A 118,251-nucleotide genomic window follows, 5' to 3' on the forward strand; every position below is an offset into this window, starting at 1 on the left:
ATATTATATTATATTATATTATATTATATTAATGTGTGAAGTGTAGGTATGAAAATATCAATATTCTATTCCAGTGGTTTTCAACTTTTTTTTTTTCATTTGCAGACATCTAAAAAATTCCAAATGGAGGTGCAGCCCCCTTTGAATGGTGTGTGTAGGTATTCACATACTTTCCATTGATCACAGCCATCTTTCACAGACCCCTTAGACATAGTCTGCCGACCCCCAGGGGTTCATGGGCCACAGGTTGAAAACCACTGGTCTATTCTATTCTATTCTATTCTAGTCTATTCTAGTCTAATGTAGGTGTGAAAATAAACACACACAAAACATGCACGTATGTAATAATGAAGTCTAGCTATGTTATTTGTTAACATGCAACATCTGATCTGGTGGCTTACAGTACACTGGTTCTACCTATTGATCTTCAATACAATAATATTATATTTTATTGAATTAAATTTTATTATTTTATGTTACATTGAAGTGTGCATTTTCATACCTGCATTACATATGGTATGTTATGTTATGTTAATGTGTGCAGTGTAGCTATGAAAATACACACAATAATATGTGCACACCTACACTGCACACAAGAATAGAATAGAATAGAATAGACACACACAAAACACACGCACATACATGATAATGAAGTGTAGCTATATTATTCATTATCATGCAGTGTCTGATCTGGTCACTTATAGTGCACTGTTTCTAGCCATTGACCTTCAATACAATAATATACTGTATTATGCTATATTATTTTATATGACATTACACTGTGTATTTTCATATCTGCACCACATAGATTGTGTTATAAGAATGTGTGCAGTGTAGGTATGAAAATACCCACAATAATATCCTATCCTATCCTATCCTATCCTATTGATGTGTGCTGTGTAGGTATGAAAACACACACACCAAACACATGCACACACCATGATAAAGTCTAGTTATATTATTTGTTATCATACAAGGTCCGATCAGGTTGCTTATAGTGCATATTTCTATCTACTGCCCATCTACCCTGGCTGCTCAGGAACCCAGGGTCCCAAAGCATCAGCTGAGCAGTGGCAGGCCGCAGGCAGAGCTGATCACAAGCTGGGGTCCCTGCAACCCAGTGTGCTGCTCTGCAAGCCTTGTACTTGTTCCTGGCCTACCCTTTGGCACTCAGCCTCCCTGGCTGCCTTCGTGGAAGGTAGAGCTGGGAGTTTGCACCCGGTCCCTAACTCTGACATCATCATTTGTTAGGAAAAGAGGGCGGGTTGCAGAGGGGGTTTTTGTTGGTAAAGAAAAGATTTGAATCAGAGCTCAAGACCCATTAAAGGGAGAAACCATCAACCCAGGCCAGGCGGGCAGAGAAGGGGTGGGGAAGAGGAGGGGAAAGAAATGAATCAATAATTTAAAAAAAAGAGAGAAAGAAAGAAAGAAAGAAAGAACCCAACAGCAACCCAAGAATTTAAACCAGGCTCAGCCTCTTCAAGGAAAGTTAATCAATAAACTAATTAACTGCTTTGCAAGCGCTCTAATTAATAGATCAAAAGTATTAGTGCCAGGGATCTGGGACTGCAAACAGCTCAGCCTACCCTCCCACAACAAAGGAGCCTGCGAACTCTTTGCATTTGGGATTTATTTCTCATCCAGCTTCTCATTTTATTTTATTTTTTTCTCTCCCCGGTTCTCTATCGTCGTGTCTATTTTTTTGTGCCCCCGAAAATTATTGATCTATATTCTGGATTGTGTGTGTGTGTTTTGTTTTCAGGACGGCCGCAAAGCAGGGAACGAAAGGATTTGCCCAATCGTGATCATCGTGCCGATAAAAAAAATTGGGGGAAATCATTCTCTCGGCTGGGGGAAAAAAAGAAAAAAGGCTTGGAGCAAAGCCGGCCACCCCTTTCCTTTGTTTGTTTCACCACTGGAAAGTCTCGGGCTGGAGTTACGCTTTGGATCCTACCTTCCCCTCTCCGTCGCGGCACAATACGGGATTTGAGGCTTTCCCCAAATTCTTGGACCAATGAAGGAACCCGATGCCATTAAACTTTTCATCGGACAGATCCCCCGTAACCTGGAAGAGAAGGACCTCAAGCCCATTTTCGAGCAATTTGGGAAAATCTATGAGCTGACAGTGATTAAGGATAAATACACGGGCATGCACAAAGGTAAGCGAGCCAGGCCGCTGGCAGAACAATGAACGGCTCCCAACAATAGGATGGATGGGAGGTTGGGAAGGGAAAGGCGGTGGCGGTGGGGGGATCTGAATACGAAATCGCAAAGCAAGAGCAGCCGGGCGGTGGGGGGAACGGGGGTCCCAGAGATGTTGGGTGAGATGAAGTCGTCCCTGGAAGGGACTGGGAAATGGCCAGGCATCTTGAGATGTCAGGGCAGCCAGTGGGACAAAGAGCGGCTGCTGGCGGCGGTGACAGATGGCAGTAGGTACAATACGGTGAAAGGCGTCGGGAGCCGCGGCTGTGGGGATGGCACAGACCAGGGAGGGCTGGGGGTGGGGAGCAGGGGATGGATCCAGCACCAGGGAACTTCAACAGAGTTTTGTCCTGGCTCAGGCCCAGCATCTGTCTGTCTGTGGCCCCCTTTCTGTCTGCCCTAAGTCCCCTTCATCCCTCCTGGCAGTCCTGTTTGTCCTACTCCCGGGAGATCGTTCCTCCCTGGGGTAACCAAGTGAGCAGTGGGACTTGTGGATCTGGAGCCCACCAAGACAGCTTCCTCGTGCCTTCCTTCCTCCTGTATAAACACAGCACCTTCCCCTCCCATCCACCCATTTCGCTGCCTCCTGGGCTGTGGGATCCAGGCTTTTCTCCAGCCCAAGGCCTCTTGGACACGGCCAAGTTCATCTCCTCATTCGTTTCTCTTAATGCCCCTGCTCCTCCCAAAACTTCCCCCTCGTCTGGAGGCTGGCAGCCAGATGCCCCCAGAAAGCAGAGCCTGGAGGCGGGCAAGGGATGTGGTGATCACCCTTCAGAAAAGGATGGGTCCCAGCCCTGAGAGCAGGTCTAGGAGACCTCAGGGGCAGGACAGGGTGAGATCAGTCCCACCGCAGCAGCCTCCACAATTTGGTAGCCTCATGCTTTGACTAGGAAGCCATGAGCCCATCTCTAGCGGGGTCCAGATCTCCTGGAAAGGGCTGGGGGATCAGCCTGATGATGCTGCCTTTCTAGGGAGGGGGCTGTTTTAGACCCACCGTTCTTTTGTGGGTACCAAGAGCCAAGACCATGGCATCGGGAAGGGCGACAGGCCTTTTCCAGAGGCTGTTCTCGCCTCCTGGAAGCCCGGCCTAGTGCAAGAGTGAAGTGCTGCCTTTTGGCCGACAGCTGAGTAAGGGCCCAGTGATGGATGGGGCATCTCCAGAGCAGAGGCCCAGACCCGACCAGCTGAGGCTCTCGGCCTCACCAAGATTTTTCTGTCTGGCCTGTATGGGAAACCTCCCATGTAACCACCCTCATCGGCCTTCAAAGCCTTCGTCTTGCTTTTTGGGCTTCGCACTTGAGGCAGAGAGAGCCTGAGCAGGCTGGACTCTGCCTGGGTGGGTATCTGGGGAGCCAGGCAAGCGCCCATCGGGCTCTGGGCTGTGCCAGCATTGAGGGAAGCAAAATGGAGCGCATCAGGGCCTGGAGGCAGCCCTGAGCCGATTGCCCGTGGATCTGCCAGGCAGAGCAGAGGAGAGGGGGGGTCCAGGCCTTGGCCCCCAGCCTCCGTGGGGGATGAGAAGCCAATGCTCCTGTCCTTGTAGCCCAGGGGCTGAAGGACTTTTTCCTTGTCCTCCATTTCCACTTCCCCTTTCCTTTCTTCTTCCACCGCAGGCCAGCAAGAGGCCCCATCTCCCCCCTGCGGCAGCGCCCTAGAGCAGTCTCCAGCCCCGGGGAGGGGGGCCTGGTGGAAGTCACACCTGCTCATTAACAATTGCAGGCTCCAGGCCTCTGTTGTCCCCGGGGAGGCCAGAAGATCTGCTGTGATTGTCATTGCGTGCCAGGGCCGATGGAAAGGGGCAGGGGGAGGAGAGGAACAGGGTTGTCCCAGAAGCCACAGCTGTGGGCTCTTGGTGTAGAGACCAGGGCGAGAGCCCGGCTCTGGCATCCCGGCCCCCTCCAGGCCAAGCGCTGGGGTCCAGAAGGGGCTGGGAACAGGCTCTTTCACTTCAGGAGGGGGAAATATCAGCCTCCAGGCCCCGGGACCCAGCTCCAGAGGCACCGGAGGGTCCCACTGGCGCTCAGCTCCCCACTTCGGATGGGAAAAGGCCAGGCCCGGGCTCCTGGCTGCAGCTCACACCCGCCCTGCTCCACGGGCGTACAAGGGCCTGATCCTGTGGCAGGCCCCCATGGCCAGGCAAGTGGGTCCTGGGTCCTCCCCTGTGCTGCCCTTCCCTGGCTGTATCCCCTGAGCCTGTGTGCCCAGTGCTAGCGCGGTGCTTAGCCCATGGTTTCACCAGGCCCAGTCCTGCTGTAGGATAAGAGTCTACTATTGCTGATAGCTGAGGGGGGGTGGTCCTTTTGCTTAACCAATGCAGGAGGCCTGTGGGGCTCAGCCCTGGCCTGTTCATGCCCAAATCTTGGGGGGAAATAGGGGACAGGGTGGGGGTGAGGATAGCAATAGACTGGGGGCACTGGCCTGGGGCTCAGATGCAGGCCAGGGAGGGGGGCTCCTCTGAGTGCCACGGGAATGTACACGCCCATCTCTGCGCCCCTCCGTGGAGATGGCATGGGGATTGTCCTGATGGCTGGGGGAACCAGGGGCAGCTGCAGGAGGGACCCAGCCCTTGAGGGTGGGAGGTGATATCTTGGCAGTGCCCCTATACCCTCGCTGCAGGTCCCCCAAGCCCAGTGGGTGCCGGGTTGGCTGAGATCGGGCCACTGCCTGCCCAGGCACAGGGCACCTCCGGGAGGGAGCAGAGCTGCTGTTCCAGCTGGCTGCGCCCTACGGCGCGCACCCGGCAAGAAGCTAAATTTAGTCTCCAGCGAGGGAGGAGAAGCCTCCTGGATGCTGGACGGCTCCAGGCTCCTGGCTGGCAGCAGCTGCTTCTCTCCCCACTGAGCTGGAGGGGAGCAAGGCTTGAAGAGGGTGGGGAGTGTCGTACAGTGGTTAAAGCAGGGGGGAGGAGAGGCAATCCAGATGCCTGGCTCCCCTCCTCTGAGTCTCATGCCCAGCTCTGCTCTGGCACTCCTGCTCTGTGCCTCAGTTTCCCCGCACACCCAAGGCTGATGAGGCACCAGTTCAGGCAGAGTGAGGTCCCTCTGGAGAACGGGGGGCTGCCTCTTGACCCCATGCTGCTGGGGGGGCGCCTTGGCTGGCCCAGGCCCAGCCATCAGCAGTCGCTGTCTGGGCACGGACAAGGCATCCTTCCCCCCCGCTTCCCACCGGCCTGCGGGGGCAGCTGGCTGCTGAGCCCAGGGGACAAAGCTCTGCTGAGAGGCAGGGGGAGAGGCAGAGCCTTGAGGCAGCTCCACGGGGCACCTGCCCACGACCCCTACCCAGGAGGGGGCACAGGCTGGGGGAGCAGGACCCACAGGGGCACGTCCTGAGCTGACAGCTCCTCTGTCTGTCCTGCTGCCCCCCATGGAGGAGAGAGGGCCCGATCCCCCCAGCCCAAGCCAGGTCTGCCCCAGCCGGGGCCCGGCTTTGTTGGCGAGCCAGGCTGCTCCACGACCGCGCCTCCCTCCTGCCGCTGGGTATTTTTAGCTCCAATTTTTTTATTGCCAGTAGAAAGCATGACGTGGAGGGAGCTCAGGGGAAGGAAGCACGGCGGGGGGGGAGGCACTGAGGCCTGGCAGGGAGCGAAGGTGCATGTGCGGGGTGGGCGTGTGCCCAGGGGGGCAGGGGATTGAGGTCAAGGCCTGGGTCATTCCTGGTGAGCATCGCAGCAGGGCCGAGTGACTGGGGGCTGTAGAAGCCAAAAGGCCACCCCTGCCCCTGACAGTCTCAGCCAAGCCCTGCCCCCAGCACAGGATCTAAACCAGAGAGCAAAGACCCATGCAGCTGCTTGGGGCATGGGGCTTGGGGTGCCCTGCCCGGTGCCAGAGGCTGGCAGGTGCATGTGTGTATTCAGCACCCATGATGCTGCCATGGCTGAGCACCCGGGACAGGCCGTGGCCGTGACAGCAGCCCCGGGCTTGCATGAGCTCAGCTGTGGTGATCCCGGGCTCCTCTCCTGTTGGCTCGGAGGCTGAGCGCGCCCCTAGCAGTGCTCTGGCTGTGAGCTGGGTTTGGAGGAGATGACGGGCTGGTCCCACGGCAGGGCTGGGGATCCCAGCTGTGTGCAGGAGGAAGTGCAAGCTAGTGGTTAGAGCAGGTGTGGCTGGGAGACTGGACTCCTGGGTCCTCTTCTGAGCTGTGGTAACAGGCCTGACTTGACCCCAGTCCCACCCCCAGCTCAGCCCAGCCTTGCTTTGTCATTGCTGGGCCAGCCCTGCCCCTGCCGGTGCCCTGTGCCTCATTTCCCCCAATCTGCAGCATTAAATCCATGTGCCTGCAGCACTGTAAAGCCCCGTGGGGCCAGCCCAGGGCAGGAGACCACAGTGGGGGCTGGCGAATCCCCCATGGATAGGCCTCCATGTGTCCCTGGGGGGAGCTGCTGGCCCCCAGGCGCCCCGTGGGATCCCCTGAATCCAGGAGCTGGAGCTCTGCAAAACCCTCCTGCTGTGGCTGCAGGAGGGTCCTTGATCCAGCTGCATCTCTCAGCCCCCCGTCCCTGTCTGCCCAGCCCTCTGCAGCTGCCATGGGGCCCCAGCACGCTGGGTACTGCACAGATGTAGTGCCAGATGCCAGGATTTGCCAAGGGAGCCAGCGGAAGGGCTGGGACCTGAGCCTGCAACCACTGAGTCCCAGCTCCATGCTTTAGCTAGGAGGTTAGACACCCTCTGGTTGCCCCCCAGAATTGCCCCCATCCAGGGGAATTGCCCCACAGATGTATTGCCTCCAAGCCCCATCCCAAGGAGCTGGCGATGGTGGGGGGCTGATCTGGGGGTCTCCTGAGAGCTGGGTCCACACTCGGCCCATCCGGGGGACTGGGTTGGGGGTGGATCAGAGACTCGGAGCCCCCGTGACTCTCCTCCTCTGTTTCTCTCCCGCAGGATGCGCATTTCTGACCTACTGCGCCCGCGAGTCAGCCCTCAAGGCACAGAGCGCGCTGCATGAGCAGAAAACCCTACCGGGGGTGAGTCCTGCTGGGCACGGGCATGGGGGGCTTCAGGGCGGGAGGATGCCTTCCTTGACGGCTCTAGCTCCTCTGGGCCTGCAAGGGGCTGTTCCCTACTGCTCTGGGCCTGGCTCAGCCAGTGCCAGGCTCTAGCCCGGGCAGGAGAAGTCAGTGCTTGGGGTTGTGCCCAGCCAGGGGGACTCATCCCCAGAGCCAGCACTCCCTCCAGTGCCAGCAGGGACAGACGGGGCATGTGGGCATGCAGCTGGGCTGGTAGCTGCAGCCATCTGGGCCTGGCGCTGCACCCTGATGCCATGTCTGGGCAGTGGTGGCTCCTTGAGAGGGGATTGGTTAATTCGGGGTGCCCCGTCCAGCCAGGGCTGGGAACAGCAGTTGGGCAGGCTGGTGGGAGTGCCCGGTGGTACCGATGATAGCAAGCGGTAGCAGCCCCCTGCCCTGGGCCACATCAGGGCATCAGGCTCTGTCCGGTGGGGAGTTTGCTGCCGATGGGAGCCGTGTCCACATAGGAGCATGATTGGCAGCTGTAGCCACACCCAGGGCAGCAACTCTGGCACGTACATGTATTCCCGGCACATGTTCACATGTGTGTGCGTGTGCCTGGAATCCATGCACTTGCTTGTCTGTGCGTGCGAGGGGCTCTGCAAAGATCTGTGCTCTGTATATGTGCAGGTGTGCAGCCAGCAACTGCATGGGCCCACGTGTGCTGAGGGCACACGAGGCTCTGTGTGCACATGAGTGTGCTGGGGCATAGGAGGGCATAACGATGGGGGCGCAGCTCACATGTGCATGGGAGTGAGAGTGGCTGCATCTGTGGGGCTTTGTCAGTGCCCACCAGGGTGGGCAGGGACCCATGTGTATGTGTATGTGTGTGCACACGCACCAGTGGCCTCTCTGGGACCTGTGTGTGTCAGTCTGTGCCCAAGCAAACTCCGGCTGCTTGTGAGGGGGTGCGGAGCTGCGTGTGCCTCTGGAAGCCAGGCATGCCAGAGGGCTGGGGCTAAGGGGCACATGCTGGGCCTGTGTTCCTGTGAGCACCCACTGTGCCCTCCCTGCCGTGGCCTCCCACGTGGAAGGGATTGGAAGGGGCCGAAGCCAGAGCCTGACCTCACCAGTTCCCTCCCAGGGGCAAATGGCCTCCCTCCTGGGGGCCTTCCTCACTGGGGCCCTCCTCCTCCTCCTCCCTGGGAGCCTCCTCCAGGGAGAGCTGTGGCCTGGAGCAGCCTGCATGGACTCAGACTGACTGAGATCCCTGGGCTGACCCCTGCCAGGGCCCTATCAGCTGTCTTGGGACCATCACCTCCCAGGCAGGGGGCGACTGGGGCATACGAGGGGCAGGGGGCTGTACCCAACTCCCCAGCCCCAACTAAATAAGACCCCCCCCCCCCCGCCATGCCTGAGCCACTGTGGGGGCTGCGCGGGGAGGGGGCAAAGATCAGGGGATGGGGGACTGTTGCCTTGGGCATCTCCCACAGAGACGCCAACTACCCTGGTGGGGCAGGATGAGCCCCCCCACTTCGTCCCAGCTGGAGAAGGGCCAGGTCTGTATCCTCCACCCCGCCCCCCACCTTGCTTTTCCCCCTTCCCAAATATAGAAACCATGAGTGGGGGGCAGCTCCTGTGTCCCTCATGCCCACCTCGCGGTGCAGATGCAGCTGTCTTGTGCTGGGCTTTGTCCTGGGAGGTTTCCCTGGCCAAGGGCTCCAGCTCTGTCCTTGCTCTTCCCTCCTGTTTCTACCACCCACTTTGCTCCTCCGGCCCTTTCTTTGCCTGCCTGAGGCCTATGCAGCACCTGGGGTGGGAGCATGTGCACTTCCACACACGTGTCTGTGTATGATTTGCACCAGGGTGTGTGTCTGCCCCCACCCTGGCCCCACATCTCTAGAGCTTGGGTTGATCTGCATGCCCCACGGGGCCTGTAGGTGCCCAGCTACTTGTGTCACCCCTCTGCTCTGGTGTGACGTGAACATGAGAGTGACACGCCAGCATCCGTATGAGTGTAAAGGGCTGGGCTGGGAGGACAGCATGCATGTGCGGATGTGCTTGTAGCATGCATCTGTGCCAGTATGAGGCTGTTTCTGGTTGCCTCGTTTCACACACGTTTGCCACACACATTTGGTGTGCAAAGGATCACCAGAGCTCTTTTCTCTGGGTTTGAAGCATGTGGTTGTGTTAGCTTGTATGGATGTAAGTGTGTGTGTGTGTGTGTGTGTGTGTGGTGTTTGCTTGTATGGATGTAAGTGTGTGTGTGTGTGCACGCCTGTGTATGTGTTCAGTTTGTCTAGATGTCTCTCTGTGTGTGATGTGCATGTCTGTAGCTACGTTGTGTTGTGTGTGTGTTGTTTTCAGTGTGTGTGTGTTGTGTTCTCAGTGTATATGTGTTCACACATGCCTATATATGTTTTTAGCTTGTTTAGATGTCTGCGCATTGTGTGTCTGTACCTACATTATGTTGTGTTTGTGTATGTGCAGTTGTGTCGTGTTTTAGTGTCCGTGTATCTCGGTGGGTGAGTGTACGTGTGCATGTTCTACGCATGCCTGTGTCTACTTCCAGATCTGTGGGCACATCCTTTTCATGTCTGTGCGTGTTTTTAGTGTGTGTTTCTCCATGAGTTACCACGTGGCTCTGCCTGTGGGGGTGTGTATTAATTTGAGCTCCTCCTGACACCTCCATCATAGCCCCTGGCCCTGATGTCACGCAGGCTGATGCTCCCTGCAGAGGCTGGGCCCAGCCGTGGTGGCACTGGAGACATGCAGCTCCATGCACCCAGCTTGGGGCTCCCCCCACCCTGGCTCCAGATCCCAGGTTTTGTCCATGTGCCCCTGGCTCAGGGCATCATGCACCAGGCTCTGGTTCCCCAGGCTGGGCTAGAGACCCTGGCCTGGACTCCAGCCCCTGAGCTGGGGGCAGGGGACAGTGCCCGGGCACTGAGGGGCTGCCTGTGCCCCCTCGAACGACCTGGCTGCAGCTGCATCACGGAGGCCACCAGTGAGACCCCGACAGCCGTGTTAGGAAGTTAATTACCAAGGGCGGCAGCTCCCACAGGCCATGCCCAGGGCCTCGGCTGGGAACCCAGGCATCCTGCCTCCCAGCCCCAGCCTCTCACTACCGAGACCCACTCTCTTCCCGGAGCGGGGATGGAGCCCAGGAGTCCTGGCTCCCAGCCCAGCTTCCCTGCTCAAAGCACTGGGCCCTGCTGCCCGCCTCACCCCGCTCAGCCAGGAACCCAGGAGTCCAGGCGCCACCCTGCCTCCCGCATAACCACTAGGCTGCTGCGTGCCAGACTTTGCCCTAGTAAAAGACTGCATGTGTGCATGCGTGTGTGCATGCATGTGTGTGTGTACTGATATGTGTGCATGCACATATGTGGGTGCATGCATATGTATGTGTGCACATGTACACGTGTGCGCGTGCCTCTGTGTGCGTGCATGTGCATGCATGTGTGTGCACATGCATGTGTATGTATGTGCCTCTGTGTGTGCATGTGTGCACATGTGCATGTGTGTGTGCCTCTGTGTGTGCCTGTATGAGTGTGCACATGCACATGCATGTATGTGTCTCTGTGTGCATGTGTGTGTCGGTGCATGTGCACATGTATGTATGTGCTTGTGTGTACACATACACATGTGTGTGTGTGCAGGTCTGTGCATATGTGTGCATGTGTGTATGTATATGTGTGTGCATGTGCATTGCGCCAGGCACTGTGACAAGCAGGTGTCCCCGTGGATTTTCAGGGCTCCCCTCCCCCAGCCTCGCTTTCCCTTTTCCTCTGCCCTTTGCCCAGCAGCTGGTGCGGGGGGTGGGGGGTGGGGAAGGAACGTGGTGGTGCCAGGGCAGGTGGCAGGTGTTGGCAAGGGGCTGCACCCGCCTGGGGGGGAGGGAAAAGGAGGGGCGCTGAGTGCTTGATGTCTGTGGTTTTACTGAGACTTGTACCTGTGAGCCTCCCACACCCTCGAGACCACCCCCCCCCCCGTGTCCCCTCCCAGGGAGCCTGGTGTCAGCGCTCCCTGCTGCAAGTCCCCAGCTTTGTTGGCTCAGCCACCCCATGTGGACACTCACAGCTGCACATGGAGACTGCTGGGTCACACATGTACCTGATTGCACACGTGTGTTCGTGTGTGTGTGCACACGTGTATATAAGGAGATGTGAGTGCAAGGGACTTCTTTGCACATATGTGTTTGCACCCCAGTAGAGACTCACACACATGGCTCATGACACACTCATCCATGCATGTGTGTTTTTGTGTGTGTGTGTATGTGTGCAAGAGTATGCAAGCACAAGAGATCCTGTGTGCACATGTGTGTTTGCACCCTAGTAGAGGGCCACACATGTGGCTGGCTGCACACACTTGTCTGTGCATGTGTGTGTGTGTGTGTGTGTGTGCACGTGTGCACAAGTGTGCATGCATTTGTGTGTGTGTACAAGCATATGCAAACACAAGAGATCTTGCGTGCATGTGTATGTTTGCACCCTAGTAGAGGGCCACACACATGGCTGGCTGCACACACATATCCATGTGTGTGTGTGTTTGTGCACGCACATGCAAGCATATGCAAGTACAAGAGATCTTGTGTGCATGTGTGTGTTTGCCCCCCAGTAGAGGTGAATTCACTCACGGGTGCAAGGCATGTGCATGTCCATAGCTGGGCTCTGAGCACACATGCACAAGAAGCACATCTCTCTGTAGGAGCATGTTTGTGGGTGTCTGCTTACTGGCGTGTGTAAGAGAACACGTGTGCATGCGCAGGAGCACAGGCATGCACTTGGTTTGCTTTGCCCCGTGGTGCCCCAGGCAATGTGTGCATTGGCCCGTGCTCCTGGCAGACGTGAGAGCTGGCAGGCACACATGTGCTTTTCCACATGCGTGTGCAGCTGCCTGTCCCTGCCTGTTGCAGGGCTCCACTGCTCTCTGGACCCGCTGCCTGTCCCCGTCAACCTGACCCCTCCTACGGGGGGCAGCTGCTGCGGCTGGCTCTGGGGTGGAACACGCATCCTGCCGGCTGCGTCTAGGGGTGGGGGAGCACCTTATCCCCCATCACCCTGATCCACCCCCCAGCAGCCTCTGCAGGGCTTGGAGCAGGGCCGATCTGGCAGGTACCCATCGGCAGGGCCTGGCAGGCTGGAGGCTGGAGGCTGGCAGCGTCTGCCCGGCTGGGTTAAAAATAGCCCCCAGCAGTGCCGGGAGGCCGTCACCTGGCAGCCTGGTCGCTGGGTAACCGGCAGGCGGGCAGGCCTCAGTGCCAGGTGCACTGGGGCGGGGGCGGCTGAGCCAACAAAGCTGGGGGCTTGCAGTGGGAAGCGCCCAGGCTCCCCGGAGGGTGGGAGGTGCAGGGGGTGGGGGGTCTGCAGAGGGCCTCTGAGCTGGAAAAAGAGCCCAGGCGTCCCGCGCCCCTGGCCCTGCGCCTTGCTCTCGCCCACCTTGCGGAGCTGGGAAAGGAGCACCGGTGCCCGGGCTCCCAGCCCCTCCCTTGTTCAAGATCCCTCTCCCCTCCCGCAGCTGGGGAAGGAGCCCAGGCATCCCTTGTCCCGACCAGCTGCCACTGGGGGGCTGCCCCACCCCACCCCACCCCCCCACCCGGCCTGGCACTGCCGCTAACCCTAATCCCCCCACCTGGATGAGTGGCAGGTGTCAATCATGGGGGGGTGGTCTTGGCTGGGCTGGGCACCCCAGCATGGGGGTGGGGGTGCAGATGCCCCTGGGGGGGGATGGGGGCAGTGGGGGGTTGAGGGAATAGAGCTGGGGCTGGGGCTGCGTGAGAGGGGCCTGGGGCTGCGGGGGATCCACTGTGGCTCCCCCCAGGCCGGCATCAAGCCCCCAGGCCGGGCGGGCACCTGTCCCCGCGGCAGCCCTGGGGCCCTAAGGAGCTTTAGCTGGGTCAGATCATCCTGGATTTGCTCCCGGTAAATCTGAGGCAAGGGTGGGGAGGGATTTGTCACTGGGATTAGTGCCGCCGTGCCCAGACAGCTGCCTTCTGATCTGGGGGGGCCTTGCCCTGCCCCACGATGGCCTGGGGCCCGGCTGCCCCCCAGACACCTGGGTCCCGTTCTCTGGGCGCTGTGCCAGGCAGCCCCTGCAGTCCCCTCTGCTCCAGCCTCCTGAGGGAGCTGAGACCTCGCAGCTCATCACAGCCGGGGTTGCTATCCTGAGACCCCAGGGTGCTCGCTGGAGGGGTCTCATTCATCCCCCGACCTTGCTTCCACCCCGGCTTCAAGTCCCCAGCTCCCGTAGCCCAGCCCAGCCCTATCCCACAATGCACCTGAGAAGCTCCCTGGGTCTGGGATCCATCCATGAGCCACCCTCCCCTGGGCTGGGCAGATGGGGAAACTGAGGCACAGGGGGTCAAGGGGAGTCGGAGAACCCAGGCGTCCTGCTCGCTGTCCAGCTGCCCCCACCTGGGGTCTGGGAGAGGAGCCCCTGGCTGCCTGGCAGCTCTCCTGCGAGGGGGCATCTCCCCCATGCCGGCGCCCCCCAGCCCCACAGCTGGAGCCAGAGCAGATGGAGGGGAGGGGAAAAGAAATGACCCACTTTCCTTCTCTGCAGCACCCCCCATCTCTGCCAGCCCCTTTAAATTAACCCTGCAGAGGCCAGGAGTGGCAGAGCTGGGGGGTGGCAAGCCTGGCAGCTCCCTTGGGGCTGAGCTATTGCCCCCCATCACAGGCTGCCCTTGGGGGCAGAAGGGGATAGAAACCAAGCTGGGTCTCATCCCCCCTCCCTCTGGCCTTACAGTCACCAAGGGAGCCAGGAGCCGGTGCTGGGGGCACAGTAGCCAGCCTGGGCACCCAGCTGGCCGAAGGGAGGTACACAGTGGTGGAGCCTCGCAAACACGCCTGCCCCCACCCCAGAGCTAGCTGCATTTCAGCGCAGGGTCATGAGAGGCCCACCCCAGAGCCAGCCGCATCCCCAGGCTGGCGTCTTCCTGCACCCAGCTCCTCCTGGACCCACCCCAGAGGCAGCTGCATCTTGGCATCGGCTGGAAACTTCCCCCCCCAAATCATCCCTTTATTTTGCTCTCCCCCTCGTGGCTCCCATCACGCCCGTCATTGTTTATAGAGATAACCGGTGATGTCAGCACCGTTCCTAGGCAACGCGCTGGGTAAATTGGGGATGAGTGGGCGGTTGCTATGGAGCATATTCTCCTGTTGCCATGGTTACCAGGCATCTGCTTCCCCCCCTCTCCCCCTCCCCGAGATGATGGGCCTTGGACTTCCTAATCGTGGCGTGCTGGCCGCGGCGGCCGGGGGGGCCAGAGCCCGCGTCGTCCCCGTGACGTGGAGCTGGAGCAGGCGCCTCCTTGTTTATTGCAATTATTTCTCCCCCCTCCACCCCGAGCACCGGTTCCCAGCTCGCTGCCAGGCCCCGGGTTCACAGTGCCGGCAGCTGCCGCCATCCAGGGTCCCTGAGACCCCCAGCCCCCCATCACCACCACCCCCGGCCCGGCCTCCCTGCGCTGGGGTCTCCGGACACAGGCAGCCCCGAGCGCGGGGAGCGGCTGCGAGTCAGGCCGGGGGCCGGGTGAGTCACGCGCCAACCCACGGGCCCCCCGCGCCCATGCCGGCCTGGCGCGTAGAGGGGATGATGCCCCTGTTATGCCCCAGCCAGCCCAGAGGTCTTCACCTTGCCCCCTGCTTCTAGGCAGTGCAGAGGGCAGCATGGCATCTGTGCTGCAGGTTTGAGCCCTGCTCCATGCCTTAGTTTCCCCTCCTGCCCTGCAGTTGAGTCAGGCTGGAAGCCCTGGGGTGCAGGGACCAGGCTGCTCTCGCCTGGCACCTCAGGGGTCTGGGCCTGGGTCCTCCAGGTCTCCCCCAGGCACTGGGCAGTGCCTGGCTTCATGGAGGCCCGCTCTTGGGTGTAGCCCGAAGGTGACTGGTGCCATGTCTGTGCTCGGAGCAGGGGCTTGGTGCCCACCCCTGCCCTGGGCTCAGCATCCAGGGGTGCCTGGCACCGGGGACCCAGGCACGTGCCCCTGGAACGCACCCCCTCCCGCTTCAGCCGGGGTTTCCAGGCCTTGTAGAACGGGGGGAAAATAGACATAGGCAGCAGAGGAAACCGGTCCCCATGCTACACCGGTTGCTGTGGCAACCAGCGATACCCTGGCAACCAGGCGGCAAGGGGGGATGTGGCGAAGGATGCAGGGCAGGGGCACCATGGCAACCGGCAGCCATCCCTGCAGAGCCCAGGGGCCTTAGGGGCTGTGTGTGTTTTCTTGCGCCTGCGGGAGGGAGAAGGCCGCGGCTCCAAGCATGGAGGCCTGTGCCCTGGCCAAGCCCCCAGCCAGGGCAGCAGGGGCCACGGGCAGGTGCATCCCATCTGGGCGGGCAGGCAGGAGAGACTCGTTTGTGGAGGCCCGAAGAGTCCGAAGGATGCCGAGGACAGGGGCCCAGAGCCCTTTTCTCAGCCCTCGGTGCTTTGGGGCAACCCCCCTGCCCCGCAGGGCTGCGGCCTATATGACCCGCGGGATGCTGGCACCCATCCATGGAGGTTGTCAGCGTGGGCAGGGGGCTGGGAACAACGCCTCCTCGGGAGCCGGGGTCTCGCTCTCTCCCACATACAGAGCAGAGCCCGCGGCCTCCGCGGCCGATCGATGGGCTCCGTGATCAGCCATTTGCCGGGCAATTAAGCAGGGTTTTAATTCCACGGCAGAGCTGGGCCCATGGCTTCGGCGCCCCAGGGAGGCCGAGGGGGAGCAATGCCGGCCTGGCCCTGATGCCCTGGGAAGGGCCCAGCGGGTACCGTGGTGCCGGCCTGGCAGAGCACAGGCGCTGCAAGGCCGGAGTCAAATGGGCAGGGCCCCAATAATATGATTACAGCTGCTTTGCCGGGAACGGGCCCAGCTGCCCAGGCGGCGCTAATCGGACTGCGGCTAATCCAGGGCAAGGCCGGAGCTGCCAGGGATCAGCATTAACCCTTGCAGGGCCGGCCCAGGGCTGTGGTGGGGGGCCCAGGGGGCATTGATCCCCTCTGTGCCAGCCCTGGGGGTGGGCTCTGGCCTCTTACCCTGGTGGGCAGTGGCCAGGCAGCGCTAGCCCCCCACAGCCAGGGGCTCTGGCCAGGGCTGCCAGCTCCAGGGGGACTTTGTGAGTTGTGTGTTGTGGCAGGGGGGCACGACCACCCTCACAGCCAGAGACGGGATGCCTGAGTCCCCATCCCCATGCAGGGCCCTGGCTGGGGGAGGAACAGTCTCATAGTGGCAAGTCAAGGCAGCCTGCCGCCCCATGCCTGTTTCCTTCACAAGGGCCTGCAGCTCTGGGGTGACAGGACAAGGACTGGGGCTACGGGAGGTGGCCCCCCATCCCTGAGGGCAGGACCCCTGGGTGGTTCCCCCTCCGCCTCACTGCCTCTGCCTCGTCTCCCCCCAGATGAACCGGCCCATCCAGGTGAAGCCGGCAGACAGCGAGAGCCGAGGAGGTACTGGCCCTGCACCCCCCCAACCCCGCATAGGCCCTGGGCACCCCCTGCTCCCCCCCCCCAATAGTCCCAGTGCCGGCCTGGGGGGTCCAGCTCCAGCACCCCGAGCTCCTCCCAGCCCCCAGGAGGGCAAACTGGTGCCAGAGCTGCCCAGGCCCCAGGAGGAAAAGATGGAGAGAGAGCAGACATGGACAGACAGAGGGAGGGATAGAGATGAGTGTGCGTGGAGGTGGGTGGGAGGGTGGGTAGATAGAGGGGGTGCATGGGAGATAGATAGATAGATAGATAGATAGATAGATAGATAGATAGATATTGCATGGGGCTGGATGGAGGGATGGATATAGCCATGGGTGGATGGGTATGTATAAATGGATGGAGAGTAGGGCAGGAGTGGGTGCACAGGGCTGGATGGACAGATGTGCACAGGATGGATGGATGACTGGATGGATGGAGGGACATGCACAGGGACAGGGCTGGGGGTGCAGTGTGTGCAGGGCTTGGCGGGCAGACCAGCAGGTGGCCGAGTGCGGCGCGGTGGGCCCTGGGACCCCACCGGGACAGCTGGACAGGGGTGGCAATGTGGGCATGGCCCAGGCAAGTAGAGAGGGTGTGGGGGGTGGGGACAGACGGGGCAGGGCAGGCCAGGGCAGGCGGCCGGCTCAGCTCTCCTGCCCTGGCAGGGAGGCACTGGCCCCGCGCGCCTGGGGTGGCCCCACCGAAGCCAGGTGCAGCACTGGGCCAGGCCCTGAGGTGGTGGGGAGGGAGGGCCCCATGCCCAGCGGTGCCCCAGCCCCTGCCAGCCCCGTGTGCCCCTCCAGAAGACCGGAAGCTGTTTGTGGGCATGCTGGGCAAGCAGCAGACGGACGAGGATGTGCGGAAGATGTTCGAGCCCTTCGGCAGCATCGACGAGTGCACGGTGCTGCGTGGGCCTGATGGCACCAGCAAGGGTGAGTGCCTGCCTTGCCCAGCACCTCTGTGCCCCAGTGCCTGTGCCTGGCTTCGCTCCCAGCAGCTCCCAGTGCCTCACAGGCTACAGTGGGGCCTGGTCCGGGCACGTCCAGCCAGGGTCGGGGGGCTGGGGGCCCACAGGACCATGGCAGAGCTGGGGGGGGGGCTGGGGGGGAGGTGATGGGGGAGGAGACATGGGGGGGGTCTCTGGGGCCCCCTAGTGTGCTCTCTGTGTGTATGCATGTGTGTACACCTGTGAGTGCATGGGTGCACAAGCAGGTATGCATGAATGCATTGTGTGTGCAGTTTGTGCACGTGTGTGCACGTGTGAGAGCTCCCTGTCCCTTGTGTACGTGAGGTTGTTTCTGTGTGCACGCTCAGGGATCTGAGTCCAGCCAGGGCTTGAGTGAGTGTGTGTGGGTGGGTGGGTGGGTGGCCTACACCCCATGGCACTCCCCACACACACATGGGTGCACAATCCATGCCTTCCCTGGGAGAGGGGAGGGTGTGTGCACATAGGCATGGGCAGGTGTACCCCAGGTGGGAGTGAGTGTGCAGGGAGTGGGGGGGATACACACGTGTACAAGTAGACCCTGGTGAGTGTGTCCCCAGCAGGTGTGCATGTCTGTGTGCACAAGCCCCAAGTGTTACCATGGTGGAGGGGAGGGATCCATGTGCATGTGCATTTGTATGCAAGCCCCATGCACTCCCTGGAGGAGTAGGGGCCCCAGGTGTGTGCGGGGATGTTGCACGCTCAGGCTCTTCCCCTGACCCCCCAGGCTGCGCCTTCGTCAAGTTCCAGACGCACGCGGAGGCCCAGGCCGCCATCAACGCGCTGCATGGGAGCCGGACGCTGCCGGTGAGGCCCAGGGCCGGGCGGGGGGTGGCCGTGGTCCCCGGATCTCCTCTGTGCCCAGAGACCGCATGGGCACTGCCCGTGGGGGCAGGCATGGAACCAGGGCAGGGGGCCCGGGTGGTCCGTGGCAGCATCTTGGACACACACACGCATGCACACAACACACTTGCACATACATGTGCAGACACATGCACACAGATGCACATGCGCATGCACAGACATGCACATATGTGTACGCACACTCATGCACACAGACACGTGCACATACGTGTATACACCCGCCTTCCCCCCCCCCAATCCCCACGCCAGGCTGCCCAGGCACCTTCCCAGGGCTCTGCTGCCCCCTGGTGGGCACTGTTGACCACTGCAGCTCCCCAGCAGCCAGAGGCTGCTCTCCCCTCCCTGGATGCCCCCAGACTTCTCACTGTCACCCCAAAGCATGCTGGGAAAGCGGGATGGGACTCGTAGCCCCATGCTGAAGAGGGGGGAAACTGAGGCATGAAGCAGACACGACTCACTCGTGGGCTGGGGCAGGAACCCAGGTGTCCCCAAGGCCTCTCCAGCCCCTCTGGCTCCTAGGCCATTCCCCCTGGACTCTGGGAGGGTGCTGTATCTCCCCCGGGGTGCAGCTGTCACCCCAGTGGGGGGGCTATGAATAACCCATGGGGTGTCCCGTTCCCAGGGCGCCTCCTCCAGCCTGGTGGTGAAGTTCGCCGACACGGAGAAGGAGCGAGGGCTGCGCCGCATGCAGCAGGTGGCTAACCAGCTGGGCATGTTCAGTCCCATTGCCCTCCAGTTCGGGGCCTACAGCGCCTACACCCAAGCAGTAAGGAGCGCCCGCAGGGGTGGGGGCTGCGGGTCAGGAGTGAGGGGCATCACTGGAGGTGGGATGGGGCAGGGAACTGCAGACTGGGAGTGAGGGGCACTGGCAAGGCGGGCTGGGGGGATGCAGGAGTGTGGGTCGGGAGTGAGGGGTACTGGCAAGGGAGCCTGGGGGGATGCAGGAGGTGTGGGTTGGGAGAGACGGGCACTGGCAAGGTAGGCTGGGGGGATGCAGGGGTGTGGGTCGGGGGTGACGGGCACTGGCAAGGCGGGCTGGGGGGATGCAGGGGTGTGAGTTGGGAGTGACGGGCACTGGCAAGGTAGGCTGGGGGGGATGCAGGGGTGTGGGTTGGGAGTGACAGGCACTGGCAAGGCGGGCTGGGGGGATGCAGGGGTGTGGGTCGGGAGTGACGGGCACTGGCAAGGTAGGCTGGGGGGATGCAGGGGTGTGGGTCGGGGGTGACGGGCACTGGCAAGGCAGGCTGGGGGGATGCAGGGGTGTGGGTCAGGAGTGACGGGCACTGGCAAGGTAGGCTGGGGGGGATGCAGGGGTGTGGGTCGGGAGTGACGGGCACTGGCAAGGCGGGCTGGGGGGATGCAGGGGTGTGGGTCGGGAGTGACGGGCACTGGCAAGGCGGGCTGGGGGGATGCAGGGGTGTGGGTCGGGAGTGACGGGCACTGGCAGGGCTGGAGCGGGCAGGGGGCCACAGTCAGGGGTGGGGGCTGCGCCGTGGCCCCGGGACCCCACGCGCCTCTCCCCCAGCTGATGCAGCAGCAGGCCGCGCTGGTCGCTGCCCACTCCGCCTACCTCAGCCCCATGGCCACCATGGCAGCCGTGCAGATGCAGCAGATGGCCGCCATCAACCCCAGCGCCCTCATCGCCACGCCCATCACCCCCATCACCCCCTCCTCAGGTAGGCTGGGGTGGGGCAGGGCCAGCTGGGGGCGGGGCTGCTCCCTCTGGGGGGCGGGGCCACTCCAATTGGGTGGGGCTTATCTTGAGGCCAGCACCCAGTGGGCAGAGCTGCTGGGTGGGGGGGAGTAGTGGGTGGAGCTATTCCAGGGGTGGGGTGTGAAACCAATCCAGGGACAGGGCTGCATCTGGGGGGAGTGGCCAACCCATGTGGGTGGGGCTAACCCTGGCAGGGGTGGGGCAAGCTCCCAGTGAGGGGGGCTCATTTTGAAGCCAACTCCCAGTGGGCAGAGATGCAGGGTGGGGTGCATCTGAGGGGGTGTGGCCAACCCCTATGGGCGGGACTATTCCTGCTGGGGGCAGCCCCAGTGGGCGGGGCTTATTCAGTGGTTCCCTTGGGGGGGGCTGCTAGCCTGGCACCTGGCCCTACCCCAGCAGGGCCTGTGGGGGTGCTGAGGCCTGGGGGCATTGTGGCACTGATGACACGTGCCCCCCTGCCTCCACAGGTACCAGCACGCCGCCCACCATCGCTGCCACACCGGTCTCGGCCATCCCGGCCACGCTGGGCGTCAATGGCTACAGCCCGGTGCCCACGCAGCCTGCAGGGCAGCCCGCCTCCGATGCCCTTTACACCAACGGTGTCCACCCCTACCCAGGTGCCTGATGCCCCCACCCCTGGCCCTGGCATGTCCCTGTGCCCGCACCCCCACCCTGTAACACTCTGCCCGCTTGTCTCCCCCAGCACAGAGCCCGGCCGCCCCCGTGGACCCCCTGCAGCAGGCCTATGCTGGGATGCAGCACTACACAGGTCGGTGCCCCTGGGTGGGCACAGGGCATGGGGCAAGGCTGGGGGCACCAGGCAGGACTGTGGGTGGGGGGGAGTGGAGGGGGGACCCAGGAGGGTCCTGGGGCTCATGCCCATGTCGCCTCCCTCCCTGCAGCCGCCTACCCTGCCGCCTATGGGCTGGTGAGCCCAGCCTTCCCGCAGCAGCCAGCCATCATCGCCCAGCCACCCCCGCAGCAGCAGCAGCAGCGGGAAGGTGAGTGGCGCCTGGGGGCCATGTCCACCTGCCCACCCCAAACCCCCACATGGCCCCAGCATCCCCCAGGCTGTCCTCACTGCCCCCCAGTGCCTCCCTGGCCAGCTCCCCCCCCGCGTCTTGATCTCCCACATTGGAGGCTGCCGGGTGCTAGAGCCGGGGGTTTAGAGGAGAGGATCTAGAGCGCTCCAGATTGGGGGGCACTCTACAACTGGGGGGTTGAGAGCGAGGACCAAGGGTCTTCTAGAGATGGGGATTTGAGCATGGGGGGCTGGAGGGAGGGGTTCGAGAGAGGGGATCTTGAGCGCCGTAGAGCTGGTTCTGGAGTGGAGGAAGGACCTGGATGAGAGCATCCAGCAGGGCTGGGGGGGGCAGGGGCTGCGGGTCAGGAGTGAGGGGCTCCAGCTGAGGTGGGGGCTATTCTAGAGCTGGGTTTTTAGAGCAGGGGTAGTAGAGGGCTCTAGATGAGGATTTACAGCGGGGTATCCAGAGCACTATACAGCCAGACCTCTAGACTGGGGGCCCACAGTGTCCAACGAGGGTCTAGAGCAGGGGACACGCAGCGATCTAGGGTGACCCTGAGCTGGGGTCCTAGCACGGGGGCTCTGGGGGCTCTGGGGGCCCGTGGCTGGGCTGGCAGTGCTGACCCCGCTCTGCTCCGCAGGCCCCGAGGGCTGTAACATCTTCATCTACCACCTGCCCCAGGAGTTCACGGACGCCGAGATCCTGCAGATGTTCCTGCCCTTCGGCAATGTCATCTCCGCCAAGGTCTTCGTGGACCGTGCCACCAACCAGAGCAAGTGCTTCGGTGAGACCGGGGACGCAGGCAGGGGCAGGCAGGGGGGGGAAGGGTGTCAAGCGGACACTGATCCCCGTCCTACCCCTCCACAGGGTTCGTTAGCTTCGACAATCCGGCCAGCGCCCAGGCCGCCATCCAGGCCATGAACGGCTTCCAGATCGGCATGAAGCGCCTCAAGGTGCAGCTCAAGCGGCCCAAGGACGCCAACCGGCCCTACTGAGCCAGGTGGGTGCTCTGGGCCCACCCTTGGCTCCATCCCTAGCCCCACTCACAAATGCACACATGTATAAGTATACATATGTGTAAACACTCATGTATGCACATTCACATGCACATGTGTATGCACACACCCACCTCACCTGTGTGGTGTTGGCTCATGGGCTGGTCGGACCCTGGGGCGGGTGCGGGGCCGCAGGACACCTGGGCTCACCCGCAGCTCCAAGAGGGGAGTGTGTGCCTGCGGCAGCATGCATGAGAGCCGGGCAGGGCAGACACCATGACGCCTGGGTTTCTTTCCTGTGGGCACCTGTGCCAGGTGGGGAGGAGGGGGTGGGGGGCGTGCTCAGGACTGCCCTGATGCAGCTAATGAGTGGCGCTAATGAGCATCCTCCTAAACGTGCCCCCGTCTCTCTCCTGCCTTCTCCCCCCAGGTCCGGAGCCCGGTGGAGGAGGGGACCCCCCAGCCCTGCCCCCCGGCACTGCCCCTACAGCTCCAGCCTGGGGGACATGGGGAGGCGTGGCCCAGCCTGACCACCCCCAGCTGCTGGGGGCTTTGACTCCCCGCAGCCCCATGCCCTGATGCTAGCCAGGCAGAGACTGTGGGGGGACAAAGGGGTGGAGGGGAAGGGATCTTGGCCCTGCTTTGCATCCTCCCAGCTATGGGGCAGGTGGGGGGTGGGATGACTCCAGCCCTGCACCCCACCCTCCCCCGCGCAAGCCTGGGCCCAGGCAGCACAGCCCCGCCTCGGAGCCGCCTTCTCAGCAAACAGGACCAAACCTGGCTCCGAGCCCCGGGGCCCTTTGCGAGGGTGGGGAGCAGGGGGAAACTGAGCGCCAGGGGCAGCAAGGAGGCCGAAGCGGCCTGCATCTGCCCCTGGTGCCAGCTCAGTGCTCACGGTGGGGGCTCACTGTGGCTCTGCCCCCCATGCCCAGCTCACCACCAACACCCCCATCCTGCTGCTCCAGGCTGAAGCCTCCCCAGCCCCTTGCCCCCACTGACAAACCGCTGCCCCCGTCAGCTCGGCACCCTCAGCCTGGCGTGGGGGCACGACCTGTGGTGCTAGCCGCCACGCCTCTGCCCCCCTCCCCGGGTCCCTGGGGCACCCATGTGCCAGCATCGGGGTGCCCAGCTGGAGACACCGCCACCTGCGCCAGCTGCCCCTGGCCCTGCCTGGCAAGCACTGGGGCAGCTGGCACCGCACAGCCGTGCCACGGCTCAGCTGTACCAGAAGCTGCACGTGCTGGAGCCGCCGAGCGCTGCAGTCATGTGGGGGGGCTGTGGCCATCGGGGCCCAGACTAAGCCACGGCCCCTCCCTTGGAGCAGACACAAGCCGCTGGCCCCCCCTGTCCCTCCCAGCCTGGGGGAGATGCAGAGCAGCCTCCACCCCGCCCCCGCCACCCCCTCCATGCGGCTGCTGTGCCCCCTGCCCCGCGCAGCCACCGATGTTTACAGTCTCCGCAGCCCCCCATGTACATAGTGCCCTTGCGAGTAGCTGCCCCAGGCCCGGATGCTGCCTCCCACTTCCGGCATTGGAGGTCTCGGGAGGTGGAGGGGGCACTGAGACCCCAGCGTCAGGAGGGGAGGGGGCTCGGAGCCACCCCCCCCGCGGCGCCGGTGTCTGCTGCGGCCGCGTAACTTATTGGTTATTTATTGCGTTTGACTTTTAATAATTTAATTTAAGGTTTTTTTTCTTCTTCTGTCTAAATAAAAAAAAAAAAAAAAGAGGGTTAAAAAGCAGAGAGAGGCTGTGGCCGCTGGGGGAAGGGGCTGGGGGTCCTGGCACTGCATGGACAAAGCTGGGATCGGGGCCTTGGTGCTGGGTGGCCCCGAAGTCCCCAGGATTAGGGCTGACACCATAGTGAGTGCCAGCCCCGAGTGGTGATGGGTGGGGAAACTGAGGCACGGAACAGTGACGCACCCTAGGGTTGCAGGGACGCAGCAGCAGAGAGGAACCTAGGTGTCCTGAGCCCCCTGTCACCACCTGGGATCGGGGCTGTGGTGCCTGGTGCTGGCTGGACCCAGAGTCCCCAGGACTAGGACCACGTGGGAAGAAGCTGGACCCATAGTGAATGAACTGGGTCATGGGAGGGTGGGGAAACTGAGGCCCAGGACAGCAACACGCCCAGGGACATGCATTGATACAGCAGCAGAGGAACCCAGACATCCTGAGCTGCTGAACCAGCACCCCTGCCTACACCCCAGCCCACCCACCCAGAGCCACGCCCCCGCCTCGCCCCCAGTCTGCGCAACCTCAGGGGGACTGGACTGCAGCGCTGGCCGTGAGCTACTCAGGATGTTGGGGCTCCTTGAGTTGTGTGCACACAGGCCATGGCCTCCCTGGCTCGAAGGACCCAGCCCTCGTGTGCTGCTGGTGCACAAGAGCGCGGTGAGGAGCATGGGGCAGTGGGCAGGCGAGAGGTGCACCAGCTGGGCCAGCTGTGGACTGGGTGGGCGGCGGGGGTCAGGACCGTTGGTCAAGTTGGCTTCAGGTTGTCTCAGCTCCCTGGGGCCTGGGCAGCCACGTGATGGCAATCCCTGTCATTGGGCCGGGGTGCGCAAGCAAGAGGGCAGCGCAGGGAGACCATGCTCAGAGCCGATGCTGCCCCAGGCGTTGCGGGGAGAGGCGTGGGGCTGGGGGCAGGGGCACTGGCTTTCTGCGGCCCATGCTGCCTCCTGCTGCCATGGGGCCAAGGCAGGGACCTCGAGTCCAGCCGCCTACATTGGAGTCGCGCCATTGCTTGCCACACGCAGGCACATGCAGGGGTCAGGGGTCACGGGCAGGAGGTGCCAGCGCTCGTTTAGAGAGAGAGCAGGAGCTGCCAGACTCTGCTTAGGGCTGGAGGTAGGGCCAGGCACCAGCACCCAGGGCTGGGCTGATGGCAAGAGGACATCCCTGCACCCAGCACCCCTCACACTGCCCACTGCAATGCAGGGACCTGATCCAGCTCGAGGCCCGCAGCAGGGCCGGCCAGGGTTGGGGAGAGGGCAGGGGGCTGTGGGGTACCGGCAGGGGCCGGAGGGGATAATTTGGGAAGGGAGGGTCGCATTCATGACCTAGGCCCGGCTTCACGTGGAGAGAGACACCAAAACCACAGCCAACTTCTGTAGGGAACTTCAGGGCGGTCTGGAGGTTTTCTTCTCCGTGTGCAAGGACAGCGCAGCAGCAGCCTGTCCCCAGCACCAAGGAAGCTGCAACCCAGAGCTCTGAGCTGTCCTGGACACATGCGCCCCGAGTCCCCGTGTGCTTGCATCCTCGTCCCCCCCCCCCCCCAACTGGCCTCTCCAACCCATCCCCTCTGTAACCCCAAGCTCCTCGAGACACGGACCGTCACATTTTGTGCTGCATTCAACAGCACAGGGCTCCGACCTGGCGGAGTCTGGAGATGCTGCTATCACCTCCCCACCTAGAGTAGACCATGCTCTAACCACCGACTATCTGCCAGCATCGTTAACAATACCAGGCAAGGACTTGTCAGGGCTCAAACAGACTGTCACCTACCAAATACAGCGAAGCTCTCCACCCCCCGTCCCCAAAGAAACAGAAAAAGGGGGGAACAGGGAAGCTTAGCTAGTAGTTTCATCAATAAATCAATTTATTTAAAAGAATATGTTACAATTAATTACACTAAGTGACTTTACCAAACAATTTTAGAGTGGTTAGCTCTAGAGAACGAGGAATGAAACACTGTTAGCGAGTTGGTTTTGTGGTTTTTTTTGTTGGGGTTTTTTTTTCTCTTCTTCCTTCACATTTCGGAATCACAAATAAAAAATACAAGATACTGCAGTGAAAATACAATTAGAGTTCTCTCAAATAAATTAAAAGGGGGATGTGCACGGCACTGAAACCAGGGCTGTTTTGACTGGCTCGCAATAAAAGAGCAAGGGCACGAGACCAAAGTTTTGGTCAATTTGGTGGTAGGCATCAGTTCTGGCCCCTCCTGGCCAGGGAGACCCCTCCACCCGCTGCTCCTCCACTGATCGTATTATTGCTGTTAGATCTAGTGTGTTCTTCCCACACAGGAGCTCGTTTCAAGCCAGGGTTGGGTTGGGGGGGGGGGGGGGGGGGGGGTTGCAGAAGCAGGGACAGAGTATAAGAAGCAGAGAGAAGGATGCGTGGTCCACCCTCCTCCCTGAAACTCAAGAGCAGAGCGGGGTCTATACACGCTGGCTTCCAGTTTGGGGGGGAGGGGGGTGTTGCTTTGCGGCACTGCGAGACTGGGGAATAGAGCAGGTGGGATGGGAGATGGGGCAACAAGGACCGCAGCTGGAGAGAGCAGAAGCATTAGATGCAGGCACAGCTGCTGCTCAACCTGTATCCGACTCCCCTGATGCTGTTGCACCTCCGAGACCTGCCTGCGAGCTGCTAGTTTAACCCCGGGGGGAGCACGCCCGCCGGCAGCCTAGATGTACCCAGAGAAGGGGCTTTCCAGCTCCATGCGGATGGGAAATAAGTAGCTGAGAGGAGAAAGAAGCACAGGGAACTAGACATCTCCCCGCTAGGGTCCAAATTAACCTACATGTTGGCACCAGGCCCGAGCTCCACGGTCTCAGCCAGGAGCCTGGTTCAAGTGCAAGATGCTTGCTAGAAATGTCCTTAGATAAAACAGAAGGGGCATCTCAGAGAGCAGGTCTACCCCATGCTGCCCCCTCCAGCCCCTGCCTTTCCTGCAGTACCAAGAGGCTCTGCTTTGGTTTGCTGGGAGAAAATGCTTTCCCCTGAGCACACCCAGCCACACAAACTGCTCACAGCCCAGGGGCATGGGGCACCTGTGCGGGACAGCCGATAAACACACCAGTTTCCTTGCCTTGATCTTGACTGCAGCCACCCAGAGAGAACAGGGCTGAGCTGAGTCTCAGCTCATTAAAGCTCTCGCATGCACGGCACCTTCCAGCTGTTTCACGCCAAGAGCACTGGAGGAAAGCAGATACCGCATGTTCTTGCCTATAAACCGCCTTAAATATAAGATGCACCTTGTTGATGAAATGCATTACAATCCATGTTGCCCCCCCCCCATTATGGCTTGCACAGAGCAGACACAGAGCGTCATCTCCAGCCGACGCGCCCTCCCTTTCCTGCTTACCTAAAACCTCAAGTGCTGCTGGAGACCTTCCAGCTTCCTGACCTGGAAAAGAGCTAAAGAGCTGTGAAATAGGAGAAAAGACCCTCACAGACAGCAACATTCCCCTAAGAAAAGTTAGCTTCAGTGGTAGAAAATTGAGACCATGAAAAAGGAGAGATGATTATTAACACCTGCCCAAAGAGTGATTGATACAGGGATCAATGCAGGGTGCTTCCATCTCAAGCAAGGAAGCTGATTTTTTTGCCCAAACACTCACCCCAGATTTGGGGTAGATATGAAGGCTAGAAAGTATGGCATATAGTGAGTGCAGCCTGCCCTGGTTCCCATGCACAGGGTCAGAGCTGCGGCGTCACGGCAGGCCCAGCCTGGCTGTTTCAAGGGGGGGGAAAAAACCACTCAGAGAATTAAAAGCACCTGAAAACCGATCCCCCGCTTGGATCGGAGTTTGTACCTCGCGAGCCTGAGCTGGGGTAGGAGACAAGGCAGACGCCCTGGAGTGGTTCTGGAGGGATCAGAAATTAGAGGAACCGAAGGCGCTGGGAGAACGGGACCTGCATCCTTCCATGTTTCACACACTTCAATGTGGCCTTCAGAGCAATTCCAGCCCCCAAACCCATGCCCCGAGTGCACAGCATGGGTGCGCGTGGCCTACATCCCTAGACTGCCACGGCGTTTGCCTCAACACAGCTGCAGCTCGAGGCTACAGCAGAGGGGGAGGTAGGCTTTAAAATCCACCAGCAGTGCGATGCCTGGGTCACGACTGTTTCGCTTGTCCCGTTTACTTGGACCTCTCTGCCGAAGCCCCCAGTGTCCCTGACTAGGGCTGAGGACAGCCCTGGACATGCCAGCCCCATGCTGCACAGGGGTTTTATGCTGCCTCTCTCCATCTGCCCCAGCCTCCAGGCAAACTCCAGCATTGGGGGAACCCAAAGCCTGGTTCACATGCTTGAAACACAGTAGAAAAAGATGCTGAGCAAGAGAGGAGAAAGTGTCATGGGTTCATAAAAATCCTAGAGCAGTAGGGCAGGAAGGGAGCTCCAGAGGTCACATCCAGTCCAACCCCTGCCCGAGGCAAGGTCAGCCCTGTCCAAGCCATCCTAGACAAATCCTATTCATCTTCTCGCTGTGCTGAGCTGAAAACAGCCCCCTCCGCTCCTTCCCGCACACGCCCCACCAGCGAGCTGCCAGCTTACCACTCACTCCAGGCCCGGAGAGCCCTGCATCTACCCCATCGCCTCCTACCCAGCCACTGTCCTGGCACCTCCAGGCCATTCTCAAGTGGCAGTGCCAGGATCTGAGTAGGAGCAGGAAAGGAGCTGGGGACCCAAAGGACAAATGCTGGGAGAAGATGGGCACCAGGTTGGCTGCAGCCCTGCCATCAAACCTCCACGCCCGACCCAATGAGCCACAAAACAGGATTCCCAGGCTCTGCACTGCCCCAGGGCCAGGGTCTGGCCTCCCCTCCAGACACCACAGATCTCCACGGGACTCAGGGCTCCCAGGGGCAGGGCCCCATCCAGCCTGGCCAGCGCAAGCAGAGATGGAAGGGAACTGGAAGCTGCAGGCGGGGGCTGGATGGAAGTCTCTCATCTCTGCTCAGTTAAAATCAGAGGCAAATTCACAGCTGCTGAGGCTGGGGCTCAGGGAAGACTGACAATAGCTTATCTGAATAAGCAGCGTGGGGGCTAGATGTGGTTGGGCACTACTGCATGCAGGTCTCGCAGCGTCCAGCCAGGCTGGCTTCCCCCTGGCTCTCCAAGGCTGACAGGAGGCCGGGCACTATCCCTTGCATGGTGGCTTTTCCAACCACCTTTGCCAGCCTCTGAAGAGGGGGCAGAGAGAAGGCAAATTGATCCCTTCTCCTCTGGGCTGCAGAGGTCAGGGACAAACACTGCTCACCTGGCTGTACCCAGCCCTCCCCACCACAACACTGACAAGCTTTGAACCCCAGAGGTCTGAGCTTGGCTTGCTGCTCTTGGCCGGCGTTTGACGGCTCCCTGTTCCATGCTCAGGCTTCAGGATTAGCAATAGGGAACCAGTATTTGCTCTAACAGGAGACAAGAAAGGAAACACCTCCTTTTAACTGCAGAGTATGTGGCCCATAGCTCCCAGCAGCTTGTAGTGCAAGGTAAAGACTGGCTCCTTTCCCCAGCCAACTCCAACTGGCCTGGGATTACTCAGCCCAGTGCCCATCTCAACCAGGCATTATAGCATCCAGCCCTGCTTGCACCTCTGCTGGACAATGATTTGGGTCTGAGAGAAACAAGCCTGAAAAAAGACATGAAGGTCACAGATGGAGAAGAGGAGAGAGGCAGCCCTGGAGTCAGACGTGGTAAAAGCACTGACCCCAACATGCTTCAAGTCAAGGAAACACCAACGCTACCTGTCCTAGCAGCTGCTTCACAACGCCCATCACCTGCCATACAGAGGTGCTGCCGGCTGCATGGGATTCAACTAGAAGGAGGCAGTTGATGAAGGCCCTACCTAGCCCCGGCTCCCAGCTCCACTCCCTGCCTGCAACAGCTGGTTAAATGCTTAGAGTTAGATTTCACCCAGCCAGCTTGCTCTTGGCATCCCGAGGCGTGTGGGCAGAGGTGGAAGGGCTGACTGGGCTACAAGGCCAAGTTTCTCCCTAGCAGGTACTGGTCCTGCCCAAGGTGCTTGCTTGCAGCCTGCCTTCACCCCAGAGCACAGACCGACTGGGCCAGGTACAGGAATGATGCATTTCCCATGAGCAAATTCACAGCTCATCTGTTCTCTGCCTGACCAAAGATGGGTTCCTAGAGGCAAAGGCTCACCCCACCACATCATGGCAAGTGCCAAGCCCTGCCCAGGCCTCCGCTTCTGGCCTTCCCACAGTGTCATCCCCTTGGTAGAGGCAGACAAGGCTGCTGTCCCCAGGGGAATGCTGGCAAACTCGTCTGGGGCTTTTGCAGTCCCTTTCTCCCCCCTTGTCTGCAAGGCACAAGCCCCCCTTCACTCTCCCCACCCACCTATCAGTGCTGCCTCTGCAGTGCACTAGTAAGGGAGAAGGGGCCTCCGTGCTTGCTGTGCAAAGCCCTCTAGGTATCAGCGAGGCCTCACCCCAGCATGGCAAGGGGCTTGCAAACACCCCTTTGCCTTACACTTCAATGGACAGGCGTGCAGTCAGACCCAGGGGCAGCCACAACCCCCCCCCCCCCCCCCCAAACCATGTGATGGAGACACCCATCCAGGTACTAACCAGCCTCTGAGCAGCTGCAGGGCTCCCCTGACCACTCCCGAACCACCAGACCTCAAGTCTGGCTCTCCTGGCTGTCCCTCTCAGCCAAACATTCACAAGGGCCGGGGATGACAATCAGAGCAGCCTGGGCTGTAAACCCCGCTGTATGCAGAGGGAGAAGCTACCCAGCTCAGCACCCCACCCTGCCGAGTAGAAACACAGGCACTGAGGTCAAGACAGGGAAAGGAGACAGCTATGCTGTCCAGCTTTGTAGAGCGCATCACAGATCAGCACACAAATCCCCACTTCCTTCTCCACACATGCACACAAATCCCTTGCTCAGGCCAGCTGAGTGCTGAGGGACAAAGGTCCTGGCACTGTCTGTGGGCACAGTTGGGTCCATCCTGTCAAACAACCCAGGCCCCTGCAAACAGCACCAGTTCTCTGGCTGCAGCAGCTCATGTCTCAGCCTCAGAAACCAGGGAAGGGAGGGAGCCTAGAGATCTGCGGAGCAGAACAGCAGGGGAAGCAGCCCTGGGCAGGATATTTCAGTCCCTTGCAGGTCACGAGTTGCACAAAAATACACCTTCCGAGGGGCCTTCACTTGGGAACGGGCCTGACCCTAGCCCTCTAGCATGTAGATGAGTTTCACTGCTTAACAGGCAACACAAAGTGAAAACCTGAAGCAGAAGCAGGAAAGGGGACACAACTGGGCCCTGCCGGCAGGAGCAGAAAGAATAAGCTGTTGCAGACCAGGTTAGACAGGGCGGGGGAAGCTTTCAGGAACAGGCAGCTTGCTCGATTTTTCCTAGCAACAGGGGATTTTTCCTAGCAAACATCTGCGTTTGGACATTTGCCTGCAGTGTTGGGTGAAGCAGGATTGAAAGGTGCTGCTAGTGGGAGAAGGATAAAACGCAAGAATAGGAAAGCAGCAGAGGATCCAACGCCAGGTCCATGCAGGATTCTAATCCCCAATCCGCCACTGACCTCGGATGCAAACCTCCAGCTCGCTGCACACGAGCTCGACCTCAACGCTCCCAAGTCACCGGGGTTCTGCCTTCTGCGGTTGCAGGGATGGGCATGTCCCTCGGAGCGATCCCATTGGATTCAAAGAGGGCTGCCTGCATGCAGATCTTCCAGGTGCCAAGATGCAAAACAATGATCCTTTATCAAGGAAAGATTCCCACACTTACCCCATCACCCTCCCTGAAATGCCAGACCCTGGAACTAGGATTCGATGCAAAAAACAAACCACTGACAATTAAAAGCTTGTAGCTCTGGAAGAGTCCTTTAGCAAAAGAGAGGTAATTTCCCTATTGGGTTACTTTTTTAGCATTTTTTTTTTTTTTAAAGTAAAAACACAACAGATATGGAAGAAAGAACTGCGCATAAAAGCGCAAGCTTAAAAAAGGTCCGGGTGCTGGTATGAAAGTGTAAAAGAAATATATATATATGTATATACGAGTCTGGTATTCTGTATATATAACTGTTCTTCTTTATACATACATATATATGTCTGAAGTGTGCAAATGGATGGCGGTGTCTTCATTTCCAGTTGTAAAAAATACAATGTACAGTCCATCTCTTGGTCTGGGACTCAAGGGGGGGTGGAGGAAGAAGACCGGGGCGGGGAAAGAAACCGAATGGAAAACCCTGCAGTGGATTTTATGTCATCGCAATGTTTGGTCTCCCTTGGGCATTGCTGAGCCTGCTGTCTCTGTAGCTGCTGAAGTCCATAAACATGACATTCACGAATGGTATTATTATTAATATTTAGTTTAAGGGCTTTTTAATACAATAAACAGAATTTTTTTTTGTTTTCTTTTTTTTTTTTTTTAAATTTTAAGTGTTAATTTTGGGGGGTTTACGCTCCTCCGCAGCGAGGGCTAAGTGGTGGCGTCCCTCTGCTGTGACCTGACCATCTGAAAGATATTCTGAAAGAGAAGAGAGAAGAGAAGGCAGCAGTTATTCAGCAAGCCTCTGGGTCTGGGTGCATGTCGCCGACACCCACGTCCCTGCCCCGTGCCAGGAGCACCTTCTACCCGGGAGAAGCGTACAGGGGCTCCAACTTGCCCTCAAGTCACATTTGCTCACGGCAGGGCCAGGAGTAGAGCCTGGGGAGCAGGGTTCGGGCCCAACTCCCAGCCTTGCTGCCTCCCTACAGCTGGTACCAGGACCCAGAAGTGCAACTCAGCATCTCACCCTGAGAAACCAGACTCCCCACCCTGCTGGGCTCATCACGCTAGTTGGTTACAGTGCCAGCATCCCCCAGCAAACTTTGCCCGTGCTCCACAGTCCTGATCCACGGCGGCACCTGCTGTGCTGGTACTCAGATCCCCTCCACCCATGCCTACTACCTCATTGATGCCTCACCTTTGCATCACTCCAGCTCTGCTAACAGCTCACTCCAGCATCCCTCCCACCTCTCAGATGTGAAGCGGATACAAACTGAATGGTGGTTTGCAACTGGGAGAAGCCAACTTCCCTTCCTGGTCCCTGGTATCACCCTGCCTCGGCCTAAGACAACACCACGGCCATTGCCACAATAAGCAGCTCACCCAGCAGAGGTGCTGCTTGCTGGCCCGCGGTCACGGTGGGCTCTGCTCAAGTCTGGTCCCCACGGCTCTCGGATATGCAGGCTGCAATTCTCTGCCAGGGTGATGGATGACAAATCACCATTAGTAATAACCATCATTGGAAGCCAGGGTGTGAGCAGCAGATGGCAGGGAGCAATCAACAAGATCTGTTGCCTTGGGAAGGTGGCTATAACTTCTGCCCTGTGGCATGGAGGTTTCAATGTGCAATGGAGGCCTCTGCTGAAGCCCAGCCAAGGGACTTTGCTCCTTATGGAAAGGGGTGAGAAGGGAAGCCCCACATTAGGATAGCTGATGGCAGAGCACCATGCTGGTGGCTGGTGTGGGAAAAGGCACATTAGAGGGGGCAGGTCTGATCTGAAACAGCTGGACTCCTGGGGCTGCCACAGCTGTGCCCGCACCCTGCACCTCGGCCATGGGTCCGACTGGGTGCCAGGTGGTTTCCAGCACCTGGCTCTTTTACAGAGGTTTTAAGGCATGGCATTGGCACAGCCAAGGCATGTCCAAGATGCCTTGGGGTGGGGAACTGCTGACAGCCACTAGTGCCCAGATGTCTGCTTGTGCATGAGACTGTCGCATCCCCACAGCAAACAGGTCCTTGCAGGGATCCCAGTGAAATACTGGATGAGCCTGGTTCTTCTACTCCCATCTACTCACAGCTCCTCCTTGGCACCTGCTCCAGCTGCTAAGCACTGACCCCCCTGTGACCGAATACTGCAGCTGCCCTGCCTTCCCCCACCGTCAGCAGGGAGCACATAACCCTACACCCAAGGCCTGACCAGTGACCTGTCATCTCTACAGGCTTCCTGAAATGAATTACCCAGCCCTACCACAGTTGCCACGACAAACCCGCCATCTGCTGCTGTGCTATTATTGCCGCCATGGCATTGGTGACAGCCCACATCTGAGACACAGGTACTGCTCAGTGACAATGAAGCTAATGCAGCCACTGGTCCCAGTTCACCTCAAGATGGTGAGAGCAGCAGTTATGTGTGGTTATTGTCAATACAAGCGACTCAGTGTTTTCGGTCGGGTTTAACCCACAATAAAGAGGAAGGGATCGCAAGCAAGTGCAAGGCTGCTTGCAGTCTTCCCAAGAGCATTACACAGAGTCAGGTGCTGCCAGTCCAGGAGAAACACGAAATGATCTACAAAGGGTTTCAAAGCAGCAAGCAGGGGAACTGCAGGCTAATGGAGCTCTCTCACAGCAGGCAGGGAACAGGCCTGGGCTAGCTATAAACACCACCGGGTGAGTCTCTGGCAGTTACAGACACAAGCACACAGCACACATCCAGGCAGGCAAGGCAGCTGCATGTTGGACGCAGCTGAGGGAAGGGGGCAGAGGGTTGCATGGAGAAGGCAGCAGGGGGCACTGGCAGGATCTACAAGGACAGAGCCACAACTCTGAAGGAGCTGCAGGGGCAGCAAGATGGACCTAGTGCCCACCAGAGAGCCCCCAGCTGAACTCATGCTTCCACACTGCTGACTAGTGAATCCCGCAGGGTGAGCCACAGAGGTGGGACAACACCCTGCCGGAGAAATACCAGCATCTCCTGGCCTTTCCTCCCCTCGCTCTCTAATCAGCTGGCATCAGTGCCACCAGGGAAGGCAGCGTGCAGAGCTGCCAAGCCGCTGGCACAGACATTTCCTCCCAGCTTCTCCAAGGAAAGGCTATTTTCTAACAAACTCTGAGCCCAAAAGTTCCTTCTGCTCAAGACACATGTTGCATGCAGGGTTCGCTGCCTTCCCAGCCTGCAGCACGACAGGTAGAACATGAACCTCTCCAGCCACCGACCAATACTGGGGAGCACAGGCTTTCTCTGGATTACACTCAGGCTGCCACGGGAGCCATTAACTGAAACTCATCTTGTTCGAAACCCAGGGCTCCTCTGGGAAAACCATTAAACCCTCAGTATCAAGGGGGCTGTTCTTGCAGTCATATGGGGAACAAAGTACATTAAATCCAAGAAGCTCTGCAGACTGCTAGCCTTCAACCCATGTTCGCTCCACTTTGTGCCAGCAGAAAGGGCAGCCCAGGAAGGGACTGTGCTCAATCCCACAGAGTCCAAGCTCAGACACCAATCCCTCTTTAAGGCTTCCAGGCTAGGCTGGGAGCCCAAGTCCCAGCTCTATGAAGCGGGGTGGGGATCAGTGTCATCTGAGAGCAGCATCCAGAGAACTTCATTCCAACAAGACCCTTCCTAATTCAGCCCCCCACGCTTCCTTTCTCAGGCTTGAACGTCCGTCCTGTCCCCTCTGCTACAATGCTCCTCACGTCCTTCACTTGCAGGTCTCTCTGCCACAGTCACCCCACTGTCTTCCATATGCCCACAGGCAGGGTTCAACCTTCTCAAACTCAAATCACAAACCTCCCGTCGCTGCCCACACTGAGACGCAACAAGGCACAAGTCCAGTTTCATCTTTCAAGCACTCTCCCATGGCAAGTGAAGGTGAGGCCAGAGCAGCTAACCCTTGTTCCATTCACTAGTAAACTTTCATAAGGACTAACCATTTCCCAGGTCAGACCACAGGTCCATCTTGCCCAGCCCCTGTGTCACACAGCAGCAGAGAGGAGATGCTGGAAGGGAGAGTGAACTGGGTACAAACAGGGTTTTTCCCCACTGATCCTCTCTCACTTGCAGCCTCCAGCATTTAAGGTTTAGGAACCTCTGATTCAGAAGCCATGCCCACCAGCCCCATGCTTGACAGCTACTACTGATGCCCCTTTCCTCCAAGAACGTGTGCAATCCCTTGGCAAATCTGGCTGAACTCTCAGTTTCTACCATATCTGGTGATGAGTCCCACACTGTAATTACATGAAAAAAATTCCTGAGGTTGTTTCAAACTTATTACACCTACTAGTTTCATTTTGTGATCCCTGGCTCTTGTTGTAGGCCTCGTTGGCACGTTGATCAATATATGCTGCTCGCACAAAGGCTTTGCTAAAGTACTGACATGAATAGGCCTCACTAGCAAACCTGAGCAATGCATGAACGCCTCACAAACAAAACTTAGCATGTAGGCCAGATATGCACTCCTAGCAAGAGATGGCAGGGGGAGATGATGGTATAAGGTAAGATAGTCCAGTAGCAGGATGATAAGGCTGGAACAGGAACACCCAGGTCAGGATGTGAAACAAGCCCACGGGACAAGATGGGTTGAGATGTTCAAGATGCAGATGAAATGTAATATGTAATTTGTTTTGATCATGGTATAAAAAAAAAGAACTGGAAAGCAAGGGAATTTTGTAGCAGCCTGGGGGAGCCTTCATGGTGTTGTGCCGACTACCTTGAAACAGGTACAAATGCCTGATGTGCTTGTTAGGGCTGTGCTTGTAGACAATAAACCTGGCAGGATCTCTTCCACCAAACTGAGCCTGCGATCATTCTTTAAGACAGGACAGGTGTCAAAGTCTCCTGGCTGCAACACCACAGCTCCTAAAACTTTAATGCTGACAATGCAACGGTAACACCCAACAAGAACAGCAGTAACGATGACACTGATGACTCCAGACAAGACTTGTATTGAGAGAGAGTAAATAATAAATCCCTACCAGCTTTCTCTTTGCCATTTAGCATTTCATAAACCCTGATCAGTTATCACGTACCCCCTGAAGTGTCTCCTTTCTAAACTGAACAGGCCTGGCCTCTGTAGTCTCTCCTCCTATGGAAGCCCCTCCATGCCATAAGTCATCCTTGTTGCCCTTCTCTGGACCTTCTTCCGAGTTCAGCTTCCACTTCATACAGGATAGGAGCAGACCCAAAAAAGTTGCAGTGGAATAGATAATGTCACCCCATATGCCCATCATACTCTAAATTCCTATTACTACTGACTGCATCTTGCTGATGTGCAGATAAGCTACATGAATCCACCACTACCCCCATCTCCCACCACAGGGCCCTCACAGAAGATCGTAGAATCATAGAAAATGAGGGTTGGGAGGGGACCTTAGAAGGTCACATCTAGTTCAACCCTTTGGCTCAAAGCAGGACCATCCCCAACTTTATCATCCCAGCCAAAGCTTTGGCTAGCCAGGTCTTCAAAACCTTAAAAAAGATGACCAGCAAGTAGCAGGGACAGCCACAGGAATGCACACAACCTCTGGCACGAGCAGCAGAGCCCAGAGCAGGTGAGACTCCCTGCTGCTGCAGGAAGAGCCAGCATCTGGTTTTGAGATCTCCGATGTTTCCATGACGCTGAGAAACCTGCTTGCTTTCAGAGCAGCAACGTACACTGATCGCGCTGCATCTGCGGCGCGTGGGCACAGTCAGCAGTTTACGGAGCGCTAAACATATCTGCCAAGTCTCTGCCAAGTGTCATCAATCTTTTTATATCACTTAGGGGGGGCATAAAATTGCTAAATGGCTGGTCAGAAATATGCACAATAGAAAACTGCCCCTCCCCCCCACTTGCTGGAGATGGGAACAGTGAGACAGCACGGAGGCTGGGAGCAAGATGACCAAGGGCAACGGGGGTGGGGCCGAGGTGGTGATGTGCACAGAAGAGAGGCACATCACAAGCAAACCGAGCAAGCAGAAACATACTGAAGAAGGGGGAGTCTGGGAGCTATTTCCCAGGGAGGGAAGCAATGCAACATGTAGCACCGGGGACCAGCCGATCAGAACGCAGGGGAGCCGTTTCCTGAGCTCTCACGTACAAACTGATCTCACAGTTCCCCTTGCTGGAGTCCTGCTAGCAGCTATTCCCCTGAGCTCTCTCCAGCTCCCAGCACTCACATGTCCCCTGTCCCGTGAGACTGCCAAGGTCACTCTTTGGCAAGAAGCAGGAGTGGAGCTGGCTGGATCCATGCAGGGTCCATACGAGACTCGGCTGTCAGGCGGATGCTAAATCTGTGTCCAGGCCCTGCTCATTATGGGGCAGAAGCGGTCTCAGAAGCTCCGCTCTCAGCACCAGGGCAGCATCCGGTGCCAGGATGGGAGAGAACTGCTTGGAAAGGCAGAAGTGGTTCCCAGGAGCATGGGGCCTGTCACGGGTTACCATCCGAGTGCCAGTGGGGCTGGATCAACCCAGCAGCAGCCCCATGGCATAACCAACTGGCCTTTATGACACAGCCCCTTTGCACCCAGGCCAAGACTACTTCTCTCCCGCCTCACCCTGGTTGGAAAGGGTTCCACTCCTCTGACGGTGGTGCACAGACTCTGCTGGAGACCCAGGGACTGCCCCCTTCACTTGCTTCAACTGCTTCCACCCATCAGCCTAGGGGAAGTTCCTTGCACTCCAGGTTACCACCTGGCCTGGACTTCAGAAGCTTCTGGTCCCCACAGCCTCTGCTCCGCAGTTGCCCTAAGTCATTCTGCAGGTCAAGGCTCAGGCCAAGGAGCCCCTTTGGGTCAGGAGCCTTCCGGCTATTTGACATGAAGCCCATCTACACATCATCTGCAGAAGTAACTGCCAGCGCTAGCAGCTCTGCACCCAGGAGACAGCATGAGCTAACTGAATGGGGGGCACTCAAATGGTCACAAAAACTGGGCTCTTCTCTCCATCAGCCCACAGGGCCTTTTGCAGAAGGAAATCCTGGTCACGGCCCCTCAGGGTGGCCTGGGAAAAACCAGGAATGAGTGGGCATCACCACCCAGCCCCCACCAAACTGCTAACTGGGGGCAGAGTCCCAGCACGGAGAACTGCCAGCACCGCTGCACTAGAAGGTGAATTGGAGAGATCTGGTAATTAAGATTCCAGCTTGGCATCTCCAAGAACATGTCAACCCTTCACCCACACTCAGCACCCGTCCTGCACCTCCTTGCACATGCCCCACTCATGGAGTTGGGATTTTAAGGGGCTTTTTGGGGGAACTGCTCCCCTCAAACTAAAACTTTGAGCTTTCCTAGACAGACCCAGCTTAAAAATAAGCCACAGTGGGGTCTCCAGGAGGGCTTCTGAAGGAACCTCCACCATCTAGCACGTAGCCGGCTTCTCACCTACTTGGCTGGCTTGTCCTACCTGTATAAAGTCCATTCTAAGGGCAGCAACACTGTTCATCAAACAACAAGTTTCTAACCCTGTTCGTCATCACCCCATGATATCTTATCATTGAGGCTGCATCACAATCAATAACTTCGGTCTCTGGGAGCAGTGCACAGAGCGCCGGGGGGTCTCTTTCTGCCTAACTAAACACAATTATACTCTCCCATTTTCAATTAAATTTATTTGCAAATGGCACAGAAAACTGTAGCTATTTCCCCAGACCCCAGGCAAGCAGGCACATGCTGGGGAAGGATGAGCCAGTCAGGAGAGACAAAGCAATAGGACACCAGTGCTAATTCGCAGCTTGGGAGTTCTCGCAATAGAGGACTGCCATAGCCCTGAAGTGTTTGGGGATGTGGCTCACAGGGACTACAACTCCCAGCACGCAATGCTACATCTTGGACAGACCAGTCTCTGTGGGCTGGGATTCTGGAGCATACCAGAGTACAGAGACCTGTGTAAGACCTTATGAAATAAATCGGAACTAAAGGAAGTTTGCCTCTGGGAGCAGGATCTGAAGCTAAAGTTCTTGGCCTTTGATTAGGTCTACAGAGATGTTTCACTGCAGCTGCTGGGCAGAGAAGAGCAAGGGAAGCTTGTTCAAGAAAAGCCACAACACAGGAATATTCCTACTCCAGTATTAAATTAACTCCTTGATTACCAAGCTAGGAAAGGTCAGGACTTGCCAATTCATGGAGGGCTGCATTCATGACTCCTGTTGTAAAAACTAGCATGCGGCTTACTGGATTCAATCTGCCGTCCTTTAAAAAGGTTGCAAAGTCCAAGTGTGCCTGCAGCTCCCTTGTGACTCTGCAATCCCTTTCCGTTTGTGGGTAGCAGCAGCAACTCAGACCTCAACCCCCAGCCATAAAGTCACAGACAAGTTCTCCAAAGACGGCCAAGTCCAGGAGGCTGGCAAGCGAGGAAGGACTATTCCTAATACAAGTGAACAAGGCTCATTTCTTAAAGGGCAAAACAATCTCTAACCCCACCCTGAAAATAGCAGCAAGCAGGTTTGCACTTTGCAGGGTCCCTTTAAGAAGGAGCCGCTGCTATTAAGGATGCTATTCAACACTAACAGGAACCAGAGATGAGGAGCAGAAAGAAAAGTAGTCCCATGACAGTGGCCGGCGCCGCTCAGGGAGCACAGATGCTGCTGGTTTCCAACCCAATTACCTTGCTGCACATATTGTCTTTACTGCAATTCTTGTTATCCTTGTCTGTTGCTTCCTCTTCCACCTTTGCAAGAGAGAAAATGAAAGGGGTGTCAATATAAATCCACCTTGGCTTGCTAGGCAGACAGCAGTGGGGCAGATTAGGACGATTCAGGGGGTAGGGGAGGACATGAGGCACTTAAATGCACCTCCACCCTCAATGACATAAGAACTGCCATTTCCTGGGTCAGATTATGATTTCGCCCAGTACCTGTCACACAGGGGCAGAGCACAGAGGCTGACATGGAGAGTGACCTGGGTCTGACCAAGGTTTTTTCCACTGTTCCTCTCTCACTTGCAGCCTCCAGCAATTAAGGTCTCTTCAGAAGGCAAAGGTAACTATGAGCTAAGCAACCTAGAGTTCTGCTAGACACTGACTTTTTGCCAGATCAAGCCTGGGTTAGCTACTGTTGTGCTTAGCCACGGGTGCAGCCAGGACTCTCCCGGAGAAAAGGAAAGAGACATCTGGCCATAACTCATAGAAGTAAGCAATATTTGCGGGGAGCAATGTTAGCAAGGTGTCGAAGGGCCAACACTACTAACTGCTTCCCTAGGCAGGGTGCAGTGCCAGCTACCTGTACACACTGCCTACAGCATCTCCCCTCCCCACTGCAGTGCGCTGGTAATCCCGTGATCGAGGTCCCATTCCACATGATTAACCAGAGCCCAATGGCAGAACCCACTGCTATTCCCTGGGGAGATACGGTTATGCAGATGGCAGGGGCCTCAACACAGGTGAGCGTTATCCACACTGCAGCCTGCATTCATGCAGCCAGATCCAAACTCCAAGGGAGGAAAGCCCAAACTGAGCGCCAGCAGACCAGCCCTGAAAAACATCTGGTCCCTGCACATCTGGAGCTGCAGATGGCTTCCGATCAGAGATGGCAACCAGCAGGATTCTAGGACTAAGTCAAGCAAGCCAGTCATCCTTGGAGGCTGAGTGCTCTGGGACCAAGAGGCTACAGAAGTGATAGCCAATTCTCGCTGGCACGGGGGGCAGAGGCCGTAGCAGCACAGAACCCAACAATGGGGTACTTAAAGCAGCGCTGCTGCCAGCAGTTGCTTAGGTCTAATCCTTTAAAAGTGGATGGTCTTGCTCACTTTGACTGGAATAATGGAGAGTCAATGAGCTAATGACACCACAAAAGTTCTCCCAGAGATGCCTCATGGCAATCTGAGATGTACACAAGATGACATCTTGCCTCTGACATGGCATGTTGCTAGCACCAGCCCGTGGCACACTCGGCTGCATGCTGATGGCATTCCTTGTTCTCTTTCCATCACACCGCAAATTACCTCCAAATCATGGATTCTCAACTCAGGGACTGTGAATTTTTAGCACTATTAGGTGTGCTAACACCTGCACAGGGTTCATAAGGTAAGCCCCGAGATTTCAAACAGAAATACATCCAGAATGTCACAAACTTCATGTCCTGCTGTGAGCCAGTTCTCTGCACCGAAGAAATTGCTCTCCGACTTTTTCCCTGCTCAATAACCAAGTGAAAACTGAGAGCTGGCATTGTCTAAGGTGGAGTCTGAAGTCTGAAAAGGTTGAGTAACTGCTCTAGAAGGAAGCTGTGCCAAGCAAGGACAGAGATGAAGACCACTCAGATTTCTCCCCACAGGGAAGGGAGGTGAATACAGGAGGAGCAGGAAGAGAGGAATGCAGATCAGACAACCAAGCTATAGGTGGGGTGGGCCGATTTGCTATGGTCTACTTGGCATGGACCCATGCCCAAAAACTGAGCTATAATGGGTGAGGACTGGAAATCTGAGCAAGTCATTAGGTTGGGCCCTCTTGTCCTTCCATAGAGCTTTCTACCCCAGGGATCTCAAAATCCCTGTGACCCCTCCAAAAGGCAGGAGTTTTGCTCCTGTTCTAAAGGTGGGGATGAAGGGGTGACTGGCCCGTGGCTGTACAGTGAGTTATCTGCAGTTAGGAAGTTTCATTGTCCCACTCAGTCATGCTCACACAAACACTTTCCCTGCAAAAAAAGGGGGTGTCACCAAGAAGTGACAAGAGGATCAGGCCCCAGGAATCCCCAAACTGCCTCAAACCAGAGTGTAACATGCATCACCTCCACGCAGGACCCAGGCACTTGACTCCCAGCTCCCCACACTCCTCCCCAAACTGGAAGGGACCCAGAAGTTCCTGCTCCCAGTTTCCACTGCTAAAACACTGCACAATACTCGCCAGACAAGTTTCCCCAGCTGGGCAGCGAGCCACTGCCAACAAAAGGCTACTGCAAACTCCAACCCATGAAACCTCTTCCCTGAAATGGCAGACTCTTACCTCCTTCCGCCACTTCAGCTCACAAAACACCCGCTCGAAGCACTCGTGCATGTAGTTGAACTGCAAAGAGAAAGCGGCCACCTCTTAGCTGGTCACAATGACAGCTGTCCGTCAGACAGCAGGACAGAGCTCAGCAGTACAGCCTGCCCACAGACAGCAAGGGAGGCCCAGGTCTCAGTTCTACCCACCAAGAGCTGATCGTACCTTATAAGAATGTAAGAGCTGCCACTGACTGGGCATCTTGCCCAGTCTCCTGTGTCACACCGTGGCAGAGAGAGGGAGAGTGAATTGGATCTTACCAGAGTTTTTCCCCCTGTTCCCTTGCAGACTCCAGCATTTAGAGTCTAGGAAGCTCTGATTCAGAGGCCGTGCCCCTCACTCCCCTGCTCCATAGCTATGGATGCCCCTTTCCTCCAAGAATGTGGTCCAGTCCCTTTGTGAATCTGGCTGATCTCTCAGCTTCCCCCACGTCTGGTGATCACAAGTCCCACGCTGGGTGAGAAAGAACTTCCTTGTGTTCATTTTAAACTCACTGCCTACTAGCTTCATGTTGTGATTCCCAGTTCTTGTACTGAGAGACAGCCAACAGTAAATCCCTACTGACTTTCTCTTCACCATTTAGTATTATGTAAATCCTTCTCCTGTCCCCATTCAAGTATCTCTTTTCTAAATTGAACAGGCCTGGCCTCTGTAATCTCTCTAGCCTCTTTACCTCGGGCTCCTCCTAGTGGCATTCTAATTTCCAGTCCTTCCTCACGCCCAGAGATCAAGGCAAGGAGACTTTTGCCCAGCTGACATGGGCACTTACGTAGGGCGTGAAGATTTTAACCCATCGTGGCTTTTTCTCTCCTCGCGCATACTCAAAGCAGAACGCCATGCCCTCTTCGTCCGTGTCCCACCGCTGCATCTCGTCCCATTCAAAAGCTATTACCTGGTTCTAAAAAGAGAGAGATGGCCATGGATCAGGGGCCAGATGTGCAGCTCGCCCCCTGGCGAGGGGTAGGGAGCACCCATCATTGAGCATGGCTGATCTAAACAGTGCACCCAGGAAGTCCCTCTACTGCTGCAGCCCAGATCTGAAGCTGGGGCAGGTGGGAAGAAAACAGGAGTGGAGGAACAGAGCTCACAGAGGAACAAGGGAGGCAGAGTTCTGCAAAAGCTGCTGACCATGATCTGGAACCTGGAAACAGCAAATGCCTGACAAACACCATCTCCCTGAAGAGTGTATTTTCTTGCATATGATACACCTCCAAATATGTTATGCACCTAGTTATGGCTTCAGAGGGCAGAGGAAGAGCTGTTTCTTCAGCTGCTTTGCCCTCCCTTTTCTGCACTAAAAACTTAGCTGCTGCTGGAGACTGGTTTCCATGGGCAAATCTCTGATCTTGAAAAGAGCATGAAAATAAAAGAGAACCTAGCAGACAGCAACATCTCCCTAAAAAAGGTTAGCTCCATTAGCAGAACCTCAAGACTATTAAAAAGGAGAGAAGATCTTTACCCCTGTGATAAACACTGGAACATTCCTCAGATGACTGAAGAGGAGCACCAGAGCTGCTACACTGTGGGCCAGGGGGTCAGAGCAGGGTGCTTCAAACTTGGGCAAAAAAAAAAAAAAAAAAGTTTCTTCATTTCATATGCCCACCCCAATTTTGGGAGCTGATTTTGGGGGGGGGGGGGGGGGGGGGGAAGGAAATGTGCATGCTGTACGCTAGAAAATATAGTAAAAGTAACCCTTAGGTGCTTCTCCAAGAGCTGCCATGCTCATGAAATGGGCAATATTCTGCCTCTTGCTGTGGCACAGCTGAAGCAAGATCCTGCATGCAGCCCCAGCGCCCTCAGCCTACCTGGGGCATCTACCAAGGGTAAGGGGAGAGGGAGAGGGCAGAGCCTGGCCTAGGCCCTTTACCTCTAGCTGGCCTTCCTCCGTGCAGGCGTGGAGTTTAAAGTGCTTGATGCTGATGGCTGTAATCACATGCCCCTTCCGCCGGGAGTCGCAGGAGCAATGGGGAAAGATGATCTCGTTGTAGCCCTCGCACGTCCGCAACATGTTTAAATACTGGAGAGAAGGTAAAGAGTCACGTGTTCACTTATTGAAACCAGATGGAAGACAAATCCCCTTAACCCTTCCAATCATCTCTACCTGCTGCTAAGTCTCGCTGTCCAATGGCCTGGCCCCTCTCTGATAGGGAAGACGTGGACTTTCCATCATTGGAAATGTTCAAGAGACTGGACAAGCATTGATCAGAGATGATCTAGGAGTAGCTGTGCTTGTGATCTACTATGGGGATTTCCCAGGCTTCTGGGCTTTGCTGGTAGCCACATGGGGCCAGGAAGGAATTTATTTTCTCTTCCAGTTGCTACATGCGTCAGGCTGGGGGTTTGCCTTCCTTAAAAGCATTGGATGTTGGTTGCAGCCCACACTGGGAGTGTCAGTGCTCCTGCTGGGACTCAAACCTGGAGGTTTCCGGCTACAGGGTCCTGGCCCTTCACTCAGGGTTAGACCGACATCATGTTTGGGATCAGGAAGTTATTTTATCCTGTGGTCAGATTTGTATGAACTGCAGGAGAGGGGGGAAAGGGGCTACAAAGGAAGCATACCCCCTGCTTCCTTTATAGCAGGGGACATGGCCTCTGCCCTGGAGCTCTTGAGCATATCTTAGCACCCCTTGCAGAAACAGGACATTGGTACTGTTGTCCCCCTGCTTCACCCATGGCAGATCAGGGTCTAATGCCTTGTGGTTGTGTTAGAGTTGTCTGTAGTTTTGCTAATTCACCAATGGATTTGTCTGGGATGATCTGGATAGGGATGATCCAATGACTAAATGACCTCTGGAGGTCCCTTCCAGCCTTACTTTTGTATGATATCCAAAAAGCAGACCCCTCGACTCCTGAGAGGTCACCCCTAAAAGGTCCCAATTCAACAAGCTATGGGAGGGAATCCAGAGGTGTGCCTGTTAGTCCACTGTATAGGCCAAGGTGCCTTCAAACTCAGCCCACGGTGAGCACTGACTATTCTGAGTGATTCATTAAAACCCAGCTCAGCTACAATCATGACCTACCACCATCCACCTCAGAATCCCCAAGTCCTGCAGAGACGTAGTGGGGTTTGTTAGATTGATGGTGAGTCGGCCCAAGTTCAGATCTCATTAAAACCAATCTCACTTGATGTACCTAAAGGCAGGGGAGCTCACCGGACACTTGGAAAAACACTAGTTTTTCCTAAATCCTATGCCAACTTCTACCTAGCTACGTCATCCGTCAGTAGTGACGAGGCAGACAGTTTAAAAACAGTGCATACAAGTCTAATGAGGAGTTGGAGCAAACCCAAGACAGCAGCCAGGGACTTGAGGCCTCAGTAAGGAGGGAAAAATTTATAGCAGGGCAGGTTAAGGCCAGAGCCTAAGCCTGGGTTTTGAGCAGAAATGGGGAAATAAATCAATATGTGTCAAACAGTTTTAGGCTCCAAGGTTTGGGTTCTCACATCTTAAAGACTGTACAGCAAGAGAGACACTGCTCTCATCTTGGTGACTTTTTCTTGAAAATGCAGCTTGTCACCAGTGCTGGGAACCCCAACGAGACAAAGCCATGAGAAAGAAGCAGGAATAAGAAAGGGAGACAAACTAGATATAAAAACAGCAGCTGCCAGCAGGAATTTCAGGCAGAAAGTTCAAGGAACAGTAAGAGGTTAGCATGAAAATGATGAACTTCAACGCACTTTGCAATGACAGCAAAGGAGAAACCCACATCAACACAAACCTGCCTTACACAGTTGGGAGTGGGGGGGAAATCTTCTCGTGACATCTGTATACTGGTGAAAGCTCAACTAGAGAGGCAGCTGAACAGCTGAAGAGTGGCAGGGTAGAGACTGCTGACTTCATGTGGGGAACTGATACAACTACCTTGGCATAGCCAAAGCGGCTGCAGGAGGGCAGTCATATGCTACGTACAGAAAACAGAAGATCAGCAGCCATCTTGCCACAGTGCCTCCATGCTTCTATTCCAATGGAGAAAAATCAGCTTCCCCACTTGACAACCCTCAAGTTTTGGAGGACTGATTTTTGGGGAAAGAAAGTAAGTGCGTGAGTAAATACAGTACTAAGAAAAAGCTTTAAGTGGCTTCATGGCCAGAGCCGGCAACAAAAAGAGAGTCCTGTGCTTCAAACAGGCTAGTGAAGAACATGGGGGCTCCAACACGTCTGGAGAGGTCACAGCAGCTCATAAGGTGAATCCCCCCCCACCCCCATCTGCTTTAATGTTCTCCAGGATAAGCCAATAGATCATGAGGTTGTTATCCAAGTGAAAGGCCTCGACTTCATGAACTGCAGCATGTCAGGTGACCTGCTTAAGGTCCACTGCAAGTTCCTAATGCAGCGACCCACGAAGGGTTCACACCAGGCCACCTGGTTTATTAGAGCATGTGAGGAGCTGAGAAGGAGACTTCCAGCTGGCACTCCAGGGCAATCCACTATGTCGCTCCATTTCCACACCCAATGGATTTTCTGAGCTCCAACGCTGTATTTCCGGCTTCCTGCCTCCCCAGTGACTGGAGGTCAGCTACTGATGTCTGTGAAGCTCTATCCATGAGAGCAAACCAGTTTGTTCTTACTAAAACTTAGCTTGAATGTATCAGTAAGGTTGGGAAAACAACAGAAGTACTAGCAGTGCAGAGTGCTCTAGAAAAGGGGGTTACTACCTTCCTGTGAGACATCCAGTACTGACCGTCATGGGAGGAGGAGACCAGATGGACAGACAAGACCATTACAAAGGCCTTAACAAGTGACCTAGATAGGGATGGGAAGGGACACCACAAAAGTGTCTTGTATCCCACAGGTCACACACACACACTCATGCAGAACCACTCCTAGCCTTGCATCCTCACCTCTAGGAAGAGGAATTCTCCAAAGGGAGCAAGATGGAAAGAGGACTTTGCCTATCGAATACAAGCCGGGCAAAGCAACTGCTCCTGCAGGTGCTGGATGGGTATTACAACCTCACAGAGCTGCACAACGTTGACCTGGTAGATGTTTGACACAAGGTTTCAGGCCTTGTCTAGTCCAACCAGGAAGCCCAACTCAGTCCAATGCCCACTGCACAAGTGTCCAGGAAGGTGCTGTGTGAGTCTTCACACACGACAGCACAGTGCTCAGGCACCCTGCCAATCCCTCCCATGCTAAACCAACACCTCTCCAGCACTCCTGATACCACATATGGAGGGGACACAGTTCTAGCTCTACTGCAGACCACGATGGTATGGTGAGATATGTGAATATGTTGAACCTGCATTTGTGAATCTCAAGTTGCTCTCTGTTGAATCAGCAACTGCCAATGCACATAGTTTTACTTTACTTTCACAGCGTATACTATGCCTGGCAGTCTGGCTGCACTCTTTTCAGCATCTGTGGCTGGAATCATTAATTTACTGAGACAAACATACTAGATGGCATAAGCTGGGCTACGATTTGTTTGCAAGAGGAAGCAGAGACACTTACAAGTAATGAGAGAAACACACCTACCATGACCATCTTCCTCTGCTCACACAGCTTCTGCAGCTGGTAGGACTTCTCCTCAGCTTTGATGTAGCCTTTCTTTACATCGTCTACAGCCTAAACAGAAGGGGAGATCAAACAGGAGAGTTCAGCCTTCAGGAGCTAATGACAGGCTCTTTGCTGGTGCAATAAGTAGGATTTTGCAAACACCCAGTAAGGCCACAGCACCTTTGCACAGAGGAGAACCATTAGATCCACAGCACTGATTCGAACTCAGACGGGTGGATGAAACAACGTGCAAAAATGTAACAGTGGGTCAGTAAGAGCAGAACCCAGGAGTCCCAGTCCTCAGTTTGTCCCTCATCTACTCGGCCCAGCAACATAGCCAAGCCATACAATCCAGGAGTGCTGGCTCCCAGATCTTGTCCTGGCCACAACACGTGCTCTGAGCCAAGGCTAGGATGGAAGAGAGGAACGCAGCTCCTGGTCCCCTGAATTAACCTCTAGGTCAGAGGTGCTCACCCCCAGGCCACGGGCCAAATCCAGCCTGCAGAGCCAAGGAACCTGGCCCACAAGGCTCTCCATTGATCTGGAAATGCGGCAGCAGGGAAGTGGCAGCAATTAACATTGCCACCCTCTCTCGTTGCTAAATTAGCAAGCCAAGCCACCCTCTCCTCAGCTGGACTGGGCATTGCCCATCCAGCCCGCAGGGCAATAAGGTTGGGCACCACTGGTCTAGGCCATGCCCTGCCTGGTAAATGGCCAAGAGGAAGCTCGTTCCACTGCAGCCCCTAGGCTGAATGAGCCTCCAGGTGGCCGTGAACATTGCTCCAATGGAGCAGGGTGGGTTATATGGGAGGCTGGGTTTTCTCCTGTTTCATTCCTGGAGAAGGGCAAATCTCACACTGGCACAACAGAAGACTTGGTTCTGCAGGACCCTGGCAGGTACAGCTAGACCAAGCGCCTTTTCTCATCCCCACCGGTCCCTGTCCCACAATGACCTCTTCTAGTGGCTGTGATGCTTCAAACTACCTTATGGCTCAGAACCTGGCTGGGAGGATAAGGGTGGTGATAGTTTATCCTTTCACTTCATTTGGTAGTAGCCATAGGCTCAGCTCCAGACTCTGAGCACCTCCAGGCCTGGTGTCTACTAGTGAAGGCACAAGAGAGTGACTCTGGGATTCTCAATCCTGGAGCGGGAGGGGGCAATGTCAGGCCCCTACAGAGAAATCCCAGAGGGAGGGGAGGGTGCTGGGCCCCTGGGGTCCCAATCCCAGCACACAGGGGGCAGGGGGGGGCAACATCAGGCCCCCAGGGACTAATCCTGGCATGAGGGAGTGGGAAGGGATGATGCCAGACCTCAGGGTCCATTCCTGGCAATCGGGGTGGGGACAGAACAGTGCCAGCCCCACAGCCCGATCCTGATATGCTGGTCAATTTGGCCCGTGGTTGCCCCACTTATCTGGCCCACGGGACCAAATGCTACCGATCTACACAGAAGCTAGCCTCCCCTTCAAAACTGAGGGGGGGGGGGGGGGGAAGGAGGTCAAGATTATCCACTACCTTGGACTGAAATGCTTGGAGTTGCTACGAGAGCTGATGCTACAGTCACATCAGACAGCCCTAACTTAGGAAGATAAACAACATTCCCTTCCCTGCTGCTGAAGCAACAGACGCCCACCTGATGGAAGAAGTAGGTGACCGCGAGGTCATTGTCATTCAAGAGGACCTCCTCTTCGGTGGTGAACAGCCATTTCCGGATAGTCAGGCATGTCCCCGGCACCGCCGAAGTATAGTTCTGCACGTAGAGTTTGTGAGGGAATTCGTTGGGCGCCAACTTTCGCACTGCAGGGCAGACAGGGAGGGGAGTGAGCTCTCTGCTCCAGGTGTACAGCACCTTGCACAATAAGCACCTATCCAGGGCTGGGGCTCCCAGGCACTTCCATAATACAAACGATTACACATTGCCAAGGAACGGACATGGCCTGAGCTTAGGCTGAAAAGCCAAGGCAGGACACAGCCCTGCCTGTTTTCAAGACCCTTCCTCCCTACACCCAACTTTTTCCACCACCTGTCTCCAACACGTTCGGACTAGACCAGGTTTGCTATCTGTAAACTCACATCAACATACAATGGACAAGAGGAATGTGCTTGAAACCAGAACCCGCCCAGACGCTTGGCCTGCTGTCTGGGGAAGGCTGCTCCCAGCTGCTGCATGTCAAGAGAAAAGCGGCTCCATTAGGCCGGGCTTCAGCTGAAACCATCTAAATGCAGCAGAGTAAGACCATCTCCATCAGATGGGACTTGATTTCACTCGTCACTAAGCATAGAGAGCGCTGCCTCCCTACTTATCCTGCATCTTTGAGCATTCAAACTTGAGAGGACAACATTTTGACCTACGGAGATGGACACAGTGGAAGCTAAAACACTATGATTGTTATGGCCCATTGTCTAAGCCTTTTCAAGCAGCACACAAACACTTTAATACACACTCTTGAGGGCAGCTCTAAAATGCTCCCCAGTGAAAGGAGTCTCTCACACGCTGCCCTGGCAGGTTGCCATCAGGACCAGAACAAAGCCTGTTGCAGTGGTCAGCAGAGTCAAAGGAGCTGCCTTCAGGCTGTCCAAGCTCAGCTCTGCAGGGCACCCACTAAAGCACCTGCAGTGAGTTGGCTGCATCAGAAAACTGCCTTGCTAAACAATGAGGGAGAAAAAACAGCATGAGCAAGTCTGACCCACTCCAGTAACCTTCCTGCCCCACATTCAGGTAGCGGCATTGGTTCATCACACATGGAGCTCAGCAGCATTCAGGGAACTGAACGGGCTGCATACAAATAGGAAGGGGTTATTCAAGGAGAGCACTGTCAGTGCGCCAGCCAAAGGTTAACAACAGCGCTTTCCTCTCTGCTGCAGTTCAGGGAGCGTGGCACCCACAGAAATGAGGAATTAATAGCAGGCTCCAGTAAAGGTGAGTTTCCTGCAAGAAACTCTGCCAGGGCATAGCAAGCCTGATCTCCCAGGTGCTAGCTACTCCAGATCTGAGCTTGCTACGCAGCTCTGCCTGCACCCTTCAGCCCTGTCCCAAAGCACACGCAGCTAATTCCAACCATGGGCTCAGTGATGCCCATCAACCCCGTCTTGTCAGCTTGACACCCAGCACCTCCGGGAAAGCAACGATCGACTCCATGGCCGTATTCAATGGGGAAACTATACTAGAGAGATGAACAACTTAACTCCAACTACACAGAGTCAAAGCCTGACTGCAAACCCTTCTGAATGCAAAAGCAAGCAGAAACCAGTTGCTAGATGCCATATTGTCTTGCATACCATATGCGCCTTCTCCCCCTCCCCAAAAAACTACTGCTTGAAACGGTAGTGCACTTATAAGTGAGTAGATACAGTAACAACAGTTTCTGCTGCTTTACTTTCTGCTGAATAAAAGTAAAAGTAACTGTGTGTACAGGAAGTGGAACAAGGGGCAGACTAAGTCCCCTCCCTGTTGCTACTCAAGTTATTTACTACGAGGAAAGATTTTTTTGTTTCTCGATTCTGCCTTTCAAAAACAAGCTGGGTTCTGGGGTGTACTGCACTTGAGAATATATGGTATTTGTCCATATTGCCCAATCAGCAGCACAGCAAAAGCCACTAGGACAAAAGTCAGCCCACCAGTCGTGGCGCATGGCTAGGGACCAGGACAACTGCTAGGCTCAGAAAAAAGCTAGTACATTTACTTGCTTGCTGAACTTAAAGTGACTGACTGATTTCCTTCTGCTTCCGTAAAAGCGCTGTGAACCTGGCTGTAAAACAGAGGCCTCTGCCTCTGATATGAGGGCTTGCCTGTGGCACACAGTGTACGCTGGCTGGCAGGCACAGTACCATGGTCTAAAACCAGAAACCATCAGGGATCTCAGCCTTCAACTGAGGTCAACCAAGACATCCACTCAGCTTCTAAGGAGGCGGTCAGGGTCTGGTGGTCATGAACAATCATTACAGATCCCGTGATACTTTCTACAAGAGTGCAAGTCTGCCACAGTGCCCTCAAGGGAAGCTTTGTGTCATTGCCGACTACATGAGATGCAGTTTGCTGCTGCCCCACTGCAGAGGTAGCTGTATTCCAGTGCCCTGCACATGGGAATCCTTCAGTCTAAGGGCATGCCTTAGTTTTTCACAAGCCCATCTTCTTGAATGGCTTAAGAAGAAAAGCAAAGCTGAGCATTACCAGAAGCAAAAACCTCAATCAGACTTGAAGGACTCCTCATTAGCAGCTTCCTGTGTTGGCTGGTTTCCCCAGGGGGCTTCAGATCCTGAGCAAGCCGATAAGATCTCAGTAAGAGTGCCAGCAGGTGCGGCCACTGCACAATTTCCCTAGTTGGCTGTCAGCAGCGAGGGGATTAAGAGACTTACCAAAGGAGTGATTGATCACTTCGAACAAGGCAAAGTAGTTGGCTGTGATACTGTCCATTCCAACCTTCGCAGCCACGGCCTAAAATGCAAGCAACCCAGAAACCCAGTCAGCAACATCAGAGCCAGCGTTCATTCAGCTGGGGCCAGTCTCTGATCCCATGGATGAGTCACCATGAAAAAGCTGAATGCTATTCCTGCAGGGTCCTGTTCCATATGCAACCAGCTTCTGCTCCTCCCTGCCTCTAAACTGCCCCAGATTTTAAAGATTGCCGCTGCAAACAATTAGGTCATTTTTTCTCCTGATGCATCAAGTTTCAGTTCTTAATATGAGGCACGTGTGCTCCTCCCCAAGGAGCTTTACCAACAGCACTTCAGCCTAGTATGCTGACGGGGCAGCAGCGAAATGAAACCTCACTGGAGGAGCCATGCAATTTAATAGGCTGTCCCCCAACTGCATTAAGAGCTTGATCCATAAGTAAGCGTTACCTGTGCAGATCTAGACTGCCTGAGGTGCTGCTCTCATGTAAACCCCTCCCCTGTCCCCCTTGCTGCACTAATCTGCTTGTGAATGTTTCCTTCTGAAGCTCCCCACTCATTCTACGTGCTTGCATTCTCAGTTACTTGCTGGCTGCTTTTGATTGTGTCCACTCCCCACTTCAGAACCAAACTCTTGCCTTTCTCAGAGGCATTGGGTGTTGGCTACAGCCCGGGCTGGCGACTTTCACTGTGCTGTGCCAATACACCTGCAGGGACCAAAGCTGGAGGGTCCTACCTAGAATGTCTTGCCCTGCCACTCAGAGTCAGACTGACACCAGATTTGAAGTCAGGAAGGAATTTTCCCTCATAATCAGATTGGTATGGACTGAGGGGGCAGGGGAAGTTGCCTTCCTCTGTAGCAGGGGGCATGGCCCTCTCTACCGGAGACCTCTTGAGCTTACACTGATAACATTTCATAGAAGCAGGAGGTTGGCACTGTGGTTCCCCTGCTTTCCCTATGCCAGGTTTGGGTGTGATGTCTGTGTTATGTCAGGATGATGGTAATCTTATGTAGATTTTAGATTATGGATTGTACAGGATGGTTTGGACAGGGTTGATCCTGCCTCAGGCAGGAGGGTGGACTAGATGACCTCTGGAGATCCCTTCCAACCCTATTTTTCTAAGATACTATGATTGCAACCCAGGAGACCTGCTCAGCCAGTAAGCCCATTGAGATCCCAATGGCCCAAGAGGTTCAAATGGCTTTGATGGGACTGGGCAGGGGGCTTAACAGCTCCATGAACCAGGCCTTAAACCTATCAGTGTGACCACAAGACAGCTATATAATGCTAATTGTTTGCATCTGGGACCACAACTAAAGGCTCTGCCCTGCCAGACAGCCACAGCACAGCTGCTACAGGGGGTCTGAAAGTGCTCATTGTCTGCACAGTCCCTTCCCTGCAGACACTGCAGCCCTCAGCTAGAAACTGTCTGGTGTTTGGAGAAACCATCCTCCAGCTTGAAGATCGTATCAGTGGAAATTAATTCAGAGATGACTCTGCCCTTGCAGCAGAGGCTGCCAAGGAAAGTGCCGTTTCAGCAAGACGTGAGGTTGGTCGCTGTGTTACTGAGGAGAGGTTCCCACCCACCTCAATGAACAGGGAGAGAATGCCCACCTCTCCATGACGTGCCTAGAGTAGGGGAGAGGATTGACAGGGCTCACACCTCAGTGCCTTACCTGGTACACCTGGTCCGTGGTGCTGTTCTTTTTGACCCTAACCGTCACTGTGGTGATGTCTGGTAGTGCTACTCGGAGCTCCACGTCTGATACGCCATTGTAATTCTGGGGAGAGAAAGAAAAAAAAGCATGCAGGTCAGCATAGCAAAGGAGCAGTCAGCTGGGATCTCACAGCTGTGAAAGGGACCTGGGGCAGATTCAAGGAGCATGTGGCTACACCCCTCTTTGGCTGTGTTCCACATGTGAGCTCGTGTGTGGGGTCTGGCTGGATCCACCATTTTCACATGACTCCAGCACCCAGCAGGGTAAGCTTGTCCCATCCTCTCCCCTGCCACTGAATTCAGTTGGGAGGGGGAGGATGAAGAGCAGAAGCATTCATCCTCTGGGTTCCAGGGCCACAGGAAAATGGTAGCTCTGGCCAGAGCCTTCCTGGATCATTTGAAAAGCTCACTGCTCATGGCAGCTCAGGCTGGATCCCGTACTGACCACGCAGTGAGCTCAGAGCTCCTTATGCAAGCAGGGAACAGCCAAAGGGGGCTGAGGCCATACCTACCTTGCCCCATTCCTGAATCCACTACTGCCTGCTGGAGTCAGGGGGATGGTCGTAAGAAGGAGCGACCTTAGAGAGAGATTCTATCCTGGAAATGGTTCTACACATGTACACTCCAGTGCTTCAAACCAAGCGTGCAGAGTTCGCAGGAAGGTTTTTCTAATAGCTGTTCTGCATCAGAGACTTCATATAGGCTCCACAGCCACTCAGCTCAGCCTTATCTGGGACATATTACTATCATTTGCTGGTTGGCACATGGGGCCAGGAATGAGTTTTTTCCCTTTCTTTTGCTACAGGTGTCAGGGAAGGAGTTTTGCCTTCTTCAGAAGCATTGGGTGTTGGCTGCAGCCAAGGCTGGGGATTTTGATGGGGGTGTGTCATTGCTCCTGCCTAGACTCAAACCTGGAAGTTCTTGGTTAGAGGGTCTTGCCCCTCCACTGGGGGTTAAATTGATCACTACACTGGGGGACAGGAGAGGATTTTACCCACGGTCAGGTGTACGGACTGTGAAGGGTTGTGCCTCCCTTTGTAGTGGGGGGCAGAGTCTCTGCCTTGGATCCCTTAAGGGTATTTTACACCCCCACAACAGCAGGACACTGAATGCTGTTGTCCCCTGCCTTACCTCTGGCAGGTTAGGGTGTGTTGCCTTGCACAGTAGGGCTGATTGTGTAGTTTTAGGAATAGGATAGACAAAGACTTGTCTGGGATGGTTTGAACAGGGCTGACCCTGCTTCGATCTGGGGGCTAAACTAGATAACCTCCAGAGGGCCCTGTCAGCCCAACTTTTCTATAATAACAACATCAGCACCCAACAGGCAGCAAGGTGTTTATACACCCACTCCCTGTGCAGGAGGGCAGTACCAGTATTCCTGTTGCACAAAAATTAAGGCACAGAGACAAGAAATTACTCAAGGGCATGTACAGAAGTCAGTGAAGGAGTAAGGGAATGAACTGAGATCACTCAAAAAGCCAGGCTGGCACCTTCACCACTCAAAGGACTCTGCAAAGCAAACTCTTACCTAAGTGACAAGTCCCCATCCTGTCCCGCCCCCCCAACCCGTTCCCACTCCAACCATGACATATTATTTTAAGTAGGGAAGCAGAAGTATAAGCAAGAGGAAATTTGGACCTTGAATGCATTTCTAATCTGACCCGGCTCCCCTGCTTAAAGCCGCAGAACTGAACAGCCAAACACTTTGAGCGTGGCTTTGAGAAACCCTCAGGATTTTGCTGAGTTAAGAGGAATCACTTTTTCTTCATGATTTTCCCAGGTAAGAACCAGTTCAAAACCAACCCCCTTTGCAGCCCGAACTGATTTCAGGCAGCAACAGGAACAAGAACTCGGAAAAAAGGAAGGCAGCAAGTCAGCTGCTGCGGGATAGGAAGTAGATGGAACCACATCGGGTCACAAGTGGGTAGGATTTTTCATTCACCTCTACCAGCTCATTTATCAAGGATAAAGGAAAGCTTCTAGATGCAGACTACGAGGAGTCTGGAAAGGGAAAGCAACAGGCAGTGGGCAAACAGCTGTCTGCAATTCCTGTCTTGCAGTCAGAAGGAAACCATGCTGAGAGAAAATAGTCATGTTTATATAGGATCTGTAACCACCAAAGAGCGTGCTGCAAAGCACCAAAAGCTCGCAAACACAAAGCCACTTGCAGAGTCGCAGGCAACACTGAAGCCAACCATCTGAAATGTTTGTACCAACTCCCTGCAACAAACAGTGAGCTTTACAACTTGCCAAGAAGCTGGTGTCCAAAAGGCAAGGTCCACGATTAGCACGTTATGGAGATCTGAATTCAGAAGACCGATGAGGTGGCTTTGATGGCAACGATGGAGATATGGTCTCTCCAATAGCCAGATGAGGATCAGGCTATTCTAAAGTCTCTGATGCAAGTTCATTCTTTGGTCATAAACTTTCTACTGAACTGGGCAGCATACTGTATTTTCTTGCACATAACATACTTCCCCCACCCAAAAAAACAGCTTCTGGAAATGGTAGTGTGCACTGTAAGCAAGGAGATACAGTAACATTGTTTTTTGTCCCTCAGGGGACAAGTGAAAGTTACCCACAGGGAGCAGAAGAGAGAGCAGGGTGGACTCCCTCACTGCTGCTACAAAGTAACTTGCTACAAAGATGTTTTTTCCTTCATTCTGCCTTTCCAAAATAAGCTGTGTATCATGTATTGGGGAGTGTTGTGTGCAAGAAAATACAGCAGGTTAAGCAAACAATGATCTGGCTCCTATGGTCACACTAAGTGTTTGTTTCCTTCATGGAGACTGACAGCCTGGAGGCAGTGTTATAACAAGAACCCCTAGGAAAAGCAGCACTGGATTAGCACTTCAGCATAGCTACTGCTTACCTACCTCATCCGACTCCGACAAGAACTCCTGCATGATGTCGCTCTCGCCGATAACTCGTATTGAACATACTGCAGGACACAGAGAAAATGACGTTAGCAAGTCACCCTTGGAAACAGGCTAGGGTGTCTTTCACCACAGGGACTAGTTTGGATGGAAGTCAAGGTGTTGGGGAGGGGGCAATAACTCTCTGTCGCTGGTTGGAGGCTTGAGCATAACGAGCCTATAAAGGTGTTTCCAATGTACCTATTAGGTTGCGTTAGATTTCCTGGTATACTCCTTACAAGAGGCAGCAAAAAGTGTGTGGAGGGCTAGGAAAGCTGCTCCCTGGGTACCAGGTGAAACCAGTATTTGCAGCAGAAAGCCAGCGCAAGGGCCATCCAGCATTTAGTGGAATGGGACAAAATACTTCTGACCAAAAGGAAATGCACCAAACACGCATCGTGCAGAGACTGGTGCTGTTTGCAGATCTGGGTCAAGTCCAGTCAAGAGCCTTAGACAAAATGATCCCCTCATTAGGGCAGAACTAACTTGCCTCATTTTTTCAAATGTCACCAGGGAGGTGGGGGACCAGGAGGGTGATGGGAGGCTGTGCTGACATGAGCTATGTGTGGGGAGAGCAGAGCCTGCAACAGCCGTACCCGTTCTAGGCAGATTCTTTTTGCACATGTCCCCAAGCACAACCCAGGCCATTTCGTCCAACACCACCGCCCAACTGCTTCCAGTAAAGCCCCCAGACAGGGGTGGGGAAGCTCCTTCCCAGTCCTCCTCAGCAGCATGCACGTAGCAGAATTTTTCATTGAAGACTCCATTCAGAGAAGCAAAGAGATTCAGGCCCCACTCCCAAGCACCTGAAACAACCCCAAGCGCAGCTGACCCCAGAGTTAAACCACAAAAAGCCCTGCTGAGAGGGAAGTACAGAGGAAACCAGGCCCAGGAACTGCAAAGCTCTTCCTTCCTCCCTGCATTACCAAGCCTCTTATCTCCTAGGTCTCTCTAGATAGCATCTTTGTGCTCACTGGCAACTAATACAATGCAATAAATAAAGGCCCTTCATGCATTAAAAACTAATTATACATTTTGTTATCCTAAGTGCTCTGCAAGCCAATAATCCACACCTCATTAAGTCAAGGCAAGTTTGCTTTTTTCCTGCGGCTTTTGTGTCATAAAAATCCAGCCCAGCTTCAAATGAGGCCCCACCCCCTTTTCTCTTTCTTGCAGGTGAATGCCAGTGCACCTTTTAGCACCAGCCTGGGAGGCTGTGCTTGCAATGACCCTCAGGAAGGAGCTCCCACATGCTTGAAAGCCAGTGGTTTCAACGAAGCACTGGGCCCAGAGTCCACCAGTCCCTTACCTTTCTCCAGGTATTCCTCCAGCCCCCGTCGCCTAGCATCCAGCTGCTGCTCTGATAACGAGAAAGGCCATTTCCCCGGCAGGCGTGGGAAGGTAAAGTTAGCAAACTCCCGCTTCAGGTTCTGATGCAGGATGGCGAACTCCCGATACCGCTTGGAGCACAGCTGCCTGCCTGCCATGTAAACGTTGTACACCTAGCAGGGACAGAAGGAGAGGGAAGTCCAGTGAGTGTAATAAAATCTAATCCCCACAAAGAACCACAGGCATACTGAGCCTGCAGCCAGCTCCTAATGCTCAACTGCTTCAGCCACCTCGCTGGTGCAAAGCTTGCCAATGAATTTAAAGGGGCCAGCAATGGAGATTGTTAACTTGCCACCCACTGCATCATTATTCAGCACATCAGAACCAGAGTGGGACTGAGAGACAGCTGGTTTCAGGAAACCTTCCAGCAGCCTCAGCCAGTTGTAGCAAGTGGGGTAACCACCCTGGGCGTCGAAGTAAAGGGACGCCAACAAGCGCTGCCCAGCCAAGGCAGGACACAGGACAGAGCTGTGGGCAAGCATGGGGAGAGACGTGTGCCCCCTGGATCTGTGCAGAGGGCGAGGGCAGGCTGCCGCTTTGGGCTTTGCCCTGGGCACCAAACTTCCTTGTCACGATACTGGCCAGCTACACAGCAAAGAGGAAATGCATCCCTCTTCAGCCAAACATCCCAAGATGCTACACCGTCGACCCTGCCCACTTTGATAAAAGCTTGGATTCTTCAGTTTGGCAAGGCAGGAGGGAATTGCTAGAGGTCTACAAAATCATGAAGGGTGTGGACAAAGTGAACAGGGAACTGTTATTCACTGAATGCCAGCACACTAGAACTAGAAGGCACCTGATAAAATGAGGAGACAGATTTAATATTAACAGGAGAAAGGACTTTTCTTAAGCAGCGAGTACTCAACTCGTGGAACTCATCATCACAGGAGGTTGGAGAGGCAGACAGTGTAGCCAGGTTCAGATAGGGACCGGACCAATTCATGGATGATAGATCTATTAACAGCTTATAAAAAGAACAGTTAGAGGTGGCACTCTGAAACAATGTGGGTAGATGCCAGAGGAGATGGTATTGTTGCTGTAACCTGGTTCAATGCTTTTCCTCTAAAGCATCCACTCTTGCCACTGTCAGAGACAGGGTACTGGACCACTGGTCTGACCCAGTATGGCTCCACTTATGTTCTTAGGACAGCAAAAGGTGGGAGCAGGAGGGTTTCAAGGGAAGTTTGAAGGCAGTGTGAATTTACCATCAAAGCAACCGATTGCTTCCATAGCCCATAAATATGCCACATGCACTGAACAAACATGAAGCTAGGGGCAAACCTCCAGTTCGCTACAGGATTCAGCATCAGACCAAGGAAAGCCAAGGCCTACCTGCAAAGCTGAGCTCCAGAACACACAGGACTTTGGATAAACCAGCCTAAACATTTCTCCATGGCACAGAGACAGGTTATAAATCAAGGACTTGCCTGGTGAGAGCCACTTGCAGCTCCCAGGAGAGCCAGGGCAGGGAGACAGTGAAGTGGGGGTGGGGTGTTAATCAGGGTACCTTTAGGCAATACAGAGCACAGCAGATAAGGCCTTCCCTGCTCAGCAGTCAGTCAGTCAGTCAATACCCCAATCTTGAAGTCAATCACTTTCAGTCCCCCCTTGCTACTTACTGAAGCTCTTATCAGCTTGGCAAAGAGCTACATACTGCTCATGTGTCTCCGGTAATAAAACATCACCAAACATGGGTATTGCCTCTCCCCAGCACATCTTTTCTTTAAAGGAACAGCTGCTTTGCTGCTGAGCAAGAGAAATTTATACAACATCTGCCATCTCTCTGGGGTTAGACCTCGTTTGCACTTCCAGTACTGGAAGGGCTGGTGGGTCACAGAAGCAAAGGACTTCAAAGGCAGGGGAGCTACACACAGGGAGCCTTCCACAGCTCTTGGGATGCTAACACTAAGCCTAATTTCCTTCCAAGGTCAGCAGCTGGAATAGGAGGGCACTGACAATCCCAATCAGGCCTCAGCACTGAATACCTGAGCAATCGCCTTCAAAAAGGGGGTGCTTTTTCAAAGCAAAGCCCTTCCTTTAAAAAAAAATTAGAGTGTGTATTCAGTCCTTCTGACAGGGCATGACGTGATGTTGGAGGACTCTGGCAGCGGCAGGGGAACATGAATTGAACAGAGCAGCAACTGCTATCTTGGGTCCAGTCAGGGGCAGGAAAGAACCAGGCAGGGGCAACACGAGGCTGCATTTCATTTCAGACGGATTCCCGGACTCCCGGCAGGCATCTCCAGCTGCTGCGAGATTCTTTTTTGAACTGGAGGTCATGTTTGTTACTCTTGGCCTTTGTCCTTCGAGCGGGCATTGAGCTTTGTCTCATCTGGACGGAAAGCGCGGAGGGTGCTCCCAGGTAATTGTAGGACTGTAAGCATTTGCAATACCCTGAATGGATCACACACAACCCCACCCCTGCTTCTGGAACAGTAGCTCTGGATCACATTCTCTATGAGAAAACACTTCCTTTCTGTATGCTGCAAGGGAAGAAGTGACAAACCAGGAGTTACTTCACCAGGTGCCAGCAGTTCCTTAATTTCCAAGCTGTGGCCAGACTGTGAAGGAGGGGGCTGCACTGGCGAACGCTCAGCTTTCAGTCCAGCAAGTCAATCCCAAATCAGCCTAACCCAGCTCTGAAAATCCTCCTCCCCCTGCATTGTATGCCCTGTCCACCACCAGACCAGGGCCACAACTGACCCTCCCTATGAAACAGAACAGTGAGGGCTGTTTCCTCTGGCATCTCAACACCAATGATGGCAAAAGTCAAGGAGGATAATGAACATGGGGACAGAGCACTCTAGATCAATGGATGGATGTTAGGCACCCCTCTCTGGACTTGAAGCAGCAAACTACAGCTTTTGTGAATGGAGTGGCACCAAAGTTCAATACCTAGTTTATATCTTACAGGGTTTAATTCCTTGAAGTGGAAGTGGCAGAATCTCGGGAAGGGACAAGCCTGACCTTGTCCTTATCTGTTTATCTCCACGCACCCTGACGCATCCTTCAAAGGATCTGGAGGCACCCTGGCTGAGAAATGCTACTCGAGATATACCCTGGCCGTATGCTCTCCCTCTAAAGCAGGGTTGGCCAACCCGTGACACATGGGGAGGGGGCTGGGGGGCAAGCAGGAGATGGGGCAGGAAGCACAGGGCAGAGCAGCAGATCAGGAAGGTGAAGCGGATCAGAGTGGCACTTGGAGAGGGTGCAGGGCTAATATGTGGAATGCCTGTCACAAATGCTGGCTTCCACTTCTCTAAAGCATCCACCTCTGCCACTGCCAGAGACAGGATAGCAAGCTAGATAGACCATTGGTCTGACCCAGTAGGGCACTTGTGTTCTTACGTACTGAACTCTTGACAATAAGTGGCTATTTGAGAAGGGAAGAATATCACACTTGTGGTTGGCTTCTGTCTCTAACAGGCTCTTATTGAAACCCAAGGCCAGCTGGAATTCCCTCGCCTTCGCTTTAAGATACATCATTGATTCTTCTCTGGTGGTTCAGATCTAAAGGTTTGGGTACTCAAAGATGCAAACCCCTGCAAAGGCTGACAGTGCTGGAGGGATGGAGAAGAGGGCACACACTATGTTTACAACAGGAGGAATTCAGGGAACATAACCACAGCAGCCAAACAAAACGGCCTAGGTGAAGCCTGGATACGTTACGTCACAAACATGCCCAAAACTCTGTGGGAACTTAGGAGACTTTAAGGGGATGCAGTTCTTGCTGCTAACTTGCTTTTTCAGATCCTTCTCCCTGCTGCTTCCCAGTCATTATGCTACCCATTAGAGATCCCTCATTTCATATTCCAACAAATGCACGCAGGAGTGTCAGACACAGACTGACCGAGCTCCAACCTGTCGTTCTTAAGACCACTAAAGCTGCATCTGAGGAGCAGGAATGGGTTTAGTCTCAGCCCATCATGGAAGCATCAGAGTAACTGCTGTAATTCAGCAGCAATCTGGAAGTGGCCCCTTCAAAAGCCTGGGATGGGAATAGGTGATGCTGCAGGCCAACACTGAAGATCATCAGCACAGTTCACAGAGGACCCAGAGGCCCTGGCCAGGGTGTTTTGAACTTGTAGGGGAGGGGGTATATGGATAAAGCCCCTGGGGGAGCTCCATGACTGCAGCAAGAAAGAACTCAGGTGCACTAACAAAAGATGAGGGGGCCCCAGAGCTGGAACAGCTAAGGCAGCTGAGGGCAAGGACTGATGCAGCCAAAGTTAGTAAGGTGGGAGCATAAGGGCATTAGCCATGCCTAAAGACAAGACTCGACAGACAAAGGGGGTTGATTGATGATGGGTTGGGGGCTGCTTTTCCACAGCACTGCCCTGACTACAAGTGCCCTTTAAGAGATTCCCCACCCCCTGTACCCAAGCTCTCCCTGTCCACCAACTTGGACTAAGCCACCTCAATCTCCTTTCCCAGGCAACAGCACTTTGCTGTTTTAACCTCAGCAAATGCCACCGAGACAAATCAGATTGAAGCATAGGTAGCCTGGCTGCAGAGGGAAGCTCCATATAATCGCAGCAGAGAATTGAGAGTAACGGGCTTCCCAACTGATTCGACCCAAGAACCCAACGATTAGTAACATTAAACTGCGACCAAGACCCTGTTGGAATTTGCTTGATGACTGGAATAATCGCACTTATTTTGTGTATGTAAAAAGAAAAGTGTGAGTGGGTCCCTATCAGCCAGACTTCAGTGGGGTTCCCCCCACCGCTTCTGCATCTCTGCTAGGAGACAAATAGGACTGGAAAGATGCAAAACAGCAGGTTTCAACTTAAGCTGCAGCAAGACATATGAGATAAACATGGCTGACTGGTGCCACCTTAGTGGGGGGGGGGGGGGGGGGCGGCAGCGCACTTCCCCCCCCCCGGTGACCAGTCAGCGACCAGTCACTTAAGCAGGGAGCAGAGCCTGTCAGGAGGTGCACCAGTGCTCTCAGGGGGTGCATGTGCACCACCATGCACCCCTGAAGTGTCACCATTGAAGATAATCCAGAGCCAGGCTGCATAAGAACGTAAGAGCTGCCATTGCCTGAGTCAAACCGTAGATCCATCTTGCCCAATTTCCCTGTATCACACCATGACAAAGAGCAATGCTGAAAGGGAGAGTGACCTGGGTCTGACTGGGGGTTTTCCCCACTATTCCCCTCTCCCCTGCAGCCTCCAGCATTTAAGATCTAGGAAGTTCTGATTCGGAGGCCGTGTCCTTCACCCCCATGCTCAATAGCTACTGAGGCCCCTTTCTTCCAAGAATGTCAAATTCTGTGGTGAAACTGGCTAAACTCTCAGCTTCCACCACATTTGGTGGCAACGAGTCCCAAACTTTAATTACACGCTGGGTGAAAAAGAACTTCCTTGCACTAGTTTTAAAATTACTGCCTGACAGTTTTGTGTTGTGACCTCTCGTTCTTGTATGAAGAGAGATCGTCAGTACTAAATCCCTGTCAACTTTCTCCTTGCCATTTAGTATTTTGTAAGCCCTTCCCCTGTCCCCCCCTCAAGTGTCTCTTTTTCAAACTGAACAGGCCTGGCCTCCATGGTCTCTCCTCATATTGAAGCCCCTCCATGCTACCCATCACCCTTGTTGCCCTTCTCTGGACTCTCTCTAGATGCAGCTGCCAAAAACGCCTCTGCTTCAGGAGTCGCCAGAGAGACCATGTTCTCTGAAAAAGCAAGTCCCAGCCTCCTCACAAGTGCATACGGGAGCACGGAGGTGCAATGCGGGCTGGAAGAGCCTGGAATTTTACAATTGATCCGACTTGGGGGCACATGGGAAAAGTGACATGCTCACAGCCTTGTTCTCAGAAATGCTATGAGCATGCACAGCTCTCACCACAGTACACCAAGACTGCATGTGCTCAGCCTGTGAAAAGCCGATATCTTTGTGAATCCTTTACCCCCCTCAACTCTCAGCACCAGGGCAGGACCGGGCTGCCAGGTGAGACAGATGAGTGAAAATGACTCAGGCCACAAGTTTCACCCAGCTGTACAGAAAGCATCCTTGACTGGAGGGGCATGGGAGAATACTCTTAAGTGATCAGATGTCTTTGACATCTCACAGAAGTCCTAGGCAACAGTTATCAACAAGGATGCAGAGGTACAGCACGCACGCTGTAGCAGCTGGCACTGAAAGGCCACGATTCCCATGAAGGACTCATTGCTCAGAGCTGCTCACAGGCAAGAACTGGAGGGATGCAGAAAACTTGCTGCAGGGTGAGCAAGGCTGTGGCAAAAATAAGCAACACCTCCGAGAACCACGATCACAGCAGGAACTCATGAAGCTGCCACCACAACTGCCACCGCCAGGACTCCCCGTCAGTAGGCTTGGCAGAGAGGCCACAAGCCTGAGTGGAAGAGGGAGAGGAGAGCTTGTCTGAGCCCTCACTTTCCTCTTCTGCTGGGCTGGGCTCCGTGGGGGAGTTTCCTCTAGTGCTGCACCTGCTGTTCCCATCGTATGGGCCACAGTCCTTCATGCCTTGACCTGACAGTCGGCTACAGGAGACTGTGCAAGGCCAAGAGTCAGGTCACGAACCAGGCCCCTCTAACCTAGCTTGGGATCTGACTGGCAGCAAAACCACCTGACTGCAGATTCTGAGACGCAGTCCAGCTGATACTCACCACAAACTTTTCACCGTTCTGCTCCACGTGCTTGTAGGTGGGGATGGAGATGGGCACAGCCTGCTTCTCAGTGTAGTCGTAGAAGGACTGCCCCAGGGAGTCATCGCTGGGGTCAAGGTTATCTGCCTCGTGCGGGGGCACAGACAGTACTGTCAGGATTAGTTCCTTCTCCCCTGCCCGGATCAGGTCCACCACCTGCTTGTGTGTTGCCCCTTCTACATTTACACCATTCCTAGAAAGGGAAAAACATGAAAAGACTGTGAGCAAGGCAGACCTGTCTAGGGGGCCCCAAACCAGCCACTATTAGGTCAAAATCACTCACTATCTGCTCCCTTTACAAGGCTGCCAGCACAGAACTCTGTTGTACCAGGCAGTTTTATAGCCATTCTCCTTTCAGTGGTTTACAACTGCCTGCAAATGACCCAATATCTAGTTAGATCTCAAATATAGGCTTCACACAAAAGTAAAAGGAGGATAAAGAACCCCCCCCCGGGGAGTGGAAATGGTTTTGCTTTTATCTTAACGGAAAAAAAAAGAGTTTTCAATCTAAGCCTGTCCTGGCCTCCCTGAGAACCCAAGCGTCAGCCCATCATGTGTGGACGGCAGAGAACAAAGCAGAACAGGACTGACCAGACTAGTTTCACCCCCCACCCTGAACAAAATATGAAAAGCCACAGGACTCATTGATGGTAACAAAAAAGCCCATTTGCTTTTATGGGAGGTTTTGGAAATTGGTAGAAGAACAATGTAGCAAAGGCTTCTTTAACCCAAACACGCTCCTTTTAAAATTTTCAAAGAACGTTTTTATGAATGAGAAACAACTTTTTCATGCTCCCAGCAGACTCCCTGGTAAAATGAGGTGCTTCCATTCATGGGAAAGAAACAAAGAAGGCCGGAATGAAGAAAGAAAATGTTCAACGGCTAATGCCCCCTACCTCCGATGGGGGAAAGAACATCTGAACCTATGTGGCACCCAAATAATTCCCTAGACGAGGCAGAGCCATTGTCAGCATAGGAAATTAGGGTTGGAAGGGACCTCAGGATCTAGTTTAACCCCCTCCTCAAAGCAGGACCAGCCCCAACTACATCATCCCAGCCAAGGCTTTGTCTAGCTGTGTCTTAAAAATCCCCAGGAGTGGAGAGTCCATCACCCCTCTGGGTAGCCTGTTCCACTGCTTTACTTCCCTTCTCATTAGAAAGATTCTTCTAGTATCTAACCTCAACTTCCCTTGCTGCATCTTGAGACCATTGCTCATTTTGGCATGAACATGCAAGTTACGATTCCCCTCTGCACAGTGTGCCCCAGGGAACATCCCCCAAGTATCTCTGTATCTAGACCTGTATCTTTCAGCTGACCTGGCGTGAAGTGCTAGAGGAAGAAGGAAAATCCATGTAATCAAGCTTCAAACTCGGGACTATCCCAACTCTCGGAACACTACCTGCTACCGCTCTCCCATTAACTGCCCCCGGACAGCTAGCCATGACTATGCCCAAGTGAGAACGGTGTTGGCCATGGCTGATTAGCAATTTGCAAGGCACTTGCTTGAAAGCAAAATGAAATCCAGCCCAAAAGAGCTTTGGAGTTTTCTCTTTACAGTTCTGGGATGGGAGGAAAAAAGCGCATTGTTTTCCTCCCTGATAAGGACTAAATTTAGTAGCAAGACTCCATAAACTTGGAACAAAGACCCTGTCAGGGTCTAGTATCTGAAACATCCCACAGCATGAACAGGAACAGTGGGTCCTCCCTGCTAATCATCTTGGACACACTAACCAAGGCTGAGATCTCAGGGGATCGGTCCTTCTTCGTCTTTCCCTCTGAAAGTGCACAGCCTTCTCACAGACACACACAAGCATGGAATGAGACAGCTCCAGGATGGGGGAGGTGGTAAGAATCTGATCTCCGGATCCCTGGTAACTATTCAGGTCAAGGGAGCGAGGAAATCAGACCCCCATTCATTTTCCTGGCATATAAGAACCGCTCCATCCAGGCCTCTGGCTGTAGGCACCACTTGATGGTGCAGAGCAACACAAAAGGAAAGCTGCAGGCACTTCCTCAGCAGCGGAAGAGAATTCCTTCCTAAATACATCCTCAGGCAACCCGGTCACTCCCACATCAAGCACGAGAATGGATTCCTGGTGCCCTGGCGTTAAAAACCTGGCGCTGGTCACGCACTTTGCAGAGGCTGCCTTGAATGCAACCAGGGTATTTAGCTTTTTGTTTGCAATGTCTCCTGAGCTCTCAAATCAGAACCGGAAAGGACAGCTCTTAGCACATCATATCGATTCCTTTTTTATTGAACTTTTACTTATAAAGGATCCCCCTGGAAAGATCTGATCTCAGCTTACAAATCAAAGTGACAGATTCGAGGCTCTGAACCAAATCGGAGGCTGGTGCTAACAAGCGTGCTTAGAGCTGGCGCCTCACTGAACTCTGGCTCAAACCTTGTCCCTTGTGGGTTCAAAAGTCACCCTCTTACCCAGGGCATAATCCCAGCTGGTAAAGCTCCGCTCAGAGCTCCACAAAGATAAGTCACCTTGAAGGAGGAAAGCCGAGTACTCACACACCACCTTTGGGTCCTTCCCCAATAGGAGGGATGAGCAAAACCTCAGCAGTATTTTGTGCATTGCAAAAAGATTTGTATCCTGCATATGTCAATGGTCGGGAAACCAGCCTGGATCCGGGTCTTGGGTCCGATTTCCTCCTCTGCCCAAGTCTGCGCAGAGATTGAGGGCAAACTGCCCCATCTCAGCAGGCGTGGAGTGGAGAGAAAAAGCACCTCCCTGTCTCCTGGGGATGACGGGTAGGACAACTACGTGATGCATGCAGTGGCACTCGTATTCTAGCAACAGAGGCTGGAAGTACATAAGACAGCTCACCCTTCAAGCCTTTGGTACAGTCGTTTCCTGCCACAGGGCTGCAGCACGTCGGCTACCTTTAAAGTTGCATTTTCAAAGAGCTGGTGCAGCCGCAATTACCAGCTTAACGAAGCTGCCAGTCACTGAAATTTAGTGCCGCATTCTGAAGCCGCTTTCACATTCGTTCCGTTTGGCTGGCGCTCACGTGCTCCGAGTTTATAGTCCATGGGAAAGCGTTTCCATTCATCCAGAATTAACCTGGGGTTGAGGCAGCCCAAAGCATTTGCTTCAGGGGAGAATAACAGCACCCGAGTGAATTTAGCACTGTTTGGCAGCGGAGACCGAAGCCCTCTGCTTTGCTGTATTAGGTACCGCACCGCACACCCCGGGACCTGCCATTTCTCACCTGCACACTTCAGTCCTGACCTGAAGACAGGGTTAGACACCATAGCCCAACAGCCCCAGCATCTGCTAGTTTGTGGGCAGCAATGCTGAGCAAGGAACGGACTGGGAATACGAGACTCACTCTCCTCTCGGCATGAAGAAACATTTCCACTGAAAGCGGAGTCCTGTGGTCACCAGCAACACGCTGCCTGTAAGCCACAGGCTGGGGATCTGTGTGCCAGCCTGTTCGATCCTGGGCTTCCTGCCGAGACTGCTAACGACTGTCGGTCACGGGGGCTGCGGTGACGGGGATACTTGCTCATCAGGAACCACAATGAAACCCGCCAGATCCATTCCACCAGGGCAGCAAAGAGAGGGGGCATTTAGTTTGTTTCTAACCTGACGTGATCCAGTGCCCAGAAGAGCTTTCATATGCCACTACCATGCTCTCCTTCCTGCCAGGGGATTGAGAGGGTTTTTCCACCCTCGTCTGCATCATGTTCACAAAGTTCCTCTTGTCCTTCCAGCAGCACCGCCCTGTCCCAGAGGAGAACTCTTCATCTGAGATGGTGAAGAGCACAAAATCAAGTCACCTTTGCTTTCTGGCTGTCCGTGCCCACTCCAAGGCTGATCCTGTAATGGTTGCAGCCAGGCAAAGTTTGCTGCATGTATTCTAACCCCCTCTGCAACTCTGCAGTACATCCCAGACCTGAAAATTAAACCCTGCAATCCCTCCTATAGTGACTCAACTGCAACGTCTCATTCCATTCTCCAAAAACAACAAAAACCAAAAAAACCCGCAAAAAACCATGACTGCAGATCTCCCCTATCACAAACAACATCCACCTGCAGGGGCCAAGATGAAACTCCAACACTACAATGGTGCTAGCCCTCAGCGGTAAGGGAACAGGCAGTGCTACGGTATCAGGGGCCAAAGGACTAGCACCTTTGCAATAAAAACCACCATAGCAACTCATCCACTACGAACTGAAGCAGAAAGGGAAGAGAAAAGGAAGCGACAGACAAATCCAAAGCCTAGCACACAGAGATGATGGTCAGCAAGCGCAATGTTTGCTCACAATGGAATTGGTTGGTTCTGAAGAGCCTGAACATGCCATTTCTGAAGATAACTAGACACGAAGTCTTCAGGGCTTTTCTGCCTTCATTTAGATCATGTTCACAAAGTTTCTCTTGTCCTTCCAGGAGCCCTGCCCTGTCCCAGAGGAGAACTCTTCATCCGGGAGCTGCCCCAGACTGGCCCCTGTCCAGGCTGAGCTGGCTCACTGCAAAACCCAGGGCTGGACCAAGCCTTGCAGAGAAACCCTCAAACCAGAAGGGCAGTGAGACTTGCTACCAAGGGAGTGGAGCCAAGGTTATGAAGGTCCACCCACACCCTCCCATCCAGGGAGAGACACTGCAGTCCTGCTCCAACCAGGAGCTAGACAGTGCAGGCCTGAGGCTGGGGAAGCCAGGGCTCCATTTCCAACCTCTGCCGTCATTTCAGGCCGTGGTCCTGAGCAGTTCCCTGCCCCCCGGTGTCCAGTTTCCAGAGTGTAAGATGAAGACACAGGCATGTCTCCCAGGACAGTTCAGGTTTGCACAGATCTTTGAAGACACCAGTAACGATTACAGGAGTGCGAAGCATGTGCTGAGGACTAGGACTCCTGTATCACCTTCAGGCTGCCCAAGAACCATACAGCAGTGAGTTACTGAATCCAGCTGGGGAGAGTCTTAACCAGCCCGTGCTCATGTAGGCCTCCTAGCAACAGTGAAAACATCTTCCCCACTGGCTTATGGACAAGGTCAGTCAAATTTAGCATCCGCAGTGGCTCCAAGCACCAAACAGCTTGGAAACAAAGGCTGTAACATGTCGTTGGCAGTTCCAGCGTGTCTGCACAGTCACAACATTGAGAGATGGCTGCGGTGCCCCTGGCACCCGGGGATTTACACAGCTACAAGTTCAAGGCAAGCACCGGGAATTAAGCTTCTGAAGAATTAGGTCAGGGAAACTGAGCAGGGGTTCCTGGTCTGCAGGGTTCCCTGATGGAGGACACCCCAGTGGATGAAATGCCCTGGTGATTTTTACAGCTTCCCCTCCCAGGTGCTGGAGGGCACTGCCCCAGGTTGGCTGGCCCTGCTGGAAGCAGCCTGCAAAGGATAGTTCAAATGGCTTTGCACGGAGCTATGCCTGAACCCACAGAAAAGCACTGTCCAGCACCCTGGTCACAAGTGCAGGCACCATTCCTGTCAGCAGCTTCCCTGTCAAGCTCTTGGAAGCTTTCTGATAAAGCAAAATATCACTGCTTGAAAGGGGTTATTTTCCAAATTTAGGGTGCTCTTAGTTTTTTACCTTTGCTGTCCCCTCCAAAAGCCCTGAGGATTTCAGGCCAAGTAATCTCTTGGAGAGTGTCCGATATCCAGGAACAAGTAACTTTACAGGGGGAGAAACTGAAGGAAAAAACTTGGACTTCCCTCCTGGAGCACAACAGGCCGGTGAAGGGAGTGTAGCATGGAGAGCTGCTTTCTCACCCTCCCACCTCATCCCACAAGAGAGTTCACCCTGCTCACCCCAGGAGAAACTCAAGTCCCCTCTACAGCTATGTCTAGGTGAGGATAACTTTGCTAGCACAGGGCTAGTGGTGTGACATAACAGACTTCTAGCACAGATATGACTATCCTGGTAAAGCTATGCTTTGCATCAGTAAAGCCAAACTCACCCCAACGAAACACATGACACCCATGTCTACATGCAGGTGTCCTCCGCTACAGCAGCACTGGCTGGGATCATGCCCTGGCTGACAGCTACGCTGGCAAGAGTCTGTTTGATACGCATCCCGATTTCGCGTAGTTCGTCCCTGCCAGGCCACATCTCCTGATGCTTTGCTTCATTCAGCTGTGGACACTTGGTTGGTAACATCCTCAACTCTGGTGCTGCCCAACAGGGAGGATCCCCCCGACAAGTCCCTTACTATTCACCAACCAGTCACTCGCCTCTCTTGCTTCGCACACAACACACCAACCCGGGCTCCAATTCCTCCCTGCAAGCAGACTGCACCGAAATAGTGTCGGGAGCCCAGTCACACTGCATTCTTTCACCCCAATGATGGGAACAGGTTGCTACCTGCCTGAGAAAGCGAGTCTTGCCGCCCAGCGACAGAAGCAGCAGCCATCCTCAGGTGAGGCCTCTGGAAACGAAGACCAAACCCTGACAACACGGTCACGGGGCGGGGAGGCCCACACCAGCTCTGTATCACACTCTGTAGCAAAAACTCAATCATCCATGCCACCCCACACCTGGCTCCTGACTTTTCTCCTACAAAGGCTGCTCCGGAGCCCAGGAAGGGCTGAGCACACTGTCACTGCCGCTCTCCCTGCACGAGGCTGTGTGTGGGAGCTGGTACAACCCGTTTGGTGCACATCATCTGCAGCATGGTGCCAGAAGCAGTTTCACAGCACCTAGAGATACCGAGCCTGGAGCCCCACGCGTGTCAGGTGCTGTATCACTGCACTGATAAACCCAGCCTTTCAGAGATCAAGGAAGTGCAAGTTCCTCATCTGTGAGATATAAATGCAACCAAGAGATGAAGCAATTTACCGGAGATGCGAAAATCTGTGATAGAAGCAGAAGTTGAACCTGGGTCCCCAAGTCTCAGTTCAGCTAACCACAGCACTGCCCATGCTTCCCATCCAAGTCATGTTAAAAAATGTAAGTGGACTTTCTTCCCTGCCTCCTTCCCTCACAATGCTAAGGAAAGCAAGGACACCCCTTCCAGCAGCTCAGCTGTTCTTCCTTTGTAACTCTCCTATCAGGCAACTGCCTACATTCAACCCTGGTAGACAGTAGGTTAGTTGTCCAAGAGAGTCACAGGAAGCCTTATGGCTCAGGGCAAGTAGCATCAAACAGAATATGCAGGGTATCATTTTGTGAGGCCAAATCCATACTTCTCTACCTCTAGTTTGCACTTGAAAAAGAAAATCATTTATATATAGCCTATTCTTGATTTTTAGCAGTAACAAAAAAATCAAGTCCCAGTTCTAAGTCTTCTAACTGGATAAACTTGCAGCAGGCAGAGATAACCATAAGTGAGCTCAACACCACTAACTTCAACCACTGCTGATTTCTCTTCTGTACCAAGATAATGGGGCCTGGGTAATTTTGCAATGGATTTTATGCAAGCCTCTTGTGCCATATTAAGGAAGTCCCAACAGCTGCATGTGTGTGTATACTGGAGCTCAGCTCAACCATGCAGCACAGTTGCTATTCTGTCTCAATTTTGAGCAAAAAGACTCTGATTAACCCTAAAGAGCTCTGTCCTGAAGCACACATGCACAAAGAAAATGACACGCTTGCATTAATGTTTCAAAAGACTGAAAACAGTAAGCGTTGCTAAAAAATGAGCATTGAATTGCAAAAGGATGCAAAGAGTCTTACGTAAAGGGGAAAAGTATTTTTGGATACTTCAGCAAAGCTTGATATCCGTTCTATCCCGGAAAAATCAAAAGCAGTTAATTACTTCAGTTTATCCAAGCAAACATAATTGCCCTGTGGCGCGCGGGGTAACTTTTAGGCCCCGCCTGAGAGGCAGAGCGTGAAAATGAGAACCAAGTTCTTGGTAAAACTTCTCTCCCCCTGCTGAAGAGACCGTCTGCCCTGCAGGGCATGGCACCATGTCTCTCATCAGGGCTTTAAGCTCAATTACAAGTCTCAAAGTTTGAATGGAGATGATTGTTTACTAGGCAAAAAAAAAAAAAAAAAAAGCAACAAACCTTGTAAAGACACTTCCGTGACAAAAGCCATAAAAATACCAGCTGCCGTGCAGACATCACGCCAGCATCTCACTTGCCACTGCAGCCTGAGACGTTCCAGTAACCCTGAGTACTGGAACAGCACTGGGGTCACGGCAAGTCTCAATGCACTGTTGGCCTGTTGTTTGGGCTTTGCCTTTAATCCCGCAACGTGGGTTAACTTTTCTGCTAAGCATTTTCCCCACGTGGTGTTGGAAATCCAAATGCAACAGCCTCAGCCTTGAATGTCAGAACCAAAGAGCAACTGTCTAGACGCAAAGGGAAACTGCCCGACCTACTTTCATTATTTCAAGCTGAAAGAAATGCTGGAGGTAGATGGAATAAAAACTAAAAGTCGTTCTTCACTTCTCTGGCTACAACTACAAACAGAGATGGATTTTACTGGAAATATACTGAAATGTTACATTAGAGTACATAAAAAAAAAAAGCTTACATGTTTATCTAACTGGCACACTGATGGAAAGCCAGTAACACAAGGGTGCTTGGGCTGCCCATTGCTGTTATCACTCTCCCACCATGGAAATGGGTTGATTCAATTTAACTGCTTTGGTGTCAACCCCTCATGCCATTGTGAAGGCAGATCTACCAGCTGCAATGCATTCAACTGGCTGAGAATGGGCCAGAAACAGCACTGGGAGTGGAAATCAGGAGACATGGGTTCAACTCCCTGTGTGTCAGCATCCCCATCTGCACGTGGGGATAACGGCGCTGCCTGCTTTTGCCAAGCATTTTGAGGTGGGTGGATAAAAGCCTGCGCTATTCTTGCCTAGACAGGGCCAAGGCATGGAAGAGTGAAAGCGGATCCTTAAGCACTACTTACAAACTGTCTTGGCAACATAAAAATAAGAATCAGTTGGGGGGGGGGGGAAGGAAGAGGAGGAGAAGAAAAGCAACAGTTGACTACTGTTGAGGTGGATTTTAGTTTTGGCATCTTGACAGACAAACAGAAGTAAAACAGTTGGACTTAATGCTCTCTGCGATGAGATGCACACATGAGGAACCTTTCTGCGGATACTGGATTAGCAAAACGATAGAATATGGCGAGAGTCTCCCAATAACACACCAAAACTCCCCGTTTTTATCAATGCGTGGTGCTGGGAACGAGTAGTACAGACACGCCAGCACCAAGTGCTCATGTTTCTTATCAGCTAGAACTGCAAGAAGACAAGGAAAATAAAAGTTTCCCAAACTCCAATCTACAAAACCATGAGTAGAGAAGCAAGATGTTTTCAGGAAACGTTAATGCAAGTGCCCAACGAGCTGTATCAGCACTGGCCCCTGAGCTATCATCAGGCACCAAACCTTGGTCTAGCAGGGTTAAGCAAGTCGCAGTTCGAGACTTCGGCCTAGCTCAGCCCACCGCCTGCTTCAGAAGGTGATTTTCTGGCAGGCTGCCCTCTCGGCAGGCAGCACCACGCTGTGAATACGCAGCACGCACAGCTGCCTCCTTGTTTTTACAGACAGTTTCTGTACTTTTCCAAAGCGGAATCAGCTTTCTGGGCCCTGACTGTACGCTCCGCAGTCTCCTTTTGGGCAAGGAGATAAGAGTTTGATCTCCTTCGAAAGCAGAGGAGCTAGGCGGAGAAAAGCGTGTGCTTGCACCATTTACAGGTCTAGACAAACCCAGGGGAACTGGGGGGGGAATCAACTTCAGTTCTCAACACACAAGAGTCAGAAAGTCAATTAGCAGAACACCCAAATTATTCTCTTTTCCTAGGAACCCAGTATGCTAATTGGGACCATAGTATCAGAGTGCCTCAAATATCAGCAAATTAATCCACACAGCGCTTCAGCAGAACATAAACCCCATATTAAAGACTGGGAATTTAAGATAAATGACTCGTAACCTGCCTGTGTGAGGGCATAAGCCAATCCTCAAGAATCTGGAGCAAGTTTATGCTACATACATTATCCCATAACAGTTCTTCAGGGTGGCAGGCACTGGCTACTGCTGGGGAGGATGGGAGCAGGTACAGATTGGCAGTCTGTAGCTGTGCTGAGCACCACAACTGGCTCTGATCGGTGTCTCCCCATGAAGCCATCCTTCTGCACCATCATATTCATAGCTTAATCCCTCCTGCATCTATTAGATCATTCTGTGGGCGCTTGTCTGGCAGCAGCTCGCACACCTGGGAGGGATTTGGGCCGGATTAGTTATAACTGTCATTCAAGGTGACAATCAAGGAACTAAATGAGCTTTCGCCATCCGCCTTTGGTGCCCTCAATACCCACAAACACCACATGCTAAGATTAGAGAGGCATGCTGGAACGTCAGCCTCTGACACCCAGCTAAGGTGCTAGATGCAAGGGGCAGGCTGCAAACAGAGCACTGCAGCTGGAGCACACCATAGGAAGTTTTGCATTTCATTTTGCTTCCTGTGCTTATTCAGAAACCAGACCCGAGAACCATGCTGCTCACCTAAAGATTGCCAGGTGAGCAATCCTGGCAAACAAACATTCAGTGGCACAGCTCAAGAGAGATGCTATGCAAAATACCTGCACGTTTGTAGACTCCCTGGTGAACAAGAACAAATCACAGAACCGAGATGGTTCCTGCCACCAAAAATCTTGTGTATGGGCACTCACTATAACCTGCTATACATCTTCACTGGACTCTGAGCACAGAATACCACCGCAACTCAACTACCCTCTTTGCTCAGTCTCCTGCTGCTAAATGATGTCCGCTAAGTTTTAAAGCCATTTTCCATGTTGGACAAGCTCAAATAAATGTATGCAATGGCCTGTCCAGGGGCAGACGGCAAGGAAATGGAAAAGGTGAGAAAAGAACTCAAGGGACCTGTCACAAGGCCTCTGGCTCTGACAACAACCATCACATGCTTTGTGCTCGCTTGGTCGCTCCCGTCCACATCAGGCAGCCCGCTCAGTGCTTCTGAAGGTGGGAAACACCATCTAAGTCTCAGCAAACTCACGCACGTGCATTTGGGCACTTCATCAAACAGCCGAATTTTCAGAGCTGCTGAGCGCCCAGCCGTCTGCACCAGACGGCTGTAGATCTGGGTGCCAGAAGTTAGCCTGGAAATGGTCTGCCTTCTCCACTGCAGTCTCCACAGCGTCAGCCTGTCCTGTGAGCAAGTTAACCATACTCCCCAAAAGCAGAATAAGCAGTTCAAAGTCAAGATACTTAAGAAGACTATTAGATCCAACATGCCCCACAAACAGCTGCCGCGCTGGACAGGACCTTGCACAGATTTGCTTGTGCCTCTTAGGGAACCCCACCCATTGAGCCCCTGGTGCTGCAGGGAGAGGAAGGGAAACTGATGCTATTTCTGGAGTCAGTTTTATTGTTTCCTACTCCAACTCGCAGCGATACTAAAATTACTTCCAGGGCTTGAATTTTAATAGACGCAGCGAGAACGAGCATTCGCTCTCTGCTCCCGGCCGAGTGTGAAGAGACAGGGGGCCTCCGACACATGCTGACAAAATGCAATCAGGAACAACCAACCTTTTGGGGTGGGTGGGCTGATTTATGAACTCAAAGCGCAGGCAATATTTACTTTCTCATGCTGGGGCCCTGCATTTCCCATTTCCAAGTGCTACAGAGATGTGAGAAAATTAAAAGCAGAACAACTCGCCCCCAAATCGCATGCAGCCTAACACTGGCAGAACCAGGAGAAAGCATCCAAGTTCCAGTCTTCTGAGATGCCCACCAGTCTACGCCATCTCCAAAAGCTGGGAGAAAAACCCAAGCATCCCCACTCCATCCCCTGCTCTAGCCACAGTCCTGGCTCCACTGAGGATCTGTCCCCACGTGACCAGCTCACAGTCAGAGGTCAAACCCAACCTGGATTGGAGCCAAGAACCAAACCCCAATTCTCACCCACATCCATGAAACACATTTCAATAATCTTGCACACTCAATCCCTTTTAGTGCTTTTCGCAGGGAGCCCAAGGAGGAATATTTTAGACTCCGAGTCCAGGAACACACATAAATATTTCTTTCAGCTGATACGTGCTGTTCTCAAACATCCTCTGGCTGCAGAATTCACCCACCGAGCATGTTCTCAGCATAGGAAAGCCAGAGCACAAAGTATCTGCGTAACGAAAGCCCTGTATAGGCACAAGACTCTCAGCCCAGGCTGCAAACGCCCGGGTCACCAAACATTTCCCCGTCAACTAGAACCAGCAGGACCATGTTCTCCTACACTTGGGAATCTGCAGAAGTGGGGAACAAAGCACTTCCACTGCCAGGAAGTTGCCAAAATGAAGGAGCAATTCAAGTTAACAGATTCCGCAGACATACTGGGCTGTATTTATTTTAAATTCCTCTCCAAGTTGCACCCTAGTTGGGGTGTATCGTGACAGACCCAAACCCAGGAACTGTGGCATGTCAGAGTGAACATTCAGCAATCTCAACAGATAAAGGAAGTTAAACGGGGACGAGGAAGTTAGACGGGGACTCAGGTCATTCAGGGGACAAGGGCAGGTATTTTAATCCCATTCAGGAGATTCACAGGGAGGAAGTATCCTGCTCTGTCCTCAAAGAGGGATTTTCCTCTCCTGAGGGAGCCCATCTCTGCCCAGCTCTCTCCCATCCCCTTTATGCACCTTGATCACTCTGTGGGGGGAATTTTCCAGGGGGTTGCCTGCAGGGAAGGGGATGTTCTCATTTACCACTTCCTAGCTGCTCCCTCCAGCAGACGCACAAACTTTCCTAGACAAACTTCCCCACACACCACATTCCCTCCCCAGGAGGGTCTCGCCCTGCTCCCCATGCCCAAAGCCCACTTCACACCTCCATCCTGCAGCCTGGTCCTCCCCACCCTGTGCTCACACCCCTCCCCACAAGACAGCTTCCCATGGCCCTGCTGTACAACTTGCTCTCTCCCAAGCAAGTGTCCCCCCAAACACCCTCCCAAGATAGCACCGCGTCCAGCTCTGCAGCCCGGCTCCCCCAGGGGACGTCTGGGAGAGGGGCCCTCCACACTCACAGCCCAGGATGCCCCCTCAGGGGAGTGGATCTCTGGGCTCAGTCCTCTTGGGGCCAGTTCTTGCAGGCTCTCCGACAAAGAGGTCCCCACCTCCCCAGTTCTCCCTGTGGGGCAGGGGATGCTCTGAGGACTGCCCTCTGACTGCGCTCTCTGAGTGGAGCCAACCTCCTTCCAGGCCATAAAGGCGATCCCTGCCCTCCAAGGGGGCACGTGGCTGGGGGGTGGATCTGCAGGGGTCATTCTTATTCTCTGCGGTCCCTAAAGGCAGCCCCAGCTCTCAACTCCCACCTACTACAGGGCGGGGGAATCTCTCTGAAGCAGGGTGGGGTCTGCTTGCCCTGGCCTCCCCCAGCACAGAGGCGCTGAGAGGGTCCCGGTCTCCACACTCCCCGTGCAGGGGCATCCCTAGGGGCAGCCCTGCCTCAGCTCCCACCTCCCCGGGGCTGGGGGTGCAGACCTCCATCCTCTAACTTCCCCCAGCCCGGGGGGCCTGAGGGGACCCCACCACCCCCCAGCTGATGCGGGTAGGCTACCTCCAACCCAAGGGGGAGGGAAGGCGCATGAAACCCACCCCCCTCTGCTCCCAACCCCCTGGGCTCGGGCAGGGTCTCTCTGGGGTGGGACTAGGGGGCTCCTTCCCCAGCCCCCATCACGGGGGATGTCCCTCCCTCCCCCCACCCTTCGGGGTGACCGAGGGAGCACAGAACCCCACCCCCCTCTGCTCCTAAATCCCTTGGGCTAAGGGAGGGGAGGGTCTCTTTGCAGTGGGGGGCATGCCTGAGGAGACCCCTACTCCCTATCAAGGGGTGTCCCCCCCCAGCTCCTAAACCCCTTGGGCTGGAGGAGGTCTCTCTGCAGTGGGGGGGCATGCCTGAGTGGGTCCCCTGTCAAAAGGTGGCCTGCCCCCCTCCGCCCCTAAACCCCCTGGGCTGAGGGGGGTCTGCCTGCAGTGCGGGGCATGCCCGAGGGGGTGTCACGGGTGCCCCGCCCGCCCCGCTCCTACCCCGTGGGCGGGCTGTCCCCCCGGGCGCCCCGTACTCACACCTCCAGGATGCGGTCCCCCTTGCGCACGCCGGCGCGGTCGGCCGCCCCCCCGCCCAGCACGGCGCTGACATGCTGCAGCGGCGCGTACAGCTCGCCGTTGATGCTCCGCAGCTGCCCGCCCTCGCTCACTTGGCCGCGCACGTTGAAGCCGTAGCCGGACTCGGACTTGACGATCCGGACCACGCGCGGGCCCCCCGCGCCGCCGCCGCCCCCCCCATTGCGCTGCGGCCCCGGCGCCGCGCGCTGCAGCCCGTCGCCCTCCTCGTCCGCCATCTTGGCGAGCCGCTCGCACCGCCGGGCCGGCGGCCGCCCCCCCTCCGCTCCCACCTCCGCCCCGCCGCGGCCCTCGCCAGCCGCCGTAGCACGCGCGCGGGGCAGCGTGGGACATGGAGTCCGGCAGGAGTCACGGGCCTGGCGCACGGCCTCATGGGAAGTACGGGCCGCTTCTCGGCCCCGACGCCTCATGGGAAGTGTAGTTTCCTCACCAGCTGCGGACTCCCCTCCCCATGGGGGCGCCCCGCAGGGGCTGCTGGGAGGTGTCACTGCACCGCGAGGCCCTAATGACACTACTAGGGGTCCTGGTTTTCTCTGCTTAACAAAAAAATCCCCAATTTTCAGATTGAAAAAAATTACCCCAAAGCCACATTTCCCCATGATTAAAATGAAACACCACGATGTGCACGCTACGTATACATGTATAGTCCCCCCAGGAAGCACACGCACCAACTGCAGGTGCTTCCTCAGCCTGGCCAAGGGGTTCGAAACTCGAAAGCTGGCTGAGAAACATTTTTCCAATTATTTAGTTGGTCTAATAAAAGAGATCAGATTTACCCAAAGAGCCTTGTCTATCTATGCATTAGCAACATTTCATTTTCATCATGGAAAAGTGTGGGTTTGGGGTTACTTCTTTTCAACAAAAATGGGATTTTTTAATTTTTTTTTTTTAATCAGAGAAAACCAGGATCCCTGGACATCCCAGGAGCTATATGGCCTCCTGTTACTATGACGACCCCACCAGGAAGTCGCAGTCCTGTAAGGTCATCCTGGCCTCACGAGATCACGCCAAGCCCGCCGCGCTGTGGTGTGACATCACCGCCTTTCGTCGTGTCGTCATGCCGCATCACGGTGCCCAAAGACACCCCCCCAGTCACAACCTGAGATGACATCATCCCAGCGGGGCAGCAGGTCATCACTGTCACAACTCCACGGGTGACCTCATAGCCCACTCATACCTTGCCAGTGCTGCCAGCTGGGCCCTGCGGCACTTGGCGCTGCATGTGACGCAAGCCGTGCTCCACAGGTCTCCGGAGCAGACTCGCGCGGGGGGACCATGCAGCATGCAAGACAACCTCCCACAGCTCTGCTGCGGCGTGGGAGCCGTTCACTAGAGCCTGCCCCCCTCGTCCAGGCCCTGATCTTATGCACGATCAATGAGGGGCTGGGGATGTCCCCGCAATGGAGGTCTATTCTCCTCCCAGCAGAGCAGGGACCTCCAAGGCCATTGGGGGCTGACCGCACAGCATTTAGCTCAGAGAAAATCTGTTCCATCAGGAGAAGGAGCAAGATCTCATTGTTCAGCAATGGGAAAGACACAAGTGAGAGACAGAAACCCGAGGATACAGAAAAGTGGGTGTTGGCAGCTGCTGTATTTACTGTCAACACATATGCACTAATAGGGATGAATCCTGCTCATGTTTGCAAATGATGCCAGCTGTGCCCAAGGCAAGGATGGGGAGAGTGCCTGTGGCCGCCGCGCCTGGCACACCTATGAGATGGCGTGGATGAAGACGAGGGCGAGGGAGCAAGCAGTGATTCAGCTTGGAAATGATCATAAACGTAGCTATGAACTGGAGCCCTAAAAATCCCTGATGTAGCAGCAGGAGGGGTGGAAAAAAAGTCTCTCCTGGCCTCATCTGGCAACCAGCAAAGCCTGGGAAATACCCATAGCAGAGCCTAAACCATCCCTGTCCAACCTCCTCTTCAACACCCCAGTGATGGAGAGACCACATCGTCCCTGTTTCACTGCCTCACTGTTCTAGCAGTGAAGAAGTTTTTCCTGAGATCCCATCTAAACCTAAACCTAAACCTACAGATCTGTCTGCCTAGTCCTGAGACCAGCTTCAGCATGGAGCAGACGGCGGGAGGAGAGAAGGGCACCGCCTCCTCTCTCGGCCTCTGTCTGCACCAGGACTCTGCACAGGCCCTCTTGTCAAACCCCTGGAGCCCCAGTTGGCTGCAAGAATCCCCTTCCTCAAAACTTAAGCCTTGCTCCCCTCCCGTCTCTTCTAGCTCCAGCCAATCCCCAGCAAAGCCACCACTCCAGACTGCCAGGCAGCTGCAGGGATGGCCCCGGCCCTGCAGCTCTTGTGATCAGGCTTCTGCATCCTGTTGTACCTGGTGTGCCCTGTGAGAGCGCCGGCTCCTGGGATCAGGTGAGTCCACGAGACGCTCTGATCTCCTCTAGGTGGAAAAATTGTCATTCCCACTCCCGCTGGTGGAGAGAAGCCGGCAGCCAGCCAGCCAGCCAGCCTGCAGGCCAGGAGTAAGCTGTGTCCAAGCCCTGCCCCAGACTCACGTTAGATGCGGTCCTGGCGTGGCTGGCTACAATGCTGCCCCCCTCCTCCCTCCCATGCTGGGGGCCACAGCAACCTGCCTGCCTCTGTGCACCAGCCCAACAGGCTCAGCTCCAGCAGAGCGGTGGCCCCTTTTAAACGCTCAGGAACCAGGAAGCAAAGCAACAGGTCGACCTTTCATTTTTGTCTCCCTGCTCTCGTGATGTTGGGGGATTGTCTCTTGCCTACCCCTCCACCTCCTAGCTTTATTTAATAGTGCCTGGACCTTATGCTCTTGCTTGTTGGCTGCAAGAGAGGCCAGTGATTTAGGCTCTCATTCTTTTTTTATTTTAAAGAAATTGTTCGTGTTCCAAGCTAAATCAAGTCCAAATCCAGGAGTCAGTCCAGAAGCATAAGTGGCCCTACAAGCAGCAAACATCCACCAGGGGCTTCAGATATTTCCAGCATCTTTTGGCAGGCATCCTACATGCAGGACCAAGCCAGGAGGCTTGGGGTTCAGATGCCCCCAAGTTTCGCCTGTCCTCAGCCATATGGCCACAGGAGCAAGCTAGGGAGGAGCCTCCCATTTCCATAAAGTAGGCTTTAAGCCCCAACACCTTGGCAGGTACTAAACCACGCCAGAACTGTTATCCCCCGGGCTCTCAAAGAATACTGCCTTCACAGCCCCAGATGCATGGTGTTTCCCCTGCCAGGTAAGTAGGCTTTCATGCATGGAGTACCACATGGTCTTGGATGCTACTTGTAGTAGGCATCATGCCAGGGCCCTGGTCCAGACCTCACAGGTTGTGCACTCCACATGCCTACAGCAAGGCAGTTTCAGCTGGGAGCAGAGAACTGCCACCCTGGGTCAAATCAAAGGAGCCCCTAACCCAAAATCCCACCTGTGACTGAGGCAAGGCAGGTGCAAAGTGATCCTTTCTCTATCAGAGCCTCCTGAGGACAGGGAAGGTCAGAGCCCAGGAGAAGGGTTTTGTACCAAGAGCCTTGAGAAGAAACAAAAGGACTGAGAAGGTGGTGGGAGTAAACCCAGGAGATGGCTTTGTAATCAAGGCCAAGTCCAAGCACTCAATGGGACACTGGGGTGTGGGGGTGTGTGAAGAAGAGGGCAAAACAGTTCATCTTCCTAGTCTAATCCTACCATCTTCCAGCCTCTGGGAAGCAATCTCCACCCACTGGTCCTATCGGCAGTTCTACTTTACTTCACCCTGGTGCAGACAGATGGCTGGAGACAAAGGATGGGAAGGAACAGAGAACACCAGGGTTCAGACAGAGAGCCAAGGTATCAAGTAACCTCTGCTGCCTGCAGCCCTTGGCTTGACATCTTCTCCAGCCCATAGCAGCTCTACACATATCCTTGGCAATCGCCTTCCAGTGTTGATAAGAGCAGGCCTCCTGCCATCTCAGGGGAGGGGGCACCCCAGCATGCAGGCAGCTCTATGCCCGGCCGCACCCAAAGCTCCAGCTCACACAGGGAGCAACAACAGGTCCCAAGTCCAGTAGGTTCAGCCTGGCTCCCAGTAGGCTTTTACCCTGCCACTAGCCAGCTCAGAGCCCCGTGCAGGCAGGAATGAACTCAGCCTCACACAGGAAAACCCTGGGTCATGAATCATCTGATGAAGCAAGCTTCAAGTCACAAAACCTTGTGCTTGATCTCTGCTTTGGTTAGTCTGTGAGGTTCAAATTGGCCTTGCCTCCTTCTGGGCTGCAGGCTAAAGGGGCCAACTCTGTCTATCTTCTTCAATCACCCCTACCTCATAGTGAAAAGTTGGGGCACAGGAAAAATAAACAGCTTGGCCAAGCATGCGGATGTGTGTGACAGAGCAAGGGCTACAACCCAGGAGCCTGAGCACGCTGCCGTGCCATAGCCACCAGTGAGTTCCCCACCTGAGGCAAAGGAGGGAAGTGGGGGGGAGTCTCCGCAGAAAGGGTCAGAGAAACCAGGTTAAGGCTGGAACTTGGAAATGTCTGCCTGTGTAGAAGATGCAGTTTAGCAGAGATGCTTGGGAGGCAACAGGATAAGTGTTTACAAAATACTAAATTGTGAAGAGAAAGTTGATAGGGATTTATTACCGTTTCTCACCACACAAGAACTAGGGGTCACAGAATAAAGGGTGGGACTTGCTGCCACCAGATGCAGTGGAAGCTGAGAGTTCAGCCAGATTCACAACCAGAGTGGACATGTTCTTGGAGGAAACGGGCATCAGTAGCTACTGAGCACAGGAATGAGGGGCATGGCCTCACTGTCCTTTGGCTTCATGCAAAACCATACTGAACAGTCAAGCTGCCCAGGCCAAACAGAAGAGGAAGATGCAGACCAGTGACCCTCACAGGGTGAGACCAGCAAGGACTCTGGACTTCTGCAGCAGGAAAAACCCTTGAACAAAATCTCTAGGGAAGTTACCAGGGAGGAAGCCAAGTCCTCCAGAGGTTCCTTGCTGAGCAAAACCCTTCTAGGGGATTTTTAAATCAGCACAGAGAGCTCCACAACCTGTTTAATCAGGCCTTTAAAAGGGGCCTTGTTCACAGCAACATTCCCTTCCCCTTCTGCTTGAAGGAGGAAGAAATCTCCATTGTTCCAGGCAAGATTTAGTGTAGGCACTAAACCATGGTCATTGTCCCCAGACAGGGTTAGCTAGAGCATCTGGGGGTTTTGCTGTAGTTCCAGCACCCAATCTTCAGTCTTCGAAAGGGTGCTCTATACCAATATAGCAACTTGCTTGCTCTCATCCCCATCAGAGACGTGAAGGGGACACATGCTCAAAGAGCACCACAGACCTAGAGTTTTCACAACCCATGTCTTGCTTTTGAGGGAGATGGATCCTGAGTCAGACTGTATTAGTGTGGCACTTGCAAAGTTCGATTCCTAGCTGGTCATGTATATAAGCCCCCAAAAGCAGCAGAACTCCCAGCAGGATGGAGAGGAGCAGTGAAGTTCCAGCACAACAGAAGGAATCGGGTAATAAGAAAACCCTAGTGACCCCAAGTGCCCTCCTGGGACCAATGGATAATCCAGCCAGGGGCCCACACCAACCATCAAGCCCACGCAAGCACATCCACGCACCCACCAGATGTGTACAAGTAATTTATTCAATCCTCTACAGCTCATTGGGACACAGAGGAGTTAAGGCACAGGTTTTTCTGCATGGAGCCATTCGATTGGTGCCTTTGGCAGCACTGGATTTTGCTGTTCTACACACTGGCTGTACTGGGTGTTGATAGTGCTCCTCTGTGGCTGATGTAGAACAAGAGAAGCCCATCCCTTTCCCAATCACATGCAAGTCAGAGAATAGCAGTCAAGCCTGCTAGCCAGCACTTTCCACTCTGTCTAAGAAACACGCACTCCCTAAACACACTGCCGAAAGCTACAGCATTAGCCCCTACTCTAGAGACAATAATAATTTACTGGAATAAATACAAGTGCAAACCAAACCCCTGCTGCTTCAATAGCTACCACGGGTGCCACTAATCTGCACGCACTCGGGAAAGGGGCTGCTGAAAGGCATCTTAGGTGCTCTGATACTGCCACGCATCTCTTCTGCTGGGTCCAGAATAGAAGGGAGTAGCTGAGTTTTCCGAGGACGGTATGTTGGGGCAGATGGGTTTGCTGTGCGCTAGGCTCCAAGCTGGAAGTGGTGTCGTGCCATGTTAGGAGGAGCCTAGAAGCAGATCTTTTACAGAAGGATTGAAAACCAGAAGTCTTAGCTGGTTAGCTGAAGGTGGGAGTCCAGTGTAGCACAGGACTCCTCATAGAGCAATACCAGGCTTCAGCATGTGACTGGGAAAACTTGTAGCAGGGATGCTCTTGGGCTCAGGGAGTCTTGTATGTACACCCATTGGTCAGCCCCTGCCAGATACACTACGCATGCCCTGTCCAACGAGCATGTCCTGCTGCACACTGGAGCCCAGCAGAGACAAGCAGAAGCATCAATAACTTGCAGCTCTGCTAGCGCTGGAGGTGGCACGTTGTTCCTTGAAGTGCTACAGTTCTCTCCGTGTCTGGTGAGCAGAGGGAGGCAGCAGTGGCCACGAAGCCGGAGAATGGCAGGGAAGGGGGAAGATCGGGTCAGAGGCAGCAAACGAGTCCCCACAGGTCAAAAGCAATGCCAGGATGCTCAGGTTTCCACCACTCTGATGAGAGGGAGCGGTTTGGGTTTCAGGGGACCCGCCAGACTCTTGCTACAGGACAAAAGAGAAGTACTTGTTCAAGCCAGGCCATGCCGCCCAAGGCTCACAGCTTTCACATCGAGCTAGAGCCCCTTGTGGTCCCTGCCTATGGTCAAGCCTCAAACAGGAAGGGACCAAACAACCAATGCCCTGGTGAAGTAAGGAAATGCCTTCCATTTAACAAGTAATTTGGTCAAAGGTCTGATAGAGGCAGCATCACCAGGACACCAATCTCCTCCCCCCTGCCCAGGCCAGGGCTCAGCTCCCCAAAGCAGCAGCATCCCGTGGGGCCTTTCCAGCCTCCCAGAGGCCAGTTCAGGGACCCCGCTCACCTGCTCACGTACTCCGATTTTGAACGTGGCCGGGAGCTGAAGCTGGAGCTGCCAAGGTTGATTTGCTTCTCAATCAGGTGATCAATGCGTTCGTGCATCTCCAGATTCTGAAAGAGGATAGACCCAGAAGAAGTTAAAAAACAGGGAGACAGCAGAGGGCAAGAAATGGTGAAAAGGGTAGAATGAAACAGACAGCTGGCTGGGCTCTGGAAAGCAGCCCAGGGTTTGCCCACTCCACTGGCAGATTGCACTGAACAGACAGTTCTGCTCCCTCCACCAAAGACCGCAGATCAATACCTCGACCAGAGTGTCCGTCTGTGTGACCTGGAGTCTCCAGGCACAGATGGACTATTTTATAAATTTCCTGGGATATTTCAGTCACTTTCTCTGCCAGTTGCAGCCACTGATGCTTCAGAGAAAGTTTCCCCTGAAGAAAAGCCCGAGTGTGTTTTCATGCTTTTCTGATCCCCGTACCCTAGTAAATTTTCAGCCAGGGTGAATGATACCCTGGGGTGCTGCAAGATCCTTTTAAGGTTCCCATGCAATATTAGCACTGTTACGTCTGAAAACACCTATGTACGATTCACAAGATAAAATCAAAAGATTCCAAATAAAAGTCTGTGGTCATGAACACGCTGCCCTGCTGTGGTCTCTCTGAGCTCTTTGCAACAAAAGAATTGCTCTGTTATTCATCCATAGTCAAAAAAATGAGCAAAAGCCAAGAGCTGGCATTTTCTGAGGGGGGCTGAAGAACTACTGCCAGACCCCACTAAGATCAAGCTCCACCACGACACATTTTAATCTATACGAATTAAAATTGGACTTCAGATGTGAACAAAGCAGATGGATTCAGCTTCAGTTGCACCAGCTGTTTCAGGTGGGCTTTTTCTCCAGAGTTAGGGAAAGGGTTTTGTGCCCCCACACAGTCCCAATTCAAAGTCAACAGCAAGGAAAGAAAAGGCTTACGAACTGCTAACACATGCTCAGCTTTTAGGTAAAGGAGGAGATTCATTTGACACTGCACTGCTGTGAATTCAAGGTCCTGGAACAAATACACACTTGACACCAATTTTTGGGGCAAAATGCAGTCATAGAAATTGTAAAGAAGCAGGGCTGGAGGGACCTCCAGAGGTCACAGCTAGTCCAACCACATGCCTGAGGCAGGATCAGCCCTGTCCAAACTAGCCCAGACAAACTCATCATCTAAAAACTCTTCATAAAACTATTGTCAGCCCTGACACAACACAGGACATTACACCCAAACCTGATGCACATAAAGCAGGGGGACCGTGGCAGCCAATGTCCTGCTTCTATAAAAGGTTATTAATATACGCTCAGGAGATTTTAGGCAGACAGCCAAGCCTCTACTACAAAGGAAGGCAAACACCCCTCAATCCCACCCCTACAAGCCTGCTTCAATTTGACCCTGGGGTAAAATTTCTTCCTGATCTCAAATATGAAACCAGTCTGACTCCGAGCAAAAGGATTCACGTAGACACATTTCTGCAGCAAGTTTAAGATTAAGGATCTTATGGGTTAATAGCAGGCCCATGCCCTTTGAGCAGATGAGCAGAGTGGAACAAGCATACCTCAGCTGTCAGGTGGGCTACTTGCTCTCTGAGTTCCTGGATAATCTCATCCTTGGCCTGGATCACTGTTTTTGAGTTCTGCAGCTGCAAAGGGAGTTTGTGAGAAGGTTACGACTGGCTCAGACACAGCTCAGGCTGGATAGGGCATCTGGAAAGCAGGGCAGACAGCACAGCCGTCCCTTCAGCTTTGCTAGTGCCAAGCTATTGGGTGTACACCATCTGCTTTTATCGGAGCATGGACTCTGTGGGCAGGCCAGAGAACTCACCAAGGAGCCGTTTTGCTGCCAGAGATTCCCAGACAGGCCTCCATGCAGCTAAAAGTCCACACTTACTGCCAACAGAGAAGAGCAACTCGCTGCCTCCAAACTGCGTCTTGGGTCCAACTCCTATCAGAGTCCCTGTTCCTTCAGATCTGACCTCCCAGGATCTCAGCCCCAGGAGACCACCCCTGCCTCCGATGGTGGGGCTGGGGAAGCAGGAGGGTGAATGCTCTTGTCATAACCTCTGGGATTTAAAACCCGAGTCCTCATGCCTACAGGCAGAGGACCAGGCTACAAATCCACCGGAAACAGCCTGCTCCAGTTCAACTGTGCCCTCCCTTGAGATTCCCAACAGAGGATCAGGTGACCTGGGAGGACCAATGGAGGCCAGAAGCCCCTGATGGGAGAGCTACAAGACCCCCCACTTTCTTGGGCCTTGTCCGTACAATAGTTCTCCCAGTATCTCTGTTTGGGGCTACTTGCCCAACTTGCCTGTATTGGCTCTCCCAGCTCTGGGCTCATGGTAATATCGACTCTTGGCTGACCCGCCCTTGCCACCTGGTCAGACCCATGACAGCTCTCGAGTCAGCCCCAGCTGCATGTCAGGTGCCACCCACCTGCTCGATCATGTGCCGGACTTTGCGCTGCTGACTCTTCAGCATGTCATCAAGGTGATGGATCTTCTCCCGCAGCATAGCCACTTCCTTCTCCAGCTTGGCCGACCTGGGAAGGCAGCACAGGAGACTCATGAAGAGCCTTCTAATCAACTCACGTTAGCACAGGGAAGAGTTAATGGCATCATCCAGGCCTTGTAAGATGCTGCAATTCATCAAGAACTACCGCATTTTTGCCATTGAAAACATCTTGCATAGAACTGTCTGGACTGCACCCCATACTTGAAAGACCTGAAGAACCATAGAAGTCAGATTGGCAGGGGTCTCAGGAGGTCACATCTAGTCCAGCCCTCTGCTCAAGGCAGGATCATCCCTGACCAAAACAACCCAGACAAGTGTTTGTCCAACCTGCTCTTATAAATTCCCAAAGATAAAGATTCCACCCCCTCTTCTTCCTGCATCTCAAGCACAGCCCTCTTAAGAATCAGCCTGCTCACAACTTCTTTCCTCTATGGGCTGTGCTAAGTATGGACAGTAGATAAGGGAAGTCCAGTAGAGAGGTGGAGGATTGCTGTTAGAATCAGAGAGGTCATCAGTTGGGCAGGTCTAGTCCAACCCCCTGCTCAAGGCAAGATGATTCTTATCTAAACCATTCTAGACAAGTATCTGTCCACCCTGCTCTTTCAAACTCCCAAGGACAGAGGTTCCACTCCCTCTCTGGGCAGCCTGTTCCAACGCCAAACCATCCTCAGAGCAAGAAAGTTCCTCAGCTCCAATCTCAATTTCCCCTGCTACAATTTCAGACATTGGTCTCCCCTACAGCCACAGAACAGTCTACCTCCATCCTCCACATGAGCATCCTTCACGTATTTAAAGACTTCTCCTATACCGCTTTCATCTTCTCCAGACAAATGACCCCAACTAATTGAACCTGTCCTCACCTGTCATCCTTCCTAGAACCCAGGTCCTTCTTAAGAAGGAACAGGGACAAACACCCAACAAGATGTTGAAGGACAAGGGGTCACTGAGCAGAAGGCACAGTAAAGGGTCAGAGATAGGATGGCAACAGGTGTGAGCAGAGACAGACAGGGCTTGAATTTATCTGGAGTGAGGTCATTGAGCACAGAGACCACAACCAGGGAGATCCTAAAGCAGGGGCAGCAAGCAAAGGCAGCGAAGCATGAAGTAAGGTGGGTTTGATGCAAGATAGCTCAAGACCTGCTTTCCTAATGGAGCCACTAGAGGCCTCTGCTGAGCGCTCCTTAGCTCTTTGCAGCACTAGGGCTTAGCCAGCTCCCTGAGAAAGCCGCCGCACTACACTTTCTACGAGAACCGTAACCCAAGCTGCCACAGTGGTGGCCAAGGAGCCCCAGCACCCATCTCAGACTGGGCCTCACCTCTCCTGCTCAGTAAGCCGATCACTTTCCAGGCTCCTCAGTTTTTCCAGCTCATCTTCGCTTTCCTTCATCTTCTTCAGCAGACTCTGATGCTCCTGCAACAGATGGGAGGGGACAAGCTGCAGAGCTGGGGAGCAAGCAAAACCAGGCCCTGCCCAGACTCTTGTTCATGGCAGGCATAATATATGGGGCCACATGGATCAGCAGAGCAGGGAAAGATCAGGGTCCTGCTGGGAAGGGCAGAAGTTATGGTGCTTTCCTAGCACTGGATTCAGCTGAGATACCAGGCCACAGACATATGTGGCAGGGGCAGCCCAAGTAGAAGCAAAGCAAGATTCACATGCAGTGTGCTCTAGTATCATGCCTCATGCTGCCCTGGACACATCCCCACACAGCCAAGGGAAGCTCACATCATCCATGGCCAGTGCCCTGTATCCCAAGGCTTTGCATCCAGGCTACACCCTGGCAGCAGGTTAGACTATCATGACCTCAAATCATCAGTGCAAACAGACCAGAAATCCAGGACCAGAATCCCTGCTGAGGTCTGCGTGAGGTGAAAGATGCATAGGTATCCCTGCCATCTAACCGCTGAGACTCAGTGAAATACTCAGGTCCCATATAAAAAGAGAGAGAGACTGGATCTCTTCCTTTGGAAGCTTTCAAGCAGCTTCTGGGAGGCTGAGCTCCAAACCAGTCAGCTCCCTGCCTTCCTATGCATTGCTGATCTACAAAACAGAACAGTTCCAAGCCAGGTTACCCAACATCCAATGCTCTCCAGCAAACTTCAGCCTCTCTACCCAGAATGCCAGTCTGTATGCTGGGGGTTAGGAGGGGTTATTAGCTGAACATCCATCTACTGGACCTTGATTCAGCTGCCCTCAAACTGCCCCTTGGCATCAGGGCAGAAAGCATGCCAGTCTGAAGAATGCCGCCGAATCGCTCCATAGAGCTGAATAGCAGCTAGGCTCACACACTGCAAGCACTGTGCCCCTCTTTCCCCCCAGCAGCACTGCCCAGGAGCCCTGACACTTTAAAAAACTACTGTGAACCCTGCTTCCTAGCCATGAGCAGATCTAGGGTTTTGAGAAGGTGGGGTACAGATGGCGTGATGCATCGTTTCATATAACACAACACATATTTTTCTGCCAGCTAAAAGGAACTAGAAGCTTCACTGATAAGCAACAGGCGTAGAGCTATAGCATTCAATTTAAGATTGAAGCCAAAAAATAAAAACCTTTATTGGAATGTGCATTAGTTTGCTGTATTGCATATGAAAACACAACAGACCAGGCAAAAATAATACAAGGATTTGTGTCAGTCCTGTAGTTGTTATAGTTAAATGTATGTCTCTCAGATTCATGAAATGAGCCCTCTTGAGCATCTTGCCAGTGCCTCCACGGCTCCATTGAAAATTATTTCCAGGCCTGAGCTAATGTTCACCTGAGTTAGTTTTTTCAGCTAGAGTGAAAAAACAGTTTGCAGAGCTATGAAACGGGAAATATAACGAGAGCAGCTAACACACAGCAGAAATGCAAAAGAAAGGACAGCTTGATTCATGGAGTCATTAAAGACCATTTAAAAAGGAAAGAGGGGCATTAACACATATTGAACGAAGAAATTAGAAGGAACCAGATAGAAGACAATGAGCCCGTGAAGTCAAGTGACTTCCTCAGCACTGCCTGAATAGAAATGCTGCTGCTGCTGCCAGATAGTTGGCTTTAAACTCTGGGTACAGCAGGAATCATGTGACTGCATCACTGCACTCCAACCCAGATCCACCCCTCGTTCCTGGACTAAGCATTACCTTTTCCATGCCCAGCACAAGCCGCTGCAGCTCCTCCACCTCTGCTTCCTTCGCCGCTGCTCTTTCCTCTGCTCTCCCTCGAGCTGCTGTGTTTTGCTCAACTTCTCTCTGGTACTGAGACACAGTTGTCTGTAACACAGAACAAGAGAGGCATGGGTTCCCACTCCCCTGGCATGCAGGCAAGGAAGCCTCCTGTCACCACTGTGATGGCGAGTTCTTCCCCAGGGTTTGCCAAGGGCAGCCTGGTGCTCTCCAAGCCAACAGCCCCCTTGGCTGGGGAACAGAGGCTGGTGCTGGAACCCTGTGGCAGGGCCTGGGTTAGACATGCCTCCCACCCCAAGCCTGGTTAGCAGTCAGTCACGTGAGGCAGGGATTCAAAACTCAACCTTCTCAACGTCCCCAAGGCCAGAGACTGTCAGGGAGGCTGGAGCACCCAGCTCCCAGTCTTAAGATCAGCTCCCTTGTAGGGACAATTCCCGCTTATTCCCACTTCCCACCAAGACAGCAGAGCTGTAGCAAACTGATAGCAAACCAGGCCTGCATCGGCACATGGCTGGGAAATTTTGTGCTATGTAAATAAAGCTGGAGGTGGTGGGGTTGGACCCTGCCCAAATGCCCCTCCCCAGGCCCCAGTGCTTGTAATGGACCCAAACCCAATAGGCTGATGCCTTGTCCCCTGTCTCTAGGTGGCAACTGAGCCTCACATGGTGGAGAGCTGCTGCTGGTTATACTTAGCTGGCCTGGAGGCACATGTAGATGGTCACTACCCTGAACACGTGGCCCAGCTCCATGTGGAGGGCAGTGGAACAAGCCCCAATTTCCAGCATCCCCTGCCAGAACAGCATGCACAAGTGCCTAAATCACTTCTCTCCAAGCATTTCAGGGCTGCATGGTTTTTACTCTGAGAACAGTTCACTTAAGCTCCAGGCAAGGCAACAGAAACTGCTGCTTCTGAACCAGGTCAGAATACAACCTGATCCATCTCCCAAAGCCTTACTCCTATCCACATGCCCCAGTACATGTCCCCACCAAGCTCTACGGCATCTCAGCAAGAGCAAAAGTAACAAAGACAGTTGACTGCCTGCTGCCCCAAGCATGATCCTTCCAGCTGGGTGAGATGAAGGGCATGAGTGGCAGCAGCTGCTTCAGGCTGTGATTGGCACGAGGAGCAGGCAGTGGCTGGCACACTCCACCATGCTCCGGTGGTTCACAGTCATTGCCAAGAGAAGGGATCGTGAATGAGTGACGCTTTGGGGACACGGAGAGTCCCAGCCCCTGCTTTGTCAGTGCTGCCAAGCAGATAGGAGCTATCATGGCAAAACCTGATCCCAGCCCTCAAGCAGCTGAGGAAGAAGGATGAGGTCCTGGCAGAGCCAAGTGCAAACGCAGATCAGGAAAATACCCACAGATTCCCATGGAGCCACTCACTCAAGGTGAAATCGCAGCTGGGTCCTGGCCAGTCAGCTGGTGCCACGGCCCCTCATGATCTTATGAAGAACTAGTGTAACTACGTAGGAGTTGCCATTGCCTAGGTCAGACATCTTGCCCAGTCCCTTGTGTCATGCAGAGGCAGAGAGTAGAGGCTGAAAGGGAGAGTGACCTGGGTCCTTTCCACTGTTCCTCTCCCCTGCAGCCTCCAGCATTTAAGGTCTAGGAAGTTCTGATTCAGAGACCGTGCCCCTCACCCCCATGCTCAATAGGTACTGGCTAAACTCTCAGCATCCCCCATATCTGGTGGCAACAGGTTCTATGCTTTAATGATACACTGGGCAGAAAAGAACTTCCTTGTGTCAGCTTTAAACTTATGACCTACTAGTTTCATGTTGTGACCCCTTGTTCTTATATAGCGTGAGACAGTCTATACTAAATCCCTATTGGCTTTCTCTTCTCCATTTAGTATTTTGGAAACTCTTATCCTTTTCCCTCTCGAGTCTCTTTATTAAACTGAACAGGCCTGGCCTCTTTAGTCTCTCCTCTCATGAAAGGCCCCTCTGTGCCATTAATCATACTTGTGCCCTTCCCTGGACCTTCTCTACCTGTTCTCAAGATGCCGAGAGAACCAGCTAGGTGAGGGTTGGCCATGCCTTGCTGGCCCATGTGTATGCAGTGACTTCACTGAATGCCACAGAGGTGTTGGGGTTCTTCATTCTTGGGAACACAGACTGTATCACCATGACTTGGACCTGCTTTCCCTGTGACCTGGAGGCAACCCAAGTCTGAAAGCTATGATTCTCTGGAGAAGGCAGGACTAGGGCACACAGGAGCTACGGTCTGCGCTCAGCTCTACTTCAGACTCCTGGCAAAACCATTGAGAGAGTCGTCTCATTTCTTTGGCTGTGTCTCCCCATCTATAAAGCAGAGGCAACACTTCCCAAGCTCACCGACTGTTTTACCAGCAAAGAGGTAGCTTAGTCTGACCTACTGCACAACAGAGCACCTGCTCAGGCAGGTGGTTGCTTAACCCTGAACCCTCTGATTAAGAGAACAGGCTCCACCACCTACACTATCTGGGCAACTCGTGCCCAGATGAGCACAACAAGTGTTCACAGAAAGTCCTCGAGGTAATGGAAAGAGTTACGACCTGGAGGTGGCTAAGGAAAAGACTGGCTGAAATTAGTCCTGAGCAAGGGCCTCTTCATGGCTACATTTCCTGGAGACAGATTGTGTGAATCAGAAAACCAGTGTGGAAATTCAACCGGGCTCTGCCTAATGACTACACCAAATACAGGTCTCCACTGACTTACAGCGATTCTTAACAAGGGTGCCGCAGCACCCTGGAGTGCCTTAAGATCCTTTCAAGGGTACTGTGGGGTGCTGCACAATGTTAACATTGTTAGGTATTCAACCATAACTTCAAGAGAAACCCAGAGATTGCAAATAGAAATCCATAGCTGTGGTCTTTTGGAGTTCTTTGCAGCAGAACAACTGCTCTATTATTTTTCTGTAGTCACAAAGAGTGAAAACTAAGCTGGCATTTTTCAAGGGGCACCTTGAGTCTTAACAGGTTGAAATTAATTGACTTATGGAACCTGGGGACTTGTCTTTTTGTCTCATGGCTTGGTGTTGCCTTGATTGGACTTATTAGAATTGTTTTATTGTTTTGTTTTTTTAATCAGCAGCTAAAAGCTACCCAAGCGTGAGTAGGGTTTATAATCCTTAATGTGCATATCATCTTTCCCCATTCACTTCTAACAGCTGGTAACTGCTGCATGGAGAGAAGAGGGGTTATTGGTCTCAGCCCCCTGTGGCATGCTGAAGCAAGTCGCTCAGGCAGGCTTACACATTGCTCTCTCCACAGTGGATGTCACTGCCTACTCACCTCAAAGGCTTTCCTGTCCAACTGGTGTCGCTTCTCTGTTTCCTGCAGCCTCGTGAACAGTCTCTTTGCTGTCTCCCGGATTTTCTCCACGTCTTCACCCACATAATCCTCCTCCTGAGGACATATGAACAGGGGAATTCCGTCATCACCTGGCCTCTGGCCAAGCAGACCCATCTCCTCTCTGCATGCATGGCATCAGAACTCTTAACCTCAATGCAACATAGCTCAAGGGTAAGAGACTATCAGGGTAAGAGGGCAGGGTGGCACCTTAGATACTAACTGGTTCAGAAAGCCTTTCACAGTATCTAATGGAGAAGGATGTTACCTATGGAAGCTCGTGCCCCTCTGACCCAGTCGGTGTCTAAGAGACTACCTATGTCCTACTTTCTGCCAGACTTAAGGCTAACAGCCAATCGTCTCTCTCCATCTACTTCAGATAGAATTGACCCCTTACATTTTCCCTGTATCCACAAGGCTCTTGTGAAAAAACCTTGCAACACAATGCATGTGAAAATGCACTCAAGTTCTCACCAGGTACAAATAAGGTCAGCATAATATGCCTGCGCTTCAAAAAGCAAAGAGGGAATTATGCAGCAGATGTGGCTCAGCCTTGAATCTACTCTCCTGAGCTCAACAAATGAGAACACATTAACTGCTCTGAAGCCCCCCTCTGTTTCCATTACACACCTGGTCCACAGAGCTGGTATGCAAGCTCTCGGGGTGCCAGACTCCATTCTGTTTTTCCAGCGTGACCTATGAGAAAAAAAAACCAAAAGCATCATGAGCCCTCCTTAAAAAACTGGGCTCACAACTTAGACAGAAGCCATGCAAGCTACTGATTGGTAGAGATCCCTGCAAGACTGTAATGATTAAAGAAGGTGGTAATTTTGATATTAGGACACCCTTGAAATGAACTGGCAGTTCAGATGCAATCATCACTGGCTTCTGCAGATCTTCCTTCAGCATCTCCAGCAGCTTTTGTTCAGCCATGGAGACATCAATCCCGAGGGTGCACTTTGCCATGACTTCATGTCTGCCTTTGGCAAGTGAAATGTCACAGCAATTTGATTCAAGGGAGATCCCCGTTACCTGGGCAGGCTGCAGGCTGCTCTTAGCTCCTTGTGGGTTCTCAGGTTTATTACTTATCTCTTCCCGCAGGTTCTTCAAAGAAGTTCTAGCCTGGTAAATGCAAGTCCATTTAGCTTTGGCTTCAGGAACAGCACCAGCTGCTTTGTCATATAAATCAAACTTGGCACAGATGCTCAGAATGGGCTGGGAAGACATCACATACGGCATGTGAGCTTGGACAAGGCGGGTCTTGTATCAGGTTGATTTTATGGCTAGTGTCTGGCCCGTCCTATTGCCAGCTAATGGCTTCCTCATCTTACCGAGTTGGTTTAAAGATGAAGCGCAGCTGTGGATAACTGAGTGATGCCCCCAACGAGCCACTAATCTGTCATTAATCATCCTTGTCACTCACAGGGTACTCTTCACAGACATCAAGGGAGCAGCTACCACACACTGTCCCACGTGTCTGGGTCCCTTGGAAATGCGTGCGCACACACACACCCTTTGCACCTAAGATACCAAAATCCAAAGAAAAGGAACTGCAGCACTAGTTAAGGATCGCTGCTCTGGCAATACCAAAACCAAGTGGAGATATTAATACTTCATAATATAGAGCACTTTAAGCACCTTGCTCAAGAGTAGGCATTAAGTGGGAACAGGGGATGCTGCAACTATCACTTTGGACCACCCTCATCACTGATCCAGGGTCTTTATAATAAAGCATAACATGTGCCTGGACTATGTGGGTCACATTAGACCATAAGAACATCACATAAGAACTGCCATCGACTGGGTCAGTTATGGCTTTCGTTGTTCGGCTTAAGGTTAGACCAGGCCTAAGTTGGTATTGAAGAAAAAACTTTGACTTGAAGCTCGTCACTTGTATGGGTTTCAACCAGACAGGGAAGCGACTCACCCGCACAAAACTCACCAGGACAACTTACAAGCAAGCTGTAATATCGATGCGCCGGAAGCTTAAATACCATACGCAAAAGATGGAGGATCTTAGCAGCTTAGAGAGCAATCATCGGTGGTTCTAACATGCTAGGGATGGCTGAGGCCTTGGTGCTTTTAAAAAGTTAGCTTCCAAAAGCATTTAGACTATTGCAGTTACTTTACATCTAGGTTGCAGTTACAACAGTAAGAAGCAGTACCAACAGTTTCCTTTTTTTTCCCCGTCAAGAAATCCCCATAGCAGAGTTATGGAGACAAGCAAGACAGCCCAGCAAGAACCCAGGCATTGATCTCAACCCTCCACTGCCTACAACCAGCTCTCTGCCTTCTAAATATCACACACCCCCATTGTGGCTGCAATGGGGAAAGGGAAGAGTTCACCCTTAAAGTGCCTCTTCCCACCTCAAAGGTGGGGCAAGCTGCCACCTAAGGAGTAGCTCTGGGTATGTGCCCAAGCATGGCGCAGGAGAGCTCAGGCATTCAAATCCAGGCTGTGCAGCAGAGGAATTAGTCAGGGCAAGTTAATTTCCAGGAGCCTGATTTGAGCACAGCCCTGTCCAGGCAAGTCAGCACAACAGAGGGTACAGCTCTGGCGTCAGCTTGCCTGGGCACAGAGAAGGCAACTTGGGCAGCCCACTCGCACCTGAGCCATCAAGGCAGTCTGAGAAGCCCCTGCAACCATAGACCACTGTGCCCAGAACCTGGGGCAGAAGCAAAGTGGGGAAATATCTGAGCTGAAAGATTTCTTTACGCAGAATGCAAGTGCCAGGAAAGAAGTTTCCAACACGGCTCCCGGACCCGAGGGCACAGACACGGAAGGAATTCAAGCAGTTAAGTTCCTATTGAACCCTCCTGCTCAGCCACAAGCCGCAGATAGTTACCTCTTGGACATAACGGACGTCCCTCTTCAGCTGGCTGATGCTTTCCTCTGGCTTTGCCTTCTCTTGACCCCTTCCTCTGAGGTAAACCTGAATCAGAGACAAACAGATGCACCTGTGAAATGGCTCCAAGAGCGCAGAATTGTTCCAGTCGGACGCAACAAACAAAGCCCCAAGTCCTTCAAAACCCTCATAGACTTGTCCTTTTCTTCCAATCCTGCCTTCGCCAGGTTGCTGCTGAGACCCATACACCCAAACGACAGCAATTCCAACCTGCTTTGAAAACCACTGCCTCTAGCCTGCTCTTTCCAGCAGAGCTGATCAGCAGTGGAGACTGCTGGGGTCTGCCTGTCATGCTCTGACCAGATTCAGAATGGCTGCATTCGAAAGTGTGTTCAGCTTTACACCACCCAGGCAACTGGTTCAATAACAGAGATCACCCCCCAACAAAACATCCTTGCCTCTCGCACTTAGATTTTAAAGCATTTCTCTACACTCTCCCAGCAAACCCTAAAAACACTTGGGAATTTTGTTGTTGTTTCAGTTCTCAGAGCTCCTATTTGGGCCAGTTCATGCTAACTGAATCCAGTTCCTGCCTCTAAACATGGAAACACTACTCAGCAGCACTGCTGAAGTCAGGGGAAGGCAAGTAACTGGATCAAGGCAAGACAGCTTCACTTCAGACTAGACCGTTTCAGGGAAAGCTGCTGTGCAGACGTGGCAGAGAGCTCTCTCCCCACTTAAGGGCACACATGATTATGGTGGCTGATTCCCTGCTTGTAGAGTCCAGCCCTAGGTTGAGTCTGCACTAAGCAGTGAGGTTAGCTTCATGCAAGTCCCCAAGGAAGTTCATTCCGACTGGCTGGGGAGCGCAGCCGTCTCTAACCTTGATGATCTCCTCGTGGCCGTCATTGGATTTGATGCATTCTGAAGCCAGGGAGTGACTGTTGGTCGACTTGTTGGCCACCATGGCAAAGGCCTTTCCAACTGGCTGCAAGAGATAACATAACAAGAGGCTTAAATCAGGGGTGTCAAACTTATCTAGCCTAGAGCCCTCTTCCCCCAACCAACACACAATTCTGCGTGTGCTCCAGGCGGTCTGGGACCCATGCTACATACAGTACCCATACCACACATGGCATCCACCCCAGTCAGTCTGGAATCCAAGGCTACTATTCTGAGAATGCCAGCTGGGTGGGTGCTGCATCTAGTTAAAACCCTGGACCAGCCAGAGACACCACGTGCAGCATGACTCAGGGGCCATATGATGGGGCGCCACTGGCCAGATCCAGCCCACAGGCTGCATCTTTGACACCCTGGCTTAGACAGTGGCAACTGGCTCAAACATCCTGCCCAGCTCCTAGCACAAAGCACCTCAGCCATCAACCTGCAGCCCTCCAACAAATGGAGGCTGTGTGAAGTGCAGTGCAGGGGATAAGTTTCACAGAGCAACGTGAACTGCAGAGGTCCATAGACTGGGTTCTCTCCATTGTAACAAGTGGTACAGATCACTGAGATCCCTTGCCAAAACTCTTCTCCCCCTCCCTGGAGTTAATACAATGGGAACGATGCAGACAGGCAAGCCAAGGGAGAGGAGAGACGCAGGAGCACTTCCACTCCTCCGAAATCAGTCAAACATCCCATCATGTTTGATACAACTCCAATCAGGGCAAGCAACGAGTTGCCATTTATGCAGGCAGCAGGGTGTTTGCACCAAGGGATACGCACCTTCTGCTTAACTGGCTCCCGCCAGCTGCCCGACGGGTCATTCTGCAGAGTCAGCCGCAGCACCGTCACACTATCCTGAAACAAGAAGGCCAAAGCTGGATGTTACAAAGGAGTTGGGCTGCCCCCTCCGCAGCCGCAGTCAGAGGAAACTCTCTCTCCTCTCCCAGTGCAGCATGCAATGCAGTTAATGCCAGCCTCAAATGCCAACCTACAAGGCAGATCTATCTGCACCCCTCAAACTCCTTCCAGTGATGGGAGGAACACAAGTAACAAGGGCAACTTCTGGTTTCATCTCCTTTGAGGAGATGCCATCTGGGTGGCACTGGTGGGCTGGAAAGATTACATCAGCCCCATCCTGAAAGGACATGTTCAGCATGTGTGCAACAGGGTTATTTGGGGGATGCTGTATACATGAGGCTGCTACCAGGTGTGACAGGTGACAAGCTCCTCCAGGATGAAGCACCAAGGATGGTGGAATTGGTCCCTGCCTTTGAGACAACATAAGCACCCTGCATGGGCAGGGAAAGCCCCAGGCAGCCAAGGCTGTGCAAAGCCACTCTCCCCGAGAACAGTGCAGTGCCAGTGCTGGGGGTGTCAGATAGGGGAACAAGCCAGCACGGGGGCTCATCACCCCAGTCTGTGCTTGAGGGGCCCAGAGCAGCAGCTGGACAAATACAGGCTCCTCTACAGCTACAGATAAAGTCACGATGGGATCTAATGCACGATCCACACAATCACGATCTCCCAGCCACTGCCTGGAGAGTCCCCAAACCCCTGCAGCTGGGAAACCATGTTGCCTTACAATCTCTCAACCCCAGAAGTGCATCATGCTCCCCAGCAACTGGAAGACGGCAGCAGCTGTGGTCTCCCAGCCACAGGACTACCTACAGATGCAAATTCAAGCTGGAGGGAAGCCAGCTATAAAGCTATGATGTGTTTTCAAGCACTAGCTGTACAGTTGGCTGGACTTTAAGTTAATTTGCACATACAGGCAGTTTACATTTACTGCGCTAGTCACAAGGCAACTGTGCAACAGGTGTAATGTGTGGCAGGGGTCCCAGTTGCACAGATCAGTCAGCAGGAGCTCAGGTTCCTTGGTTCTGCGGCACCAGCAGTTTTTCCCCTAAGAGGCAAGAGTTTACACCCCCCAGACCAGAGCCCCCCCTGCTCCTCCAGCCGAAAGCCTGGCAACTTGGCACTGCCACAAGTAGACAGAGTTCCACACACTCTCCAGCAGCCATAGCTCTGCCATGCAAAGGAACACATCCCACGTGTAATCCTTTTACAGGGGTTTGCCCTCCCCCCTGAACTTCATGTCAGTATTAGCATAAGGAGCAAATGGGCAGCTGGAACATGACAAGCGAGCTGCCAGGCACAGGTGGGCAGTTGCATCTCGGAGTGCAGGGCTGCCAACAGCTGTCAGACCGACTCCGCACCAAGCTGCAAAGGTGTTTCTGTCAGCAAGAAACTCCCCTACGCCAGTGGTGCCCAACCTTTTTGCCTTGTGGGCTGGATGGACACAGGCCCAATCCAGCTGCTGAGCCAGATGTGGTGCATGGGGTGTGTGAGGCAGGGTCCAATATAGTCATGCTGAGGGTCAGGGAGCAGCTCAGCTCCAATCCAGCTGCAGAGGGAAAGAGTTGAAGCCAGCCACAATGAGAAACAGGGAAAGGGGCAAAGAAGGGGGCATAGACTGGCCCTAAGCTGGCCATACAGGGGTGGAAGCGGGCATTATCTGGCCCCAAGCAAGCCACAGTGGTACAGGAAGAGGCTGTAGACCAGCCCCAATCCAGCCATGAGGGATGAGGGAGTAGCCTGGCCCAGACTGGCCATGCAGGGAGAAGGAGAGGGGGCATGGCTGGGCTGCAATCCAGCCATATAGGGTTTGGGAATCTTGCAGTAGGGGAGGGGTGGCAGTATTTGCCACTGCTCCCCCCTGCAAATTTCCCAACCTGCGGGGAGCCCCATGGGCTGGATTTGACCCACAGGCTGGAGTTGAGCAGCCCTGCCCTACGCCATTGGCTTACAGCAATATCTCCACACGCCATCTCAGCAAAGGCTTCAGAAAAAAACAGCACACCAGGAAGTAGATTCCAAAAAAACACCTGTATTTACTGTCAAAATAGTCAGGGTATATTCATCTCCTGCCAATTCCAACACCACAGGACACAAGGAGCCCTCCTGCAGGCAACCTGTATTCTTGGCCCAAAGCCATTATTTACCAGCATTTCCTCCTATTGAAGCGATTCTCCGATGCAGTCCTGCTCTCACCACTCCACTCGCACGCTCGGATTGCTTCACCCCCATGCCCTATTTCTCTGGCTATTTACATAAAGGGCAATTAAATTATTCTGAGAAACTAATTATATAACAGGAGAGAAGAGTGGCAGCAGTTAAATCCCAAATCAGAAGTCGCTTGCTGAACAGGCTAAGTTTTAGCATCACTTAAGGTCAAGTAATTTCATGAAAATCTATCCTCAGTTTTAGGACATACTTCACCAGAGCTTCTTCATGCAAAAGACCTGTTGGCAGCTAACGAGCTGGGGGTCTTTCAAAGCAGCTAGACCAGGGGTACTCAACCCGCAGCCCACAAGCCAGATCTGGCCTCCAGCACTCTGTCACCTGGCCCAATACCAATGCTGAAAGCCACCCTCACGTAGGCATATTTTCATGTCACAAAGACCGGAGCCTTTCTGAACAGTGGGCAGTGAATGGTGGTGCTCAAATGGTTTAGGAGATCTGATCTTTAGGTTCTGAAGTTCTTTGCAACTGGCTCCCACAGGGAACCAAACTTCAAAGATCGCTGCTCCATCCACTTCCAGTGGGCACGTGCAGGGACAGATCTAGGGTTGGGGCAGTGGTGTAGTTGCACCCGCTTGAGTCCTGCTCCACCTAAATTTTAAAACCAACTGCCTGGAAGGGGCGGCAGCATTTCTAGGCAGGCAGTGCTGAGGGAGTCAATTGATTTTGTGGCTCATGATCCTGCTATTCTCTCCACTCTGCAGGTGCTAAAGACTCTTTCCTTTACTGGCCTTTCTGCTCCATTATGCAAAGTTTCCCTGTATCACTGCTGTTTGTTCATCATTCCTGGTAATGCCTCTCCTCTACTTCACAGCCTTGCAAACTATTCTTAGCTCTAGCTAAACACCTTAACTCAGGTGTGGTTATATTAACTCAGGTGTAGAAATGACTGGCTTTTTGAACAACTGAATTGAATAATACAGCACTAGCCCCGTAGCATATTAGTAAAGCTTTTAGTTTCTCTTTAACTGGAGAAAAATGTGTTGTGTCTATGTGATGATGCATCACACCATCTGTACCCCCCTTTTCAAAGCCCTAGATCCACTCACGGACACCTCTTGCCTCAAGAAAAGACCTGAAGATGCTAAAAGTTCAGTGAGATCATTGCCATCAGCATTAAGCCCCAAGGAGAAATTTGACAGCAGCAACTCTAGACCAGAGAGAGGAAAGCTTGGTGTGGTAGTTCTTGGGAGGCAGATGGGAATCAATCATGAAAAAGGACAAGAGCAAGCAGAGGCAGAGGTACAGATTCAGTGAACTTTTCAATACACAGAGGTTAGGAGAAAACTGGTGTGTTGGCACTGATGTAAGAGGGAATGTGTCTGCTTTGGACCAGCAGTGGGTGAGGGAGCAATGAAAAAGTCCATTCCTCTGGGGGAAAAAGTGCCAAGGCCAACCCACAATGTGTGCTTCTAAGCAGGGAGAACACGCACCGTGTTGAACATGCCGCTGGAGCAGGGCTGGGCAGTGAGTCACCCTGCCACAGGTCTGCATGTGCACTGCAAAAACCTGCCCAACAAAGGAGATGGTTTGAAATGTTGTGAGCAAACACCTTGGAATCTGGATCCCAGCCTGAAGAAAGTCATCTGAAAAAAACCTCAAACCAGCAACCTGAAAAAAGGCCCTGTCCAGTTGTTTGCACCTGCAGATGGTAGTTGCTTCAGTTGCTTTTTCCAGGCTCGGCTTACTTCCTTATTCTGACAACACCCTGCAATAAGTAATTAGCCAGCTCCTTTTCTGCTGAGATTAACTTTCTGGAAGAATGAAACATACAAAAAGAAGTATGAACACAATCCCAAAGTGGCTGCCTGGCTAAACACATGCAGGTAGCTGCTCACTTCACAAAAGGACCTAGGAACCCCGGGAGATTTGAAGGGGACAGTACCAGGACAAGCCTAACCTTACACCTTCACCAAGAGCTCCAGCTGGCATATGGTTGACTCTGGAAACTCCAGAGAGGTTATATCAGGGACAAATCCTCTCTAACATGGGTTTAACCTTTGGGAGCTTGCTGAAGCCAGCTCTGGTTTTCTTCCCGGGATCTTTCCAAACAACCTTAAGCACTGCCAATTTATACACTAAAAAAAAAAAAAAAAAAAAAAAAGATTGATTCTCAACCCTAGGCAGAGCATGTTCTGCACATCCAGGTTGGCAAGCACACCCAGGTTGGCAAGAAGAGCTGTGTGCTTCCAAGGAAAAAGCCTCGTTTCAAACAAACATCACGTGGCAACATCTCAGGCAAGATCATATGAGCCTCTGGGCAGCAGAGAGCCAGTGGTTATTTCACCCTATTAAAAGCTCTTTAGCATCAAGAGCTAAATATTTTTTGGAAGAAGTTTTTCAACTATTTGAGTTGGTCTAATAAAAGATATCAGATTTACCCAAAGATCCTTGTTTGCCTTTAGCACCAACATGCATGGGCAGATCTAGGATTTTGAGAAGGGGGGTGCAGATGGCAAGATGCATCCATCACCACTTATCAAACAACATATTTTTCTCTAGTTAAAAATAAGCTAGAAGCGTTACTAAAACACCAGGGACCTAAGGCTGGATTATGTGGTTAGATTGAAGCCAAACAAATGTAACTTCATTAGAATTAATTCAAAACGACATGTAAGGTTGTGAAATAGGAGCTACCCAACCAGAAGCAGAGAACAGACAGCAGAATGGCAGAACAAAGGTTGGCTTGATTGGTGGAGCATTCAAGACTTTTTAGAAGGAGAGAGGGTCGTTTAATATCTGTGGAATGAAGTGTTTGAAAGGAATCAGGTAGATTATAATGAGCCATGACGTTCAAATGAATCCCTCGGCACTGCCAAGCAGTTGGTTTTAAACAATGGGTGAACCATGAATCAAAGAGGGGTGCAAGTGCAGCAGTACACCCCCACCCCAAATCCATCCCGGCACACATGCATAGAGAATTCACAACCATCGACTGACACAAGCACCGGCTGGGCAATTTGGGTCAATTCTTACTTGCATTCTGGTAAGAGACCGTCGCCATTTAGAGAAGCTTTGGGTTTTAAATAATGAGCAGATATCTCAACAGCAAGGTTTATTCATGTTAGGCAGCAGCGATACAGCTGTGGGGACCAAGTAAGAGATGCGAGGTTATGAAAATTGCTCAGGACACAAGATTTAAGTTGTTCAAAAGAGGCTACTTCCTGCACAACTGAAGCTAAGTCACTTCAGAAAGGGAAATAGGGACAGTTTTCCCATGCACTGGATCTGCTCATTTCAGATCTTGTTTTGGGAGCACATGTCTCTTGCCTTAGTACCAAAGCAAGTAGGAGGACAAGTGGATCCGATCAGGAGGAGAGCTTCTGAGCACAGCTCTCTCCCCTGCAAGCCTGTCTAGAGGCAAGGGAAAAAAAACTTGGGAAGAAAACGAGGCTCTGAAGACTTCAAGGCATGGAGTAAAGACAGAAAATTGTTTACCTCATTGCACTGAGTCATAAATCCTTGACAGCAACACTGCCTCAGCTTTTTACCCTGTCACATCACTTCATCTCAGTCCCTTTACAAAATGGGAACAGGACTTGACCATGAGGGATACTGCAAAGAGCAATTAAATTACCAGTGTTTCAGGGGTGTAGGTTGTAGCCATGTTGATTTAAGGACATGGGCAGACAAGGTTCTTTGGGTAAATCCGATAAATAAAAGATCCAGGATTTACCCAAAGAACCTTGTCTGCCATTCGTTTATCAAGTGTTCTGAAGATGCAAAGGATTGCAGAAGCACTTGTTACGGCAATAAACACATTGGACATACATGCACAAGGCACCGATTGTTCCTTATATGGTCAGAAAGGCTGCTGGGGAATTAGGATTCTCTGTAGGAGATTTGAAAGATGAGTCACATTCGATGGGCTTCTTGCGAACAAAGAGATCAGCAGGAGATGCTGGCACGAGAGTGAGAAATTCAACACAGACAAGATTAATTTGGCAGAAGAACTGAACAGACAAAATCCAGATCTTCGCGTTTCCACCCTGGACTCCACCCCATGGAATTAAAAACCAGATTTCACTCCTGCTTAATACCTCGTGGAGAGAGAAAGTTGGATCAGGTGGCTGACACAGGATGGCTGCCGGCATGTTGTGACAATGCACTCCCCCCTCCCTAAAGACACAGGGGTCTGAGGTAAGCCAGGTCTGCATTCCTGGGCATTTTGGCCTCTACTTTATTACTATACTCAAGAAGAATCCAAACCAACAACAACCGGCCACACCCCAGGTCTGGCCTGCTTACAAAGAATGAGTCCTGCTGAATGCAATTCAGGGGAAGGGAACAATAAGAAAAAAAAAATAAAAACACAGGCTGCACTGTAATCGAGCCCCTAGCAACCCTAACCTATTGACTACCAGCGGCAGCTGACAAATCAAATTACTCTGCTCTCATTATTGAAGTCCCATAGTAATTAAAATCCTGACTACAGACAAATTAAGAACAGTAACAAGAAGTGTGGAATTCTTCTGGCACAACCGGTACATCGTTATTTGCGCTCGCATACTAGAAAGACCGCGTGTCGCGTGTTTGTATTTTCCACAAAGGCAATAATCATTGCAAGAGGTGCATCATCAAGAAGTGTTTTAAATTCACGTACAGCTGAAGATGAAGCGTTCGCCGCTTCTGGTCACGTTAGTCTCTAGGAAGGTCCTTTTGCAGCCACCTACCAGGGCTCTTATAGTTCGTTCCCACCAGCAGCAAGTGTTGCAGACAAGATGTACCTATGGCTTCGATTCCCATTAAAAAAAACCCCATCAATCTACACGCCATGCAGACAGTGATTGATAGCTTAAATCTGCACAGAAGATGTGGGGCTTTGAGAGTAACTAAAACACATGCAGAAGGTTATGGATGGATGACAGCAAAGCACAAGAATGCAGTTTGACGGGAGCCCGACAGAGTTTGACATCTTTGCAAGTCAAAGCAAGCAGGACGCGGCGGGAAGAGCTCAGTGCAGAGCCGTGAGCCATGTTTGCCACACATCAAGCGGCGATCATCCGGTTCATAGTCCACGATGACGGCAGCTCTCTAAAACCAAACAAAGCAGCAGCAGCAGCAAGCGGCGCAGGGTGGCGGGTAGCGGGGTCTTCATCACCCATCTTCGGGGGAGCTGCTCTGTCCCCGGACCTTACCTCCCATTTGTGAAACGGAGTCAGAGGCCCCGTCCCACTCCCCTGCCAGGGAGATCACATGCACCTCAGAGCCCGGGTGGTGCTGGAGTCGGCCCAATGCTGGCACTGCCCCGAACCCCACACCAGGCTGGTGAGTGGATACACCAGGGCACGGCATGGCACATGGGTGCCTCAGCGGGGAAGGAGCAAGGGGGGCTTAACCCCTACCACAGTGCCTCAGGGGGGCTCCTCACAGCCCCCCCAAAGCAGGAGCAGGCACCTCAGGGCAAGGGGGGGGAAACACACACTGGGGTGCCAGAAGTTAGAAACCAGTAATTTTAAACGGTGCGGAGGCTGGAGCCATTGGGACCTCAACCCAGCGACCCCAGCAGCCTCCCCCTCCCGGCCTCAGACCCCCTCACGCGTGGGCTCGCTCACCGGGCTTTCCACGTCCGGCTGCACCTCCACCAGCGTGCACCAGCCCCGGCGCCCGTTCATGACCGCGACTCGCTCTGCGTCCAGTCCCAGCCCGACTGAGCGGGAAGCGCGCCGCCCCGCCCGTTATATATGGCCGCGCCCCCAAGCCATGTCCCCGCCGCTGGGATCCGGGCAGCCCCGCCCAACCGCGGGCAGGTGAGGAGCCCCGCCCCCCGGGCGGCCGTTAGGGGCGGAGCCTCATATGCAAATGAGCGGGTCCTTTGGTGCTGTCGCCTCACGTCCGCCCCCCCGGGCATTCTCTGTAGTTGTGATACGTGTCTAATGCAAACATAAAGTAAAAACCCCTCGGGCTCTGCACGCCCCCAGCCAGGAGAGAGGGGCGCGCCCCCTCCTCAGGCAGCCCCAGGTGCCATTAGCCTCCTTGGCAATGGGGCCAGGCTGGTGGCTCCTGTTCAGCTTCCTGCACCCCGGCACCCTCCATCCCATGCCCACCAGGGCGAATGAGCCTGTGCTCCGCTGTGGCCCCGTCTGCCATCGCACCCGGCTGGCGGCTCCTTCGTGGAGCCATTGTGTGTATCTAGCCCCAAGGTGCGCGCCAGGCTGCAGCCCCTGCCCGCTGCCCCCAGAGCCACCCGCTGTGGTCCCGGCTACACGGCGCCTCCCCTGGCCCTCGCCACGCTGGCAGTCCGCCTGCCCAGCAGGCAGGGCCCCCGGTGTCCTCGTTCCCTCGCGTCTCTGGTTTCCCTGGGCACCGTCCGCTGCCCCCTCGGACTTGGCCACGTGCCCGAGGGCAACAGGCACTGCGCCCCCCGCTTGGGGCACGTGTCCTCAGCTTTTGCCCCTTGCTCCCAGCCCTGTTTTTGTTCCAGTTGGGCCAAGAAATCAGAGGATGCCCCCCCAAACGAGCGGGGGCGAACCGCTCCCAGGGGGCACATGCCTCAAACAGGCCTGTGGCGCACAGCGGTTCACGCTTAATGCCCCTCTAAAGCAGCAGGGGCTCGCGCCCGTGATCCTTTGTGAGCCGAAGCGGCCTCACCGTGGTAGAGATCAGGCGCAGAAAGAGACAGAAAAGGCGCAGAAAGGACCCCTGGCTTCAGGTCCCAGCCGGAAGCACGCGCAGCCCCTGAGCAGGAACGCCCTCGCTCTGCAGTCACTCGCACGGAGGCGATACCTGCATCACGTGGCTGTCGGTCGTTTTCTAGTCCCTTCCCCAGAGCCGGAGTTACCGAGGGGGAAAAAAAGAGTAAAGGTTGTGTTATCCCTCTGCTATGTAGCAGGCTGTACGCGCTGCAGCCGTCTTCTGGCATTTCTCCACTGGGACCTGTTTATCCCTCACGCCCTTGTGGAGATTGCAGCGCGCTGTTGCAATGGTGCTGGTTTTAGGTGTGCGGCTCCCCTGCCGCCTCCTTCGGCACACACCCATCTCCTAGCTGCTCCGGGAACGCGGCCTTTTCCTAATCTCCTGGAGCTCTGCTTACGTGCCAGCGGAGGAGGCGGCGGGCCAGCCACAAAACCTCGCAGCCCTTCGAGACCGGGCTGTGTTACCCTCCCGCTTTGCAGAGGAAAAGACTGCGGATCATTACGACGGATTAAAACCCCTCCAAATTGCCCAGGAGAATCCAGAACAGAATGAAAAAGCAAAGCATCTCTTCTCTCTTATGCTTGCTAGTCATCCAGGCAGCAAAAGGACCCAGGTGTCCTGTTTCCTAGTCTCCCACACCCAAAATATGAACCCAGGAGTCCTGATACTCCTCTGCTCCAACCACTACATTGTATTGCCAACACGAGTGAGCAACAGGTCCCAGAAGCCCCCACCTCGTTTAAGCCGAGCCCCTTCCCGATTCACCAGGGAGGCACCAAAACAGCCTGGAGCTCAATTTCTCCCCCCAGCACCGGGTTTGCAGAGGCAAAAGGTGAGTTTGTTGTCACAGAGAATCCATCTCGTTAGCTGTGTTTGATCTGCTGCCAGCTTCCCTGCTCAGGCCCTGCGCGGCGGAGCCGACCCGGGCGTTGGAAGGGGATCAAGGGCTCAGGGATCGTGGGGGGTGCGGCTGGGAGCCTCGCACTGGAGCGGCTCTCTCTCAAAGCAGAGGAAGGGAAGGAGGGTGGGGTGTTCTCCGTGCCTGCTGCCCGCTGCCCGTGCCAACGAAACCAGAGGGAAAACACAGTATACGTGAGGGCTCATGGAGCAGCCCATACGCTGGGCCTGGGGTTTGCTCTGAGGATAGGGCGAAAACCGGACCCCACCAGGGCCTTCTGAGACTGGTCCCATCCCTCAGTCTGGACACGAGACAGACGTGGCCCCTGTCACTGCCGTGTCAGAGCCTCTCACCGCCCCCTCAGCAATGGGCCTGTCGGCCCTAGCAGCCCCTGCCTTCCTCCCTCGTGATGGAGGGGGCTCAGAGGGGTACCTGGTCCCTGCCTGGCCACATCTAGCCAGCGCAGATGGCTATTGTACAAGGCCCAGCAGACGCAGTCCACGCCAGCCTCCGGACTGGGAGAACAGGTCCCGCTCCCCTCCACAGCCAGTGCAGAGGGGATGTCCCAGTCCCCATCCTCCTTCCCCCCAGCAAAGCAGCCAGCTTTCTTAGGACCAAGAAGCCACCATCTCCCCCTGCAAGAGAGTGAGGACACAGCCCCTGGACCGGAGCAGCAGGTCTGATCCCCTCGCCAAGCTGCTGCTGCTTCCTCATCGCACCTCCTAGGATCAATGCCACGGCAGTGCTCACCTGGTGCAGGACCCGCTCCTCTTCCTCCCAGGAGTAGAAACCCGGGGCTTCTGTCCCCGCTTCAATGGCAGAAGGCAGCAGCGGTGGGGTCAGTGACCTCCTGCAGGCCATCTCCTCTCCTGTCCAGAAGCATCTGTAGCAAAGCCAACGAGTCATTAGCTTTCCCTGCCGATGGGTGGGTCGCTTCCCCTTCTCCTCCCTCTTCGCTGTTAATTACTACATTCCAGGAGGTTGAGATCAGGCCTCCCCGGGTGAGCTGAGAAGGCTGGGAGCAGATTCAAGGTAAACGTTGTACCTCAGTGGCACTGGGGAAGCCTTTGGGGCACGGAGGCATGGTGAGATGGCAGCTGGGATGAGAGCCAGCCTGACATCCTTGAACCGACTCCGTCTCCAAGAGCCAGGTTGATGGCTCCAAGGACGTATCTCTCAGTTCCTCCTATTCCCTGAGGGGTTGTTGCCTCTGGAACAGCTCCACCAGTGCCTCGAGGGTGGAGCTGATCCCCTGCAGTGTCTCGCCCACAGGATCGGCCTGGCAAGGTTTTGGAGCTTGCCCAGAGACACAATTTCAGTTAATTTTTCTCTCACCAGAGCTAATACTGCATGAAGCATTTGCTAAAGCAGCAGGTCTGGGCTCTGATGAAGAGTTCAAGGGGGCAGGGCACTGGAAGTCCTGCTCTTGGCCCCAGGCTGGGGGGCAGGTGTGTCCCAGGACTGGAGCAGGAAGCCGGCCAGACTCCTGGGTTCTGCTCCCAGCTCTGCTGCTTCCCGAGGCCCAGCTCAGGGTCTCCCGCAGCAACAAACAACCAGGTTTTGCTGCTCCAGATCCCAGTTGGAGACACCTCTGGGACATCTGGCTCAGAGTGGGGCCTTAGTCTCCCTGTCTGTAAAATGGCAATAAACGTATACCCCCCAGGGGGTCCTAGTATGATTTCCAGGTGCTCAAACCCCAAGGGCTTCAGGCATCACTAGCCGGGACCCCCTCAGCCAGTATAGGCCCTGCAGGTGCCATCCTGCCAGGCAGGCCTGGCTCAGAGCCTGCACGGAGCATTTGGCCTCTTTGCAGCTCTTCAAGGCCTCTGCAGGAACAGGGCTGCCAGGAGGAGGTAGAGACAGAGAGCTTTGCTCAGTAAACAGAGCCTCACGGGCGCCTCCCTGCCACACATCGCAGGCCCAAGATGACGTCCCACATTCTCTCGTCCCACGGGAGCAGGCCCACAGCGCGCGATGAACCAGCCCGGCAGCTCCTAGCTGCCTCATGGACATGGGTGGCTGGAACAGGCATGACCAGAGATCATCTCACATGATGTTCCCGGTTCCCACCCATCATTGGCAGTGCCAGCGTTGCTGCAGGCCCCTGGGGCAGGGAGCCAGGGCCCTCTGGGGACTGGAAATAAACCTTTTCCTCACCAGCTCCCAGCCCTCCCATCTCCTAGGGGTGGTGTCACACCTGCCTCCTCCTTTGCTCTGAGTGGGACCCTCAGGCTTCCCTTCTACTGAATGGGTCTGTACAAAATCATCACTGGTCCTTGGGGGGGAGGAGTGGGGGGGCAGTGCACTGACTTCAGTGGCCTCCAACCAGTTCGGCAGTCTATCCCCAAGCTGACTTCCAGCCCTGGGGTGATAAATAGCTCGGTTGCCTGCTGGCAGGGCTGCGCTGGGGGCTCCTGGCCCCAGCAGCTGGGAAGGAGGGAGGTGAGCACCAGGTGCAGCAGGGGAAGGTAGGGCCCTTTCCCAGCCCTGCTCCTCCTGGGTGCTGGCAACACACCCTTAAAGGCAGCAAACGAGGAACACGGCCCTGGCTGCTGCCCTCAACACCCCCCGGGAGCACCTCTCCCACCCGCCAGGTCTCATCCTGAGTGAGACTGAGCACCTGCAGCTCCCACCAGGACAGGATCAGGCCCTGAATGAGTGCCTTCCTGCCCCAGGGCTCACCCCCCCCAGCTCATCCATGGGCCACTGGCCCATCACCTGCCTCTCCAAGCCCATGAGGAAGAGAAAGGAGGACTTCCTTGGCTTCACCCCCAGCCCAGCCTCCCCTCTACCTGCCTGCCTGGGTCAATGGGACCCACCATAGTTTCATAGTTGCTAGGGTCAGGAGGGACCTGAACAGTTCATCTAGCCTGACCCCCTGCCACAGGCAGGAATGAATGCTGGGTTCACAAGACCCCAGACAGGTGATCGTCCAACCTCCTCTTGAATTTGCCCAAGGTAGGGGCGAGGACCACTTCCCTGGGAAATTGGTTCCAGATTTTGGCCACCCTAACTGTAAAACATTGCCTTCTGATCTCCAACCTAAACCTATTCTCCATCAGCTTATGACCATTGTTCCTCATCACCCCAGGTGGTGCTAGGGAGAAAAGGGCTCTACCTATTTGCTGTTGATCTCCCCTGATGAGTTTGTAGGCAGCCACCAGGTCCCCCTCAGCCTCCTCTTGCTGAGGCTGAACAGGTTCAGGTCCTTCAGTCTCTCCTCGTAGGGCCTGTCCTGCTGCCCTCTCTCCAAGCGGGCGGCCCTCCTCTGAACCCTCTCCAGGCTGGCCACATCCCTTTTGAAGTGCGGCGCCCAGCACTGGATGCAGTACTCCAACTGCGGCCTGACCAAAGTCGCATAGAGGGGGAAGATCACCTCTCTGGACTGGCTTGAGATGCACCTTTGGATGCATGACAAGGTATGGCTGGCCTTGCTGGCCGCAGTCTGGCATTGGCGGCTCATGTTTGTCTTGGAGTCAATAATGACTCCGAGATCCCTTTCCGCCTCTGTGCTTTCAAGAAGGGAACTCCCCAGCCTGTATGTATGCTGTGGATTCCTTCTCCCAAGGTGCAGCATCCTGCATTCATCTACGTTGAACCCCATCCTATTCTCATCTGCCCACTTTTGTAGTCTGTCTAAATCTGTTTGCAGCCTTCCTCTCCCTTCAAGTGTGTCCACCTTGCCCCACATCTTAGTGTCATCAGCAAACTTGGACAGCGTGCTTTCCACCCCCTCATCCAAGTTGCTGATGAAGATGTTAAACAGTGCGGGCTGGAGGACCAAGCCCTGGGGTACCCCACTGTTCACATCTCACCAGGTTGAGTACAACCCATCCACCACTACTCTCTGGGTGTGCCCCATCAGCCAATTTTTTACCCATCCAACTGTGTAGGCATCAATGCTGCAGTTGCTTATTGATAAGGATGGGGTGAGAGGCAGTGTCAAAGGCCTTCTTAAAGTCTAGAAAGACTACATCCACGGCGACACCATCATCCAATGTAGCTGACCAGTCAGCTACTTTGGGATCGCAGGCAGCTCTGCTAACTTACAAGGCAGCCACTTCCGCTCCTGGTCACCTGGCTCCAGCCAGCTCCCATCCAGCCCAGAGACTGCCCCACAGCTGTTAATCATCCCCCCAGGCATCCTCTCCAGGGGCAGCCCCATACCACTACAAAGGGTAGGGCAAAACCCCCAGCGCCCTGGTGCCATCTAAGGGGAACTGGCCCAGCTGGAAAAAGGGGCCAAAATGAATTGAACAACCTTCAATAAGGTCCAGAGCAAAGGCTTGCACTTTGGACAGAAGAATTGCATGCTCCAAGAGCCCAGGGAACCATTGTCCAGGTTGCAGCACTGCAGATAAGGACCTGGGGGCTATAGTGGATGGCAAAGGGGACACAAATCTGGAGTGCTGTCCTTCCAGAGAGCCAGTGGTTGTAGCCACAGGAGGGGCAGCTCCAAGTCAAGGGAAGCGATTTACCTACTTCCTTCAGCCTCTAGGAAACTTTCCTGGGAGCACTAGGCCCAGTGCTAGGGCCCAGGCTTCCAGAAGGAGGTAGACGGAGACAGAGTCCAGCAGTGCGACAGGTGATTAGAGGTCTAAGACATGACTGATGAAGAAAGATTGGAAGAGGTGAGATTGCTGAGCCTGGAGAAGACCGAGGCGGGATTTGATCAATCCCAGCCTTTGAATACCCTAAGGATGGTTGTGAAGAGGATGGAGACACTCTTCTCCGGGGTGCAGGGAATGGGACACAGCACAGGTGACACGTGGGGGGGAGGCATATGCCCCACCCCCTCGGAGATTGGCCCTCACCGCCCAGGGAGTGGGGGCGCCGAGTGAATCACTGGCCAGTGCCCCCCTGAGATTGACCATTGGGGTAAGGGGGACCCTTCCAGTTTTGCCACTGGCACTGCAATCGGCCACTGGTGCCCCCCCAGACTCTGTCACCCATGGGACATGGGGCAATGGCTTTCGGCTGCAACAAGGAATCTCAAGACTCTGCGGGTACTGTGGCAGCTGGTTCTGAATCACTGCCCTAAGCAAACCCATGCGAGCCCCTGGAGCGGGCGGAGAGACCAAGAGCCTCCTTTCTGCTTGGTTTTGAGTCCATCCAGGAGGTCTCAGTGCAGATGTTGAATCTAAAACCACCTGCCCACGCAAGGGTTGGCACGGCTCAAATGTGCGGCAGGGGAAGGGAACTAGTAGAACCAGATGCAGGCAGGTGCAGATGTGCCTGCGCAAGCCAGCGCAGCAGAAGCCTCCCCTGCTCCCTGCAGACAAGCCCTTCAAGGGGGCGGCACCACAGCCCACCATGGGACGGAGCAGAACCAGGATTGCAAAGCAGGGGGTATGTTCCCCAGAGCCTCAGTGTCCTCATTGGACATGCGGAAGGGGAGTTGTAGCAGTCTGCCCCACCCAGAGAGGGAATGCAGAGTAGTGGTTAGAGCAGGGAACATAGACTCCTGGGTTCTCAACCTTTCTTCCACTGGCAACCCGAACACATCACCCCCTCAGCTCCGGGCCATGGCTAGAAGGGGGAAAACACAGGCCCGGAAACATCCCTGTGTTGGGGACATGTGACAGGACCCGTCAGGCTGTGGTCATTCTCTGCTACATCTGGAAGCAAAGGCTGCAGGATGCACAGGGACCTGCTCACCAGGGGCTGGGGGGTAGTCACTACAGCAGGTACACGAGGGGAGGCAAATACAGCCCCCAGGCTGCATCTAGCCCTAAAACCATTCCCTTGGGCCTTGTTGGTAGCCCCGCAGGCTACTGGAACTTGGAGGGTGGTGGGGCAGTCACTGCAGCAGAGTTCAAGGTCCCCCTACCCTAATGGACACAGTCATCAGTGGCAAGGAGTGAGCACAGGCTGTGCAGATACAGCCCTCACTGCTGCTTGGCCCTGGGTCTGCTCCCTCCAGACCCCAGCTCCACCTCAGCCATTGCTGGCTCCACAGATGAGGCCCGGGGTACACCGAGGAGGGGGTAGCGACAGGGCAGGTGGCCCATCTCCCCCAGGCTGGGTGCTGTCCGTCACTCCTGCTGCCTGCACCCTGCTGCCCAGCCTGACACAGCCGCTCGGCCACAGGCTCTGCCTTGGTCCTGAAGAGCCAAGACCCAGAGCCCCAGGCAAACCTAAGTGCTGCGGGAGCCTGGTGTCTAAAATTATCCCTGATGCTGGCCGTGCAAGGGCAGGGCAAGGCGTGGAAGCTAGGTCAAGGTTACGTCACTACCCCTGTCCCCAAGAGAGAAACTGAGGCAGGGACGAGGCATGCTCGAGGCCAGGGATGAACCAGTGTCAGCCCTGGAGGCAACAGCACCCGTCCCCCGCAACCCCTTCGAGGGCCCATCGAACTGCTTCATAGGCACCCCCATCACGGCAGCACCTCAGGTCCTCAGCCCTAGCTCACCTGGCACCAAGCAAATACCCGCAAAGGGACCAGCCGTGGCCACGAGGCCTCGCAGCAGATTCATCAGCCTCTTAGGCAACATGAAGCAGGCAGCTGTCAGATACCACTGGGCTAGGTGTATAAGGACCCCTTGAATTCCAGCCTCCAAGGCCAGCAAGCCAGTGCCTTCCTCCACTGAGCCAGCCCCCACTGGGCTAATGATCAGGGGGTCTCCCTAGGTCCGTCAAGTCAGAAATAAGCTCTCCCAGAGATCCAGATAACACCTGGCCTCCCCCTCTTGCCTCTGATACCTTGGGGCTGCTGTCAAATTCCTAGCGTGCCTTTGTGCCAGAGAGAGAGAATCACTCCCTGGTTTTCAGGCCAAAGGGCAGTGTCTGGCTCTGTACAGATTGGTTTGCAGCCCTGGAGCCGGCAGTGTTCAATTAACTCTTTCCCTAGCTAATCAGCAAGTCACTTCCTCCTCCCATCCCCCATGCTTGCAAGGGACCTAGAATTAATGAGTGCCTCCATCAGATAACAACTCTGCTCATACCTGTTCACAACACACAGCCATGGCAGACGACTGAGTTGCAACACAGGTCAAACTTGTCCTGGTGGTGGAATCTTATTCACATCCGATAAGCAGCCAGGGGTGGCTGACCCTGCCTTTATGATGGGGTGGGAACCTGCCCTGGGCCAGTGCCCTGAAGCAGCTGATGCCCAGAAACTTACCTCATAGCAACTTCCTCACGTGCCCAATCTCAGGTGGATTTAGGTGGATCTGCCTTTGGTAATGTTGGGGGGGGGAGGATGGAAGTAATGCAGTTGTGCCCCCCTTTGATCTCTGCTCCACCCAAACTTTAAAATCTGGGAAGGGCATCAACATTTCCTCAGCACTGCCCGAATAGAAATCAATTGACACCTCCACAGGTGTTAACCCCACTCTCTTTTTCAACGGCCTTGATATTCCACAACTCGGCCTAGCCTTTCTTCTGCAACGCTGCTGTCCATCAACCCTCCCTGGTAACGTTTCTCCTATTTCACAGCCCTGCAGACTGTTCTTAGCTCTAGCTAAAACCATAACTCAGGTGTGGTCAGATCAACTCAGGTGTCAAAATTACTGCCTGTGAAGTATTAGAAGTGTTGTCAAGAGGCTCAAGGCAGCAAGACTTTGTTTTATGAATCTGAATGAGACATGCATTTCACTAAAATGACTAATGACCCAATACATTTTGACTATTTTTTTCTGGCATGTTGCAGTTTTTTTAAAACTATATATAATCTAGAAGATCAGTGCACCTGCAAAGAGTTCAGTCTGTATGACGCTAGCCACCTAGCCTTAGCAACGTGCCTAGCTTCTCTAACTGGAGACAAATGTGTCGTGTCATACACCACATCATCTGCACCCCCCTTTACAATATCCTAGATCCACCTCAATACAGCATGCATCCAGGGGCTCAATGCAGTTGAATTCAGCTGCCCTCAGGTCACACCTTTCCTTCATTCAGATTTACCTTCCAGCGCCAGGACACAAATCAGGGCAATGGCAAAGCCTCGCTCACCACAGTCACTGGTGCGGGACCTCTGCTCTGAGCTGCCACCTGCTGCCCTGCCAGGATCTCTTATGCACAAGGTTTTCTCAGTAGATCCTTCTAGGATCGACTACAGAGGGATCCCTTGAGAGACAGAGCAGCATGTTGAAGGCAACTGGAAAGACGACGTGAGGCCCGCACACTTGTGGCTTCGGGTGGCTGCTCTATCTTGGTCCCAGGAACAGGGAGGCCTGTTCAGACCCTCACTGCGTGTTGCAGGCCAGGGGGACCATCCACATTGCCTAGCTTCCGGATCCACAGGCTTCAAGCTGTTGGTCTGAGGCTGGGAGGGGAAGGGGGTTCCCAACCGGCCTCCTGCCTGCGTCGCTCTGTGTTCAGGCTGCTTAAGTCCGTGCACTCTCAGAGGCCGTTGGTCTCAACCAGCCTCCCAGAGCTGGGGTACAGTGCAGAAAGAACGACTTGAATTCACGGTCAAGGCCTCCTGGAGCAGAGATGCTGGCAAGGGGAGACAAGCTCTCTGGAGGGTGCCCTCTGATCATGCTACTGCATAAGCCGTGTGGCCAGGGTGGGGGGTACCAATTCTCAAGAGCAGACTCAGACCTGTGCCCCCCACCCAGCCCTGCAAGCACACAGA

At 54.0% G+C, this 118,251-nt stretch overlaps 3 protein-coding genes across 9 annotated transcripts; 1 reads left to right on the forward strand and 2 right to left on the reverse strand.

Moving 5' to 3' along the window:
- Positions 1-1,317: 1,317 nt before the first annotated feature.
- On the forward strand, positions 1,318-25,171 carry CELF3 (CUGBP Elav-like family member 3). Of its 4 annotated transcripts, none has more exons than XM_019478928.2 (13): positions 1,318-2,159; positions 7,080-7,162; positions 16,522-16,570; positions 17,392-17,517; positions 18,298-18,377; positions 19,057-19,200; positions 19,960-20,110; positions 20,616-20,765; positions 20,852-20,917; positions 21,051-21,149; positions 21,814-21,957; positions 22,041-22,173; positions 22,599-25,169. In XM_019478928.2, exons 1-12 carry the CDS (start codon positions 2,015-2,017, stop codon positions 22,166-22,168), a joined length of 1,365 nt encoding a protein of 454 aa, XP_019334473.1. In that variant the 5' UTR covers positions 1,318-2,014; the 3' UTR covers positions 22,169-22,173; positions 22,599-25,169. The 4 variants fall into 4 exon arrangements, with proteins under 4 accessions (XP_019334473.1, XP_019334471.1, XP_019334474.2 ...); XM_019478926.2 differs by having other exon boundaries at positions 17,389-17,517; positions 22,599-25,168; XM_019478929.2 differs by lacking the exons at positions 1,318-2,159; positions 7,080-7,162 and adding an exon at positions 14,339-14,677 and having other exon boundaries at positions 17,389-17,517; positions 22,599-25,171.
- Positions 25,172-25,738: 567 nt separating this feature from the next.
- On the reverse strand, positions 25,739-79,446 carry SNX27 (sorting nexin 27). 2 transcript variants are annotated; one of them, XM_006274619.4, is made up of 14 exons: positions 79,157-79,446; positions 65,120-65,351; positions 58,408-58,600; positions 57,060-57,124; positions 54,143-54,247; positions 52,429-52,507; positions 49,706-49,869; positions 48,052-48,141; positions 44,445-44,594; positions 43,347-43,475; positions 42,539-42,598; positions 40,208-40,270; positions 33,011-33,101; positions 25,739-32,386 (listed from the first exon to the last, which is right to left on the reverse strand). In XM_006274619.4, exons 1-13 carry the CDS (start codon positions 79,429-79,431, stop codon positions 33,057-33,059), a joined length of 1,650 nt encoding a protein of 549 aa, XP_006274681.2. In that variant the 5' UTR covers positions 79,432-79,446; the 3' UTR covers positions 25,739-32,386; positions 33,011-33,056. The 2 variants fall into 2 exon arrangements, with proteins under 2 accessions (XP_006274681.2, XP_006274680.2); XM_006274618.4 differs by lacking the exon at positions 33,011-33,101.
- Positions 79,447-84,800: 5,354 nt separating this feature from the next.
- Positions 84,801-110,559, reverse strand: TUFT1 (tuftelin 1). Of its 3 annotated transcripts, none has more exons than XM_019478983.2 (13): positions 110,424-110,559; positions 99,839-99,913; positions 98,997-99,101; positions 98,114-98,200; positions 96,300-96,389; positions 95,898-95,963; positions 95,211-95,324; positions 91,892-92,020; positions 90,088-90,182; positions 88,694-88,799; positions 87,817-87,900; positions 86,228-86,334; positions 84,801-85,907 (listed from the first exon to the last, which is right to left on the reverse strand). In XM_019478983.2, the coding sequence occupies exons 1-13, from the start codon at positions 110,532-110,534 to the stop codon at positions 85,844-85,846; spliced, it is 1,233 nt and encodes a 410-aa protein (XP_019334528.1). In that variant the 5' UTR covers positions 110,535-110,559; the 3' UTR covers positions 84,801-85,843. The 3 variants fall into 3 exon arrangements, with proteins under 3 accessions (XP_019334528.1, XP_019334529.1, XP_014453269.1); XM_019478984.2 differs by lacking the exon at positions 110,424-110,559 and adding an exon at positions 107,695-107,803; XM_014597783.3 differs by lacking the exon at positions 96,300-96,389 and having other exon boundaries at positions 110,424-110,556.
- Positions 110,560-118,251: the final 7,692 nt, after the last annotated feature.

The sequence above is a fragment of the Alligator mississippiensis genome, chromosome 15 (assembly GCF_030867095.1).
Source record: "Alligator mississippiensis isolate rAllMis1 chromosome 15, rAllMis1, whole genome shotgun sequence".
In the NCBI taxonomy this organism is placed as follows: Eukaryota; Metazoa; Chordata; order Crocodylia; family Alligatoridae; genus Alligator; species Alligator mississippiensis.

Coding starts and splice junctions, on each gene's coding strand:
- CELF3 (XM_019478929.2), top strand. CDS start 14,354: ATGATGGGCCTTGGACTTCCTAATCGTGGCGTGCTGGCCGCGGCGGCC. Junction 20,111..20,615: donor CCCCATCACCCCCTCCTCAG/GTAGGCTGGGGT, acceptor CTGCCTCCACAG/GTACCAGCACGCCGCCCACC. Junction 21,150..21,813: donor GCAGCAGCAGCAGCGGGAAG/GTGAGTGGCGCC, acceptor TCTGCTCCGCAG/GCCCCGAGGGCTGTAACATC.
- SNX27 (XM_006274618.4), bottom strand. CDS start 79,431: ATGGCGGACGAGGAGGGCGACGGGCTGCAGCGCGCGGCGCCGGGGCCG. Junction 48,142..49,705: donor TCACCTACTTCTTCCATCAG/GTGGGCGTCTGT, acceptor CCTTCTGTTTAG/GCTGTAGACGATGTAAAGAA. Junction 32,387..40,207: donor AAGACAATATGTGCAGCAAG/GTAATTGGGTTG, acceptor CTTCTCTTTCAG/AATATCTTTCAGATGGTCAG.
- TUFT1 (XM_019478983.2), bottom strand. CDS start 110,534: ATGGCCTGCAGGAGGTCACTGACCCCACCGCTGCTGCCTTCTGCCATT. Junction 98,201..98,996: donor GCCACGAGGAGATCATCAAG/GTTAGAGACGGC, acceptor TCTCTGATTCAG/GTTTACCTCAGAGGAAGGGG. Junction 85,908..86,227: donor AAATCGGAGTACGTGAGCAG/GTGAGCGGGGTC, acceptor TTTGTCCTGTAG/CAAGAGTCTGGCGGGTCCCC.